We start from the raw sequence: 144,179 nt of genomic DNA on the forward strand, positions 1-144,179 counted from the left end.
AGATGCCGTGTAGATTGCATAACTGATGCTTCTTTCCAGCCCCAAGAGCACTTCGGGGCTGTCACCGTCAGGGCTGGCAGCGGCAGCGCCCTCCCACCGGGCTGTCCGGAGCGTCGCTGCGCTGCCGCGGTGGATCCGCAGTGGCGGAGCCGGGGACCGCGATGGCGAGGATGAAATCCGAGGAAAAGTGCGTCTCCTTCTCTCTTCGCTCACAAAAAGTTGACATAAACTCAGCTGAAAAGTAGGTTAATTAGCAGTGTCTGACAGAGCTCCCCAGCAGTGACTTACTTCAGGTACGGCACATTACTGCTGCTCAGCTGAAGGAGGCTTTGTTTTCACCTAGCTTTGTAGCCTCGAGTGTCTGAATATTGATTAACTCTAGGTATTTGATTTCTTTGAAATACACTCGCATTATTCCAATAAACTGCATCCTTTGATGGAGTTATTTTTTAAAAATGTAATTAAAACAATAACAGCACTTTGCTGCTAGAAATGTAACCCTTGGCAATTCAGTAATTTCTCCTTTTACCGTCAGAGCTCGTCGATGTCCCTTATCGAGGGGATGTAGTTGTGGAGAGGGACTGGACGTGGTCAGCAAACTCCTGCGCAGGGACTGACCCCGGCCAGGGTGTTTTTTTTTTTCTCATAGGAAATACTGAAATATTTACATTCCTGAGAGGGTCTTGGCCCCAGATCTGGCCATGAGAAGCCAAAAAAACCTTCCCACTTCCGAGGAGGTCGGGAGAACCGCCCCGGACCGGAGCAGCCTTCAGCCTCTCCCCTTGCTCCCTCAGGCGGGTGTTGGCAATGGGCACGATGCCGGGGTGCAGGCGAGCATCGCGGCGCCAGGCGGTGTGCGTAACGCCAGCCCCAGGATGCGCTCAGCTTTACAAAGGCCTCTGGTATAGTTTGTTGGTTTTTTTTTTTCCTTTTATTAATTGAATGAGGACGCGCAGGGGAAGGCATGCAGGGGTAATGGTAATCGTGGGATTAAGCACGCGAGAAATAAAGAACTAAGTTGTTGCGCGTTCATTCCCGCCGCTCAGGCGTTGCTGCACACGGCTGCCCAGTAATGAAGTGTCCTACACAGCAAGTTTCTCCCTCCTCCTGTGGTTTATCTGAAAGTCTGCTGAAAAGGCACCCCTCTTCTTGTGATCCCCAACAGCCACACAAAAACCTGCCTCTCACCTGCATTTTAACCTGCCGTTTCCCCCATGAAGGTCCCTGCCAAAGTTTGCTGTTTTGTTCTCCCCTTATAACGACACTTTGCAGGAGGAAGAAACCTCACGGAGAGATCCCCCTGCGCCAGATGGGATTGCTATTTCAGGGCGAGCAGGCAGTGGCCAGGGCCGGCGGAAACCCCCGCGGAAGGACAACCTTTGAAGCTCCGCGGGAGGGGGCGGAAGAGGGGTCGGGACACGGGGTCCACTCGTGGCCCCAGGGAGCCGGGGAGTGAGTGCGCCTCTTTAGTAAAGAGATCCGCAGGCCCTTCAGAGACCCCCTCCTCCTCCGGTATTGGCATCTGGCTGAAAAGCTGTACCTGCCTTTTCTGCTCAGCGTAAGGCACTGCTCTGGTGTGGGGAGAAGGGCTCATCAGCTGCTCACTTCTGAAGCCCTGGGCCCCACCTTGATGCGGTTTTCTCTTCCCAGTGTTGCTTGTAAAGCCAAGCAAAATCAAACCCAGTTGTCTTGATCTGATCCAAAAGATGTACCAGACCAACTCCAATGTCAGCAGAAATATCCTTGTTTCAATTTCCTTTTAACTCTATTGCTTTTTCTTCTCAGGCAGGCAGCCATGCAGCCACTGTTTTAATGTGTGGGGTGAATTGTAAGGTCATTAGGGCTTTCCTGTGCTCTAGGAAACTTTTTAATTCTTGTTTGTAAGGGAGTGAACGAGAGAGGTCCCCAGACAATCCTTTTCCCATTAAAACATTTGCAGTTTAGACCCTGCCTGTTGACTTTACCTAGCTGTGTTGGGGCGGGGTTACGGGAAAGTGCCTCTCAAAAAAAAAAAAAAAAAAAAAATCTGAAAAACAAAAGTTAAAAGAACTCCAAGTCCCCTGCCCTCTCAAATAAATAGATAAATAAATAAATAAATCCAAATAATCCTTCAAATGGCCAGGTTGGGAAGGCTGGGGTCTGCTCCACTGCTATTACAGGTGCTATTTATACTGTAGTCTCCAAAGCCTGCAGGCTTCATGGATAAGAAGCAGAGTGCTCCTGGAATCGGTCAGAATATGTTCTGATGTACAGATAAACTTCTGGAAAGTATCTGATGACTGTGCCCGAGTGCGTTGACCCGCCTCGCACCGATGGGAATAAAACGATAGCATTCGACTTAAAGAAAGCCACAGAACTTAATTAATTCGATGCTTTAATGGTTATAGAATCTGCAAAACACTAGTATTAATTTAGACACTGGCATCTGGTTTCACTGAAATTCATGTCGAATGTGCAAACTACCCCAGCGTTGCCTGCTGCTCCCCGGGCGGGACGGGGGAAGCAGGCGAAGCCCCGGAGAAGGTGTCTCGCCCCGGGACCGGCCGCGCTCAAAGTGCGAGGCGAGTTGGCGGCGGGCTGAGCGCGGGTGGGATCTGGTCCCGGCGCACACGCATCCGAGGGTCGCACCTGGGCAGAGCACCCCCACCCACATCCGGCCAGGGCCGGGCTCCGCTTGTCCCATTGACGGGCTTCTAGTGCGATGTACGCACGTCCCCGGGGCCGTTTGTCCATGCTTCCGAAATCACGCAGCAGTGTGATTCGAGTCGGCTTTTTCCGATTGTGAAATCTCTGCTTTAAGACAAAGAGTCTCCTTAAATCATGAGAATGACAGACTTGAAAGAGAATATTGATAATGTTAGTAAATGAAGTTTACTGGGAAGATGGCATTCAAAAAAGGGTGAGATGTCCCAAATTTAATTTTCGCTGGTGAAACAAGACAATTCTAAAAGGCCACAGATGATATGATTTTTATTAAACATCTGTACTATTTTGGAAGCTAAACCATCACTCATCTGCACTAAAATTTAACGACTCCAATTAATCAGAAAAGTTTGCGCTTGGACTTTGCTTCAAAGGCAGAGCAACAACTCCAATGACAGGCTGTAATGATTTTCCCCCTCTGATTTGCAGTGGGTCGGTGTGTTCTTGTGCCCAGACTGAAGATTCATATTCAAAATCCCAAAGTCATAAAATTCAGGCTTTCGCATTTGTTATTTCCAAACCGAAACTTGACTAAACCAGAGTCCAGGATTAAAAGCGCTCAAGAGCTATCAATTTCTCGGGAGACTGCAAAAGGCACTTGCCCCATACTTACTCTGACAATATTGCGGACAATTTGGGCAACATTGGGCAACACGTGTTGTCCTTGGGAACCGAGCTGTATTGTTTCTCCTGAGGTTTCCCTGACAGTTCTAATTTAACAAAAGTTGTGCTCCAACGTTTCTCGCGAAAAGTGAGCAAGGCTCGGTATGGGATACGAAGGATGAGCAGAATTAGGGAGGTGTGCTTGCTCGACTTGAAACTTTGTTGCAGCTCCAAGCTTGACTTTGTGTTCCCCCTTTTTAACCGTATTTTTTTCTCGAGTGACGTTAAACCAAGAAAGATAAGTGCAGAACTAAAGGCAAGTTCTAGGTGGAGGTGCCGGGGCTTTGCCTGAGTAAGAAGTGTGGCATCACTCCCTAAATGTGCATCCTTTCCTCGGAAAGGTGTGGCAGAAGAGACTGGTGATTTTTCACACGACAGTATCTGATTTCCCGAAGTGCCCGGTGGCAGCCCCCACCCCGGCTGGCACGGCCGGGGCAGATCAGCCCTGGCATCTCACCTTGCTTGCCAGAAAAAAAAGTGTGTTTTCTTTCACTTACGGGGGTGTTCCCGACCCTCTCCTGAAGCACTCGGATCCAGTGTCTGTGTGCGCAGGGGGGGCGAGCCGGCAGAAAACAACCCGGCCTGTGTTTATTCTCGAGACTTGAAATTAAAAGAAACCGGCTCGTTGCTTCTTGATCTTTTCATTTCCTTTCCCTGGCCTGGGAGGAATCCCCCTGCCCGCCCCGCACATTTTAAGCCATGTCTGCGGGACTCCGACTAACCCTAGATCTGTTTTTTAAAACGTATTTAAGCTGCAGAATTTGCTGACACATAAATAAGCCATCAAGGCTCTCGGAAGCTCATGAGTCTTTGACTGAAGTATGTGTGGGGACTTACACACTTGTTCCACGTCGTGATACTTTAAAAACTTTCACAAAGAAGACTCCTGACAAAAAGCACCTCTGTTTAACAAGATAATTCTTGCTTTCAGTTTTATTTCTATTTTCAACTTCCTATTCTTTTGTCTCGTGACATGGCGCTTTTTTCCCCCTCGGGGACTCCTTTCTCTTCTTTCTCCCGTCCTATTCTGAACTGTTTTACAGCCCCGCTTTGTTACTGTCAGGAAAAAATGTCTGGAGAGCTCTGTCTCCTAAAGAAGGAACAGAAAAGGGAGGACTGGAGCTGCAATGTTGCCTATGCATGCAGAACATCCCAATCTGTTTTTGTGCATTGAGTTGGGGAGAGGGCAGCAGGGAGCGTGCACCCAGCCTCAGCCCGGACAAAGGGAGGCCGGACAGCTGCGCACCCGCCACAAAAGATTCACTCTTCTGTCAACTCTGTTTACTTAGTGTTGTTTCTGACCTCTGTGCTACACTTGTTGTTAATACATATGCTTATCAAACCATTTTAATTGGCTTTCTTCATAACATTAGTCCCAGGGCTTTTTTTTTCTACATGTGTTTCCAAACAACTTAATTGACTTCTCTAATATTCGTGGTCTTGGGCTCTAAACAACGGGTTTCTCACCCCCTCCCCCCCGCTTGCCAGCCTCCGGGAAAAAAGCCCAAGGATGTCTGCACTGAGGGAGCTTCACCTTTTGGAAGGGTGACTGTGCAGGGAGATGGGGACGCGGCGTAACCCCCACCCCGAGGGGACAGCCATGTCGCCGACGTGGTTCCGGCTGGCACAGCGCACCCGGGCCATGCGCGATGAAACAGCTGCTGGTAGACAGGCGAGCTGAGTATCCCCGTCATGTTTTAAATGTGTTTTTGCTTTGGTTTATGGCACTCGGTGGACTGGTGTCAGCCCGAGAAGAACCGGTACCACCCTCGGAGCTGCTCATCGATCAAGAGCGCAGCGCCCTGACCGAGAGCACGAGGTTGCGCTGGCGCCCACGGCCCGCGGACGCCCTCCGCGGCCGCGCCCCCTGCACGGGCAAGAGCGTCTCCGCCCGCCTCAGGTAGAGTCGCGGGGGTCGGGGTCGCCCCGTTCCTCCGCCCCGCACCGAAACGCTGCATCGAGGACAGCCTGGCTGCGAGGCGCTGAGGGCCGGGGGTCCGCCGGTCTGGGATGCAGGAGATGGCAGAGGTCAGCCAACCTGCCCCCGTAAGTCCCCCAGCACCACCCCGTTCAGCCTTTACCATCTATATTAATCACTTCACTTGAACCTCCCCCTCGTCTCCCCCGCACCCCCTCCCCTTTTTTTTTTTTTTTACAATTTCGTAATTAATTGTTGCACTCGAGTTTGTAATAGAAACAGTCCTGCGAGGCCGGATGGTTGTTATGATCTGCTTTCTTTAGCGTTTTTCCCCCTTTGCGAGCATTGTTCGCAGTGACTGTCTGGGCTCAGATATGATGTTGGGACAGCGCCTCCCTTGAAATGGAAACAGAGGCCTGAATAAAGAAGGGTGGAAAAAAAGTACTTTGTAGTCTGCATCGTCCATCTTTAATTCAGAGACGCATCTATACTCCTGGGAGCGCCGCCTTTGATCTCTTTGATTTTTACACCAGATCTGTTATGGACTAAAATTCCTAGGTTTTCCATAGAAACATCTCCATTCCTTCGGGATATTGATGTTTTCTTCTTCCTAGGGGTTATGATATGGTAAATCAGATTCAGAAAAGCATGGACAATGCCAGCATTCATGGGTCGGGGGGCGGGGGTGGGGGGGCGGGAGCCTCTCTCTCTTCTCCCAATGAATCAAAATATTGTTTATTCTGTTGCTCTTTAAGCCCAGTCACTTCAGCTGCCTTTCAGTGCCTTCAACTCTGGAAGAGGGGCAGCAGTAGCAGCAGCAGCAGCAGGTTGCGTTGCCATGGGGACCCTACTGTATGGCAGCAGCGCCAGCCCCAAAGACAATGCCTCGCAAAGGAGCTTGAAAAGTGAGGTTTCTCCCTTTGCCACGCAGCCACTTCCGATGGAGCAAGCATTCTCCTTTCGGGACCCTCATCTTGTCACTAGAACAATGTCTATCTTCGCCTGCCAATTTTTTTTTTTCTATCCTGCCTTTGATCTATAAAAAATCAAAAGAACAAAGTCAGGGGAGAATAAGGGGCTTTTTTTTTGTTGTTGATGCACAGAACAGGCTTTTATGATTTGGGTCTACTTTTGTGCCTGAGGATTGCAGGGGCAGGGAAGGAGGGTAGTTTATTTGTGTGTTGGGTTCTCTCCAGCCCTGCCGACCCTGGGTACGGCGTGTGCCAAAAGCCCCCCTCCCTTCCCCCTCCTCCTCCCCAAAACAGTCAGGAATAAGGATGGGTGCTGCCCAGCCAGGGTGTCCCAAACTCCCCAGCCTTGGCTCTGAGACCTCTCCTGCAGGCTGGGACTTCCCACCTGCTGGGCCCAGGCCACCACTGGGGTGGCACTGAGCCCTGCCCAGGGCCAAGATAGGATTACCTAAGCTGGCTAATTAATGCTAATGTTAATAACAGATATGTGTGCAAAACAACTCATCAAACTATATCTTAATGCACGATGCAAAATGATGCTGTTTTCCAAGTCGAGATTTTATGTAAATGTTAGAGGAATGAACATGAGACTAAGACTTTTTTATTAGAAATCAGATAAATCTGGACAGCATGACCCCCTGAGATGATGAAATATTGGCTTTACGTTCCAGCAAATAAAATAAACTGGAGGGTCCATGCAAATATGTGCGTTCAGCTTCTTTGTTTGTAAGGGCCAACAGGCCTTGTCCCACATGTGTAGGATAGGCTATCAATAATCCTAGATGGAAAACTGGGTCTAGTTCTGGTTCTTTCCATAAAGTGGCTGGCTGGGTTCACATGTGACTCTATGCACATAACCCTTCTGGAATTAACCCTAATCACTCGAGCTCAGCTCGGTTCCTCACCTCGCTTCAAACAGCGGGAAGTGTTGATTTCTCCAAAAGGATTGCATTACAGCTACTTCCTTTTCATTAAAATGCCAGCAAAGGAAACAACAGAAATGACTGGTCTGTGCTGTATCAGTTACACTGGCTTTGGTGCCCTGGCTAAAATGTGTTCTTGCACGATTTGGTGATTAACTACATCACAGACTGATTTCCTACTTTGAAGGAGTAAATTTCTGGCCAAGACAATACAGTAGATCGGGGAGAGAGTGAAAATAAGAGGGAAGTTTATTAAAGAAACTCAGACATCCTTGGTGACAGCTTGTTTTGTCTCTGGCTGCCTTTTCTTAGCTATTTTTGAAAGAAAATCACCAGTTGTAAATTGCTTAGTTAAAGTAAATTAATTTAGACAAGGGCTTCTGACCCCCTGTCTGGGTTTGCGCTGCTGGGGAACATTTGCCATGGGCTGCAAATGGAGGCAGAGGTATCCCTCACTGAAGGGCTGTGAGCAGAAGCTGGCACTGGGGTGGCTTCATGGGGCTCAGGGCCCTCACTCCTGCCTTTATGTCAGACAGACATGAAACAGGGGTGACACTCAGCCTTTTCCCAGCACGGGAGACTCAGGGGTGGGCACAGGGGAGTGTTAGAGCACTGCGTTCCCAGCAGTGTGCTGTAGCAGTTTCAGGTCTGGCTGCAGATCACAACTGGGATGCTCTGAGTGCACCATCCAGTATCTGGAGACAGCCAAGTCTCCACTGCTCTATCTGTCTGGCATAGCCTTGCTCTTACAACTGTCTGCTAGCCATTGCCTATGACCCAAATGAGATTTCTGGACCCCACAAAAGCCCTCAGTTCAGTGCACAGCAGCTGACCCTTTATCTTCTGGGTATCCCCATGTCTCAGGGTCAGTGCCCAGGAACGGCAGAGATGTCCCTGTCATAAAAACGGTTGCTGAAGCAATGAGTTTACATGGTGCTGGGAGGACTTCGGGACTACAGCATCCAGCTGCAGGCAGCATCTGGGCCTTGGAGAGAAGGGAAAAGGATGGGGGAGGGCTGTATTTCACCTGTCTGAAAGATAACCACTGGTAGAAGACATAGCAGAGTTGAGGTCCAAGAACAATCCCCCTTCCCTCCTTCTTCTCCTCCCCCCACCTCCGATTCCCCGGGGAACCGGCTTTCCACCCTATCTGGTCACATTCTCTTCCCAAGATTAATTGTTGGGTCAGGGTGGATTCGCCATTGTGTTAGCCTGCAAGTGCCTTTCTCTTTTTTTTTTTTTTTTAAGAGACCCTTAGTCAAACTTCAGGCCCCTCTCTCTTCCCTCCTCCCGCATCCTTTGGGTTGGGGGGGCTGCTACCCCGATCCGACCTTCTGGGCTGAGAGGCACCAGCCATGCCTTTCAACTGTACAATTATGCACACTCTCTAAATGTTATTTTAATAACAGCGTTTGAAAAAAAGCCGCAGCGGGTTGGTTCTCTCCCTCGTTCTGTCTCTCTCGCACACACAGATACACCCCGGACAACTTTGCGGGGGGAACGGTGAAAACGCACCTAGCACCTTGATGGGGTGACCACCGGGAAGCCCCGGGTCCCCTCCGGGCAGCGACTCCCTGAAAGACGCAGCCGGGAGGAGGGCGCAGGGCGGGCAGGCAGGGGCAGGGACGTGGCTCGATGAGCCCTGGCCGGGGAGCAGCGGCCCGGCCGTGGGGACAGGAACCAACCCGAAGAGCCACGCACAGCCCGAGCGAAGCCGAGGGCGCGGGGAAACGGCATCTCCACGCTTACTTTAGCGCAGGGGACATCCCCACGTAACACGGCCGGGGCCGGCCGGGCTGGAGGCATCGCTCGGCTCTGGATTCGCCCCCCGCCGTGGCCGGCGGTGCCGCGCAGCCCGGGTGAGAAGCGGGCACGGGAATGCCGTGTGGTTCGTCCAACCGCCCGCAGCTCCCGGCCCTTTCACCTCGCTACCAGCAAACTCGCCGAGTGCGGAGGTGACCGGTGCAGCGCCCGCCCCAGCAGAGCCAGCGTCCGCCACCCCCCCAGGGCAGCAGGAACCCCTCGGGTGGCCCAGTCCGGAGGGTCCCGCTGCCAGCTGGCGTCGAGAGAGCCCCTCGGTGAGCCCCGACCCCGGCGGCTCCCCCGGGCTGTCGCCAGCCATGCCGCTCTTGGGGCTTTGCCCCGCGGGAAACTCCCACCCGGCTCTCGCTCCCGTGTAAAACCACAGAGCCTGGCACTCATTTTCCTTCTAAGCCGCCGTGTAAGAGGTTCCGTGAAGGAGACCCAGACACCTTCATATCTCAATTTTTCTTCCTTAGGCGTGGAATGTGCGTGGAGGGGGGGAGTCGAGATCGTAAATTTCATTGATTACTTGCAGATTGTTCAGAGTATATTCAAGCTTCCATGACAGCTTCTGGAGACACAACGACTGGACAATATTGCCCGAACAGTACAAACTCTCTTTAACTACTACAAAGAAATCAGCAGGTAATTATAGGCTCGATTGTATACATAATAGGCATCGGAAATCGGAGAATAACTGTAGGCGGCGATTCTGAACCAGAAGAGGAACTGTCGTGCTTCAAATTGTCATACAATAGCTGCTCATTGTTCTGGGTCTCGTATTCTGATTAGGGATACCTGCGCAGCATAGCAAATATACAAGAGAGACACATCCTTGATCTTCCTGCCAGTAAAATTCATCCTTTAAAAATTAAAGATAAAAAGGGAAAGCAAGCCATGTGGCTATTCCTGAAACAGACGATGATGCTGAGCTGTGCCCTCTGCCTCTGGAAAGACCGCTTCACTGGGCAGAACCAGCACGCCTCGTTTGAGGGAATTTCTGACCGGAACGGGACTGCTGGGAAAATAAACTTTTCTCAAGGTGCCCATAGAATTACTTTTTCCACAGAGAAAACTAATAAATATAAAAGAGCGCATGGCCAAAATTAACCGAAAACAACAATCACTTCGGGAACATATTAAGCCCTTATTTCATACTGAGGTTTTGGGTTGGTTTTTTTTTTTTTCTTGATTTTAGGAGAAAAAAATACAAGGTTGCTTTTCTACAAATAAAGGAATAAAAATCTCCATTTCTTATGTAGACATTGTTCCGTTTTTAACAAACGGTTTTGTTTTGAAATAATTCTTGACACTCCCTGCGCAGAATCATCTCTCTTTCCTTTAAGTGGTTATTCGTCCTTCCAACAGACTCTTAACTCCCAACAAAATCACGGGAAACACTCCTAAAACCTCTCCCGGTCTCGATGCCCATTTCACTCGAGGGCTTCCTCAAATCCCGTTTCTTTCAGGTGAAGTTTACCAACGAGTTCCCTCCCGCCAAGCCGAGGCGGTGCCTGGCATGTGCAGCTGTGCGTGGGTGAAGCCACGCATTGCCCGTCTCCGCGGGTCCGATCCTTGTTCTCCCCGGCTGAAACGAGCCCCAGCGGCTTCCATACAACTTCACTTCGAATATCATCTGGACTTCAAGTTCACTTCGGTTGTTTTGCCTCTAGGGGTATGTGCTATGTTATTCTAGGTCACTAGTGACCTATAAGCCTAAGTGAACATGTGTTCACATCAAGAAACAGCCACACAGAAGCATTTAATCCAAGGTATCATTTCAGCCTATGGGGGAAACTGTTTCCACCAGGTCAAGTTTGACTGTCAAAAAGCGGAGTAGAGCGGAGCCGAGAAGTGCCAAAGCCAGGGCTTCTCACCCCCGATCGGAAGGCAGCGCAGTCCCGGGGAAAGGCGCTCCTCGGGGCTCTGACCTTTGCAGGGGATTTGACTGGAGCACCCACCGCGGGCGAGCGCGGAGACGCTGCTCCGCGTCAGCTCCCGCCAGAGCGCGGGATGGGCAGCACGGGGCACGGACCACACGCGTGGACTGGTCAGAAACAAAGTCATCGAGGAGCAGTTAGGCACCAAATAAATTAGATTTTGATTCATCACATTTACAAATATCTTATTTCTGAAGTCCGATTAGTGTTTTTCTAACCATCATTTACTACAAAGTTGTAAACGAGTTAATGCAATTGTTGGGTAAAAATTTGAAATGATTGATAGAAATAAATTCTCTGTATAACTGGCAACGACTAACAGCTGAATATTTCACTCGTTACTCTGCAATCCCGCTCCTGTAACAACCGTTTAATCTAAACTACTTCGCTGCTTTCTGCCTATCGATTTGATTTTAATGCCAAGTTAACCTTAGAGCTAAAGCAGAGTGTTCGTATAAATATAAATCAACTTTTTCAAAAATGCTTCTGACTAAAACATGCCGTGAAAACAAAGCGCAGAGGGAGAGAATAAAGGGAAGTTGTATTTCCCAAAATTGAAAGACAGTAAAAAATTGGTCATCAAAAAAAATCTCCAGATGAACACAGTAAAGGTAAATCAAAGCAGAGCAACTGTTTGCAATATCACTTGTACTTTTCCTGTTGGGCTGCACAGTATTTCACCGAGTGGAAGTACTGGCAAGATGTGCAGGTATCCGCTTACATTATAGACTGCAGTTGGTATAAATATTCTGTTCCAGAGGACAGCTTTATCACATGCTTCCAAATAATAAAGTAGCCTTTCAAACAAAAGCTACACATCAGGTGGCATTTTATTGATGAATGATGGTCTGCTTGATAAATATGAAGGGTGATTGTTTTCTTCTCCTTTCTTCCCGCTGCCGCCCGTCCCGTCCCGTCCCGCCGCCGCCGCCTCCGACAAGGATCACGAAGCCCCGGCCACCGCCCTGCCCGCCCAGCAGCCCCATCGAGAGCCACCCTGCCCGCGGCTGCCTCCAGCCCGGCTTAAGGTCTCTTCCGCTCAGGGTTTGGGGGGATGCCCGGGACTCCAAACTTGAGAGACTAAACTCCAGTACAAAACGTTTCCGCCAAATAGCAACTTTTCCCCACCACCACCTAAAGTTTTGCGATGTTTGCTCAGTTTCGGCAAGAGAGGTTCTTGGGAGGAAGGACAGGTCAGATTTATATCAGGTTAACCTGCCTGCCTCCATCCTTTCCCCTGTGTCACCTACAAATTTCTCAGGTGCACCGGTGTATCTCACCCCGCACATCTCTGTCATCAGCAGTCTCCTGGCAGTGCCTGAACTCAGCCTTTTGCTTAGCCGGTCCCAAACCTAATCTACCAGTGCAGCTCGACAAGACACGCTGTGAATGGGGCAGAATAAGAATCTGTTGATCGCTCTGGCCACAAGTTTGCGTTTCTGACCTTATGTTCTAGTCTGGCCGCTTGTTGGGTTTGGTCTGGTTTGGGCTTTTTTAAGTCGACTCTTATTCTACGTGTTAAATGGTCGGCTCTTTAACCAGCAACTAGCAATCATCAGACATTAATTTATACGGCTTTTACAAATACCTAAGCTATTTAAAATGCTGAACTGGGTTGTGTGTGGCAGGGAACATCTATCTATTGAATAGGCAGTGTCACACGGTAGCATGCTCTCCTGTCAAGGGTGATTGTGTTTTAGGCAAACATTTGAGCAAACATAAAGGCAAAGGTCAAGTACTGTTCAGTTGCAGTGTGTGCTAATTCACCTAGCTAACCAATGGGGCAAAAGTTGCATTTTCTGCGAGCACCGCAGACCAAACCTCTGCGAAGGGCATTATTAGCTGTGAGCGGCTTGTGATCGCTTCCAGACAGCTCCCGGGTGGAAGGGCTGGAGGCTCCGAGGGTGCCCGGGGTGCAGCTCCTGCACCATCACCTCGCTTTGCTAACAAGCGCTTTCCAATAAGCCGGTGGTTTTGTACTCTTCTGTTCCCCACCCCCCTTCTTTTTTTTTTTTTTTCCCCTTCATTGTTATTTATTTATTTCCCTGTGTTTTCTTCCTCTCCCTCCTCATTCCCTGAACAAACGAAGCTGGGTTGCCCATCACCGGCCGGCTCAGTGCGCTAGGAGCTCACAGCTCCAGCACAGGGACAGGGGCGATGGCAGAAACTCTGGAAAAATTGGGCGAGCGTAGACCAGTGGCAGGAAAGTGCAGTTTGACTTCATTGAAAGTGCATGGAGAGGAGGGGGGAGGAGGAACCGAGTTACTTTATTGTCCTCATTCCTCCCCACGTCGTCGCAATAAACTAAAGCCATGTTTTGAATAGGAGAGGCTGGAATTTATCTCTGGGGGTGATCTGCCTGCAGAATTTTCCAAGCAAACCTTATTATTTCTCATAAGCAAATTCTTCCTGCCATCCAAAAAAATAGAGAAGAATCAAAGGACTGGGCGGTGGTTGTCACATTCGCAACTTAGAAGTCTCCCTCTCTAAGGGAAGGAAAGAAAAAAAAAATTAAAAGGACAACGGCGACCCATTCCTTCCTTCTCGGTTCAGCCTGGAGGGCTCGCACTTTGAATCAATAGTCATTTTGTTTGAACCAATGGCTGTGCTTCCATCCAGGCTATACATACAGTAGTTTTCATAATAAACCCTGCTTTCACAGTTGTGGTCTTAAAGCGCTCAGGTTTGGGGGTTGCAAACGCAAAATAAATAAATAATTGTCTATATGGCAGTGAGATTTAAAAAAAAAAAAAAGCCAAATAAAAATTATTATTCTGAACCCAGGGGAAAGCTTGTGAAATTCTTACTTGTTGACTTGTGCTATAGAGACAGCCGCCTCCCAGTCCCGCACCGTGGGGTCTGGCTGTTGCCTGCCTCTGCTGCTGGGAGAAGCGGCATGATTTTTTTGTTTTTGACAAAATTCCAGGAAGAACATCAACAACATTAGAGACGTGATTCTAAGCACAAAACTGGTTTATGGCTAAAATGACATTAAAATCACGAGGGCGTATTTTCTTTGCAGCGCAGACTTGAAACACAAGAATACACGCATGAGAAAACACGTTTTAAAAATAAAATAAAATAAACTTACCCCTGCCTGCCAAACCACCACAATTTGTGGGACTCTTCTTTAGTGCTGCAGACAACATGGTCCTTGAAGCCCTGCATTAAACACGGTGGATACAGTGAAACAGGAGTAAAATTTAAAAAAAAAAAAAAAAGTTTTGTCATATATTTCTAAATAGTCTCATCTCCTTCAAATGTCTCGGATTTCTTTACAACCCACTGGCTACGGTCTATAAACACCACCTGGGCAGCTTCACAAGCTTTAAAGTTTTGTGTGAGTATGTGTGTGCGTGTGTGTGTGCGCGCGTGTGTGTGTGTGTGTGTGTGTGTGCAGTAAGTTGTTTAAAAGGCATCGTTACCATTCAGAGGTATAAAAGTATTGCCCTGATCTTTGGCGTGATGGGGCTTGTTTTTTGGATTCGAGAGGGTTTTTCTTACATGCAACTCTCCTTTTACTTAACTTTTTAAAGATGGGAAAAGCTGGAAGCTTTAGTTTTCGAGAGACTTTTCTCGTTATTCATCTGTTTGGTCGCCTTAGCTGCACAAAAGCGTATCAGCTGCGTTATGAAAAATGGCCTAAGCCCAGAGAATGTCACAGTGGTCGACTTATTATTTTAGTCCTTCTTTAAAAAAAAAAAAAAAAAAAAAAAAAAGAAACTCGGGGAAAGTTTGCTTTTGATGAGTTCAATAAAAGCAGCACTGCAACGGAAGAGATTTTAAGCTAAAATCATACAGCATGGGGGCAAAAGCTTAAACCAGCCAGATGGCCAAAGGTATCCAGAGTCTGCCCACTTTAAACCCATCCACCGAACTTCTAGTTTTCCAGGCTTTTAGTTTTTCTTTAATATTTATTGTGCTTTGTTTCCCTCACTTTTTTTTTTTTAAGTGAACTTTTTACAATTTGTGTGTCACGAACCGTTTTTCTTTTCGCCTCTGGAACAGAGATATGTCAGGATTTTCTTGGGTGTTGTTTTAAAAAAGACAAGGCATCTTAAAGCCCCTGAGCAAGGTGTTACTTTTTAATGTACCAGCACATCATCTCTCGTCCCCAGGGATAGCTTCCCGGCCGTAACCAGAAAGAACAAGACGAAAGGACTGCAGGGATTGCAACTGAACGCTTCCGTCCTTCTCCTGAGTAATAAATAGACCTAGATAATAATAGCGATTAATAATAGTAACAATAATAAATAACCCAGACCGGGTACTCTGTGGGGTTGGGCGTTTAACTCGGTGTAGGTTTTGTTCTCAGGAAACATCCATAAACAGCCCCAAAAACATAAGTAAATTCTATTCTCTTCTGTCGTAAAAAAAAAAAAACCTTGACATTTTTTATGATTTCAGTGGCACTCAGAGGCTGCCATTGGCTTCCAGAAAGTTGTCCTGGCTATAAGCGAGATCAGAAACGTGGCACCTTAACCTGAATCTGAGACTATGTCCACCTGCTTTGATAACAGGAAGGAGCTTTTGGTGTCGCCAGTCCGAGGGAGGTGTCAGTGCTGTCTGTGCAGAGGGGGAAGTAATTCGCTGGAGAAGTAGGGGCTAAAAGTGGGGGCCTTCCCTGCCCGAGCTCCCCTCGCCTCTTCCCCCTTATTTCATGGCTATTCTCATCCTGCAAAACAACTGTCCCGCCGTCCCGCGGTAGGGGGGCTGCAGTCAGCCCACAAGTACCTAATGCCGAGATCAATCTCCCCCCGTTCACCTCTGCTCCCCGCTTCGAGACCGAGAGCCGGCGGGCCGGAGCCCCTCCTGCCCCCGGGCCGGGCCGCGCAGGTCACGCACGGGGGATCTGGGGCGGCTGCGGCGCGGCCAGAGCCGTCCCGGTGCCCGAAGTCACCTGTGCCCCGGAGCCCTCCCGTCGAGGGTAACCTCGCAGGCGGGGAGCGCAGCCTCCGCGCCTCTGCCTCAGGTAGCGCGGCCACCGGTGCGCGGGTCCCCGCAGGAGGGCTGCGCGTTCATCCGCCCAGAGGCAACGGTCGTGCCCACGCGTGGGGGCGGCAGGTGCTGCCCGCTCCCCAAGGGGGCGGAACGTCCTGCCCGTGGTCCAGCTGCCCCTGGGAGCCGCGAGGAGATGGGAATTCCCGTAAGCTGGCTGTTTCCCGACGGTGGTGGAGATTTTAAATCTAATCTTAGGTTAAATTCGTAAACAATTAAACGAAATGAAAGGAGAATAACGCGCAACCCTGCTAAAAGCCGGATACGGAACAGAGGAAGGAGCGTGTGTTCGCGTGTCTATACGAGTGTGTGAGACGCGCAGTGGGCACAGTCACCTTTCAAAGAGCAAATTTACTGTGCAGTTTCCTAACGCCTAACGACCTCCGTGCCGGGGTAGGTTCCCCGACGGGAGCTGCCGGGATGACCACGGCACCACCCACACTAGCGGTCAGGAGCAGAAAACAGTTTGCAGTCGTTTCCCTCTTTGGTACAGCAGCTTGCGAGAAGTGCTGAAATAAAAGTTAAAGTGAATCTAGCGGGGGAAACTACGGGAAAAAACAGCTCCCCACTCGTGTGTGTATGGGGCTGAGCGGAGCTGGCCACAAGGGGTGGGAATGCAGGCGTATGTCCCACTCTGCCCTGCTGTAGCCCCCACTCCTGTTCAGCGCACGGGTCTAACCCGGTTCCTGTCTGTACCCGGGGCTACCCTTCACGGGTCACCTCCATGTAGGCAGGACAGACGTCTGGGGGAATCCTGGTTACCTTCTGGACGTCTTTTTCCCAAAACACTTGAGAAAACCGTTAAATCAAGACCTCGCGAGGTTGAAAACAGCCCCTTGCACCCCAAAATATCACAGGCTGGGGAAACTTGAAGAGACTTCGTCCCGATCGGAATGACAGCGCACTATCGAGGCACTCTTGGAAAATTCGGAGGAGGCAGTTAAGTCGGTGAAACGAAAAGGTTTTGGTTTTGATTTGGGGATATTTTGTTCCTCAGATAATGGTATCGATTCTGGGTGGTTTTGCAGAAAAAGGTGCAAATCAGGGACTAAAGAAGTGCGTCCCAACTGCATGCTCTCAGACGCGTATCTGCGCCTGCTCACGCGCATGACCCGGACAAGAGTCTGGAGGGGCAGAGCCCCGCTACCATCCCGGAGCTGCACCCTTGGCGCTGTCCCCCACAGCGCTGCACCCTGCGTGGGGTAGGTCCCACCGCCTCTCCCAGCACCGGCTCTGTAGTCTCTGTAGAGTGCTTAGGGATCCCCCGCGAAGTCGGGGTGCTGTGAGCACTACTGGCGTTAGATTCTCCCTCGGGGCTCCATCGGGGTGCGACCGCTGGGGGGGTACTTGCCGCGATGGGTGTCAAGGGGGCAGGCTGGCCCCAGACGGGGAGGTTGAGCGCTGCCACCCGGGCTGGGCGTCCCCATCGTGGGCGCTGCCGACCTTTCATTCGTTGTGCCCCTCTGAGCCGGGATCAGGGCGCACCGGGACGGTTCTGCCCTGCTCGGGGCACGGCGGGCCCGAAGCCACCGCGGGATCGTGCCTCGAGATGCAGGCTCGCCCCTCCCCTGTGCGAGATATCGGTATGTGGTCACGGGTGTGCAAGCTATTTGACAGGCTACTGTGGACCTCCCAGCTCCAAGCTGCCCGTGAAATGTGGGTGTTCAGTCCCACCTCTTCCTGGTATGTCACCCTTCTTCAACACTGTGGGGAAACCCGCTCTGGCTCTGAGCTCCCTTGTTCTGGACTTCACACCCTCTGAGGAACAATGCCGAAACTTCCATCAAGCCCAGACTTCCCTAGATTCAAGACGAGTGAAAGAGTTTGGCTCTTAGAGTGTTTACGCAAGTCAGGACACAGCTAAGGAACGGAGAATTACGGAGATCTTTCCCTCCGGCTGGCCAAAGTGCGTGCTAAGGACGGGCTTGGGGGCAGTAGGCACCCTCGGAAGTCCTTGCAGTTCTCGAAAGGTTGCGTCTTGTTTCAATGTTTACTCCCCGTACTGAAAATGTCACCAGAATGCAACTTCAGTGCTTTGCGGTTAATATTTTTTGCCCGAGGTCTATCACTAGCATTAATTGTCCCAATAAATTGAGATATAGTGTGCATAATGCAATGTAACAATATGGTTATATTCCACGTGTGTGACTTAATTAAGCTATTTGCAGCCTGATGCTGCAAGTCAACGGGTGTGCAAGTGGATTAACAATGTACTGTTCTCGTATCCTCAGGATGGTGCGTAATTACTTTACTGGCGGTACATATCAATTTTTGATGATTGCAGAACACATGCTCACTTTACCAACAAGCGCTTTAATAACTCTCCATTGTGTTTTAAAAAAGCGTTGTCTGGAAATATTTGGAAGCCTCTGCAAACAATGTTCGAGGTTTGGAGCGCGAGGTTTAGACCTGATCTATATTTTATGAAGTGGAAAGGTTATGAGGCAGTGTCCGTTCCCGCCTGCCCGCTTCCCGCTCCCGGGGCCGGCGGAGGGGTGCGGAACGGAGCCGGGCTGGCCGGGTGCGTCGGGCGTCGAAGCACGGCGGCGGGCCTCCGTGCGGCCCCCGGGGAGGGAACTTGCGCAAGGGGGGATGTCACCATGCCCTAGCACATGCTCCTGACATTTGCGAGCAGAGTAATGCAATTAGGAAACTCGATTACAGAGCTGCGGCGAGGCTGAGGGAGCCCCGGGTCTTTGTTCCCAGGAAGATGGCGTCAGAGTCTGGCCAGCGGGATTTAGCGTGCGCGTCTCCAAGCAAAGGTGGAGGGAGACGAGTGCCGACCTTTCTAGGGGCAACTTAATTTCTGTAGCCTAATCGTGTTGGGGAGGCAGGTATCATCCATCAGAGCGAGTTCCCCGCACAGCGCCGAGAGGGGACAGGCTGCCTGCCTGGGCAGTGCCGCGCCCGGCCAGGCGCTCAGGAGCGCCAAACACCCTCGATCAAAAAACAAACAAACAAACAAACAAAAACACCAAAAACCCAACAACAAAAAAAAAGCACTAACTCCAAACAACAATGTAATAAAAGCTGCCGCGTGTCCTTGGTACGCTCGGACGTGGCTCAGGAATCCCACTAGGAGGGCCCCGAGAGGCCGGGGCCGCCGGGATGGGTGGGTGCGCCTATCTGGCCGGGCGAGGGCTCCGGCGTAATTGAACGCACATGGGTTTCTTGGCCGGGGAGGGCATTTAATGACTCCCAGCCGCAGGCAGTGGCTGGGCAGCGGGCTGCCAACCCCGGTCGGGGCGGCCAGCCAGCTCTATGCGGCCTGCGCTGCGTCCCTCTGCGTCCCTCTGCGTCCCTCTGCGTCCCTCTGCGTCCCTCTGCGTCCCTCTGCGTCCCTCTGCGTCCCTCTGCGTCCCTCTGCGTCCCTCTGCGTCCCTCTGCGTCCCTCTGCGTCCCGGCGTAGTGGCCCTGCTGCTTCAGAGCATTCCTGCAAGAAGTCGATTCGTTCTTGTACCTGAAGCAGGTGATGTTTATGCAGAGACATCTGAATGACAGCAGGAGTGAAGGACAAATCTAATAAAGCCTAATAAACCGTGAGAGTCTAAATGTCATTAAACTTACAAAGATGAGACTCCAAATCACCTAAAAGGTAAATGTCTTCATTAGTCTGATCTCTGAAGACTGTCGAACATTTCATTAATTTATAATTTATGATTGTTTGACAAATATTGAAAAGTATGTAAATATGAGGGGGATAATGTCTTTTCTGCGGGAGATAAGGAAATGACCCAAACTGTACGTGCCTGCTAGATTACACACGAGGTTCCATCTATCTGTTATCAAACTGTGCTTTCCTTTTATACAACATATTGTGCAACTGACAAGTGAAATAGTGCAGATAAACCAATGGTTTAAAACGTAATAAAGACAACAGCCATTTGCATTTTTTACATTTTATTACAAAGGTAATTTACTATGACACATTTCTGAATGTAATTTATGAAAACATTTTAAAGCAATTATATAATGTATACAGCACTTGGAGACACAGAAAGTCAGATAAATAATAATCTTATGGATCTTCAGAGACTTTCTATAACGCTGAAAATATAGACTTGCAAGAACAGCAGTAAAACATAAAATCATAGAAATAAAATGCAGAATGATGTAATAAAGAGGAAATGGGTATACTTCGAACTGGAGTTACAACATTAGATATTCAAGGAAACAATCTCATCTATTCCAAAGAACTAGATCATCTCAGAATATTTTTTTTCCTTCTGCGTTGTGAGATCGGCTTCTTAAAGAAAAGAGGATTTCTGAGGAAAACGCCTTGCACCACATTCCTCTTTGGTGGACCAAGAAGTCGACGTTCCAGTGGGGTTCCTGGGGAGGCAAGGAGCAGCGTCAGCCTCCCTTCACTCTCCTGTGACAAAGGGGAATTATGAGTTTATTATCACTCCTCATGTCGGGGCGTGGGGGGGCAGGAGGCGCTGCTTTGCGCGTACATGTGCAGAAGTCGCTGCGCGGGGCTGGGGCCCGGGGGCGCGGGCAGGCCCGGGCAGCTGCCAGCCCGTCTGTCTGCCCTGTCCGCACCCCACCCGGCGACTCTTTTGGTGGGCGAGGGTCAAGGGGTGGCTCCCGGCGTGGGGTCCTGCGCCCCCTGCGCCTCCCGTTCCGCGGCTTTCCGCGGCTGGCGCAGGAGCACTTACCGCGGAGAGCAGAGAAAAGCCCAGAAACCAAGAGAGGAACAGCATCGCCTGATAAATGTCTTCAGGTGCTTCCAACAAGGATTTGCACCCGGAGGGTCATCAAACCCATCGCGTGCAACCGCCTGGCTTTTCTTTCTTTCTTTCTTTCTTTATTCTTTTTTTTTTTTTTTTTTTTTTTTCCCCAAAGCCACCCAGTAGACAATAAGCCACGAAGGAGAGTTTTGTAAAAGCCCCACATTCCCCAGAATGGGCTCTGTGTCTTTGTCTTTACATAAAACAGTGCCCTTTGGCCAAATGTGCCTGTAACGAGCTTGTAAAACAAACCAGAAATCTCAGCTCTTCCTTGAGTCTACAAGCAAGTCGCTTTATTCCCAAATCTTGCAAATATGTTAGGAGTGTTAGAAGTGGGACTAAAAAGCCCCCTAGCAGAGCTGGTTACCTGCTGTGAGCCTCACTGCCACAGACCCTTTCACCAGACATATTAAATCTCTTACCCTAAGAAAACAGGCACTTGTCACAATTGAAACCCGACGTATCGGGGCAGCGGGATGTAACAGTTTAGGGAGCTTTACATTTTCCCCGGAGGCCTTCCCGAGCGGAGGTCCCTAACGCGCCACCCCCGAGAAGCCTGAAGGATCTGACCTGGCTTCAACGTTTCTGAAGGCCACGTCCATAGAGGTGCTCCAGGGAGGTGCCTCTCGCCCGTCTCCCCTGCCCACCGCCATTACCCTGCCTCTGGCCTGACGCTCATTTATTTAAGGGGGCGAAAAAGATTTCATCAAGATGGCAGGAGATTCCCCTTCAGAACCCCGTTTTCTTTATGCCCTCCACCCTCCCCTGTTGGTTGTCCCGTCTGTTTCCCCGGACGGCTGGTTCAGGTGCCAGCCCCAAACCCGGGGTCGGCAGAGCTGATGCGGCCGCAGCTCTCCTCCCCCTGCCCTTTGACAGCACCCTGTCGTTCTTTCCTATCCCCGAAATATGTGTTTTATTATAAATTACTTAATTTGATGAGCAACATTCCCACCGCCCTGAGCACAGTCTAAGTGGAAAAAGGTTTGCTTGGAATTGGGAAGTCATTTCAATAATAAAAATTTAAAAATTAAAAGAAACCAACGACACGCACACAAGAAAAAAGCTCTCCAAATATCGCCAGAGGGGCTGAGCCGGCTTCCACTGACTTAGGTTGCAAGGTTTTCCACCCAAACGAGCCCTCATGTCTTTTTTTTTTTCCTCTTTTTTCTTTCTAACGGAGACAAGGAACGAGAAGTGTCCTGCCCTGTCATCCCACATCTGCTGCCAGGGCAGGTCCTCCCTGTCCAGCCCTTACGCGGCTGTTTGTGCGTATCTTGCCTAACAACTGGTAATTGTTGAACACTGGCAAAATGTTCCCTGTAATGTAAGTTTAATATACGTCAGGCGACGGAAAGACACTGGTAACTAATTTTTAGGGTGTAAATGATTTCTTACAACATTCGCGGATTTGCAACTTGCAACGTAAAACAAAAAAAAAAAAAAGGGGGGGGGGGGGAGAAGCGGGCGGAGGCTGGGCTGGGAGAAGCCCACCGATCCCTTAGTCATGAAAGTGTACAATGGAAGGGCTTTATTGTTTCTTGTTCATAAGTGACCCCGTTTATTTCTGAATAGCCATGTTTTGATGACTTATAGTATATGCAAAAACAAACTTTCCCGCGGTGTTTTTTTTTTCTCCGTCATGCTTTTCTTTTCAAACAGCCAGATGATTTTAAAAAGAAAAACACCCAGAAATGATAAATCGAGTCGCATAGCTAATGGCTGGAGGGCGCGTTTACCAATTCATAATCATTTATTCTTGGTGATGTATGACCCTTACTCTTAAATCTCAAAAGCTTCTATTTGAAGGTGTAAATAGCTTTTTCCCCCCTTGCAGTAAACCTTACTGCATTAGCAGTGATTGATCTCCTGTACAATTCGTCCCAGAGTGCTATTTTAGAGGGGGAACACTGGCTTTTGGAGATTAACTGGGGAGTCTGTTACATATTAATGAACCTAGGAGATATACTAACGTTTTGGTAATTTAGTTATTTGTGTCTATAGCTTTCGCCGTTATTTTCTCTTAGACCCCCGCGGTTGTTATACATCGAATTAAAAAGTGGTCCTTCAGCATCATTTTTTCAGTGGCAACTAAACGCCATTTAATGTGAAAAACAAATGTTGACTTGTCTCTTTAAGGAAGTGTGTTTCTTGGCAAGACATCAAAGTGTTTTAAACTGTATCAGAAGGGTTTGTTAGTTTTCTTACCGGGAGCCTACGATAATGTAAGAAAATAGCCCCTCGGTGGAGGTAGCCCCTCGGAGGGGGTAGCGGGAGCTGCGCAGCACTGCGCGTAGGTGCGCACTCAAGAGGCGCCTTGAGCTGCAGCAGGAATGCACGGGCACCTCTTCGCTGGGATTACAGCCTTGATTAACGTGCTAATGAATAGGGATGGTAAAGAGTCGCCCGGAAACCCGTCTGTGAGAAGGAGTGAGAAACTCCTATGTTGGGCAAAGCCTGCAGAGAGACCAACTTAACTAAAATGCCATTAACCTACTGCTCCTTAGCAGACACTCGGGCAAAACACCTCGGAAATGTCTGAGACGGGGCCGAGGCAGACGCAGGAGGTGGAACCCCTGCTGGGCTCTAGCCTCTGCAGTTGATGGGGGCTGCAGAGCGGGCAAAGGCAACCCGGAGCCGCTGGGCCGGGCACCGCGCACCCGTCGGCGGGGCAACCTCTCTCCTGTCCTCGGTAGAAAAATGGGGTCGATGGAATGGGGGGAGGGAGAGGAGTCCGGTGTGTTTTTGGGTTTTTTTGGGTTTTTTGTTTTTTGTTTTTTTTTTTTTTTTGCAGCGATTCCTCTCCTTATTAATTTTGACATTTTGCGCGGGTTTATGAATTAGGGTTCATTATCCTCGGAGGTCGTTAAAGTAGGCAGCTCAGCTAAGAATTAATGCGTGCAAACCCCCTCGCTACAGCTGGCTTCGCCCTGAGCTGTCTTGCTGGGCTCAGAAAGCAGGCGGAGGCTACAGTCACTCCAGTGGGCAAGGAGAGATACTGGTCCCTCCTGCCCTCCTCCACGCCATTTATCGCCGGTACCTAAAATGTTGCAGCGCAGCTGGCCACCAGCCTAGACAGTGGATCCCCAAGTCAAATGGGTCTGCCCTTATTTTTGAGGGGAACAAATACGTTTCTCCCTCCACGTCCCGTTCCAAAGTTAAACATTTGTTTAGGACAAACTCGAGAAGCAACAGTCTTTGCGAGAACCTTGTTTTCCCCTTCTTCTCCTTGTGAATAACAAAGTGATCATAGGCTACTCGGCCAGTTGGCGAGGAGAGAACTTTTGTTTTCTGGGGCGATTTATGTTCTTTATAAATATGTGGTTTGGAAAATAAAAAGAGACTTGAAAACGTTGTTACAATGAAAAAGGACAAATTAGAAGACATTTTCTGTGATCAAAGGAGGAAGAGAAAGCGAGTAGGGGTATTCAAAAAGCTTGACTTATTCACACAACTCCTTTGGAGCCCAGGGGCAACAAGCGTGTCTTACATTGAAAAGGCGGCTCTATTCAGAGTGCAGGTGCGAAGTGGTGTGGCACATTCTGCCACATTATGTAAAGGTTGTTGGAGATTAGTGTTCAGACTTAATAACTAAAGCGCTTGATTTACATTGGAAAAAAGCCCCCTCATCCGTGAAAGCAAAATAATTTAACGCGTGATCATTTCGAGTGCTGCTGATATCCTAATACTTGCATTGTTCTCGGCCAAGTACTAGAGGAGCTCGGATTGATGCTTTTGGGAACCTATCATTTACAGCCACTGAACCCTTCTCAGAACTGGAGGTCTGAAGGGGAGATAAAAGAGGAACACAAGAAAAAAGTTTCACATTAGGCGAAAAAAAAAAAAAAAAAAAAAGGAAAGAAAGAATAAAAGAGAGAGATGGAAAACAATATAAATGTGACAGTTCCCCTCCTCCCCACAGACGACTCCGCGCCTCCTGCCTGGTGCCAGGGCGAGGCAGCGCCCAGGTCTGCGGAGCCAAAAATTGGGCTCGGGTTTCAGGCACTTCTCTACTCCGCCTTCCCCCGTCGGAGCAGAATTACTTACCTTACTAATTATTCATATTTATGTAAATGTCATTAGTTAATGTAACTTTCTATAAAAAGATAATCAGGCGAGAACGGAGCATAGGTATTACCTTAAGTGCATTGGCTCTGGTTGTTTCATTCATATGTTAATACACGTGATGCAGTAGTGCCAGGCGCGGGGAGGGGGGAGAGGAGGGGAGAGGAGGAAGGCAAGGGAAAGAAATTAAATAATAATAACAAAGCCCCACAAAGGCTTTAAGTTCGCATCGCAGGATCAAGGAGCACGATGCCTTCTGATGCACGGAACAAAGGGGGACCCGACGCCGTCCCAGCCGCGGCGGCTGCCCAAACATTCCTGCAACTTTGGGTGGCTTTATTGTTTATTTGTGTCCTCTCCTCTCCTGGAGGAGAATTTTATGCTTCATACAGTTTCCATCTACCCAAATCGTGGCGGGCTGAGATCCCCCGTTCCCGAACGACCCGAATGAAAGTATCTTTGTACGGGACACACACCAATTAAAATTGCAATACCTTTTTGCATCACTCTTTAGTGTCAGTATTTTAGGACCATTTCCATAAATTCTCCGTGAGAATAAAGGCTATAATGGGAACAAGGTGAGAAAGCTGTTAAGCATTGTTTCAGCAAGAAAAGGTCGTAAGTCAGGCAATTGGTGTCTGACCTGTCAGGATAAGGTATAAAGGCTTTATTCATGCAGTCGCTCACGATTTTCTCAGCTCTCACAAAGTGTTTTTATGATTCTGTTTTCTTACCTCGTTCCTTAATTAAAAAGCTGAATGATTAGAATAGCACCTGCATAATGTCTGGACGACGCCTGCATACTAATTCGCGAGTCTTTACATCTAGTAATTATAACATAAAATCGGAGATTGAATAAAACAGAAGGATTTTGCCCCTAAAGCCCTGCTAATCCCCTTTTAAAAGAGTCTGCTGAAATAATTCAGAACAGTTTCCGGAAGTTGGATTACCGACTCTTTTTCGACTATTTACAATGAAATTATATTTCACACTTAAAGGAGCCTGTATATCTACAACAGGTTTTTAAAGGTGGCCTGTTTTCTAGACAATAACAGTCCAGTGACTCCTTCATTCTTTTCCTACCCATTTTTCACCCCTTCTTCCCAACAAGATCTTCATCAAATATATGCGAAGATTAATCTGTCCTCAGGTAGGGAGAACAAAACCTCCCCTCCCTCAAGTCTCCCCCACCCCGAAACCTCCCTTGACCTCCCACTCCGGGACTCCCAGCCTGACCACCCTCAAGGGGACGAGGGGAAAGGGCTGTGTGAGGGCAGCCCAGTTTTGCCCAAGTTCAGATGCACCCTGTTTCCCAGTCGCTCGCGGGAGCGGGCGGTAGAGCAAGGAGCTCCCATTGCTTCACTGTTGGCCCCCCCCGCCCTCCCAGGGCAGAGGATAATTTAAGCCAGCAATGACTAGTCAAAAGTTGGAGAATAAATTGTGTGTGTGTGTGTCTTCCCAAGTGAGTTGGAGGAGTAGGGGGGAAGGGAAGAGGGAGAACCCGCGCTTTTGTCTGACTTTCAGGGAGAGCTGGAGCAGGTATCCTCAGCGGCAGCAGTGAGGCAGAGAGAGGGCAGGAGGAAGCCCGAGGCAGGAGGGAGTCCAGGGCAGGAGGGAGCCACCGATCGCGGGCAGCGCGGTCCCGGGGGGCTCCTGCGACCCGGGCGGGAGGTGCAGCTCCACACTGCTCGCCCCGGCTCACCCTTCGCGGGTGCTCAGCCTGGAATCCTGGGGTGGCTTCCCCACTCTGCACACACCAGTACAGTGACCCAGAAACAGGTTTTGCATTAGTGATGCGGCGATCCTCTGAGTAACATTGACTTGGGGAAAAAAAAAAAAAAAAGATCTGCCAATTTGTTAGGGCGTCCGGTTTATTTTAGGAAAAAGGGTTCCCCGTAGCCTGGCGTTCTCCAGCCAAGCCATGGGGTTGGCTGCCGCCGTTGAAGAAGAAGAAAACGAAGCTGATGCGCGGATTTCCAAGCGCAGGAGCTGATACCCGGACCCGCGGGATCTCGTCGCCTAATCCAGGCGAGCCAGCGGGGTCCTCGCCTAGGAGCTGGGTAGCTCCAAATGCAAAAGAAGTTGATAATAAATATAGACTCACGGAAAAGCTGCAGAGGTTTTCCTGAGATGTTGCCATCGTTAGGAACATCTTGACCTGTTGTACCTTTTTTTTTTTTTTAACTGTTAAAGGGTTGATTTGGCCATGACTTTTCTCGTCCACCCTTCTACTCTCCTAGTGTAATAATGCAAAAATTCTAAGTCATCTACTAGAAAATAGACTCAATGTGCCATTCAGCATGAAAAATCCAGGGGTTTTAACTGAAAGCTTTAATTGCGATTCTGGCCCCATTATAACTACGGGAACGACGTGCTCTGTTGGGATCTCAGAAATGTTACATATCCCTTAAGCAGGCACTCCCCTTGGTTATTTACTCTGGCTTACCTTCATTTATATCTCAGGAATATTCTTCCACCAGGCGACACATGAAAAGACAAAGGGTGTAAATAAACTAACATATGGCCCAGAGGTTTTAGAGAGGATGGAGCCGCTTAGCAAGTCATGTGGGCGATACTGGGAATCCGACTTCTCTCCTGCCCCCACTCCGGCGTAACCTCCGCTTCCATGGGCTCTACCTCTAGCTTCTCAAGATAAGTCACATTCGTGTCGTGACCGACGTTGAGGGATTAGTTGTTTTTTCCTTCGGACTGGAAACATCTAGTCAGCGAAGGGGTGGGGAGGGATGGGCGCACGTCTGTTTATCAACGTGCAACTGGAAAAGACCCGTGTACATGACAAATGTACGTGGAGGTTTGTGTACACACGCACAGCAGCCCTGGACGCGGTCTCTCCCTGGGACGGCGAGTCCAGCCCGGGAAGCGGCGTGCGAAGCGCTGCGGGCCGGGCCGAACCGGGCCGGGTCGGCCCCTCGAAGCGGGTAGCATGACGGGGGCCAAGGGAGAGATGAGCAATCCTACGCACACACAGACACTTGACAAGAATGTTTTTTTCTTTCTTCAATTGTAATCCATTTCAGGGTTTCTGTCCCAAAGAGGGTAAATGGCGGCTGAGCCCCCGCTCAGGCTGGGGAGGTGCCGTGTGTTTAACCACACATTGCACCTCCCTCCCCTCTGCTTTTCCCGGTAAGGCGGCGGAAACGGGTGTCGGTTACTGATTCATATTTCTAATCTTCCTTTCCTGAACATACAATGCTCTTTTGTTAAATGAATAGTCTTTAATTAATGCACTTACACAATGCAGGGGCTTGCATGAGGATCGATGATAGGAAGCAACAGGGGATGGTTCCCTCCAAAATGGTTTGTCAGCATTGAGAAAGAAAAGGCAATGTCTATAAAAGGACCACTAATAATGCTCACACGTCTCTCACCATGTTGTCTAAGGGGACATTCCTTCCCTCGTTGACAGTCAAGTGTAATAAGTACATGTCTTCGCTCAATCATTATAGACCATAGAATTGTATTCTTTAATTAGCATGTACTGTTAACCTTCCTTTCCTTTATGGGCCATTTTTTGTCTTTTACAGACCAGCAAAAATGTTTTCCTTCGATTCTTTTTCCTGAATTCTTTTCTTTCTTTAATTACTTTCTTTCTCTCTATCTGTAGTTAAATGTATTCTTTATTGACAATATTCCTACCAGTCAAACCCAACTTTTTGTCATCTCTCTGTGTTAGCAACTTCTTTCAAGTTTTCCTTTTTTTAAAAGGAGTCAAGCGCATGCGCACGACCCCCACCGAGGCTGGGACTGCTATGTACCCAAAGATGCTGCATCACTCTAAATTGCAAAGCTGAGGTTTAAAAAATCATGCGAATAAAACTCCGAACATGTTGGGGAACTGCGAAACTCTGCAACGTATTGAAATCGGTTAGGGGAATACTGAAGGTGAAGAAGGTTTACCTTCAGATTACTTTATCTTCAAAAGAAATAAAACGTTATAAAACCTCACAAGAACCTTATAAAAAGTGTCACTGTGACAGAGACTTATTTTGGGGGATAAATTCTTCAAACAGTTTCATGTCTCACCCGCCCTGCCAAAACAATAACCCCTCGGGGGCGGAGGGGAGTGGCTTTTCGGGGGCGGCTCTGGCTGGAACATCTCGCTAACATCCCGAGTACAGGTGACCCCAGAACCGCAAACTGCGTGTGCAGGAGTCAGGGTGCCACGGCAGAGGTAAGCAGGGGGGGAAACAACAAAGCGGCAGGGCTCCACCTGGGTGACAGCGGCCTCTATTTTCTCACTCTGAACCTCGGTCGCTATGTAAAGTACAATTCATTTGAAGTCTCCGAGCAGAAAAAAGTGTTCTCAGAAATGAAGGCAAGAAAGTATTTTGTTTTGTTCTTTTAATACAAATGCCAACCAAAAACGTTTAACATTAAAAGAGGTTAAAGACCAACAAAAACCACGCATTAGTACTTGATTGTACACCACAGTAATAGTACACCAGTTTGAGGATTTTTTCAACTAGTATAAAAAACAACAGAAAGACAAGGTTGACCAGAGTGTTTTAGGCATGGCTCGGTATCATCAGTACAAACACATATTTTAAAAGTGCACATTTGTAAAAATAACCGTATAATTGAAACGCTTATAAATATTTATTGTAAAAAAATCCAAATATTAAAAATAAATAGTATGTTCAAACACACAACAAAATACGGAACATTCCTTCGTTACCAAACATGTTCTGAAGGAAAACATGGAATATAATAAGTCTGAAAAGAGATACAGCATATCAACATTGCAAATGGTTTTTTTTGTGAGCTACGTTTTTCAGAGACGTTTCTTCTCTGTACAGTTCACAAGGAATGTGGTAGATCTTCCCATAAATATGAAAAGATCCAGGATTAATAATAACAATAATAAGTATACCCACTCCACTGCATTTTGACTCAGTCTTTACTCAGGAAAAGTCCCATTAAAATAATGGGGTTGCTTAGAATGGAAGGATTTGGCTCAGATCATTCTGTGGCAACTAAAACAGAAGTACACCGATGAGTTAGAACTTCAAGGGATTCGTGTTATGAGCAGAGCATTTCGTGATCTCCAATGAGAAACTGCTAAATAAACTTTGATCAGGGAATCATTTCGATATACATCGTGATATTTATAAAATGAAGGTACAAAAGGGATGCAGTTTGTCTATCTTTACACTGACGGACAATAAAACATGAGAGCATATGGAAGCCATCGCTTTGAATGTGTTAACAACTTCGATGCATCGCAGTATATACATGCTTAATAGGTATTCGGACTGTTAAAATGATCAAAGCGTTTACTCTTATGTCTACGCTCTTGCTTTCACTCTACTGGAAAGAAAACGTTTGTTGGTCACATACTGGTGTTAATGAAACACAACATTTCTGCCTTCTCCTAAGAATCTCATTCTGTGCAGCATATGTGTAGGAATAATTTATTAGACCGAAAAGTTCAGAGGATAAAATGAAAAAAAAAAAAAGACATCATTTCAACTTTCGAACAGTAAGGTCATACAGACATCTATGGAGATTTGTACACAGAGTTTCACACAGACACAGCCACATATATCCAGATGTATGTCTATACACAGGATTCGATAGTTTGGTATTTTCTGCACCCTCTGGGCCCCTAAAGTTATCTTTAAAAGTTTGATTTTATCTCTTTAGAAACGGTTTAAAGCTAACGGGCAGGGTGAGTTTGACAGAGAGGAGAACAAATCGCTGACAAAGAACCTTTTACGTTTCATCAGCGTTGTTAGGACGACGAGCAGGAATTTCTCAGATAATAACTCCCACTTCAAAGATTTCTCAGCTCAATAGAAATTGGACCATCCTTTTTATTCAACCACAAGGGCTGGCACTAAAGACGACTCAACTGTTTGAATTTTTTTTCATCGTGTTTATTTTTCCCCTATTCACTAGGGTACTTGGATAAAATAAACAACAAGACAATTACTGGAACATGGACTTCTAACTTTCCCGGGCCCACGGCCCAGCGCCCATGGCCCCGGCCGTGCGGGTGTCAAGTTCCCCCGCAACGCAGCGCCTCCGCTCGCCGCCGCGCAGCACCGGCCGGACCGGGCAGGGTGGGAAGTGGGGCACGGGCAGCTCCTCCCTGCACTCGCCCCGGGATCCTCGGGTACTTCCATCAGCACATCTACTCCCTGGGGCGAGGCAGCCCACGGAAGGGGGTCTTTCGGTCCCCATGCTATCTCCCCCTTCAAGGCTTGGGGAGGAGGAGAGGGACGCACTTGTTGGGCTTTTTGGCCGGTTTTGTTGCGAGACAATGGTTAGAAACGCTGGGGAGAGGGAACAGGAGATCGCCCCGAGCTTGACGGGCAGCCCTTTACTCTGGGGAGAAGGATAGCAAGGCTACAACTGCGGAGCGGAGCCCGCCTCGTGGGGAGGGTGAAGCCCAGCAAACCCCAACTCCTCCGAAGTGCATTAGGTGGAGGAAGTATATCTGTGGCGGCGAGCAGATTGAGTGTATTAAGCTAGCATGAAACCAAAGGTCACCGCAAATGTATCTTAATAGACTGTCTCAAATGGAGTGTGCCTCCTTTGAAGGCCGCTTGCTATTGCTCTCCTCATTACCATAGCGATCCTAACGTGGCATGCTGATGCACCATAAAACTCACACTTTCAACCCCAAAATCAGGCCCTTTGAACAACCCGAGCTTGATTAGACCTTTCTCCTTTTCTTTTCCCCCTTAAAAACCATTTCCTTGCCTTTAGAAACTCGCCCTCAAATCCCAAACGCCTTCTCTGATCCCGGCAGAAAGCAGAAACAAAAGTGAGCTGAGGCGACGGTTCAAGCGGGCCTTTTCTTCCTGACAGTCTTATCCATTTTTATTATGGTCTGGAACAAGTGCCCTGTTCGCGTGGGTTTTGTTTACCGGAAATTAAATGAAAATGATTTAGTTCGCGTCAAACAAAAATATATACTTGTATACACAAGAAAAAGGCCCTGTTAGACGTAAATATTATGTCCTTAATGAAAAGACTGGACGGGCTCCAGACTTCGCCTTTCACTATTTAAGTATGACTTGCCTATTGCCATAGAAATCCTAACTTACCATGAAGATTCACCGTTGTGAAGAAATACTTCTTTGTGCGAGCTTGCTTTGATGTCTAAGGCATAAGATTCAGGCTTTCAGCTGCGTCTGTCTAGATTACCTTGAGAGCAACGGGGTAGACATCTGTAACAAGCAAATGAAAAATTAAAGGTGATTAGCCTGCACATCCAAACACTTACGTAAATAGAGAAATAAAGAAATAAACAGATCTCAGGACACGATGGAATCATCCTCCCTGCCCGCAGCTGGCTTCTGTACCTCTTCATTTCCACAATACAATTTTCAAGGGCTGCAGAGGGGCAAAATTCTCCCCTAGTTTAGGTTTCTCTCATAGACATTTCTCTCGTCTAGGTAATTCCCTACGTGTATCTTCCGGTAGTGGCACACTTGAATAATTGTCACTGTTTGAGGCGTTTAAATACAAAAGTTGTCGAGTTTGGGTGAGTGAAGAAGGGAACCACGACTTGGTGCCTTGGGAAGAAAATATGGCTGCATCAGCAGGGGAGACGCCGGGCGTGGGGATGATTTTAGCCACCGACCAGCTGTCTATTTTCTTGCAACTTTTATATATATATATGTGTGTGTGTGTGTGTGAGTGCGTGTGCGTACTAACTTCAGTCCCCTGGGTGCAGAGGTGATGTATTAGACACAACGAGATGCGATTATGGCGTCTTCTCAGCAAGCCCTGGAAACCTCTTCCAGCAGACCATGCTATTTATTTGCCTATACTATCTGGTATTCTTAAACATCATTAAAGTAATTAAAACGGCACCATTCGGCAGTTTCAAGCTACCCCAGTGGAGGGGGTTGTTTATTTATTTCATATTTTTCCCTTTCTTGCTTGCTTTCCTTCTCTGAGCCAGAGAAGTGGACGTTGTGGGTTTGCGTGGGCCTGGCTTGAAGCTCTGAGGCAGGATGAAGATGCTAAAGCCGCGTTGCCGGACCGGTATAAACATCGGGACTATTGGCAGGGCACACGCCAAGGAGCAGCGACCTTGGGTGCCTGCGCTGCGAGGGGCTGCTCGGCCTCGGCCCCTGCCGTGACGTCACTGAGCGGGGTCTGCCCCTCTTTCCCACCCGGGAGCCCCAGCGCCCACGGTTCAACAGGAGTCACACTCTGGATGGGGACAGGCATGTTTGGGTATTAGAAGTCATCACCAGTGGGAGCTAAAATGGACGGTCAATCATCGCATCCCCCTGGGCCTTTCTTTATCAGTGACTGCTGGGGGGAGAGGGAATATATATATGCACATATATGTATTTATATGCAGCAACAGGGAAAAGTAAGGAGATTCTTTATAGAAACGTCCATCATTTAATTAGAAAGAATTTAATGGATCCATTTTGTACAATTCGGTAACAAATAATAGTATTTTTATATATTTCTTAAAAAACACACTCGCCGACACAGGGTGAAGAGAACACTGCAGCACAGGGTACTGTTGAAGAGAGAAAATCTGTGCAGCCAAAATCTGTGTGAAACCGCTCTGGTCCTTCGGGGAAGGGAAGAAGAGGAAAGAAGAGGAAAGGAAAGGAAAGGAAAGGAAAGGAAAGGAAAGGAAAGGAAAGGAAAGGAAAGGAAAGGAAAGGAAAGGAAAGGAAAGGAAAGGAAAGGAAAGGAAAGGAAAGGAAAGGAAAGGAAAGGAAAGGAAAGGAAAGGAAAGGAAAGGAAAGGAAAGGAAAGGAAAGGAAAGGAAAGGAAAGGAAATGCAAACTGCGGGCTTGTAAACAGACTGGCGCGAGACGGTCAGAGGGCGGAGGGGGTGTGTGGAACGGATAGAGGAGGCGGCAGCACCCCGGCCGAGGCGGGAGAAGCCCTCCAACGTGCGGAGTACCGGGAGCCCGCGCTGGGCCCAGCCGCCGGCCCAGCCGCGTCCTTCGCAGCGCGTCGTCTCTGCCTCCGCCAAGCGCCTCTCCGCCTCTCTCGCTCGGCCTCCCCGTGCCCCGGAGCAGCGCTCCCCGTCCCCAGCCGGGCGAGGGCCGCCCGTCGCACCTCCGCCGCCCGCCGCCCGCCCTAGCAGCGGGGCCGGGGCTCGCCGTTGGGGTGCGGCGGCGGGGGGGCGGAGGCAGGCGCGGGGGGGCCGCGGAGCCCCGCGCCCTGACACACGTACCATTCGCTCAGGTTGGCGGCGGGCTGCGCGGGCGCGGAGGGCTCAGCGTGGGAACAGGAGGCGGGAGGCTCGCGGCCGGAGTCCGAGGAGGGGGACACCAGGGAGGGCGTGGAGGACTCGTAGCCAGAGCTGGGAGGAGGGGATTTGCAGTGCACTTTCATGTGTTTTCTCAGGGAGCTGGGGTGGGTGTAGGACTTGTCGCAGCCTCTCACTTTGCAGTTGTAGGGCTTGTCGCTGGTGTGGACGTGCGAGTGCTTCTTCCTGTCACTGCTGTTGGCGAAGCGTCTGTCACAGCCTTCGAATTCACATTTGAACGGCTTCTCCCCTGCAGGAGGCAATGGGCGAGCACAGCCATTAGCGACGGTGGCCGCGGGGCATGGAGCGGCTGATCCCGGCACCTCCCCAAGCCCGTAGCCTCTCCGGGTCCCTCTCTCCGGCCCTGGCACCGTTCTCCCTGGGGCAGCTCCCGCTCCGGCCTCCGCCTGGCCCATCGCCACCGACCCTGCCCTTCCTCGCCCGCCCCGCCGCCCGGTGCCCACCCCGCTGCGCAGCCGGCTCCACACAGGGAGCACTGTGCAGGTCACTTCTCCTCCCCCTCCCGTGCCCTGTGTATCGACGTGGGGTTTTGTGTAAAAGACAAAGCCCCGAGATAAGGAAGACTTAGAGGCCAAGTGCTCGTTCCGGGCAAACAACGCGTGTTGTCCCCGCACACTCCAATGTCCTACAGAAAGAGCGGTCAGTGTTTTATCCCTGGGAAGGTTTTTAAGTTAAATACATTTCTCACACTGCCTCAGGTGCACGTGGAAATATTCGTCATAGCCTGGCTAGATCATATCTCATCCACTTCATTCTTGCACCGATTACAATGCCGTGGAAGATCCACACCCTGCCTCCTTTCCCCGCTCCTTGGCTCTCTGACACCGTGTGTTAAGGGACAAAATCTTTCAAAAAGACGTTGTTTGTGGGTCTCACAACGATATTCAGCAGGAGGATGACTAGGCTGGTGCACGGCACTGTCGTGGGAGTATGATTCCCGTTTCATTTGAACCTACTCAGTCATGGAAGGAATTGCAATCGGGATTAATTTGTCTGGTAATATGATAAGTGACGTTAAGCATAATAGAACTATAACAGTGCTGCTGGAGTCGTGTGAAAGTTTAACCTCGGGATCGTGTATACCGTGCATAGTACACGACATATAAGAGGTTTTCAAGGAAATATGCCACAGACAGCTTCGGGATGAAATGTTGACTGCATTATTGTGGCTGATAATAGCAAACTGAAAGACCTTGCTCGCCAAGGAGTGCCCAAGTCTCGCACCAACCGAGTATGAAAATATCCTACTCATCTGCCAAAAGCCAAAACGTATCAGGGAGTTGAGGACACCACAAAAATGTATGGCCGAACCTTAAACGTGAGGTATAAACAAAGCCACCGTGTTCACCATCATGGCGTACGCGTTCGAAAGGACTTCCAACCTTTGTAAAAGCTTCCAGGTTTGGGATTTTTTTTCCGATCCCCCCCCCGCCTCAGTTCGTCACGATTAAATTTCGGAGGGACGCAGCCCACCTCATGCTCGGCTGCGAGCAGAGTCAGATAAAGGAAGGCATTCCAAATATTTCACATGAATGCACTTTATGCAAGGTGGGTGGGAAAAAACTCATGGCTCTGTGTTTAAAGCATGTCCTTTCCGCACTGTAATCATCAACGAGGAGCTCTCATATCTTGATCCGCTAACATTTGCACGGAGGATGGTTAAATACCTGGCGTTAGAGGGAAGGGGAGTAGAGATTAAAAGTAAGGTCTCTCAGAAAACGATGTGGGTCCTGTAACCAAATACTGTCGACATACAGCTGTGCATATGTATAGACACACGCACGCATATAATCTAATTATAATTTCACGTAAGGAAACAATTTGACCTTCAGCATCCAAGTTGAGACAACAAATCAAGGATATTAGTGTAGTACAAGCAAGCAGTAAGTTAGGAGACCCCAGGGAAAGCCATCCTCATAAACACTCTGTGCAAAGTGAGTTACATTCAGGTAAAAGTGAGCTGGGGCGCATTCCGCTTCCCAGAAAGTTGAAAAATGTTCAACTTCGCTTAACCCCCTGAAAAAGCCACTGAAAAGTCCCTCCGTACAGTCAGGTTTCCAGTGGGAAAAGGGCAGCATTTTCTCAGCCGTCCTGTTTGCATTCCCTGAACGCCTCAATAAAGAGGGCACATCCGAGCCATTTGCATTGTATTCCTTTCGCGAAAGCAGTTTTTCTTACGTGGAAATCCCTACCCGGTAGGGAGAGGACATTTTACAGGTCCTAGCTGCCGCAGCCCGGGCTCGGAGGTGCAGCCACGCAGAAAGTTCCCCGGGCGATGGAGGAGCGCCGGACCTCAACCGCCATTTTACCCCCACACTTGTAGCTGGGCAAAAGTGTTAAGTGAAATTCAGCTTGGAAATTGTGGCATAATCCCCTGTCTCCGGGAGTGGATTAAGGTATTTAGCAACTTCTCCGGGATGGGGGGACAGGGGTCGGGGTGGGAGGAGGGGAGCCGGAGGTGGCGGCCCCCGGGGCTGCGGGCGAGGCGAGGGGGTGGCGGGGGCCGCCCGGGAGGGCCAGAGGCTCCGTCCCACGCCTCGCACTATTGTTCCTGGCCCGTTGGGATGAAGGGGAAGCGATCCCTGCCCGTCCTGCTCGTCCCGCCGCCACCGCCTCAACGGCTTTATCTTCCAACCTGGACAATTCTCACATTGACAGAAATCCCTCTGCCTGCTCCCCAGCCTCGAAGAAATCAGAAGTCATTAATATTTGAGGAGGCAATAATTTTCCTGTTGAATCTAGAACTGTCTTCATGAATAATTCGTAGCGAGTTCTATTAGGGTTTCAGAAACATTGCGATTTTGACAACTTCTGGGTGTTTAATAGAAACGGTGGAACCATAAAGGCCCTGCAGGAGTTTTCACAATACAGCAATTAATCACCGGGAAAGTTAAAGCGAAAAGTACAGACGCGCGGAATGATGTTTAATAAACGCAAACCTCCAGTCTCGGGTTTGCCCTGAACCTGCCTCTCCGATGTAGGTCAGTTTTCCCAAGAATTTAACCATTTTCTGCTTCAGAGACTTCAAACAGAGAGGCCGTTAAAGAGCAGTAAAAGTTTGTTTACTTAAGAAAAACACTGTCATTAAGGGATGAGTTCTCCCGGTTAACGGCTGTACCTGTGCTGATCCGACAAGAGGTTGGTTCGAATACAAGTTATGTGACCCGGGGACACTCCTTTCTCCTCGAAAAAGGGGGCCGAGAAGGCAGCAGAGGAGCACAACATTGCTATCGCCCCCCCCTGCACATAGTCGAGCTATTCATAGAGCGACGGAAAAATAATTAGGTGACGAGTGACGGTCGCTGTAAAATCTCTGTGCTATGTTTAGGCTATAGCGATACGAAATTAGTATACGTTCTGCATATTATATCACGTCGAGTTATATCATAAAAACGCAACTCCGGGAAGGTCAAGCCCTTCACTGAGCATGGGGGAAGGGGAGTTTTATGAACTGGAAGGCGAAAAAAATCGTTTGGCTGTAAGAAGATCTTACAATAGGATTATGCAGTTTCCCTCGCAGTGCATAAGGTTGTACAGGAGGGGGTGGGAGGTGGAAAACCCTACACTGGAACAGATTAATTTTTCCGAAAAGGACTTATTTCTTATCTTCTTCTTCAGAGGGAAAAAAAAAAATAGCGCCAGCGTTACACTCTACAAACACTCTGCTAAACTAATTAATACAACTTCTTAAGCTGCTCCTGGAAGTGAGAAAACTTTCTACGTGAAATTTCATTAATTATAAATGCTTTCCTGTCTGGAAGAGTTCAAACATAGCTTTCCAAGATCGTCCATCGAGTTACTTTATTTTCTACTAACTAGAGCTAACAGATGTTCCTGACACATGTCCTAATTTCGCTTAACAGATCTGCAAATGACATTTAAAAACGTACAGGCCGAACCAATACCGGTTTTTTCTCCTATTTTTTTTTCTTTCCCTCACGAGGATCCGAACTTGCAGGTCCCCATATTTGCGAACGCAGAGAGTTGTTGGAAGGCAATGCTCATTAAAAATGTCACTGTTATTCAGATCAAACATTTGAAAGTCCCTCTGCCCAAAACAAAACTGTTGAACGAAAAGGTCGCAGCTGTGTTATTCTCACCATGTTCGAGCAGCAGCATTTCAGCGACATCAGTCAAAACTGACTAGACAAGTTGTAACTTCTATTGTTCACTTTTAATTCGTGAGCTTGCACAATGATTTCATTTTTTTCCCCAGCTACTTAAAACTGCCCCCAAAAAATCCCCGCCTGTGTGAATAAGCAGAAATAAAGCTATATCACTCGATATTTACACAGCTCTACCCGCATAAACATTACAGCCGCCTCTCCGCACAACCAGAAAAAAATATGGACGAGAATTCTGAGATTTGTTCTCGCTTTCCTTTCCCCCCACCTCCCTTTTCTCCCCCTTCCATTCAAACGGTAAAGAAGCAAACAAATCTGAGAATTTATTTTTCAGAAGTAGTTGGCGTGCATTCAACAATAACCCAAAGGATACATTAAAAACAAAATAAAGCAAAACAGTATGCTGAATGACACAGAGAGAGAGAGTAAAGAGAGCTTTACATACTGACCTGTATGAGTTCTTTTGTGTATTTTGAGATTCTCTGATCTGGCAAACACTTTGCCACAGCCTGGGAAAGGGCAGGGGAAAGGTTTTTCACCTGTGTGGACTCTGATGTGATTTACAAGTTTGTATTTGGCCTTGAAAGGTTTCCCTTCTCTTGGACACTCTTCCCAGAAACATATGTGATTGGACTGCTCGGGTCCTCCAACGTGCTCCACCGTGACATGAGTCACCAGCTCGTGCATCGTGCTGAAAGTTTTCGAGCATAATTTTTTAGGAGTCTGGTCCAACTCAATCCACTTACAGATGAGTTCCTGTTTAATGGGCTGCCTCATATAACGAAAGAAGGCACCCGGGCCGTGGTGTGGAGCCAGATTCACGTTCAGATTCATGCCACCGTAGCTATGAAGAGAAGAAGCAGCAAAAGGATCTGTCCTGGAGGCTGGTACTTGAGTGAAATGTTCAGACCTGGCGTACATTTCTCCAGGTAACCCCAGTCTCATCTGTCCGTTTAGATGGCCACCTGGAGCTGCATTGGGAGGTTGCTCATGGAGTCCAGTGAACACAGAGGGATTCCCAGCTTCTGAGTGATGATGGTGGTGACCATGGTGTCCGGGGCAGCTACCTGTTGTTGAGACAAACAGTCCGTGGTGAGAACGTGCAGCGGGGTGTTGCTCGGTCAGCCCTGGCATGAGTGGGGCCGGCAGGTTTCTGCGTATGAAGAAGTCCCTACCTGCTGCCAGAGCCTGGGCTGGGTGAGAGACGGGGTAAGGGACTGCTGGTGACTGCGCCGGGCCGAACGTTCCCGTTTGACTAGAGACCACCTCGGCTTGGCCTGCCATATGATGATGATGATGGTGGTGGTGGTGGTGCAGCTGGTGGTGGGGATGAGGGGCAGGGCTGAGCTTAAGGGCCGCGGGGTGATGCTGAGGAGGAGGATGAGGATGGTGGCGGTGCCCCATGTGTTCTGGCCGGAGCGAGTGCGGCCCGAGGCGGAATTCGGCGCCGTGCTCGCCCGGCTGCCTGGGCGCCGTGGCGTGCGAGTGCCCGGCGAAGCCTGGAAAGGCTGTCATGCTCGGGGGGGGGTAGTGGTCGTGGTGGCGAGGAGCCCCCACCAAGTCTACTAATCTCAGTGCCGTGTTCCGCCTGGAGAGAGCAGCAGGGTCCATCACTGGGATCCCAGAGCATCCACACTCATTAGCTTCTAAACGCTAAAAAGTCACCTGACAGCGGGAGGAGAGACACACGGGTGGGGGGTGGAAAAAACAAAACTTTTTTTTTTTCCCCAAAAAAGTTTCCCGGTCCCGCTGCCCCGGCGGCGGGGCGCGCGGGCGGCGTTGCCAGCGGGAGGGCTCGGCAGGGCCGGCGGGGGCTCGGTGCTGGCGGCGGGAGCCGGGGAGGTGCCCCCGCGCCGCCCGTCCTCCCGCGGGGCCGGCGGGCAGCCCCACGCGGCGCGGCCGCGGGACGGGGCGCGAGCGGCCTCCGAGCCGTGGCGCCGACCCCGCCGGCCAAACAATCGCCGCGCCTTCCCATTGGCTGCCGCCGCGGTGACGTCAGCGATGACAGGTACCGCTGCCGATTGAAAGGGTGATCGCTCGGTGAGGCGGGGGAGCTTAAGTGCTGGGGGAAGGTCTGCGCATGCGCCGCTGCCGGGCGTCCCCTTGCTCCAGCCCCCCCGTACCACGGAGCCCCTCGAACCGGCCCGGGGGCACGACAGAGCCCGCGGCCCGGCCCGATGGCGGGAGGCCCTGACCGGGATCTTCCCCTAAGCCACCCTACGTCCTGCTTTTGGGACACTGCCGAACCTTCCCCGACGGGATGCCGTCGTAGGGGAACAAAGCCAAGGCGGGAGGGGGGATCCGAAGAAGAGCACCCCGGCCGCCCGTCCAGGCCTTTGTCTGGTCCCGCTACCCTGCTCCGAGGCGGAGGGGCAGCCCGCGGGGTTCCCCTCCGGGAGAGCCCCGTCAGCCCAGCCGGTCCCTACCGCCCAGCCGCAGCAGCGGGGGATGAGACGGCCCCACGTCCCCCGCGAAGCGCGCCCGGGCCAGCCCGCCGGTCCCCGGCACTTGTTGACAGCGCGGGGAGGGGGGCCTTCCCCGGCAAAAACCTCCGCTGGAGCCGCACCGGCAGCTCGCCTGACAGGCTCACGCGTTCGGCCTGGTGCGCGGGCTATGGAACCGCTGCCCGAACCCTGACGAAGCATTCCCCATCCCCTTTTCCTCCTTCCACAAGTTTTAGCAGTTATCTGGATACTCGCTGCGGTAGCAATGCAAGAAATCGTCATGTTTAGACTGAATCTGAGTATTTAACCCAGAAGAGGGAGACTCTCTCCCTTTCCCTCTCTCATGCACATGCTTACAGGGTAGTTCCATGTAAAATCTCCATCCTTGGCTTGAAGGAAAAGCATTGCAAAACATTCAAAACCGAGTCAGTTCTGACGCTTCTCTGCTGAACGAAGGAACATGGTCTGCAGGGTTTGCGTCACTAGCGATGAAAGTGTAGGCTAGCATTTCAGCTTTACACGCTGGGGCCTTACAGGTTTAGAAAAGCTTATGGCTTCAGCACGGAAGGAAGCATCTACTTAATTTTTTAAGAAGGAGATTGTGAACTTTAAAAAGTAAATGAAACATGGGAGAAGAAGGAATAAAGAGGATTTCTACTTCCAGAAAGGAAAACACAGCTGTAAATATCTGCCCACAGTATTATCGCAGAACCTGGATCCTGTCATAAAAATGACTCCACCAATAAACTCGAGGCCTTACTAAATAGAGCAACAATTAATTCTCTATCCATAGTGTCAAACTCTCAACATTTTAGTACATTGACTTGCTGTTGGCTTGGCAGTGGACACTTTACTGCACGAACACCAGGTAAAGCTCCCAGCATGGAATTTTGCATCTCCATAGAAATTTAACAGTGTCAGCAATGGATAGGTTTTATGTTAAGTGGTAAAACAAGAATCTGGCAACGTCAACCTAAAAACTTCCATAACAGAAGCCACAGCCAATGATCGGAAACTGTAAGATTTAAGTGTAGGACATACATAACCACATAGGAGACATTTTTATCACAGATTTGCACACTCTGAGCTGGCTACAGTTACATATTTTGGCTCTACTTGGCTTCACCACATTTCCCGTGTATAACAAGACGTATATTTAGGTAGCAAGCTATAGGTACATCCCTGTATACATCTTTCTGAGTGGAGATGATGGAAAGTGACAAATGATGCAATTAGCTCTCCATCCTTACATAACATGTTTACACAGACATTTTAAACCACACACCATCCTCACAATATCGCAACTTTCAAGTCTACTTGCTCTACGAAATGGATTTGACAGTCCTATTCATGACCATTTCAATAGGAGTGCACAGAAGAGACAAACGTTAGGAAGTATGAATCTGTTACTTACAAATGTACTGAAAGTGTGAATTCCAAATAAAGCTGCTTTCCTCATACTTCCTTAAAACACTGCATCTCTACATACTTGTTATCCATCAATTCTGACACTTCTCAGTCAAGGGAGAAAATATCTGGAACAGTTTATCAATTAAAAAGATGTCATAACCGGTTTACCCTAAGCTCATTTAAAATATTGTGATGGTTTCTCGTCAGACACAGATGGCTCTCCGCTCGCCCCTCACTCAGGGCTTTCACTCACTCCCTTTTACAGGTAGTGCAGGAGAACCTGGCCCTCGGTGTCCTTCACTGTTATGCGAAGTTGGTGTGAGCCCCGATTGCGTGCGGGGCGTGGGGGGGAGCGGGGCGAGGGACGGGCAGGGTCGCCACATGACTGCGGGGAGGCGGAGAAACGGGAATGAGGAGGGGAGCGGGGCCAGACCCGGCCGAGCTCCCCGCATCTTCCAGGATGTTTTGAAAACTTGAACGCCTGTTCGTGCAGCCCTTTGGCAGCTTTAACTCGTGCGGCTGCCACTCGAGGGATGACCGAGGTCTCACGCTTCTTGGCAAGGACCTTAGCCGTGTTTGATCAGATAAGCCGGGCTCTCGGAAAACTTTCAAACGTGTCAACGTCAGCTTGTGCAGGGCAGGTTGTTTTTTTTTTTTAATATTATTTCCTTTTCAACCCACCTGGCTATGGTAAGGGCATCCCCTTCTAGGCTACCCTTGGGACTCACGAGCTGGATGAACCAGAGCTTTTCCAGGGAGAAACCAAGATTGCTCAAGCAGCAGTACAGAAACATCCTGAGCTGAAGTTGAAACTCAGACGTCAGGGCAGATCCATGGGACAATATTTTTATAAGATCTATAGGATAGACCTTATCTTAAGGGAAGTCAAGTTTGGAGAGACCATAGTGCTTTATTGAGTGCGAGATCAACACGAATAGACCGGCAACTTGATCTTGAGTACAAATGTTTTGGTGGCTGCTGTGTTCCTGCGACCCTGTTCACAGCCCCCGGCTCCAAAACCCACCCCTGCCTGGAGGGCTGCTCTACAGGGGTGACATCTTGCAAAGACGAGTGACAAGCACCTTTCTTGCCCACTTCTCCCACCCGAACCTGCCCCCGACCCGGTTGTCTCGGGGAAGAAGCGAGTTGGCCGAGGCAGCAATGGGAGAAGGCAGGAGCCCCGCGCGTGGGGCTTGTGCCCTGGGAGGGGGCAGAGCTGCCTCCCTGCTTCCCGCCCTGCAGTGCGGGGGTATCCTGATTTCCGCCTGCCCACACCTGGGGGGTGCGGGGCCGAGCCGGGCAACCCCAACCCTCCGGCTCCTGCCTGCACCCGGCGGCTACCGGGGCCTTCGAGATTGAAACTGAGCCGCACACCCTTTTGCGGTAACCCCCAGGGATGGGGACAGGCCCAGCTGCTGCGCGGTTTTACGGATCCACCGCACTTTGCCCTGTCGGAATCTATCTATTCAGCAAGGCCCTTATCCGTATTTGTACCTTTGCCGAAGAAAGGGCCTGCTGTGAAGGTGAGGTGCAAAGTTCCCGAAAATTAGGGGCTGCTCGTGTTGTGCTCTTTGACTTGGGGTCGAATCCTGCTCACCCTTAGAGTCGTGCTCACCACAAGGAACGGCTCCTGCCCTGAGAAGCATCGGGGAGAGCAAAATCTGACCTTCTCCCAATCCTGCCACTGCGGAAACTTCCCTTCCTGACGACCCTGCTACAAACTTTCCAGTCGCTGCCCAAGGGCTGGGAGGGGATGCTCTGAACTTCTCAGACAGCCGATTCCGGGGCTTACCTTTAGGCTTCAGCTCCCGAATGAGAGGAAGGGAACGGGTTAATCTGAAAATCCTAATATTTAGTGTGAGTAAGGGATAAAAGCAAGGAATAGAAACAGATAGGACCGAGAAGTCACCCTATGCGATTCCTTATCCCTCAAACTCGCGTTGGGCAGGGAGGGATGATGGAGGCAGCGAGTGGCACAGGAGCAGGGCATAGGACCTGAGCCCGAGTCCCTGTCTGTCCCGGCAGAAGACGCTGCTGTTTAGGAAGAGGTAGTTAAAGAGAAAGGCTTTCTGTAGTTCCAGCATCTTCTCGGAGAAGAGAGGTGAGGGTACCGAGTGGCTTGGGAGCACATTCTGCCTTCGCTTCTATTCCCTCGCCTCGTTCTCGTCTACGGGGACGTCTCTGTTTCAAGGTTCCTGAATAACGGGAACACAGCTACCAGACGAGGTGCCTAGGTTTGCCTCTAACTTTTTGTGACCTAGAGCTAACCTAGGAGAAGCAAATCATTTGCTTATTTTAAATCGAATATTTCATTCAGTACCTCAAGATTAAGGTATTCCTGTCAGATAAGCTGTCAGTCACTAACTACTTATACACCACATTGTGGAAGCCTGGTATCCCTGGTAAAGATGATACATATCATGTAAACCCCATCAACAAGATCAAAGTCTTCTTCTTTAATAGGATCCAATACATGTCAAACCTCATTCCAATCAAATCGTCCGTAAATGAATTCAAGATGAATATGTCATAGAATAATGTGACAGTGCAATCACACGGGGTCAGGGGTTGTTGTTTCAATGAGAGAGTCGTCAAATATTAATTCTAGAACCTCCAAATGAATAGGCATTGAGCAGGATTAGGCAGCTGCTGGTGGGGAGTTGTGTCGCTGATTTGTATTTATGCAAGTATGTTAAACACTAAGCTGAAAAAATATTGTCTTCTTTGAACTGGGAAAAAAAAAAAAAAAAAGGAAGAAGAAGAAAAAGAGACATATTTTAACTTACTTGACTTTTCCAGGATGTTTCTGTAAAGTCGTTTTCTTTTCCTCATGACAAGGGGAGTCTTGTGCCTCATTTCCTGACTTTCTTCCTGTTTGGGAAGAGGGGTGGAAAGTTAAGAGCAAAACCATTTGTGTATGATATTAAATGAGTGAGACGTTATATGACTTGAGCATCATGGATTCGAAAAGAAAAGAAGAGAAAACAAAAGAGTTAAGCAGCAAGGGTGAGGGGAATCACAGAAGGGTTGAAGACAAGCTTTCTCTGAGGGGAAACTGGAGGCTGTCTCCCCAGTAAAGCAGCACATGTTTTATGGAGTCATGAAGTTTCCATGGCTGATTTAGGGAAAAAAAAAAATGAAAGGACATCTTTTCAGTTCTCCTTTGATCTGACATTCACCTTCTGGCAGGCTATTGTAAGGCAGGTTTTTACCAATTCGACGATATTGTCTACAGATCCTTCCCTCCCGAAATTAAATTTCGGACTCTGCGATCCTCCAATGCAAGTTGTTGTCTCAGCAAGGATTAGTATAGTACCACCCTGGCACTTCTCCCTGCCTATAATTTTCAGCTTGCTCTTTGCACTTCGCAAGGCAGAGCACTGCCACTACTGCAGGCAGAACTTTGCACAGCTTTCTTTGAGCGGCAGCTATAACCCTCAGAGCAGACCTGGGATTTGATGCAATGTCCGAGTATGAATTTTTGCAGGTATCTTTGAAATTCTCTCTTCCCGCCCCCTCCCTCTCCTTTCCCCCCCCCTCCCTCAATACAGAAAAGCACACTAGAATCTGTAATCAGTTACTTCAAAAGATATTATTATTATTACTATTACTGCTCTTGCCACTTTTATTATCGGGACTCCAGGGCTGCTAAATAAAAATGTATCCTAACACAAATAATTGATGATATTAATTACGAAACTTCATCAGGGCATCAGTTATACTCTATCACAAATAATTTGATGTCACCAATATTTTCACTGCTGTGATGAAAATTACTGCCGAAATAAAAAGAACTAGAGCAAACCCTTAGGAATTATTTTTTTTTAGTCATCTTCCATTCATCTTCACACTTTTATCAAGTCAGATAGCCTCGTTAGTGAGAGGCTTGCAGTTGTGCTTTGTTGGTTAGGATGGGAGGCTGGAAGAGTGCTCAGCTCCCAAGTGTTTGCCAAAACTTGTTGAAACTGGACAAAAAAAAAATTACTGCATTTAATATTTCAAATGGTTACCAGATGACAAAAAGCGAAGGCAAAACAGTTGTGGATTTCAGAGTAAATATTGACTAAAACTCTGGCTCGATCTCGCTCGCCTTTCTCATGTGCGCAATGCCACTGGTGGAGCCGTAGGGCAAGGATGTCCCATTGCCCGAGCTGGACGGATCGCGGCCGGGCCGAGACCCGGGGCTCCGGTGCGGGGTACCAGTACCACCCTCCCCGGAGTCCCACGCTGGGTCTTGGGGTGTGAGGGGCTGCAACTCGCGCAGGCGGGACCCGGCCCCCCTTTCCCAAATGCTCACTTCTACACTCGGCCAAAACTGCACCGGCGGAGAGGGGTTGGGAGCAGCCGCAGCCCCCGCGGGAGCAGTGCGGTCCCGGGCGGGTTTGGCGGCGCCGCCTCTGGCTGTGGGAGCCGGGTTGAGCGTGCGGTAGCCGTGGCGGGGTGTGACTCGCCGCTGGCGGCTTGTCACGCAACCTGGGCTTTCCGCGGCCGCGCAAGGCGAAGGAAGCGCTCGCCAGGAAGGTCTCGGTGCAGAAATAAAGTTCCTCGGCTCCCCAGGGCTGGGGCATCGTGCATGACAAAGGACCAGCAGGGTTGGCGGCCGGGACGTCTCGGCGAGGAGCCCGTGTCGGTCCCCGCCCGGTCCGGCGCTGTGACTGTGCGCGGGCTGGCACATGAAGCAGGGTTCGGGTCAGAGGTCACCCTTGAGGGCATCACCCTCGGCAGGGATTTGGCAGCATCTCCCTTTCCCCAGCCAGCACCGAGGGTGGGGGGGGCCCTCGGGGCTGAGATCCTGGTCTCAGCCCCTCCGCGGGCTTTGCACGAATTTGGCGGCGGCACCCAGCTCCTTTGGCAGCTCCCCCGGCCCTGCCGCGGGGGGGTTGGTAGGTGGGAGTTTGTGGGGGCCGACCGGACTCCGGGGCTCCGTCCCTACTGCAACCATCTATAAAGAAGGGCGTGCAGTGCCGGAGCGACGGCTTCCCCAGCGCGCTCCGTGGTACCGGGCGCGGCGGTGCGTGAGGCGCTGGGCGGGGAGGGAGTCCCCTGGGAACCCTCCCCACGGCGCTCGTCCCATTGTCAGTACACCTCGCCATCTGCCCGCCCCCCCGGGCACTCGGCCCCGCCTGGGCGGCCGCTGGACCCACCGTCTGCTCGTCCCCACCGACCCCGGCCGCTGTCCGGGCTGGGAGCGCCTCCGTTCCGCTAAGCGAAACCCCTCTGCTCCGCGTTGCGCGGACAGCCCGCCCTGGCACCTCCTTGGGCTCGGGGTGGGGGGGAACAGGCGCGGTGCCCGGCATCCGGTGGAGGTGCTGAACCCCCCTCGACGGCGCTTGGGTGCTTCTCCCTCCGCCCGCCCCCGCACACCGAGATGCCGCCGGGGACCGGCCCCACGTGGGCGAAGGCAGTCGAGGCACTGTCCCCCGTCACCACAGGGCTCCAGCCCTTCCCCCCCCGGTGGCAAATCCTCCTCCTGCGGGTCCTCCCCGCCTAGGGCAGGGAGCACTCGGCCGGCCCTTGGGGCAGGCGGTGGGGGGCTAGCCCTCTGTCCAGCCACCCCCTGCTCCCAGGCACTTACCCCTGCGACCTGTTGAAGGTTTCCCCCTCATTTCTGAACTGGCAAAAATGAAAGAGGGGGAGGGGGGAGGGAAGAGAAAGAGAGAATGAAAGAAGAAAACAATAACCCCCCCCCATGAACCCACCACCTCTTTGGCTCTTCCATCCAGGCGGTCATCCTTCATTTCTTCTTTTCTTGCTTTCTGGAAGCAGTTAGGGAATGTATGATGAAGCAGAAATGAGCCGTCAGGATGATATTTTAATGGCTTATATGTCACGTTGGTGCATGTGGCTTTGAACTGGAGCAGCTTTCGTTTCCTGCAGAGAGCGCGCCGCAAATCCCACTTGATAACTTCTACAACCCACAATATTTTTTTTTTTTTGTTTAACATTCGCTGTTACACTGTATATTTAGATACGCTTCCTAAAAATACCTTCTTGTCTGCCTTCTCATATATTTTGTGCCGACCTGGAATGATCACTGGGTTCTCCCTGCACTGGTAGGCAAGCTAGCACTGGACTACCTAACTTTCTTGATCTCCTATTGACATCGCCCTGAAGACTTTAAAACAACACTGATAACTCTGTCCTCGGCTTAATTTTAGCACCAAACACAGAAAGTGGCGTAACACCCGCCTAAAGACCACGTCCACACACAGGCGGGCTCCTAGAGTGGGTATACCTGTTGCTATAAAGTATTGCAGTTCCATCGAATGGGTTTGGCAGAATAAACGCAAACATGTATATTCAGCCCAGCGTTATTCCGAAAAAAAAAATTAAAAAAAAATCGTAAAGCCTCCCAAGATCCTGGGGAAATTACATAATACATCTGCTTTGAAAGCCATCTGCGTGCACCGAGTACAGGCAAGCTGCATCTGGAGATAAACTGCAGCGAAACATTCCTTCAGGGCGTATCAAAGTTTATTTGTTGTTGTTTGCTTGTTTGTTTTCTAGGTGAAATGGCCATTTTTATACGCAGTTGTCACCCGAGAAACGTTCGCGCAGCAGCGCTGCTGGTCTAATTCCCCGGTACCTGCGCTGCGGATTGCTTACCAGCGCCTTTAATTAGACGGGATGAGTTTAAAGTTTCTTTGTTTGGCACTAGGAATTGGAGGGGCTCGGATTGAGCTGCGAAGGAGGCAAGTGAATGGTTGAACAAAGATGAAATGGAAGGAGTCCGACTCTTAGCGGGCTTTTGGTGTTTTCGTTACTTTGAAATAATTAGAGCTAATGAATGTGCAGGCGACTAAGTAAATAAATAATTTGCCAGTTCTATATATGTACACACACACATGGTCACATACGTAAGTGTCTATATGCATACACGCACAAATACGTCTATTTTTAAAAGTTTCAAGAGATTTTTTTTCTGCCGAAGCATCGTTTAAAATATTGTACAAATGTTGCTTAGCTTAATTGATTCAGCCACAAAGGTTTTCTGCTTTTAAATACCATACTTATAATACCTTTCAACAATAATTTTAATATATAGTCAATGGCTCTTTGTAGCGGGAACAAAAAAGGACTATCCTCAGTTTTTCAATAGACTTCGAGCTGGGGAAAGACAGGTTAATCGAGGGTTGCATCTAGAAAACAACCAAGTGTTGTATGTTTGCACTGAATCCAAATGTCTGCATTTTTCTAACTAAATCAAAGGGAGTGTTATTTCTTTTTCTGCTCACTCATCTGAAGGTAAGTAAATTTTCTCTGGCGATCAAAAGCCTGGTCAGCAACAAAGACACCGCCTGCTTTTTCCACCGTCCTGGTGTGGCAAGTTGAGGAATTTCAATAACTGTGACAAGGGTGACTGATTTGTGAACTAGAAAAGGCTTGAATGTCACAAAATTTATATTGCTCCTATCGAGGACTTAAAATAAATTTTTACACACACACTACCCTCCTCACCTCCCCCTCCCACCCCCCCCAAAAAAAAAAAAGGCAAAAGAGAAGAAGTATCTGGGAGTTTCATGCGGTAGGATGAGAAACAATGTAGGTTTGGGAAATTTACAGTTTTACCTGAATGAAAGAAACTCCGTAAATGGAGAGAGCGAGAGAAAAGGAGAGTGAGAGAAAGGAGAAAGAAAATAACAAGAAAGAGGCGAAACAACAACAACAAAAGTAGAAAGTTAAGAGTTCTCACCCACCTGCGTTTTGATGGGTGCAGAATACAAGATTTATTTCAGAAACCTGATGGAGGGATAGAGTCAGCTACCCAGAGAAATCACGCCTGGTGTTTAAAAACAAAATCAAATGCACCCAGCACCTACTCTCGGAGAGCTTCAGTTTTAAACAGGAAGAAAACAACAGCTTCAAAAGAAGCGAGTCCCTACAGGGCTTCTCTTTTCAAAGCCTGAAAAGTTGCTCAGTGATCTTAAAAATTCTGGATCACCAAGAAATTATCATTACCATCATTATCAGAGTGCTGGAGAGGGACAGAGAGAGGAAGAGCAGGGGAGAAAATAACCCTAATAATAATAAAATATTTTTTTTCTTAGCACACATACATACGAAATGATGCGCTGGAAATATTTTAGTGGCGGAAAAAAAAAGCTTTATATATATATATACATATATATATATATACATATGTATATAAAAAGTTGCTACTCCTGCCGCCCTGTTTGTCAGAAGGGATGTCAGGGCGCTCACAATACCTGCGATTGATGAGGCGGAGGGGCCAATCAGCGGCGGGAGGCGGCCGTGCGCGCCCCTCGTTGGCGGGGCCGGGGGGAGTTACGCGGGGAAGGGGGAGTTGCCGCCGACCAATGAGCGCTCACGTCCGCCCGTACGGCGCTCCGCCCCCGGCTCCCATTCATCAAGGGGGGGGACGGTGTCGTCTTTTCAATTCATTTATCTGCAGGAATGATTGCCGCTATCAGTCTCGCGTTCACCGCCCGGCTGAGGAGGTGAAAGTTTCTCCCCAGGAAGATAAACCGCAAAAGACAATATTGTGCATGATTTGCGCCTTTTTTTTTTTGCAAAGCGAAAAAAAAAAAGGGCCCCCCCCCAAAAAAAATCGGGGAGAGTGTGGGGAAGCTCGAAGAGGAGAGAGAAACAATCTCTCGGCCACTTTGCAACATTCCTATAGCCAAAAAAATCACTGGAGGAAGTTTCTTTTCTGTTTTGCCTTTTTTTTTTTTTTTTTTTTTTTTCCTGCCCGTGTTGCTCTCTCTCCGTTATTGTTATTTGCAGGCAGTTTATTTTTGAGCCCACCCAACCCCCTCCCAACTTAAACCTCCCTGAAAAGTCAAAGCAGAGAGACAGTGAATATTTTTGGGGCACATTTTTATTATTATTATTTACAACTCCGAAGATCTCTTTCCCCCTTCTGCACCAGCCTCCTTTATTTTTTTTTTTTCCTTCTCCCCCCCTTTTTTTTTTTCTTCCCCCTGCGCTGATGCCGAGGGGGGTGTTTTTGATGTGGTTGCTTTGGTGGTGATCGTCGCTGACTTTCCAAAGAGGGTGTTTTCGCTGCTGCTGCTTCTCTCCGCGTTGTGTGTGTGCGCGCGTGCTTTTTTTTTGGTTGCTGCATCGACGCTGGGAAGATGCTTCTGGATGCTGGACCGCAGTATCCCGCCATAGGAGTCACTACCTTCGGATCCTCTCGCCACCACTCCACGGCCGATGTCACGGACAGAGAAGTGGGGCTGGGGATCAACCCTTTCGCCGATGGCATGGGTGCCTTCAAAATCAACCCCAGCACCCATGAGCTGGCCTCGGCCGGCCAGACCGCCTTCACCTCGCAGGCGCCCGGCTACGCGGCGGCGGCCCTGGGGCACCACCACCACCCGACCCATGTCAGCTCCTACTCCAGCGCCGCTTTCAACTCCACCCGGGACTTTCTGTTCCGCAACCGAGGCTTCGGGGAGGCGGCGGCCGCCAGCGCCCAGCACAGCCTCTTCGCCTCCGCTGCCGGCAGTTTCGCCGGACCCCACGGACACACCGATGCCGCGGGACATATACTTTTCCCGGGGCTGCACGAACAAGCCACCAGCCATGCTTCGCCGAACGTGGTGAATGGGCAGATGCGCCTGGGCTTCTCCGGAGACATGTACGGCAGACCCGACCAGTACGGCCAGGTCACCAGTCCCCGCTCCGAGCACTACGCCTCGACCCAGCTGCACGGCTACGGCCACATGAACATGAACATGGCAGCCCACCACGGGGCAGGGGCCTTCTTTCGTTACATGCGGCAACCCATCAAACAGGAACTCATCTGTAAGTGGATTGAGCCCGAGCAATTGTCAAACCCCAAAAAGTCCTGCAACAAAACTTTCAGCACGATGCACGAGCTGGTGACTCATGTCACAGTGGAGCACGTTGGAGGACCCGAGCAGTCCAATCACATATGTTTCTGGGAAGAGTGTCCAAGAGAAGGGAAACCTTTCAAGGCCAAATACAAACTTGTAAATCACATCAGAGTCCACACAGGTGAAAAACCTTTCCCCTGCCCTTTCCCAGGCTGTGGCAAAGTGTTTGCCAGATCAGAGAATCTCAAAATACACAAAAGAACTCATACAGGTACGGTAACCTTCTCTGTAGCTTTTCTCTCTGCGAGTGGAAGCGCCGAGCTCCGGAGCGCGGGACAGGGATGGGCCGGGGGGGGCAGGGCGCTGCTTCGTCGGGTTAGGGAGTGAGACGTTATGGTCCAGGGCCACTGATTTTTCCGGGGAGTCGGACTCGGAGCTCCGCTGCAAAACAAGCTCGGTCACAGCCACGCCAGCAGTAGCAACAAAAAGAAAATTATCCCTGCCGAAGCAGAGGGGGAGAAAGGCAGGGCTTACTGCTGGGATTGGTAGGGCAAGGGCGGAGGGGGGGGGGGGGGCTGAGGGGTATCGCAGCAACCTGTCCTGTTTAAATTTATAGGTTTTAATTAATTGTTGTTCGGCAGTTTTGACGGTGGCACGATGAGAAATTGTGCTAAATATTGCAGGCAGCTCATCCGTCTCCCCTGTGCAATTCAGGGCTTGGTAAATATTTAATTCCGACGAGCGATTTTAAATAAACTGAGCTCGGCGCGTTAGTGTGTTATTGTTGTGCGAAGGGCAGGCGCCAGGATCCCTGAGAACTTTTCCCTGTCGCGGGAGGTGGAATTGCAGCAGCCTCTGGCTGGAAGAACTCTCTCCCACCGCTCTAGCCCGGAGCGCCGAAAGCCAGTGCCGCTTTCCCGAGCGCTTTTGCAAAGGGTTTGTTAGGGCTGTCCCCGCGTTGTTTTCCCCGGCCGGATAATTTGCAATATTGCAAGAAAATACGGGGGAGGCGGGCTGGGTTGGGTGGGAGCGTTAAATATCACGAGAATGAGCTATAAAAACGGAAACTAGACACTAAGGATCGTGTGTAAATACCACCATGCTTGCTCTCGTAGCGTTGCGAGGAGGGAGAGGTGCCCAGGCTGGGGCTACAACTGAAACTCACCCCTCCAAAGGAAAGAAAAAAAACCAAAATTATTTAGCTCCTTCCCCGCCTCGAAATGGGCGCTGAACAGAGGTTGGAGGTGTGGAAAGAACAGAGAAAAGAAGCAAGGTTTCGGGGGATTTGAGCCTCGTTGAAGTTAGAAAGTTGCAAGTGTTAGAAATGGAGCCCTGGTCTTCTGTCCGGCGGGGCGGTGGGGACAATGAGCGATACAGCCGGCCCTGCTTAATCAGATCCATTTTCCCCCCCTTCCCTCTGCAATAGGTGAAAAACCATTTAAGTGTGAATTCGAGGGCTGTGACAGGCGCTTTGCAAACAGCAGCGACCGCAAAAAGCACATGCATGTGCACACTTCCGACAAGCCCTATCTCTGCAAAATGTGTGACAAGTCCTACACGCACCCCAGCTCCCTCAGAAAGCACATGAAGGTAAATGGAGGGTGCCTGGTGTGCGGGGCTCGGATGCCGCCTCGGGCCTGGCCGGAGGAAAGGGCTGCGGGGACGGGGACAGGAGAGCCCAGGCCGCGGGCCGGCAGCGCGGTGGTGCCTGCGGGCGGAGCGCGGCCCGGCCAGCTGCGGGGCTCCGCGTTGCTGCGGCCCATCCTCGAAGTCCACCACGGGCCCACCGGGCCGCGCCGGCCCGCATCCGGCCGTGCTCAGTCCCAGTCCCTGGGGCTGGGCCTTTTTGTCGGTGCGTTTTAGCCCGGGAGGGGAGGGGGGCAGTGCGAGGAAGCAGCCGGTGCGGCGCTACCCGGCCTTTCCCGCCGGGCCAGGGCCTGGGAGTGCGGCCCCGGGGCTGGGGCCGGCAAGGAGCCCCACGGGGATGCCCGGGCCGGGGCTCGGCACTGGGTCCCCTTGTCTGGTGCATCCCCAGTCGTAAGCGACCGCCGCCAGGGCCTCCGTTCTCTGCCGCTCTCTATTTCTGCCCGGGTTTTCTCTTGCAGGTCCATGAATCATCCTCGCAGGGGTCTCAGCCTTCTCCCGCCGCCAGCTCAGGCTACGAGTCCTCCACCCCTCCAACCATCGTGTCTCCATCCACAGAAAACCAGACCGCCAGCTCCTTATCCCCTTCCTCCTCCGCAGTCCACCACACGTCCAGCCACAGCACGCTTACATCAAATTTTAACGAATGGTACGTCTAAAACGCTAAAACAAAACAACAAAAAACCACAAAACGAAACAAAACAAAAACGCCCCAAGTGAGAAAACAAATACTCTATTTAAAGACTCAAAAAATAATGAACACTTTGAAATCAGAATTTAAATGAGCAAACAAAAGTAAAATGCTGCCAGTAGACCCAGGACCGAGTAAAATGAAGACTTCATTTTTAAAATTGTTGTGTTTTTTAAATTTTTTCCCTTTTTTTTTTTTTTTTGACTGTTCCGCTCTGCTCTGTTCCAAGGCTTGATAGGAGAAGGGGTTAGTAGAATGCATAAGAAGACAAGGTTACCAGGGCAAATGCCAACTCTTTAGGGCTTTACTGGAAACCACTGATTAGAGATCTCCAACTGCATGTCTGCTCGGGCAGCGGCCTTCCCCCCATCCCCTCTTGTAAATACAGAATTATTAGCTTCAAAAACAAAACAACAAAAAAATGTACTGTTTGATTTTGTAAATAGTTATATCGCAAGTTGAATAAGGGGATATGTGGATTTGTGGTCTTTGCATATATGTGGGGGGAGGGGCGGGCGGGCGGGAGCAGCGACGGGGGGGCGGAGGTGGTTGGGGGGGCAGAGGGAAGAGGTAGAAATTCAACTATTTGTACTGAATGGCAAGAATGTTCTAGTAAATGTGTACCAAAATGTGAATTACTTTGTATTATTACAGTCTAAACGTCGATCTAACAGAATATTATTGGTATTAATGTGCTTTTTTTGTATAAAGTGCAACATTTCGTCCCAAAGTCCAGTCTAAGTAGTGCAGTAAAATGTTGTTACACGTCCTGTCAAGAAATTCGTATAGTGAAAGCCTGGATCTGCGTGTCAAACTGTTACATTTGTTTATGTAAAGTGATATTAAAAAAAAAAAAAGATATAAACTATATCTGTCCGTTGCTTTTGGCAAATACAAGAACATAATGTATATAAATCCTAATTTCCATATTTATCCGCATGTAAAGGTCCGGTTATACATGTTACAAGATATTCAATATTTATGGTTAGAAGAATTGGTATGTAAAATTTAGTTTACAGAACTGTTTGGTAACATTTCGTACCTTATTAAAGATTCTTAAATCCCATGAATTGTGGTAGGAATTCTTATTCACTAAGTCAACCTGCTGCAACTCCAACTAGCTTTAGGATATTAGAATAAAACTGTCCCAGTTTTTCACTGCTTTCCATTATGTCATCACTAAAGCAGCGAAGGTGATATAAATGTGATAAATGAAAGGATCCCTGCTGGCATTACTATAGTGTGTAATTAGTATTTATATCAAAATTTATGAAACAAATTTTCGGCCGCAGTATAATTTAAATGACCTTTGCAGACATAGAATAACAACCATAAAAATAACAGAAATAGATTGCATATGCTACATAAATATTAATGTGGGGAATTGTTACTCGAGAAGTGCTGCTCTCCACTCCAACATTGACCATGAATCTGCATAGACTGGGTCCCTAAATTAAATTAATTCGGATAACATATATTAGGAGATTTAAAACAGAGGATATTTCGGTTGCTATTTTAATTTAAGGCATTTATGGACATAACTAATTCTCAGGCAGTGGACTCATGACTTTCCTTGGGCCTTTTACTCCAAGAAGTACAGCACTGTTTCACGAAGGCCGTTGTTGTTGTTGCTTATACATATATTTTTAATATCTTTTTTTTCCTGATATTCCTTAAAACGTGATGTTAATTTAAATCAATTACTTCTTGTGTTATGTTATTATTATTACTATAATTTTGCCAGTGTTAATAGCTTTCTAAAAAATAAATCTAGGGGCTAAGAATTATTTTATGTAATTTGATTATCTTTCTATCTCTTTTATTTATTTCTCATTTACTTAAGAAATTCGTTCCATTGGCTGGCGTTGATACAGTAAATTTGTAAATGAGAAGACAATATAAAAAATCTAAATTACTTGTGCTTAATGACTGTAGCAGAACGCCTTTTCTCTAAATCAGATTGTCTTCCTTGCAGTTTAGTTTGATAGATTTGCAAGCTGTACTGCTTCCACTAACTTAGCTACGGTTGTTGGAACTGTTGGGCTTTGTTCCTGGTTGTAGCTTGCATGATCGCCCCATTAAGCAGACAACATATCAACAGACAACACAAATCATGAGGTTGGCTAAAGCTGCGAGGGCTTGTGATATGTCATAGAGTGAATTGCAGAAACTGACCTTCCAGTAGACCAAGATGACACTTTAACAGCTTCTTTAAAGAAATATTATGTGTACAGCGAGTCAATAGCCATATTAACCGCTCGGGGGGGAGGGGGTACCGGGGAAAGCCACTCTCTGCTCATATTCATGCGGGCGCTCCGCAGCTCCGGCTGTAACCCAGCCAGAGCACAGCCCGCCCAGCTCACACCAAAACCCCCCAACTATTCCGCTTTGTTCATAACATTTGGGGATCTCCCTCGGAGATTTTTCACTCTCCCAAGGCACAACACATCCCGCAACGCCCCCCCCCCCCCCAAAAAAAAAAAAAAAAGAAGTTTGCGTTGCTTAGCTTAAGCTCTACTCCTGCCAGCTCGGCATCGCCTTTTGCTCTCTGCAGCACCCGTGGGAAGGCTTCGTTTTAACTTTACTTTCTACAAAATGTTATTATTATGAGGCTAATGTCGGTTTTCAATGAACAGAGCGCCACCTTGCAGGGCTTGGCGAGATAGAAAAAGTTGGAGCCCTCTGGGACCCAGGCAGAGTGCTGGGACTTTCGGAAATGTAACCCACCCAGCAAAAGAGCCAGGGAAAAAATGTTTCGTGCGCCGAAAATATTGCTCTCTGCGAATCTTTCAGCTTATCTGTCCAGACGACTTGACCGTGCAGCGGTTAAAAAAAAAATAACCTGAGTGTAGCTAAAAAAAAAATAAAATTATCTCAGAGATAGTCTGAGCCATCCCACTGTAAAAGAACCTCGGAGAGACGTGGTGGGGGTGATGTATTTTAAAGATGAGTATTGCAAATTTCTTTGAACCTGTGTGAAGTCCCTATTGGTCGCTTGACACAGATCTGTTACTTGTGTGTATTTGGAGCACTTGGTTAACGAGTATTCTTTAAACTTTTGGTCTGAGGTTTGTTGGAGCGTCCTACGGCAGAAAGAATGATTTTAGTAGTGTTGTTGCTGCTGCTGTTTTTTTTTTTTCTTCTTTTTTTTTTTTCTTTTCTTAATATGGGGCGGGGGAACGGTGCAATAGTGGTTGATCGTCATCCTGTATATGTTCTGAATTAGCGACGATCACTGCGGCGGGAACTGCTAAGTCCACGCCATGCTTGTGCTGTTCGCTTGACTCTGGAGAGGGGAGCAGTGCTTTGAAATCCCCGGCAGAGAGAGGGGTATTTTCGCAGGCAGGAAGGTTGTGAGGCGTCTCTCGGCTGTTCCTGCGCTGTTTCAGTCCCTAAAGCAAACTTTCCCCTAACAAGGCGCCCTTTGCGGATTTACTTACGAAGACCTGCGGGGAGAGACACGAACCCCGACTCTGCAGCCTCGACCGGGGCCATGATTTTCTTTCTAATCTCGGGATGCTGTCGGGCTGTTTTTCCTGTGGGGTTTATTAGATTTCGACGTAGACGGGGGATATCTGAGCGAGGTCCCGCCGAGCCCGGGGCAGGCCGTGCCGGCAGCCCCCGCGCTGCTCCGCACCGCCTGCTCCGTGGTAGTCAAAACTCTGGGGCCCGTCGTCCGCAGGCTTCCGCGCCCGCGAAGGCTTTTGCCGCCGGGGAGGAGCGTTTGGAGATACCCACGGCAGCACCGCAGTGCTTGCGGGAGGGTACAGGAGGCTGTTTGGGATGTGTGAGGGTGCTGTCCCCTCTCGGGCGATATGCCAGCTGGGCGCACACAGCAACCCCTGGCCTCACCTGTGCTGTTTGCACGCAGAAAGTTAAATACAAAACAATAATCGGGCGCTTCAATTCCCCCCCGCGAAACACTCGCCTTTCAGGTCGCTTTAACGGTTTGTGAACGATCGTTTGAATTTTTTAAAAAGGCAAGTCCGGCATTCCTTAAACAAAGTTAGCTTCTTTACTACAGACAGTGTTCGAAATGGGGGTACACACCCCTCGCTGGCCTCGACCGCTTACCGCCCTTGTTTTAGCCGTAAGGAGGTAGCAGTCCCTGGACTGATGCACATACATCGGGACTTTTATTTACTGTTTTTCTGGCCTCGCTGGTAAAAGGCTCCGACTTTGTAAGTTTTCTCACGTTCAGAGTTCTTGCTCCTTTCGGAGCAACTTTTAAGCTGAGCAAGCGGAAAGCCCGGCGGCGGGCTGGTGCCGGCGGGCGCACAGGGAGCCCCGTAGAGCGCCCGGGTCGGCAGGAGCCCCGGCGCAGCCGGCGCAGAGTCGGAGCCCCTATGCAAAGCCCACTTCCAGCCGGCAGGACGGGGAAGGAGATCTCTGGGAAAGGCTGCTGACACAGTGCAGGGTATTTCAAGTGACTTGATGCTGTAAGAGCCGGAGTGGGTTTTACCGCTAGAGCTGAGAGGGATTGAATTTGTGAGCGATATCTCCATGGAGGAGACTGTACCGTTTACTAGACACGTTATGTATCACCGTTACAAAATGCACATATGCATATAAAAACATCCGCACCCCGTTCACACTCGCACGACGTCTGTGTACCCCGACACGGGTGTGCCTGTCCGTGTCCGCGGGTGGGAAGCGCCCGCCACGGCGTGCACACGTGCGCGCTCTGCACCTCGAAATGAGGGATCGAGCCCCGCGGCGCTTCCCCGGGAAATCATCACGTTTTCCTCAAAATGTGGCGATTCTCTCCTGAGCGAGTGTTTGCTGCCGAGGAGAGGCCGGGGAGCGCTGGGAGGCCCGGTCGGGGCCCGGCACGACCGTACAACCCGGCCTGCGGAGAGGCTCCGCCGCAGCCGCCCTCCGTGCCTGGCCACGGGCCGGCACCGCAGGCGCGGGGGAACCCTTGGTGGGGACGCGCACTGTCTGTTTTGCGGGTATAATTAACGGGGCAAATGATCATTGCTGCAGATGCATATACGCTCACCGGAATCACTGTTCGCCTTACTGGTTTTGTTACAAATATATACGTATCTATAAATATGTACATATACATCTTTCTATTTATATTCGCACGTAAAGAGTGGTATTTCTAGAAAGACACGTATTCATGTGTTTACATGGAGGTATACTTTTGAAGGCTTACGTAACCTCTATTATTTAATGCAAACGGCTGTGTACAATGGATCTCATTTGTCACAAAATGGGTATATTTTCCAAATTCGCCCGAAAAGATTCCTGTTTTGAACTAGGCGCAGGTTGGATTTCTTTAACTTGCTGCACGAAGTTATGTGGGTTCCTTTCTATGGCAAAGAGGCTGTGTTTAAGGATGCATTGTATATTAAAAATGGCCAAGGTTTTTATTTTATATTGCGGTATTTTTTTCGCTGCTAATCTCTGTGGGTCAGATCTGGTTCATCTTCGATAACAAGAAACACGATTCTGTGAAGCGAATGGGCTATTTTTATCATGCAGCTGGAAGCTGTCATCAATTCGTAACGTTTATTTCGGCTTTAGAACGATAGTATAAAATAGCATGAAGTTTCCAGATGACGCCCGTACTGCAGACAGGATTTTTCAAGTATAATAAATCAAATTAATTACCTTTTAGATATATAAGATCATACTACCTCTCTATGAAACTGCTATTAAAAAAATGCTCCGTGTGTGCATCTGTGATTGTGCATGTGTTTACATTTCGGGACCCAAACACAGCATTAACAGACAGGGGGTGGCTGGGGCGAGGCAAAGCAGATGATCAGCGGTGCACACTCTAACCCACGTTTAAACATGCCCGTTCGCGATACGTGGGCACGGCTTTGCTTAGCAAAAAACTGAAAGTTGTGTATTGGTCCTGGTCAGGACTTGAAGATCCTTTCGGATCTTTCTTGCTTCCAAAATTTCGTGAACAACACGGCCAAAGGCTGTAGAAAAATTAAAGAAGGAACAAGCCTCCACATCAGCAAGCATCCGATCCGCCGGACATGTGTTTGTGTTTGATATTACTTCTCTCGGGGGAGGTCGTGGGACAGTGAGTAGGTGCGGGGCTGCCCGCCTGGGGACGGTTCCTAGAAATCGCGGCCGTGCGCGGGGGCGGTGTGTGCGTGCGCGCCCGCCGCGCACCCCGGCGGCAGCCCCAGCGGCGCATGCGCGCCAGCGGGCCGGCTCCACGTGCTGTTGAATATTTATAACTCTCACCGTCTCCCCGCCGCCCGCGGAAGGTAACCGCGGAAGGTAACCGCGGAAGGTAACCGCGCCCGCCTCCGCGACCACGGAGGGCAGCGGCGCCGCCGCTGCACGTGCTGCCTGCTCGCTCTGATCCCGCCGTGCCCCTGCGCGGCCCGGCCCGTCTGGGGCTGCTTCCGCCGCGCCGTCCCCCTGCGTGCCTCGGTGGGCCCGGGAAGGCACTCTCCCCCTTTCCTGCCTTCCCCGACATGCTGGGCAAACGCGACCTCCTTAATTTACCAGGTGCTTTAGCAAATCACCACCTCCCTCCCCACAGCAATTTTCAGCGCCGGTGTCCGCCAAACGAGTTGTTTTTCGTGGGCTTATGTGGCAAAACATAACGGGCACGGTCGCCAGAAAAGTAGAGTCTCGAGGGAAGAGAGAAAGGTTCTTGTAATGGATTCCTTTCTGCCTCTCTTCTGTTAGTAAAATCTCATTACACTGTATGGCTCATCATATTTTATTGCTGATATATCGACATCGCATGACAGATCCGAAGAAAAAAACGCACGGTCTTGGCATTTATTCCGTTTGTAGGCTGCAGTGTTTAAACAAATAGAAATAATTCCCAGTGCTCATTGTTCAGCGGCACAAAGTGATTTTAAAGCCCTTTGTGCGGTGGCAAAATTACATCCCATGTTATCAGAAATGTACTTCTCAATCTTGCTAACGAGGTGGGTTTTTCTTTCCCTACAGAGCCCGGTAGGGAGCAGGCAGGACTGAGGCAGGAGCCCTCGGAGCCCGCGCGGGTATCCCGGGCGCATCTGGGCGCGTTGCCCTGGTGGGGCACGGCCGCGGCCGCGCAGCCCGGCCCGGCCCCTCAGAAGTTCCCAGAAAGGCCCTTCCGGGTGGAGCGAGGCTGGCTGGAAATCGTCCAGCGACAAGTCCTCGTCCGCAGCCCCTCTCTCGCTCTCCCCCTCCGCTACAGCCCACCCCTCTCCATCACCTTCTCTCTTCCTTGCCCGGCGCTTCAGAGAAACGCGCCCATCGGTGTGTACGCAGAGGCTGCGTTGTGAAAGCCTCTCTGACCAACACCTTGAGTGCTTGTGCCCCCCTCCCCGCCCGGCTGAGGCTCCCTGTGCGCCTCAGCCAACTACAAGAGGCGACAATAAAGCCGATGTCCATCATGTCGCCTGTTCATTTCAGAAAGGGCAGATTCTGACCTCAGTTCCGCAAGTGGAAGCCTGTTTCGGGCTCGCACTGTGGGCACCATTTACTCCAACATTTACACAGATATGTGTGAACATATGTATTTTTTCCCCTTCCAACCAGGCTTTTTTCTTTCTTCCATTTCACCCCTTAGCCGAAGGGAAAGCTTCTTGGTATTTGCAGGGGGTGCGGACGGTGTCAGAGGGACAGTGGCACCCAGACACACACCTGAGCCACATGCCCCCGCCTTCGCATGGGAAGCCGCTCGCATTATTAAACTCCCAAGAAAACTGTTGATCTCCTCCAAGTGCGAGGCTGAATCTTTGCATTTAGTGCTCGTGGCTGCGGCGCTTCTTCCTCCTCCCAGTCGCCCCTTCTGCCTTATTTATTTCCCCCCCCCACCCCCAGCTTCGTTTCTGTGTTGTATCTCCAGAGACCCCCGGGTCCCCCCGGCAGGGCTGGGGCAGGCACGGAGCGCGGGCTCCTGCGCCGGGACGGGACCGCGGAGCGTTTTCGGGAGGGTGAGGGGGGGCAGGGAAGAGGGACGTGCCCTCACTTTTTAGCTAACTGGACTAGGAAGCTTTCTTTTATTATTATTGTTAGTATTATTATATCCAATTCCATATTGTTCCTTTGTAACTTGCAAAGCGCCTGTAAATTTACCTTAAACCTGATTCCTTTCCTAGCCAATGGTGTCAGGGGCCGGCTAGCCTGTCCCTCCGGAGCATTAACCCTTGTCGCTAGCTGGAGTGAGTGAGAAGCTGAGGTTTGGCCCCGAGGAGCTGTGTGTGTAGATCTGGCACAGCTTTGCTCCCTTAACTCCTGGATCTTTGTTTTGGTGGCGACCAGGCAGAGCAGGGAGCGCTGTGCTCGCATTTCCCTCTGGCTTTTACACACACACACACAAATCCCCCTTTCCAACTTTCTGCCTTTTGCGCTTCCCTTCCAGTTTTTTCACTTCTCAGACCTACTGGCAGCATTTGCCGAGATCTAGATCCCCGCCGTGGTAAGTGATGCTTTTCTCCATTGCAAAACTAGCTCAGCTCTCGGCTCGCTGTCCCAGGGATGGGTGTAGAAGTTGCATTTGTTTGGAACAGAAATGCCCAACCCCAGTTGTTTCACGTCAAGCAGCACAGAGTAAAACTATTGTCGTGTATTAACTCCGAGTGGGAACAAACAGACCAAATAATCATTGCTGGCTCAGACAGTAGCATGGCACTAATGTCATTCTTTTTAAGTTTGCAAAGCAACTTTATTTATTTTTTTTTTTTTAATGGGGAGAGCGAGCCGCTGCTTTGGGTCTGATCTTTATATTTACATTACACACCAGACCATAACAAGCTATACAAAGAATGCAGCTGCCATATGTGCTTTGTGAACGTGCAATTATGATTGGGGGTTCATGCATTCAACCTAAGTAGTGTTGCAGACACACTGATACCACTCTGCAAGGTTCGTGCAATACCTGAAAGCTCACTCCATATTTGGGGGGAGGGGTTGGAGAGACGTTGCATTTTTAAAACCTCAATGTTAAAAAAAAAAATCAACTACAGCAAATGCCTCCTGGACATTTATTTTTAATGTACGGTCTGCAGCTCTGACTGGATCAAATTCACGATTATTCAGATGAGGTTGCATTTGAATAACTTACTGGTTTCTCTCTCCCCCGCCCTCCCCCTTCACCCTCCCCCTCTTTTTTTTTTTTTTTTTTGGGTGTGTGTTTTGTTTTAAAAATTAAGAAAATTAAGAGAACCGCTGAGTCCGTCTGACCTTTGGATGACATAATTTAGCAGGAGACTGTTCGCAAATGAGCACTGGATAAATTAGACACTCTAGTTCTCCGGATAAAGCGATGCTCAGCGCTCGGCTCGCACCAAAAGGAGCCGGGGCAGTGGCTACTCCGCGGCCTGGGAGCCCCCAGGGCGGCGGTGGGAGGACAGTCCCGGCGGAGGGGCGCGGAGAGCCGCCGGGCACCGCCAAGTTCAGGGCACGTCACGTCTGCCGAAAAGCCGCCCCTGCGCGCCGCTGAGAAACGAGCCCGATAACCGGCACGCTCTTGAATCCGCCTTCGCAGGTCCCCGCTCCGCAGCCGCGCAGAGGCCGCGGGTGCACACGAGTGGCGGGCCCGGCGGCTCCAGCTCCGCCATGCCGCTCCGCGCCCGCGTGCTCTGCCCGGCCGTGCCGCTGCCCTCGGGGCCGGCCTAGCCGCCGGGAGATGGGGACGCTCCGCGGCCTCCCCGCGGGCGCGGTTCTCGATCTCTGGCGGGACTAGGCTCCGTGGGCGGCAGCGAGAGCGCGGAGCTGGCCGCGGTCCCCGGGGACGCGGTGCCAGGGTGCCGGCAAGCACGGGCCCTCGCCCTGCCTTGTTAGTTTGCCAGGGTTTATCTCGTTAAGTTGTGCAGGACGTTACTCACATGACAACGCACAGGCAAACTCTGGAGAGGGCTTAATCCCCAGAAGTTTCTGTCAAAAAAAAAAAAAAAGGAAGGAAAAAAAAAGGAAACCGCGTTTCGGGTTTTAACTGATCATTTGCTGAGTATCTGCGGACACTGCTGCTTTGCTCACGCAGGCTTGTCGGGGGATTGTTGTTTTAGAGAAAACGGAGTGTTGCCCAAGCGCAGGCTCATGCCTTTTTTTCCCCGCTGGAAGAGGTGAGAGCCGTTCCCCCCCTGCAGCGGGGCGGGGGGGGGCAGGGGCACGGCGAGGGGCCGATCCTGCGCTGAACTTCTAGCTGAAGCAGGACCGAGTTCCCAGCCGCCAGCAATTTCCCCTTGTCTAATGAGTTGCCTCTGCTAATAAATGATGCCTCTGCTCAGGTTCCTCAGTGGTCTGCAGCTGAATCTGAGAGAATTTGATTCTTTATTTGAAGATGTGTTTTAATAAAACTGCTGTAACGTTGGCATTTTATTAGGAGGTTATTGTTTCCAATTTAATACATAATATATGAAAAACGTCTATTCTACCAAACTAGATTCACCTCCCTGCACTCCTTTCTTCATTTACATGCATTTAACAACCAAACCCCCAGCTCTACATTGCCCTGAATCATCAGACTATTAGTTTGCTGGGAAGCTAGTTGTTTCACCCAGATGGATAAAATTCTGAACAAACTCAGAAGAAATGCAAAAACATACGCTTTTCTCCAATTTTCTCTCCGCTCCCCCTTTTTTTCTTTCCTCTTTAGTCGGTCTGTGTTGATCAACACCACCAGAAACTTCATTATCTAAAATACAGACCTAGAGGACAGGGACTTCGGGGAAGTTCCCTTTTATTCTGAAACTTCCTAAATTTAAAGCAGGATTGAACATGTCCTCAAATCTGCACTTTCAGGAGTAAATGAATGATGTGCCAGACGCTTCTACTAAAAAAAAAAAACAAACAACCAAACAAATGCTGTAAGGTTCAAATTCTTTCTCAGGCCCATTTTCTGTGCACATTTTACAGTCAGAATGTAAAATGGTTACCTCAGGAGTTGATAAAAACACTATGCAGATATTACTGTGTAACTCTTCCTTCATTTTATTTGAAGTAGATTTTACTAATAATTCATAGCAAAAAAAACCAGACAGCCACGCTGACAGGATACCTTTGCAGGTTGCAGGCCAAGCAAGCTTAAACAGCTCACATGTTAGAAATAAACTTGGAGTAGGTGTAGTATTTCTGAAATAAGAACAGATATTTTTTTTGCAAATAGGTATTATTTTGCACTTAAAACTTAATTTTTTGTTTTGTTTTGTTTTGTTTTCTTGAATGGTGAAAGTTTACACCCACAAAGCATGAAGCATTGTAACGGAGAGTGGTTATAGTAGAATTTTAGGTTTTAAGGTACTGTCCATTTAAAAAAAAATACTAACGGGGCAAGTAGGGTTTCTGCTTGATACCTGAAAGAACTATGATCTGGGAAATACTGCCGAAATACTAATCTGCTAGATAATGTGAGTCCTGAATAGGAATATATTTCTGCCAGCTCTGCAATACAAATCAAGGAACATTGTAAATATCATATGGTCAATAAATCAACAATTTGTAAATGCAGTGCCAGCATCACAGCACTCAAGGTATTTTGTCCTATTTATAACAAAACATGTTTAATTATTCAAGTTTGGGTTTTCCTTGCCTTTATGCTTTATTGAAAGCTGTTGAACCCTTAGGCTTGTTACCGATGTGTTTTGTTTAGGAAGAGGGGTTATAATACAGGCACTCCTGTGTCTAATGCAAGTGTCTGGGTTTAAATCAAAATCAGTATTTTTCATGCAGGTGAGTGAAGCAGGTTATTTGCTTATGGCAATTTTAGTGTCAGCCATATCTTTTGATCCATATAGATTTAGTTATTTATTTTTATTTACCATTACTGCTTGCAGTGGGACTTTCACTGAGGTGAATATCCCTAATTCTAAATAGAGTTTTAAATGTACTTTGTTTAAAATATTTGGGATATTTTAAAAAAAATTAAATGCTGGATTATTTTTCTGCTGTGATATTTGTAGGAGTTGTTTAGTCTGTAGGTTTGATCAATATATAATGTGGTTTGTGCTTCAACAAACATTTTAATTATGCAGCAAATTGTTGAATGTTCCTACAAGGAGCAATGGACAAAGGCTACTGGGAAGTGTAACTACATTAAAGTGGTGAAACATGAGGGCTGAAATAAGAGACTAAACCAAACCTCACTGAAATCAATGGGAGACTCCTGTTGAGCTGGAACAGGCTTCAGGCACAGTACAAATGACTGTACAGGTACAGTACTTTTAATCTCTTTTCAGTCTTGCTTTGGTTTACAGCACGTTATTTTACAGGTAACATTCCAGATCTAGATTAAAATGTCTTCATTCACGCCTGGAATAAAAAGATCTGTGTTTGGATGTGAGCTCCTGATAGGAAGGCTGGACTGGTATGGCAGAGCTGATGGAAATGATATGCAAGGTTCATTTTATCTGAGCAATGATTGCTTTTGGGATATCTCTCAAACTGTTGTTTTTTTTAGATAAAAGTGTATTTTTGTATGAATGCTGAAGCTATCTAAAAGATTTGGTCAGGTCCTCTCCAGTAAACTATTTTTTTTTTAGCCACATGACTAAAAGTTGAAAATTGACCAGATTACCCAATCTATATTCTTCTTTGTCAAAGAGTGATGGCAATGAGAGATCCCCATCCCACCCCCCCACAACCTTAGCATTGTTCTACAGATATCACTTAATAATTAATTCCCGAATAATATTGGAACTTGACTGTGAAAATGCTGTTTTCTGGTAGGAGAATGCACATACAGTAAATACTGCTACAGCAAATGGAGTGTTTCTGTTGGGATATGCCATAAATGAGTTTTAGTCTGTTCCCACTGGAGCCGTAAGTTTAGGATCAGATCCTGCTTAATATCATATTTCTCCTTCTCATGATATTTAGTGACTGGAGCAAAAAACAGAGCTATTTAAAAACACCCACCCCTTTAAAAATATATGGACTTGCTTATCTAGAAAATCTCAGCATGACTGGAATTTTTTATTTTCTCCCCTCATTTGCAAAAGACTTAGAGACTCCTTTATAAACTTAGCTTCATATTTAGATACTCTCTCATTTTAAATTCCATTGTGCATTGAAGAATAGCACATTTAATTAAAAAATCGTAATGACATAAAATTGTGAAGTGTTGTCAGTAGCTGCAGAGAAAGGGCCAAATTCTTCCTTTCTTAATCTGGCAAAATTCCCATTGACATCAGTGCTATGTTCTTTACAGAGCTCGGACATGTATTTTAAGACTCCACCAATTACAAGAAAATTGTTTTACTCTTGCTGTAGTGTTTACTGGCTGACAGTAGCAATCAGAGAGCTGCATGCTCCTAGTTTTTCTGTTGTAAGTTAGAAATTGTTAAGATGAAATCCTTAATGTTTCAAAAAGCTGTAAACAACTCACTTCTGATATGAAAGCTACGCAAGAAAAATCTGGCTCTTACGAGCCGAACTTTGAGTTAAACTAGAAGAAAAGTTCTGAAGCTTTTTAACTTTTCCCCAGCCAAAGCTGTCGTTAAAGTATTATTTTTACCTGTAGAAGTATGATGAAAGGGCTTTACAATCCAGATCTGTTTATATTCTGTAGGTCTAGCAAAGAAACAAAATTTCCCCTCTGACATGCCCAAATAAACAATGAGCCTATTTCAAGTTCCACTCAATAAGTGTGGTAAATGCATAAAGTATTTTGAGTAAATGCCATGCAGCTGTTTGGTAGCTTGCATTTACTGTGGTATTGTGTCTGCCTGCATTTTGTGTACTGCTATAAATCCTGCAAGTGGACACTGCTATTCCTGACACATCGTGTTGGATTTTCTATAAGTCTATAGGTTTTGCTCCAAGTAGATGAAAATAACAAAACATTATAAATATTAGATAGTCTTGCTCCAGTGTGTGGTGCTGTAAATCTCTTGAGATTTAGAAAGAGACAGTGACAACATGAATGCAATTACACATGATACTATTTTATGAGCTAATTCTATAAAGCAGCATCTCAGCTCTGCACTGACAATAATTTTTCACAGCAACTTTCAGAGTGTCCCATGGAACCTTTTAGTAGATTAATTATTGGCTCATCCCAAAATAAATTTGCACGTGGCTAGAATTAAACAAAAGGCCCACCGCTGCTTCAGGAGGAATTTTGCCTGAGAATGAACTCAGGATAGAGCCAGTTATTTCAGGGCTCAGATTAGAACGCTGAAATACAGTGATATCTGCCAGGCAGCTCTACTCTGCCTGCGCACCGAAACCGTACGTGCCCTGCAAAGCCTTTGTACTGCCCGCTGGTTTGTAGAGGTTCTAGGCTGGAGAAGGAGAAATATTTCTTCTCTGAACCTTGTAGTTCAACAGGTGACTTTGAAATGACCTATGAATTCTTCCACTTTTGTTAGCTGAGATCAATAGCTAGCATGGTTCTAGGAAAATACATGTAGGTATTTTCTCAAGGCATGCTAATTTAAAGAATAAGACCTGGAAAAATACTTCAAGTGTTAGAGGATTCAAAGAGTTCTCAGAAAAAAACAACTCTGGAATTGTTATAGCAGCTGTTATACTCTATTATGTAAATCATCTGGGAATGAAAACAAAATATTGTGTAAGATAGTTTTTGTCAAATAATAAATATGCTATCATTTAGACTTAATGTTTTTCCAGAGGTGTTATTGTTATCTGATGAAAGTGAAACCTTAGAGTACTCCTTATTTTGACTGACGAGGATTTAATATTTATTTGTAGCTGTGCCAAAGATAACACAAATATATCTGTTCAAGAGAACATATGTTTCTCAAAATTGGGTGTTGTAACTTATGCTGTTGACCCATGCTGAGTTATATTTGTCTTCTAGGTGTCAGCTAGATATCCTCACCAATTTTAATCAGAGATACTAAAAGATAAAATATGTGGCATCCACCCCACCCCCCCTAAGCCATAAGAGTCTTTGGTCGGATTATTATTTACTTTACTGTTCATTTATATCACCATAGGCTTCTCTGCAAAAACTCAGTGGTTACTCTTCATTGCCTGAGTGTTGTAAAGTGGCTTTTATAAAAACAAGAATCATGCCCTTTCATTCATTTCTTCCCTTCTATATGAGGTATGGGCTGCTGGTGCAACATGTCAGTTCATCAGCCTGTTGACTACAGTACAGTATGATTTCACTAATGACTGGTATGCATACTACAGATTGCCACATTTTGCAAATTAGTGAGTAATCAAACACCATAAAAATCAAGGATACTGCATAATTAAATATACTTATTCATTTATTTTTACAACCATATATTAGTTTTAATTATTTATGTTAATAATTCATTGGGTGGTAGCACATGGAGCTATGGAATGTGTGATTTTTATAAAAAGTATGTTTTAGTAACCAAAGGCCTCATTGCAGCACTCTGATAATTCAATCCTTTGTGAGAAGATGGGTGAGTGCTTTTTCCTTGAGTGGGGGACCTCGTTTCAGAGATAATTTCTAAGAAGGTCCTATAGTCCTTGGGGCCAGCCTGATCTGGTCTGGTGGAGATACTGGGGAGGAGTGGCTGTCACCTTGGGAAGGTTGCTGCAGCTGGGTTGGCTGCTTGCCTGTGTTGCCTTCCAAAGAGCTGATGAAGAGGGAGAAACTCAACCCTGGCAGCTTAGAGCAGGAGCCTGACTTGGGTGCTCTTGGCAACTCACTGCGGACGTCTCTCTCTCTCTCTTCTGCTCCTTCTTCTCCTTTTCTGGTTCATAAAGCAAGCCTAAAGCATGAGTAACAACACCAAACTGTATCTTTTACCCATCTTGTTTCTGTTGTGATGCTAGTAATGAGCCAGGGAGTGAAAGCTTTTCTTCTAGGTGGCTGTTGCCTGCAAGGAGGGCAGTATTTGGTGCCTAATGAATCCCTGGGTTCCCCTCTGAGACATCCACCTCCAGCACCACTGTCTGCCTGCTGCCCAGATGGGCAGAAATCATTTGTTCCATGTCTGTGGGATGAGCTTTGGCCTCTCCTGAGCTCAGTTTGGATTCCTGGCATGGAGGAGAACATCCTCCAGGGTCTCAATTTCTTGCCATTCCTTTAGGAAATGTACTGTTTTTCAAAAGTGTCAGAGTAAATATTGTGTATATGTATAAAACCTATTTGTGATGTGCATGTATATTTTTTTTTTCACTGTACATTTATTTTTCTTTTCCATATGCTAGCTTGCCAGTTGGACATTCCATAAACTTTCAGTTGTTAAAACCATTTCTCTTCTTTCCTTATATTTTAAGTTTGATCCATGAATGGCCTGTCAAGAGTTTTATATTATTGTAAGCTGAAGTTGGATGGTAGCAGCGACAGGCCACTAACCATAATTGTGTTGCTGTTACCACTGTAACAAATTTGTGTCATTTAGCTATTTTGAAGCTTGGGAAGTGTATAAAGGCAAACACAGTGCTGATGAATATTTATTATACTGCTGTGGGATCTTAGATTTAAACATGTTTGCATCAGTTCTTTAAAACTGTCCTTAAAATCTGGCAGAGTGGCTCACATCTGAAAATCGGGGATAACGGTTAAAAATCTTGCTGGGAAAATATTTTTGACTGTGGAAGATACTTATTTATATAATTTTAATAGTAATAGTGTTAGAGTCTTCTTGCAAAGACCGGAGTAGGAGGCAGACGTTTGGTCTGACCTTTAGTCAGTGCACTGGTGTTTGACAAGATGCTAAGCACCATGTGAGGTACACAGATTTTCCTCATTTGACAGTATTCAGATGACTGCAAGTTTATGTCTCAAATATCTGTATTTCTTGGTGATCTTATTAGAGAAAGGAAAGTTTGAGCCCCCTCATAGTCTCAGCAGGAGCAAGCTTGTTCCTGTGTCCCACAGTCAGGGCAAATGAAAGCTCTGTCCTTACTGCTTATGAGGCTGGTGGTGTTTTATTAACCTACTTGAAACATGATTTTAATGTGTATAAAACATGCTAACAATTTCAATGTATTGGCAGACCATTGAATTTTTTTTCATGATTTTTTTTTCCAGATATAATTGGATATAGGCAAAAGAAAATGGATAATCATGAGTCATAATGTTGCCATCCTTTACACCATGATTGTCTTTTTGAAGTAGTCATAATCTAGAAACTTTTTTTTTTTTTTAGCTTATGTTGACAATATAGTGTGCATTGCAAAATTGAGATAATGAATTATATTTAAGATAATGATATTATTCTTAGATGCATAGTAGCCAGAATTTATCACACATAGAGGACTGGTGTTAGAATGGATCTTGATTTTTTTGTTGGTTTTCAGGTTAGTGAAAACTTCAGTTATCTAACAACCAGTGAGTCACTACTAATGGTTGAGTATGAACCATAAAGACATTATGAAGAGTTGCAATAAAAAGAGTCTGTCTGTCAGTGAAGCTGGGTACAAACTAGTCTGGTCAGACGTAACCCTTTGGCATCAATGCAATTATGTTAAGAACGACTAAAGTTGAATCATTTTGGAGGTTTAAGCGGGGACTAAATAGAGCCCAGATAATGTCATGACTCCTGCAAACACACAACTGACTTTCACCATTCAAATTTAGCTAATGGTTGTGCTTTTTTCTTTGGCCAGTGATTGCATGCAAAATATGACTCTTTTTAAATAAGAAAACATCAGACATTTACATGAGCACATCTCTCAAGGTCATAAAGTATGTGTGCTGAAGACAAAAGGATATTAATTTGACTATAATTTGTGTGAGGGCTTTCAACAAGGCAGCGGAATGCATATTTTTAAGATTTTTTTCTTTAGTAATGTAATTTTTCAAGAAATGCTGTCATTAGATCTTATTTTGAGCATTGGGGTGCAAATGGTATTACTCATGTTTCTCTTTACTTCTGACGGTACACTTGACACCGATTGTTTGTTCCAGTAGCATATTTGTCCACTGGTAAACACAAAGTCTTTCCCCCCTGCCCCCCCCCCCAACATCCCACACTTATAAAAAGCATTAATATTTAGAAAGGCTGGAAAAATAATGATATTTGGAACATATTGAAAAACTGTGATTTTTCCAAGTGAAATTAGAAACAGGGTCTCTTTAACATGGAAATTTGATTTCTCTACAATTTGAGGACTCATTTCTGCAACTGTCACATATGTAAAATTTCCAGTGAAGTCAAGGAGGCATTTGAATACAAAGAAACAGCACAATCAAGCTCTGAATATATATATTCCATATGCTTTTCTCCCTCTCCCAGTGATATACATATTATAGTAATTTCATCCGGATAAAACTGTCATCATTTTAATTTTTGCAGTCCTTAAACTGTTTAAAAAATTAAAATTAATAAGAACAATTTCTGAGAAGAACAACTCATCTTTGTGAGAGGATTTAATTAGCATCTCAATTTTTTATTTTAAACTGAAATGTGAAATATTGCATTGTCAGGACATCCTTGAATGATATCCTAGATGTATTGTTTGTTTGGAATGGCTTGAAATCACACAACTTTACTGAATTATAACCAGATAAATATATCTAAGCCTAAGGGCAGGAAGTCCTGGCAGCTGAGACATGGAGAACATGCAGTTTGTCCATACTAGATTCTTCTGTTCCCTTTTACTAATAAATCTATTAGAAAGCTTTGTTTTCACTCTCTGCATGATAAATAAAGTTTCTGTCTATGGTACCATATCAGTGCTTGGTACTGATGCTTGTAACTCCACCTATTCTCATGGAGAGAGGAGACCTCTGTGAAGCAAACCTCATCAAGTCAGGTTTTGTTTGGGTTGGTGCCTATTCCAAAGCAGGGAAAATATCGCATATCACAAGTATTATGGGATTGATGAATCACACCTTGGCTCCATAAGGTCATCTGCAACAGTTATTTGAGCCGCCAGACCACCCACCTCAATTTTTGTTTTTCCAGGGTGTCTAGTTTTATTTTCCATTTATCTATCTATCTATCTATCTATCTATCTATCTATCTATCTATCTATTTATTTATTTATTTCCTTTATCTCCATCGCATCTCCCTTGTACAAACCAGTTGAGAGGAGACTGTAAAAAGTCAGGGTAGCACCCTCTGTGTGTACGTACAACTCTCTGTTCAGTTGAACCCTTTGGTAAACCATTTTTCTTGCATGACAGAGCATGTGCTGTGTGGCAGACATTTTCATGAGGTACCCTAGGACAGAGCTAATCACATCACCGTGTCTCAGGTTTTGACCTTATCACTATTGTGCACTGAGCCTAAAAATTGGACACTGGCAACTACATAGCAGAAAAATAAATGAGAAATGACATTTTAGTTAAAAACAATAAGTGGATTTTATTTTATTTAAACATAAGGTCATATGACTTTTATTTATTGTTCTTGTATGAGTGTAATTAAATAGCTGCCATTTTGCCATGTCAAGTGATAAGAAAAAACTGAGTGATTTCACTTGCCAGGACCCAGTTCATGGTTCTGCAGCTGTTTTACATTCAGGCCTTTTAATGAAGCCAATGGAAACTCTACCTGGAAAACAATGAGAGAATAATATTCTTATGTGAAATACTGTTTATAACATCTGTAATAAAGCAGGCTAAATCATACCTCTGCCATTTAAAATCATAAATAGTGCGTTAGCTTTTAAAAGCAACATTTGTCCTTTTGAAATCTTTTGATGTCAGGCTGCTTTAAGAAATGCCTAAGTAGACCTCCTCTGTACAGTGGTTTGACTAAGAAAAAATAATTACAAAATCTTCAATACATATATAATGAAAAGTAGTACATAAATGTGAGCCTGGTAATTTATTATTGTTATCAGAAACAGAAGAATTTGTAGATACAACCATCATTGTTTCCAAAGGATGTAATAATGTAAGCTGTTCTTATTTGATTACCTGCATATATATATATATATATATATATATGTATGTATGTATGTATGTATCTGAATGTGTATGCATGCAGATTGGTGACATAAGCATTAATAACCTGTGTTTAAGAACATAATTTTTCAAGGATGCACTAAACCTCTTATTTCATAAATATATTGGCACCTTTTAAAGTGATAGCCCAACTGTACAGAATGAAAGACAAACTCTGTCAGTACTAGTAGGGATCTTTCTTAAAACAAAGTAGAAATAGTTCCTGAAAACTTAGAAACAGCAACATGTATTACTGCAAATTGGAAAATAACAGTTACTTGCAAAATGCCAGGGTGCAGAGAAGGATGTGGTTTGGAGGGCAAATTGGCTGCAGCTTCCAGTGTAAAACCATTTAAACCCAACATAATGCCAGGCAACCAAATGTGATTCATATGTGTGTGACCTGCAGCACCCTGGGAAACCTGCTAACTGTGGCCGGTGCTTGGACAGCTCTTCCTGGGGTGCTTACGGTGAGATGGTGAGGTGCGACCTGGAAAAGAGAGGAACTCCTGTTCAGGAGAAATGGCGGCACCGTAGTGTGTTTCCTGATTAAACTCTGACTCCAGTGAAAAATTCTCAGCCCTTTCAACCTCTTGTATTTTTTTCAGACCACTCACCTCTGGCACAGAGCTCCCCACAGCCGAGGCAGCTGGCACCCACTGTGCCTTGTACAGGGTCCCCACTTCAGCCCCGGAGAAGGGTGAACCCCAAGGTTGCCCAGGTGTCTTCTGCCCGTCCCTGGTCCTTCAGCTACCTGGGAACCTGCTGCTGAGAGGGGGCTTGTAAGGGGAGCTCTGGGTAAAGATGGAGGCTGCTTCTGGTTGGGAGAAACGAGCAGACAAGGCTTCTCCCAGCACCCGCCAATCAATCAAATTGAACACACAGACTGGTGACCAGCCCTGGAAAGCCTCTACCATCATTTACGCTAACACAGTTATCTTTCCCCAGTGCTGTTTGAGCGAAGTAGGTCTCAGATGTTACCTGCTTAATAATTATCCCGTTTCCCAAGGACAAAGCTCCCCGCCGCTCCTGCACCGAGAGCCGGGCGGACACCTATGGTGGTTCCTCAGAGCTGTGCTTTGTCACTGGCAGCTGACAGAGCACATTGAAATGGCTGCGCCTCATGCCCCCACCTCCAAGGAAGACAATTGCATTAAGGGTCGCCTTTTTTTTTTTCCCATTTTTTATTAGGTGAAATAGAATAGGAGAACCACAGTGCTCTAAAAGAAGTATAACTACAATTTTGCTGCCCTTCCTTTTTCTTGTATTGATGCCACCTGCCATAAAGCTGAGATAAATGGTTTGGTCTGAATTTGTATCCCGCAATATGTGAAGATTTCAGATGTTTGGGACTGAGCCTGCTGTGTCTGTTTTGTGCATGTATGATGCACAGGCAGAGGATTGCTCATCAGGGTGGTTAGTTGCAGTGATACAAGGATGCACATAACAACGTGTGGTCAGTGCTAATGTTTCCTCTTAGCTTTCCTTTTATTGTGCCCAATGTAATAAACAGATTGATGACCTCTAGGGCCTAATTCTCATCTCACAGAGTTGACATGGATATTAAACACACTATAATTCACCTCTCCTGATTTGTAACAGAGTAAGTGGGCTCAGATTCATTCTGAATTGGACAAGCTTATCCACAACTTCCAGATGTTGACAATGCAATTGGTTCCTAAGTGGAAAGAAAGAGAGGTGTTTCTTCGAACCCATATTCAATTTCCATGCTTCAATCTTTCTTTGTTTTAACTTTACCCACATGCTCATATGTCATGGTGATAATTGGACATTTTGGTTTTGAGTCATCTGTAGGATCCGCACCCAACTCATTGACATATGGAGGAATAAGATGCTGGAAAAAGAGGGTCAATACCTCCATTACAAGTGTTGTACATAATTGATCTCAAAAATATATGGAGAAAACAGAAAAGCTGCTATTAAATACACCTTTGCTGTCTGCAGTAGAACACAAAACAGATTTATAACATTAATTATTTCCACCAGCTTTGAGCCTGCAAGATGAATGTGTCAGGTGTTTAAATACTAATTTACTTAAAAAAATCTATATTAAAATATCATTATGCGTATTGGAAAGTTAAAAGTCAAAGCTATATAGCTGCTGAGATAAAATTCACATTTATTGTCCACCGAATGTGATGGAAATTGAATTTGTCAGGAAGCTGATTGATATCTAGAAGTGTTTTGTTTTCAGTGACTGGCACTGCCGAGTTACAACCATCTATCATCTAACAGGTAATTAGTCAGATTTCTCATCATGAGCCTTCAATCCTGCTGTTTTATTATTGAAATACCACAAACCAGTAGGCATCTGAATGCAGATAAACTTCTCTGTTATGGTCTTAAGGACAAAGACAACATTTTGCAACTCAGCTGTAGTAAGTTTGAATAAAAGTCACCGAAATGTGAGGCACAGTTAACAAATATGGGAAAAAGAGATCCTGGAAAACATCATCAGTGTTGACATTTTTGCTGGAAAACAACATTTAATATCAAAATCTTTAGTCTTGCAATCTACATGTAGAGAAATATCTCCCTGTACAGAAGGCAGTTGGCTGAGGGAGAGGACTGTTTGAAACTTAGGAGGGTAAGGTAGAAATCAGGGTCTATCTCTCAGAAGCACTATGACCCTGTCCCTACTTGTTGGTGGCAGACGTCAGCTCTTCCCATGCAGGCACCCAGGTTCTTCCTGGTGATTCCCAAAGAAGCCAGTTCTGCTCCTGCACGCATCCATGGTAGCTCTCATTGGTCTCCAAAGCAAGCAAGGCACAACTCCCTGTGCTTGACCCCGTTCAAAAGTGAACAGGAGTGGAGTTCAGTACTCAGGCCACAGCTGGCCCTGAGTCTATGTTTAATAAAAAATAGCTTTGTTGGGAGGTTGTAAACTCTTTGCATATGGTTGAATGCATGTTTGAACCATTAGCATGCTTTATAAAAAATGATAAAATATTTGATAACACAGTTGTTACCTACATGGCTGTGATAAAAATATTTTTTTTTACATATCCTTCTTCTTCTCCCCTCATCTCTTTGAAGTGTTCACTGTAGATGATGTAAAAGCAGTTAAACAACCATTACTAGGTAAGGATATGAAAAAGTAAAAATAAACTCTTACTAGAGCTTCAGGAAAATAAGCAACATGAACCAATTACACTACTAAGTGTGTTACACTCCAGATTCTGACTCACTATCTACAAGGAAATTGAAAATGTGCTGCTGCTCACCCTTAAAATATTGCTTTTGTAACAGAATGCAACTGCATGAACTAATATTAGTAAAAGCTTTGGGACTAATTGATCTAATCCAGCTGCACAACTACATAACACTAGGATGCCAACAACCGTGGTGGATTCAGGAAGTCAAATACATAACTTTTTAAGCTTAATTCTAATGCAAAAAAAAGGTTTTTTAGTAGAAGTTCAGCTTCATAATATCCCAGCCCTCCCTAATGTCAAGACACAACAGCCTTTAGTTCTTATGAGTCGTAAATGTTGTTCTTTTCTAGAGAACTCCACCATAGAATATGAAAATTTTTATATACTGCTGCAGTCCTGAGTTAGAAATGATAATTCACCGTAACTGATAAGGTGTTCTTAGTTTATACAGCACACCCCAAAAAAATTGCTAAGCAAGTTAGCTAACCATTCTAAAAACTATTTTGATCCAAAATGTCAAAACATTTCTACAATGAATAAACTGTCCGTTTGGTATCATGTGTTTAATGATTCAAAGAATTTGACAGTAGTAGGATTTAAATCACAGTGTACATTATCGGATAACGTATTTATGAGTATTATATTGTAGTATTTAATTTGCAGTTGTTCCTTAAGATTATCTTGTGTTGCAGAGCCAAGTAATTTTGAATTATGAGTTTGTTGCATATGCTTGAGCTGACATTGTCACATGCGAGCAAGAGGCTGAGACATGATTAACAATGAAAGAGAGGAGTGCGTATTAAAGAGACAACTGAAATGTGAAGGAAGGTAGCTCTTGTTCCATGGACTGAGTTTAGTATGGAGGAGGATCAAAACTTGGGAGTTCTGAATAACCCAAATTTTTAGGGAGAGTGAAATGGAATTTACACTTTGTAGCTGACATCGATCTTTCAAGTAAATGCTCCCTGCAGAGAGGATCAAATAATCCCTTGATGGAAAATGCAAACACAAACCCAACATTTTTACTTCCCTTCAATGCAAGAGGTCTGTTTTACATGAAATTTGGATAGCTTGTGTGCTTGGGCAAACTTACCCTCTCAAGATGTTTGTAAACAAATCCTTTACTTGTGCAATTATTCTACATTCTCGCCCTTACAATCCATCCAGCAACCAGGACAAACTCCTGTCTTGAGTGGATGCAGTGAAAAGAATGTGTAGATAAAGATCAGGAGTAACATAAGAAATCAGTGTAATTGACAAAAAAACCAAACTGGCAGAACATAAGGTGACTGTCAAAGCAGGATGTAACATATTAGCAGTAATAAATAACCCAGAAATCTCATTTCATGGAAACAAACCAATATAAACACTGAAGACAGCCAATGCTAAACACTAATTAGATGTAATTGCATTTTCAAAATGATTTAATGGATCAGAAAACCAGTCACTGGCACTGCCTTTCTAGACACCTGGGCAGAGGCAGTCAGCTCACCCATAGGTCCCCAGGCTTTGCAAAGCGCTGGTGTAGAAGCAGGGACCCGATCAGAGAAACAAGAAGAAAGAAAACTTCTTCTCAGGCATGGCAAACCTTGGAGGCTCACATTTGTCTTCAAAAGTTGCTTTCCTGTAGCTTCACCCAGGTTCCCCTTTCTTGCACAGAGCCAACATACCTCCTGGTCCATTCAGGTTCTGTATCTGGAGAGCTTGGCTGCCCCAGGAAGATGGCCATGGGGCAATAGCAAAAGTTTGGATTCCTCGAGGTTGTTACAGATTAACAGGGTTTTTGCAGGGATACTTCTAAGTGATAGATCACAGGCTATATCAGGGTTGCTGAATATTTGCCCGCAAATGTGAATTATAGTCACTGTCAAAGCAGTGAGTGAGTTGCATGGAATGAAATGCTTGTGCTTCAACATGTACCTCTGCTGCTTTCAAGCAGCTTGGACCAGTTGCTGATGTGATTGCAAACTCTAGCATTGCATGTTATAATTGATAGTTTTGTGCCTCTTCCTTCCATGGGCAGTTAGCAGTTTAAAGTTTAAGAGCCAATGCATCAGCATTTTGATTCTTGCTTTACTTTTCTATTTTACCTCAAGCAAGCACCTAGCTGAGGGCAGGAGACCAGGGCTGGGCCCTGGTGAAGTGTCAAGATGTCTTATTCTTAAGCAATCACCTTTGAACGGCTGTTACATGAACACAACATGGTCTCTCCCAAAATGACTGTTAACCATCATTTGCACCAATTGCAGCTCCCCCCATTATTGTCTCATTGGTCTGTAAATGGAGCAGCTTTGTGCAGTCCAAATCCCCTTTTCTCTCCTCTCATGTCCTTGGGGTCTGTGGTTTGTCTCCACGTGCTAATAGCAGTCACTACTCATACAGTGCTATCTTCTGCCTGGCACAGGACAACCAAGAGATGTGTTAGCTCCACAGCTCAGAGGACTTTGACCAGTCACTGCTCAGTAACAGGCAGCCCAATATCATTGGCACAGCATGGGACATGGTGCAATGAAGAAAGGGGGCTACGCTGACTTTCTGCCCTCTCCTCATAACCTGCTGCCAGGACTGGCCATTTCAGTGGCTTCACTACAAGTTCCCATGTAGCCATAATCTAACAAAACAGGCCTGTAACAGCCAGTAACCTTAAATCCCTTAATTTTGGGGTTTTGTGGCTTGGCTTTCACTGTGTGGATGAATAACATACAGCCTTATTTAGACACAAGTATGGAATAAATGGCAGTAATCAAATGGGAGGTGACACATTACGAGGTCTGATGGAACAGAAGTGACAGTGGTGGAGTGTCACAGGACAGGATTCTTCTAGTCTCTGGATTTTACATTCATTTCGATAGAGGTGAGATTGATCTTGAAATGAAGTTTCAAAGAAATAAGCCTTTAGAACGAATGCTTGGAACATATTATTTTCCTTTTGACATTAGTGGATGGATTGTTAAAATCTAAAGTGAAGGGTAAAGTCAAGCCTACCATCAGTGGTAAGTGTAATACAGCAAGTATCTAATGTGTACTTTTCTCTCACCTTTCAATTACAATTTTGGTTTCCTGTATAGAGTGATGATCTGCAGGTTGTTGTTTCAGGAGATGGGCAGACACCCACTGGTGTGGGAGTGGGGCACATCTCCCAGTGCTTTGCCAGATAAAAGCCCCGTGTGTTCATCCTGCACCTGTCGGAGGTCTGTAGGGGTGGCCAGCCAGTGTCACCTGCTCACACAGTGTTCGTTCCCCTTGCATGGAGAACAGAGTTTGTCCATTGTGAAGGGATGTATGGGGACATGAGGGACCAGTTTTCTCTTCTGTGCATGTGAGGAGCCCCCATTTCCACCCACATGCATCTTCCTACCTCTAGGCGCCTGAACTAAATCCTTTAAAAAGGGCAGGGTTGCAAGGTGCTAAGTACCTGGGGCTCAAATAATACCTCAGGGATAATGATAACTAGATGCATTTGCAGAAGGTAATTCTTTAAAATGGATAATATATTAAGGTTTCAGTATGTTTATTAAATACTTAAGAATGTAATTTTTTAGAAGACTATCCTAGCATTGCTGTCTTTTTGCATGTGCTTAGTTACCATTTTAAACAACGACAAAACAGTGACATGTGGTACTGAAGATTTTCTAAGCATCCCAAAGCAATATATGTGTGTGATATATGACATCCTTCCATAAATCCTAAATTTACACAGTATGCTAATGCTTGATTCCATAATTTCTTTTAAAAATGATTATACCCTGCTGCTAAGAGCAAAGGCATACTAAAATCAGTTTTCTATGCTTTTCCAACAATGAAATGCAAGCCAGCACACCACATAACCAATACTTACCATATGTTAGAAGATAATCCAGTAGGCTTCAGACACTGACACGATTTGCTTAAATAAAAATCTCTTTTTTTTAAGGCAGTAACAACAGCCTACCATTTTTATTATTCCTTTAGTGACCTACTATAGAAACACTAATATTAAATATAAATATTTTTTATTGTAAATCAGTCTAGTCTATTTTCATTGCCTTTAATGTGGGATGGCTCTGGCTTAGTTGTTAGGCTAGAGGAAAAAGAGCTGCAATTATATCATTGGGTTGTTCGAAGAAATTCTCAAAACCAGAAAATATTCACCAGATCAAAAGAAGCCCAAAGAGCAGCTTTAAGGTTTCTCTGGTATACTGGAGATGAGATGAAACAGTTCAATTTGGTATTAAAATAATTAAGTGTAGTCTAGAAAAACAGCTATAAAATATTTCTGTAGAGCACTGATGTCTCTTAAGTACAGTTCATTGCTTTCCCATTCTGTACCAAATGAGACTTAATACTAAGCACATGCTTAAGTGTTTGCAAATTTGGGGTCTAAGGAAAGAAAATGTGAAATGCAATTTTTTACATTGAAAGGAATGAATGCATCTGACAGGTTAAGATTAAAGCTCTATGCACTAATGTGGCATATTTCATTGTTACAGAATGATAAGAAAATAGAAAAATTGCACGTAGAAAGTAGAAGGCAGCAAATACATGAATTCTTTTCTTTTTAGATTCACCAGGGAAAACACACTTGATCTCATGTACTGCGTAGAGGTGGAAAATAAAAGATTTTAAAGCTGAGATACTTCCAATTTTTCCCAAATCATTAGGACATCAGGGTTGAACTCTTGGCCCCACTGAAGTCAATAATAGGAGAACGAATGGAAAATACAGGTCTAAAAGAAATTTATAGCTGTTATCACTAGACCATTTCTCTCACATCATACTTTTAAATACTATTATCATTTCAGGTCATGTCATTACGTGATCCTTAGTAAAACATATTTGTACCTGTGAGGCAGTGCTTTATACTTTCTTTTAATGCAAAAATTATGTAATAAATCTCAGCATGATGGATTTATTAACTGTCTAGTTTCTTCAGCTAGATGTGTCTGAATTTCTGGGGCTCTGTTTCTCTGACCAGACTATTGCAGCTGGGCTACTGGCTAGTTTTATTGAGTAATGGACTGAGCAAAACCAGTAGTTATGGGGATACAAGGAGTATTCTCAATGGGAGCATTTGGCAGTATGTAGAAATATTTGTAATAGGAGAATTTGGCACATTTCCAGCATCTGCAAAAAATGTAGACTCCTCCTTTACTCCCAAAATATGCAAAGGGTTTACAGCCGAGAACAGAGAAATGTGGGAACTCCACAACTTGACACTTTGATCCACTCCCAAATTGCCCACAACTGCCTACGTGCTTTGGAACACCCTGTGCAAACCCCAACATTTGGATTAAGTGTTTGTTAGCTCTTTTTTCTAATTAATAGCAGAATGAATTATTTTCCTCATTATGTAGTTAGCTATTTATTGGGCCAGATCCTCAGCTGGTGTTAATCAGCACAGCTATTGATCTTGATGGAACTACCCGAATTATATCAGTCATAATTTCGGAGATTTGACTTTATATACTTTTATAATAATACACTGGAAATCACAAATGGAAACCTATATTTAAATATTTATAGCTATATATTTAAATTCAGAATTTTGATGAGTACAATAAACTATGTGCAGAAATTAATTTTGGACTAGATTTTGTCAGAACAAAATACGATTCATTCTTTCAGCTGCTGGGGTCATTTTGTGCAAACACATTTAAAATTACTGAAAGGATTCTATTGTGGCATAATCCCATTGAAATTAATAGCTACATTATACAACACTAACTAGCCAACCAATTTTTTTTTTTGACATTTGGAAAATATCACAGGTTATCGCAACCTTCTGTTCAGTCAAAGCTCACATGTCCGTCTTGTTATAACCTACTTTATTAAAGATACAGCAAGCATACCTTTTTCCATAGTATTGAAAATTAAATTGTATTAATTATTTATAACCTCAGATTATAAATGTGCACCCTTGGAAAAAGGACAAACAGAGGACACAGGAAATTACACGAATGTCCAGTGGTAGAATTGTTACATTTGAGAAAATCCACTGGTACAATAATCTTAGCAAAACTTATGACATGGAGACTTAGGTGCCACTTTCAGAATATTCAAATATGTAATCCCTGTTGCAGTCAATTGCAAATCCTGCCCTGGTAGAAATGTGGGGTGTGCGCACATTTAAAATGAATGAATGAGCCCACACGTGGTGGCGTGCTAGGATTCAGGGAAGATTTTTAAGCATAGATTCCTAGCTCCCTTACTAAATCCAGACACCTACATACCTTGAAAAATTGACCATTTGTACTATTTGCTGAAGGTCTCACGCAATTGCAGTGCAAACCTCCACTTAGTTATGCAAAGGTGTGTGTACTTGTCAAACTTTGAAAGTGTTAGGAAATTCTGGCTTGAATAGTAATTTCCAATAATTGCTCTATTGCTGTTTCTTGTTGTTCATTCTCTGAGTGTAGGAAGAGCCTTAGGATGGTTAAGGTCATCTATGAACCTGAGGAGAGGGAATAACCTCCATGTGCACTGTATAAAATAGGGCTGTAGTGTCTCTTCTTGAGGGCAGCTGAAGTACCATAGTTATATGTCAATGTGATAGTGTCACTTTCGAAAAAGGTGACTGATTTACAGATTAATGAAAGCATGCCCCTCAAAGTTACCTGTATCATGCTGTCACAGATGAGACTGATTAGTCACATAAACTGAGAGGCATATCACTGGCAAACTCATATCCCTGCATTTTAGTCACACGAGGATTTACTCTCCCAGCTGCTTTTAATGAGAGTTGCACAGCTAAAGCCTAGTCTGCTCTTGAAGATCTTTGTGTGGAACCAAGAATTATGCTAGCAATGAGAGCATTGGTTCAGAAAGTCGTAAGTTAGAGATGATCAAGTAAATATTTTATTTTTCCCAACCTATAAGCAAGATGTTGTCATCTAATACAGAAGCTATAATATTGGTTTTAAAGTATGGTGTAAGCCAACGGTTAAGAATGTATAATTATAGCAATAAAATAAACCAAATTGTAGGAGGTTTGAATAATATTTCAGTATGGTGTATATCAAATATTTCTTATGCCACTTTCCCCTTATTTTAATGGCTGTACCGTGATATTTACACTTGTTTTACCAACCAGTTATCACTGCATTACCTAGTAACAGCTGTAAAATACATTGTATAAATACAGATTCCTTCTGTATTTGTGGGCTGTGATCCTGCAGTTCATTGCATGGTCAGCTGCTGGAAAACTGGCTCCTGGAGAACTTCAGTGGGCCTCTATGTGCAAGAATGGCAGCTTCTGAGGCTTAGTATATACGTGGGAACAGACTGTGGTTTGTATAGGGACACCACCATATACCCAGGTATATGGTACTTTAGTGTCAATATGGAAACACCTTGTCACCTATGTCACATGAAGCTTTTTTCAGCTTCTTGATTCATTACTATACTATAGAAACTTTGAAATCCACTCTCTCATTAGATCTTCTATCATTTGTCCAGATGCTAAATTCAGTTATGCTCATTTTAATCTCTGGCATGAAAGTTGTATCCACAGTGACTCCTGAAGAGCAGCAGAGTGTCTACTACCAGAAGAAACTCATCTCTGCAGAAGATAGAAATCTATTGAGAGTCAGCTCAAGGCTCTGACTACCTGTACAATTTTTGTTGGAGTAGCTTTGTCAGCAGACCTTCCTCAGGTAGATTCACTGTATACCAGCAAAAATGTCCTTTTGTCAGCATAGCTTCTGCTAGCTCCCCAAGTGGAAAACTATGCTGACAAAAGCACATTTTTTGACACTAGGAATGTGTGCCCTTATAGTACCACCAGCATTAAAACTCCTGTCTGACAGAGATACAGCAACTAAGAACTCGACTTTCCTGTGAGCTTCCACTGGAAGTAAGAAGTGTCTCAGAATTTATCTCCCCCTCCAAGAACAAGATGCATCTCTTACGTAGTCTTTGTGGCCATAAACACTTAACACTGCATATTTGCCATTTAAAAACCAGAGGAAAGCAAAAGCCCTCAACCTCAAATCATGCACTTCAGACAGCTCCTTCTCTGTGGAGGAGGAGGGACATGGAGCAGAGGAGACAGCTGCCATGAATCATCCTCCAGTCCGCACCACTCAGAGCTCCTTGAATGGTGTAAGAAGGATTGCAGCAAGATTGATACAGAGGACCTAAGATAATGCCACAGATAAGCAAAAAAAAAAAAACTTTTCTTTTTGAGGTATCTGTAGTCAAACTGATACAGATGTGCTCACATTTTAAACACACAGTTATTTAATTTCTTCAATTTATATGTTGTTAACTCATCAATGAAAAAGTATCTGACCCTTCCAGGCTAGGGCTGATCTGCAACAGCCTTGGAAAAATCTAGTTTAACCAGCCCTTGTTCAATAATAAACTTTCTTATAGAAGAAATCAGCTTGCTTTTTTTCCACCACAAAACCTCGTCCTCTCACATTTCTTAGCTTACTTGTTGGTGTATTAAAGATCCATCTTCACTCAAAGTTCTGACACAGCTTTTTCATTGAGCACTGTATAAGACTGTAAAGCCATGGAAAGGTTCTTTGCTATATTTCATACAACTGTCACATAAGAAACAAAACTGCTAAGTATGGTAGCCACACTTCAGTTGGCATGCTTTGAACATGTGACTGCCATCATTTCACATACAGCCAGGCAATCAGCAGGAGTTCTAATCATTACTAGATAGTTTATTTTCACACTATTTTTCATACAGTGCTTTATTTTGGAATTCATATCACTGAATGGGTTAGCAAAGACTAAATTAGACAATGTAATGATAATCGAGACATTGTGCTGACTGTAGAAGAAGTAATTTGATTCTCTGAGAATTTGGCAAGGGGGAAGGACCAGGAACTAAAAGTTTAAAGTAACTCTGAGATTTGAAGAGGAGGAAGGGATGGAATTAAACAGTAAAAGCAGAAGACTGCAAAAGATATAGCTAGCTGAGAAGGGATTGAATGAAAGAACGAAAGGTTTGAAAATTAAATTGAAAATAGCTAGTGTTTTTTTTTTTAAGATATATTTTTTTTTAAATTAAAAACCCCAACGATTACATCAGACAGTTTTAACTACACATGAAATCAGAAGCAACCTAGGCTGATTAAAAGTATAGGTAGAGGGTAAAAATGAAAGTAGCAAAAATTAAGAAACCTCCAAATAGAATTAGTGTAATAGAAGTGGAAAAAGCCTTAGAGGAGGAATTAATACACCCCTGTTTTGACATTAGCGTTTTCAAGGAAGCTCTAGCTGCCTGTCAGAGCCCCACTGGAATCAATGGGTTACTGTATGGGTGTGGATATCAACCAGTTCTGTGCAGTTTGCAGGCTCTTGGCTAAGATGTGAAGCTATCATCACCTTAACCACTGTGCTTGTATGTTATATCACATTTCCCCATCTGGATTCTGTTTTTTTTGCCTATTAAACTAGCAGCCTCCTTGGAGCAGGGACTGTCTCTTCTGAATATTCAGCGATTAGCGCAATGAAACCTTGATCCTGACTGCAACTTAGAACTTATTTCTAATGATACTAGGAATAAATATTTTGAAAGGAAACCAGAATTCAATTGCAAATAATGCCGGACTGGTCCAGTGTTATTTGGGAGTTATTTTAATCATTCTGCTTTGATATTTACAGGTTCTGCAAATATCTGAGAACTATGTGAAATCCAAATATTTAAAAAATGCCATTGGTGGTGTTTGAAAATGCAGATGGAAATTTTGATATAATTGCTCACTATGTAAATATCAACTGATCTCCACATCTTCAAAAATATTTTAGTCAGTTAGTCATGGGGCAGAGATGATGCAATGTGAATTAGGTGTCTTGTCACAGAAAGCTGACAATGAATGTGACCAGTATAAACCCTCTGTGTGTGGTCCCTATCCCACATGCAAAATGCCTAGCACTAGTTCTTACTGTGCTAAGAGTGAATATGTTTCAAAAAGTCAGAATTGGCTTGTAATCATGTCACTTTTCCCAAGATTGCAAAGAGGGGTAAGTTTCAGGATTGTAAAGTTCTGGGGTGATCAAGATAGATTTAAAGAATTGTGAAACAGGCACTTTGAGCCCTCTTGGTGCAAAACCACTCATAAGCCCCAGTCAATTTGAAAACATTGGCCTAAGTTTACCACAAATGTTGACAGAATATGACATACATCTGGATCATTATGTGAATTTAGATATCTCTGTAGAAACCTTTTTCTTCTTGTGTAAGCAGCAGTAATATTTACATCACCATTGCATCCTTAGACAATGGTATTGTTCTTTGATGTTGAATGTTACATATCGAGGTATGTCACAGAACTAAGATCCTTTTGGAAATGAATGGAGATATTTAGTTAAGAGCCGTAATGGGTAAAAGAGAGAGCATCTTTGTGACTTTTAAATATGGAGCAGTGTCCTTACATGAGTCCTGAAATGCATATTAATTTCACATTTATGACTACATCTTTTTCACTTTGAAGTCAATGTGAAAAGGTGGACCAAATAAACAGGAAAAAAAGTAAATGTTATCTCAACACTTTCTGTGCTGCTTTTATGGTTTTGCCGGATCTGTGAATTTAAGTGCTCTTATAAGAACTGGCAGTGCTAAGAAAAAGGCCATGGAAAGTCCATTCTGAATGGTTGCAGCACCAATGTGTTTGGAGGTAAGCAGAGTAACCTATGTCTGAGAGATACAGTTGTGACTTTTTCTGCCCAACGACCTTGCTGTTTTGCTGTGAAGTTATACTAATACTGCCATCTCCTTTCAGATTTCTACATCTGGAGGAAGGCTCAGGATAGATCTACTTTGATTTCATACATACATATAAGTTTTTAAGGTGCTTCACATAGGCACAATACATAGTGACTCAACAACATATAAATTATGAGATCATGATATTTCTGTCATTTAAGACATGGTACACAGGTAATCCTAGAAAGCTGAAGACTGACAAAAAACATATGGGTAACTCTTAAAACTGTTAGTTATTAACAAGAGAAACATGGTAAGCCGCTGGGGAGACCTGGCTGAATTTACAATTTGCAGAATAGTTGAAGAGGTGTATCTTGATGCACCAGAGCAAAACTTTACGTGTACAGCTAGCACATTCACATGACTAAAATTCTGAAATGTCTAGGATTAGAATTTAGTTCTAAACTGATATTAAATTACCTAATTATTCATGGCTATGTACCCAATACTCATAATTCTCTCATGAAGTCAGAGCTTCCAGTTGGGCACTGCCTGTGAACAATAAAGCAATTTTACTTAGAAGCCTAAATTTGGATGTAATAGTCTTAATGCTGTAGGCATCTATGATAGCGTTTGTTTTATTTGCATGTTTCTCTGTTCGAAAAATCAACTGTTCTAATTTATATTGTAATAAAATCTGGCTTTCACATTCAAAACCTCATCTTATTTGGAGAGCTCGGTATAAGCAACAGGTCTAGAAAAGGTGACCTCAAAGCTCTAGCCAGCCTGGGATCTTCTCATAGGGAGGTTAATTTTTTTTCTGGCTACAGTCATATATGGAATAATGCAAGTGGCTATCTATAGGACACCCTGCACTTCAATTAGTGAAAGACAGTGTTTGATTTGTCTAGTGGTATATTAATAATAACAGGGGCAAAATCTTAATGAGTGTACCTACAACTTTACGCATTGAATTTGCAAGGGATTTTTGTGAGTAAGGCACAGGAGCTGTGGGCCACACAGGTCAAATCATATCCCATCACATATGGGAAACCAAAGCATCTCTCTTTATGTTTTGCTGGAGTTGGTTCAAATCCACTGTGTTCCACATATGAAGAGCAGAACTTGATAATATAATAGCTGAGCTGTGACAGGAAACACAATCAGTTCAGTGAGTGCTAATAAGCATGAATCAATAGGCAGGCCAATGCATCCATGTCATCAGCTTTGTGTGGGCAGACTGGCCCTGAGTGAAAGTCCTCTGTCACTCACTGCTTGCACAGCCACCAAACCACTCTGATTATTTCTGCTGGATCTTTGTATGTGGGGGATGCTGGCGAAAGAACCTTTTTAAAGTGCCATAAATTATTGAGACCAGGTTTGTAGAAAGAAGTATTGTCTCTTTATTAGACCGAACGAGAGTGTCAGCAAAAACATAGGGATTTCAGTGCTTCTGTAGGAACTGTAGAAGTCTTGTATGCCAGGGGTTTGTCTCTTCTTAACCAACTGTCCTTATTCTTCCTTGTTCATATCCTTTAGTTATCATGTGAACTCACAGTGCTGCTGTAGGTGTTGTAGAGCAAAAAGAGTAGGTCACTGTTGGGTGGATGGCAAGGAGGGTGACACAAATTTCTTCTGTGGACATTTGTGTTTCTTGAATCAAGGCTACCAGTCTCTGCCCAGAACAAGCTCTGTTTTCTCTGGAGTTTACATTGGTGCACAGTGACTTGAAAGGCTGCAAAGCAGGCACGATGGTGGCTCCAACTGACGCTGCTCAGTAGCAGACATGACCTGTGTGCTGCAGAGAGGGGCATGAAGCAATATTTGTCCAGATGGTGAAGAAGCCCTGTCCCCCCAATAGCCCATCACCTTTCCTTGTCTAAGGTGTTACAGCCAGGGTGAATATCTTTTAGGGTCCAGAGGACATTAATGTCAGTATTTTTTGTGTGCGAGAGCTGACAGGACCGCCTTATTTCTGAAATATCAGAATTCATTATGAGAAACTAAAACCCTCCATTTCTTCCAAAACCAAATAAAGCCCATGTGCCTTTTACATTGGAGACTGATGAAATTTCATAAAGTGGATTTCTCCATTTAATTGTCTAACTCTCCATATTAAGTCACATATTTTTGCCTATTATGCAAGCATTCAGGTAGATTTATATTAGGTGCATTATAAACAGTGGAGCTAGATAGTAAAGATTATATTGATGTGCATAAGATAGAAGACAACAACACATGGAGAACGAAGATGTATGACTGGCTGGAAGCACTGCAAGCTATCACTTTGCTAACTTACTGCATGTGTACATCACATAAGCAGATGAAAATATTTAATAGTGAAGGCTCGCACATCTACAGTGCATTCGGTTTCGGGGGAAGCATATGCAGCTGTTACAGATTTAAGTACGATTTTCTTTCCTGCTGGCGACAATGAAGCAAAAGAGTATCTGTACCTGAAAGGTTATATATTTCAGACAGGATACAATGAGGCATGACATGGAAGTTAAAAGGAGGATGAGGACAACCACTTTATTCTCTAAAAGCACAGACATGGATTTTAACTACAGATAAGACTCTCTCTATCTCTCTCTAGGTCTGGGACTTTCTTTATTTAAGGACTTGCTTTGAATGTTTTCGCAAAATTTGATAGCTAATACAAAATTGAATTCAAACTAACTGTTATGAGAACACACAAATTGTATTTTGTGTACTAAAATTTTCAAGTGTGTTATCTCTGTGGTTTGTTTTTTTTTTTAAATTTAATTTTATTTTTAATTTTTTTAATAAGGATAGCTGAAGAATAAATATTGCTACTTATAATGCTCCCAGTGTCCTCAGAGCTTGCTTACTCTAGCCTTTTCATTTCCCATACAATCAGAATCTAATTTATTTATATAAAAGCATCCTCCATAAAAAGTGGTGCAGAATGCTTTGCAGAGAGAGATAAAGAAAAGAAGGAATGTTTTACACAGATTGCCACTGTGACTCTCAAGGAGACAAAAACGAAAAACAATCTCTGAAGACTGAGTAGCATGAACATAAAAAAATCAGAAATAAAGAAGAAATAGCAGCAGAATTATTTTTGAAACCTAGATCAAGTTTAGGGGCCAGAGAAGAAGGGAAAAGGAAAGGGAAAATAATGGAAAGGAAATGAGTTTTATAACAAGAAAAAAAGGGAAAGGGAATTGGAAAGTTTTCAGATGAGATTTAAGAACAAAAATGTTTCCAGGAGAGGGAGATAAGGCAACAATACAAAAAAAGAGGAAGAACATCCATGTGGTGTAGGAAATCACAGAGGAAAGAAGAGTGGCTTAGCTTATAGTCAATCAACCAAGGATTTGGAAAACCTGAGCGTAGCTGTCTGGGTGCTTTTCGTCTCTGGACGAAATGGAAATAGAAAACAGAAGCTTAAGTGATGAGGCACAAGGGTCTGGATGCAAGAGACTTCCAAGAGAAAGGCTTGAAGGGACTGTGGTCTGTTGAATAGAGTCAATAAAAGTAGGATATGGCTACAGACCTGTTGACCTTCCCTGGTGAGATACAAATGGTTGGGTGTTCTTTAAAGTTGATCAGTAAATTATTTTGTAGCGAAACACAAGTAGTAGGCAATGGCTGTGACCAAACCAACAAAAGACAGAGGGAAGGACAAACAGAACTGAGATATTTATAGTAGATATAGTGATAACAAAGATCAACAATAAGAAGCCCTGTAGGGAGAATAGGGAACAATGAATTTTAATGAAGATGAAAACTTCCTTAAAACAGAAACAAGGGAGCTGAGTAGATAATTTTTGTTGTAACTGGATGAAAAGCACACCAGAAACGCTGAGCCATGTAGCTTTGTGTTATGTCAGCTTTTACCATCTTTCTCCACAATGCATATTCCAAAGAGAAAGAAAATCCTCACATAGGGTAGCTTTGTGCCCACAGGTTGCTCAGTGTTGGCTGAACCCAGAAGGGTGGAGCTGGGGAGGGATGCACCCAAGACAGGCAGAAGTTTTGTTCCTCCTGTCAGGAGAAGCAGATGATGAAAAAGAAATGGGGAGCAATGGTCAGCTCTTCTGCCATTCTCCCTTGGGGTTATTTACTCCCCCTGTCCTGCTGGAGTGCTCAGAGAGGGAACGTCCTGCCCCACCTGTCAGTGCTTGTGCAGGACCATGCCAGCCACCTTGGGCGTACTGGTGTATGATACATCTTTGTGTTATATTAAATAGTGATGTAATTCATACCACATATTTAGCAAGTAAGAGGAACCAACTTTCTGCTGCAAGATCTTAAAATGTACTGAGGTGATAATGAAACTGAATAAGAGCAGAAGAGCTGACGCAGGGTGAAGGCTGTCTGACCAAAGAAGTAAACATCACCAAGCACTCACAACAGAGAAATATCTCTTAAGTTCACTTCTTAAACTATGCTTGTGCTGTGCCCATTCAGAAAAGATTTTAACCTGTCACCCAGATGTTACCTAGTACCATAAAATCTGCTGTACTCAGATAACATAATTCACAAGCATGTCGTATGTTTTCTGAGGACTTTCCAAACTTGCTACTCTATGTTTTGTGAACTTTTACACCCACCTTGTTCCTCTTAAAACATTTCTCTTCTACTTTACATTTTATTTTACCTACAAACTCGAAGTGGATCACATTTAATGGAGTCCATTAAATGCGGGGATGAGAAAGAGAGAAACGGGTCAGTTATCTCTGTACTGGTGCTCCATCCATACTCTTTGAATAAATCTGCACAATGACACTTGAATGAAAACCTAAGTAAATTCTGGTTGATAACTGCATGGAACAAATGTGGAACAAAGGAGCTATGTTCTACTCTTCATATGTCGGAAGAATGAACTTGTTGCTGCTTGATCAATTCCTTGTCCTTCACTAGCAGTTGAGTTCCTCCTTTTAGTGAAAGAGCATGCAACGTTGCAGTTCATGGTTGTGTTATATTTCCTGACCTTTGACACTTTTTTTTTTTTGGCAGAGATTTAAAGGAGTTAATATGGGAAGCAGTTTTTGTCTTGCTTTGGCTTTTAAATAGCAGAGTCTATTTGTTTCTCATTCAGTCGGCCTCAATTATTTGTTTGTAAAAAATCATTTGGTAACAGGATTAATTCATCCTTCATGTAACTACACTGGAAGACAATAACGTTACACAAGAGATGAATTTTCCAAATATATAACTCTTGTAGGGACAAAAGGAATTATTTCTAGAGCTGTGTGAAAGGTTTATGATACATGCCTGATTTAGTATATTGCTACAAATCTGAATGTTAGAGCCCATTTGCCTTTGTTCAAAAGTACTGAATTTGAAACCAGGCCCAGGTGTTGAACCATCAAGCTTAATTTTAAGAAAAAGCAATTTGATTATGCCTGTGCTGAGAGTGTATAAAGCTTTCCTTGCTCCTGGGAAGTACCTCTCTCAGAATTTGCAATGCAACATAAAGTTGGGGAAATCCACCCAGCTGCATGCCAAGAGGAGTACTCAGTGAATGCCTGTGATGTGAAGCTGCCTGACTCAACAGATTCTTGAGGGCTGAGTGGTGATGGTACTGATGGGGAGATGGAGGCCAGGCAAGGCTGTGTGGCCTCTATCCCTGTTCTGGTGTTATGCTTTTTACCATAATGTCTGACAAGACAGTCCATCAGTATGTTAAACTATGTCAATCACATCTGTAGTTTGCTGTTCTTTCCTCTTCACCAGGAGAGGGGCATGCATAAAGAAATACGTTGCATTTGGATGAGTTTTTGTTGTTTTTAACTGTATGCACCCATGCATGCTAATGATACTGTGTACAGTGTAGCAGCTCCCTAAACTCAGGTCCTATCAGTAACCATTATTTTCTGTGAATGTAGTAGGTTTGAATTGCGTGCGGAGGAGGTAATGCCGTGCACTGGAGAGAGCACTAACCTGTGACTCAGGGCCCAGGATTCCTAATCCTGACTATGCTGTTAACCTGCTGCATGGACCTAGGCAAATCACTTGACCCAGATTCCCAAAGATAGATAAGCACCTCAGATCTTCTTTAAATACTGACGTCCAGGACAGATTTATCTGGAGTGCCGTATGCATGCAACTCATAAGCAATCCTGTGATGAGGTTGCAGCTGGGTGAATGAGTAGCTTTCTCTCCTACTTTTAAGGCTTTATCTGTGGTTCATCTTTGTACACCATTTCAGCCCCATCCAAATTCTTAGATAAATCATGTTGCAAAGGGCACTGACGTTTCTGCTATGCATATGGAAAAATAATGGGAGGACTCACCTATGGTTGGTGGCCTGGAAGCCCTGAAGTGGGAGTTTTCAATTAGGTGCCCCACTGCCATGAGATCCTGGGGTCCAAGGGTGTGGCTGTATTCAGAATATGTGTAAGAAACCTCTATTTAGGGAAAATGGAGGCAGAGAAGTAGGGGTCACTTGGGACATTTGCTGGCTATGGAATCAGCCTGGGATAGTAAAAATGGAGGCTCAAGTCCATAATCCAAACCAGGTATGCTAGGGGTGATTTGGCCACAAATCCCAAGTATGTGTCCAAACCAGTAAATTATCCAATACTCTGTGAAATGCGTTTTTCTTTTTTGGGGGAATTGCAGGGGAGATGGAAAATCAAGAATGGTAAGCTAACCACAGACAAGCGTTTATGGCGAAAGAGTCCCAGCAGGCACCAGGAGAGAGTGAGTACACCCAAAGCCCATCCGTTAGCCTACACACTCCACACTGGTGTGTGCAACTCCCACCCAGCTCCTTCCTTGCTCTCCCCTATCCTGAAGGGCGATATTGGGTGTCTAATTTTCAGCAGGAGCAGTAAAAAGTGTCATTAAGGAGGAGAAAGGCAGCATACAGTTAAATGTTGTAATGTCTTATGTGTCTCTGAAGAACTACCTGTGTGTCCTTCTAGCTCCCAGCATTTTTTTGTCTCATAAAGGAAGGGGATGCTCTCCAAGGTGATATTTGTGTGTGTGGAGGTGTCCCAGACACAGCAGAGCACAGCTTTGGACCTTTCTGCCACAACAGCAGAAAACATTTCCAGCATGAGCTGAACCATTTGGATGGGAACCTCCTCAAGAGGCAGGGCCACAAGGCTCCTTGAAAAATCACGGTAAGAATTGCCAGATGATGTGCAAAATAACTGCTCATGTGATTCAGGTCTGGCCCTGTTCTGTGTAAGTATGCCAGACTAGGTACTGGCCTCAGTTTCTCATGATATCCAAAGCGATGAAAGTATTCAGAACTCCTCGATGGGCTGGAGAAGCCTGGTACCTTGCAAGATGGAGTCCAGGTTAAAAAAAAAATGCATATTTTATGAGCAGATCTGGAAGTGAAACAGCTGACTGCGTATTTCAGCACAGGCTTTTATACATGGTCGTAGGGTATCTGGGAACCCATGAATCCACACTGACATCTGCACACTTAGAATCATGATGCTGCAGGCCCAAAGTATATATTTAGACTGCATGTACAAACCTTGCAGAAAAACATTAAATCAGCAAAATGAAACAAAAAAAAACAAACCAAAAAACAAACAAAAATGAGACATAAAGATGAGCTGGCTACTCTAAAACACAGATACAGTAATTATTTCAGTCTTTTGCTTAGGGGTGTACCAACTGTTTACAATTTACTATTTGGCAAGCTGGGTGTTCTCATTTCCCTCATGGTTCAGGAGTCAAAAACATATGCTACCTTTAGTAATGAACTCTTCTAAGATTTGAAACTATCCATATTCATGTCACAAGAAATGTTTACACAAGAGCAAAATGCTTCAACATCAAAATAAATCAGTAACATCTCAGAGTTTATATTTCCATATGCTTCTTTGGCATAATAAAACAGGAGTAGGGCTGCTGTTGTAAAATGGAGTTTAATTAAAAACAAAAGAAAAAAAAAAACTTTATCAGAAATCATGGCCATCCAGAAATCATACAGACTAATTCATGGCTTCAGCATATTCTGAAGATTTATAATCTATCAATAGAAACAAGAAAATGCAATATAATCATATCCTCTACACACCTTGCATATTTTCCCTCTTCTGTGCATAAATTATACATTCATTTTCATAATTATGGTAACATTCTAGTTTTCACATAAACTGCTATTACTCCTGGGTACCAGTAAGTTTACATCTACCAAGGCTACACGCTAATTACATTTTCTTTTTATAATGTTATCTATTTATCAAATTTAGTTTCTTAATGGAAATTAATAGACTAGGTCTCTGCAGTAAAAAATATAATCAGATGTAAGGTAGCAGTTTGTGTACTTTTTCAGCTTTTATTTTATTCAGTTTTCAAGGGCTTTGAGTGCTTGATTGGTGATTATGGTGTATGAAATGGGCTATAAAACCAATGTCCAGGAGATGGCTGGGAAGGAGTTAATCACCTCCCTTTTGCTAGAGGAAGGGCCACAGCTGTCTGAACTGAGTGCAGGGATTTTCAGGGTAGCCAGCTGTGGGGATTTAATTGATTCACCCCTCAGTCTATAAAGGGGGGGGAATACCAGGGGGCAACTCTAAATCCTATTGTGATTCAAGAAGGAGGAGGTAATTTGTGGTGGGCTTTGTAGCTGCAAGAAGATGTAAGTGAGAATGACTAGTTGAGTAAATACTTAATGTTCTTGTTTTCTTTGGGACATCAAGTGAGTGAAGGAAGGGTTTTTTACATTTCTCTGAGGAACAGGGTACACTTTCTCTTTTTCTTATTCTTTATTTTTCTAGCTTCTAATGGACCCTTGCCATTTTCTTGCTTGGATCTAAAGTCAGGGCAGCAAGAAATCCTGGACTGAAGGGAGATTGATGGATGGAAGAAGTGCTTCAGCCCAGCGCAGGAAGTGAAGATGAGCGGATAGGTGTAGTTGGGAGTGGGGACTAAGACAGTTTGTGGGATGCCAGAGGAAATCTTCTTGTCTATATATACAGGAAGGTGATCTTAAGGAGTATTGGCTTTCAGATCTGCGAGGTACCTCCTTTCAGCTTGCTTTTCAGTTGAATGCAGTAGAAGATTTGTGTACTTTTCCTGGATGCTTGGGTGCTTTAACAACAGGGTTTGTCAGTGCCTGGCATATCCTCAGGATGGGTTTCCCTTCTCTTTTGCTGAATCAGAGTATTGTCAGAAATTGGCAGCTTGTTCTACAGGGAGAGCAATGCTGTTGTACCTTTTCTAAGAACTAGATTTGACTGTATTGATTTGAGCCTCAGCATGTTGGTGGTTTTTTTTGTTTGGTTTTTTTTTTGTGGTTTTTTTTTTTTTTTTTTTTTTTTTTTTTTTTTTTTGTTTGTTTGTTTTTTTTCCCCTCCGTCAGCTTTGGTTGATTGCTTCTATCTGCCTCAGGGTTACCTAGGTTTAAGCATGATAATTTACCTGAGGAAACAGGGTTTGATCAGGGTAAGAAGTACTATGTAAACATAAGGTACAATCAATTCAGTTTTGAATATTGCAGTATGTTCAGTTGTTACATATTCTGTTTCTACTGTGCTTTAGAAATGGTCTGTGTGTTTCAGCTGTTATTTATATCCACTCGTGTCTCATCTGGAAGTAGCTCTGCTGCAGTTGAAATATGAATCAGCTCTTTACTGTGCTCCGGAGGGAGGATATCACAAGCTTCATTCAGTAGTGTCCATCTAAGTAACATGTTGTGTCTGAGGAAGGATTGCTCATGGTTAAAACAATGCCATTCTTGTCTAGCACTTCATTCTAGCAGTTATACACTCCTCATATAAGTAATAAGGATTTCTGGGATGATTTGCATAAGTCCAGGAAGGAGCCATAAGCCTTATTTGTGTGTTCTGCAAGACATTCAGAGGTTGCTGCAATGTGTCATATTTGAACAGCTTCCAGTCAGCACCTCCTTTAGCATTACAGACGTGCTCCCCAAGCTTATTGGAGTGAAGGCCTGGATGTGTTCATCTTCCCACAGTAATATGCACACTCCAAGACTTTTCTAAGTATTGGTAGTTGGTTGAGAAGGAATATAAAATTTGGCTGTTATTGATGTTCTGAAACCTTTCACAAGAGATTTTTAGAGCAAGTCCTGCTTCTGCAGAGTTAATGTGTTGGTTCAGGATATTGTCATGATTGAAAGGTTCTCAGTCTGTTTTTTCCCCTAAGATTTGAAAAGCTCACTTATCTTTTGCCATCATTTAAGGTCAGCTATTGCCTTTGAAAGACCCTATGTATTCAGAATGCTCAGCTAAGTGTTAATCATTGATACAGGAGATGTTCCAAGTGTTGTGAGAGCTGTATGCTATCCAAAGTCTTATCATCCCATGAAATCTGTTCCAGATTCTCTGTCTATAATGTATTACTGGATTATTCTTTATTAATCCTTGACAGGGAGCCCTGCTGATGTATGCAACAAGAAATGAGATGGTACTTGTTCACTTAAGTGGTGAAGAGAACATTGAGAAGTGATGTGGCTGTTGATGGCAACCTATGTTTGTTTATTGGCCAAGATTTTTAAAAAGGTCACTGACAGCACCTTGTTATGCACTGCAGTCTCCTGGGTATGTTTGAGGACAGAGGATAAGCAGAGACTCGGAGCCTCCCTCACAGCCATTCAGCTCCCTCCTCAGAGCCAAGGAATTGTTCACCTAGATTGTGTGTTTCTGAATGATCCCAGGCATAATCCATTATAAAATTGAGAGAGCTCCAGTCACCTTAAACCGTGTAAACCTCAAAGTATATCTAACATACAGGAGTGGTTTAGATAAGCAGTCTTGTACATGGGAGATTATCTCTAAACAGTTTTATATTCTGAGATTGCCTCTTGCTATTAAAATCTTAAATGTCCTTGGATCATAGCACAGCCCAATGAGTCATCACCCTGTTTTCTGTTGTGATTATGCCTTTTCAAGAGATGACATTGTCCAGAAACATGAAGTGTGTCCTGAGTACTTTTGTTATAATGTTCAGAGATCATTTCATAAGAGCAACTGCAGTAGTTCAGGCAGAAGGCTTGTCTAGCATTATTCCTTTTTCAAATAGTGGCCAAAATTGGATATCAAGGGAAGATTATACAGTATGCATAAGGCAACTCTATAAAATCCATCCACTGAGTATTCTTCTGGCCTCTAAGGCCACTATGCCTCATCTATTTACTAACTCTCTCCAAACTTCTTTCCCAAGTATTTATTAAGCCTTCCCTTGAACCCAGTAAAGTTTTGCTTCTGGCACAACTTTTAGCAAGGATTTACATAATTCTGCTAGATATGAATGAAGAGCTGCTTTTTTGTTTTGAATGGGATCAACTATCTTCCTTTGGTGGCCTCTATTTCCCATATTGAAAGAGGCAATAAGCAATCTGTCTCTCTGCATCTCATGGTTGCTTGTGGTGTTCTGGTCCTCTATAGTTTTTCCCCTAAGCTGTCTCTTTTCTGGGATGAAAAATCTTAGCTGACTGAATAATTCCTTGTATGGAAACCATTCACCTTCATTGCCCTTCTCTTAATATTTTCCAGTTCTAAGACATTTTTCCAGGTGGAGGACTTATAAGTAAGTACAGTTTCCAAAGCATAGAAACAGCATGGATTTTTACTGTGAAAGAATAGATGTCTTCTGCTTTTATTTTCTTTCATTCTTAATTATTTCCAAAATTTGAATGACTTTTCTAACTGTTACCAAGCACTTGCCTGATATTTTCATGGCCCTATCATAACCCTAAGGCTTCACGTCTGAGTGATAACCACTAGTTCAGAGCCAACCGTTTCATACATGGAGCAAGTATTGTTTTTCACAACATGCATTACTTTACCTTAATTGCTTTACTTCACCTTAATCTGCCTATTAGTACTCCCAATTACCAGTTATTTTTTTCTGAAGTAGTACCTTGATGTTCATTCTTTGCCTTTCATTTTCAGCATGTTTTCCAAGTTCAGTAGTAGTGTAATTGTTTAAACTGTATATGAAACCCAGTTTTCACAAAGAGAAATAAAACAAAAAGCCAAACAAACCCCAAACTTTCTACAGTATACATTTAAACCTTTTTTTTTCTAAGCTTTGACAATGACTTTTTTAATATAAATAATTTGGTGGAAAGGACTAGTTGGTACTTGAGAACTGGAACAGATTTTCCTTGTAAAAGTGGCAGCATTTAAGAAAAAACATGATACAAGGTTACGAAGAAGCATTAGGAAGAGCACTGCGAGGAGAGTAGAGCCAGCAGGAGGTTTGCTGTGCAGAAAGGAGAGCTGACACACAGGAAGGACTGGCAGAGTGCAGTGCCTTGAAGCAAAGATGAAATACTAAAGTACGATACAAAAGGTGAAGGGGAAGCCATTGAAGGAACTGGAGGGGGAATTTGTATGTGAAGAAGTGAGAAAAGTGATGTAATACTTCTTGGTTTGATCAGGAAGGAAGCAGATTTGGGATAAATTTTCAACTGTTTTTCAAGTCTTTCAAAGCACAGACAAGAGTACAAAAATGAAGCACATTAAAATAGTCCCTCATTGTGTGGGGTCTTTAACATTTCTGTGATGATATTAATGCTGAAAGGTTTGATGCTTAGGTTCAGCTGCTGAAATCTGAAGAGACCTGCAAAACGTCATGTGCTAGAAAAGACAGATTTTTAGAAAGTCCATTCAGAGAGTTGGACACCACTAGAGAGGGAAGAAAACATCTGACTATTTTTGAGAGAGCTATAACAAGCTGTCATCTATCTTTGCCACACTGGGGGTAGACCAGAACTGGTCCTCATCTTTATCACTCATTAAAAGAGCTGTATGGAAGATGCTCTCTCTTCCTGTCTTTGCATTCTCCAGGACAGGCTTCCCTGACTTCAATCATTTCCTTTGTGAAAATTGGCTCAAATCCTATATATGTGGAGCTTGACTTAGCATTCATTCTCATTTGATGATTCCCACTTATGCTTTTAATTAGAAAAGTTAAAGGGTATCTGAGATTCCTAGCTAGTCTACATTGATGTAGACCTGTAAGCATGTAATCTTTATTATATCCGCATCTTGGTTCCTCTATTAGAGGAAGTGGGAATGATGACACCACCTGTAAAATTCTTTGATGAAAAATGCATGAAAGAAGTAAGTATTTTATTATTATGACACATTTTTCCAGCTGATAATATCCATGAGCATACTGGGATGTTCCACTTTACCTATTTAAAAGGAGCAGATATTTGAGGTACAAGGAAGGAAGAAGCAATTTATTTCTAGGTCTGGTCATTCCTTCTTAATAATGGTGTATAAGGAACTGGACCTTTTGACAAAGTATAACTGGAGAAAAAACATATTTTCTCCAGATGCATAGGATGTAAGCCAAGGTATTGTTGAGATATTAGTGAAAAGATAATTTGGGACAGTAAACGTGTACTCAAGGCTTTGCTTTTTGCTTGATTCCCTCCCCCTCCCCCCCCTGCCCTCTGCGAAGAGACTGAAGTATCTGTAAGGTCAACTAAGTATTTTTAAAAGGATTTCAGACTGCTAGAACTGTATCTGAATTATCATGTTTATACTACCAGATGCCTTAATCATATACCAGGTGGCTGGTGAGGTGCAAATATATAAGAATACAATGTTGTCTATTCACATTTTGAGAAAACTTTGGAAGAAATAGTGTTTGTTAGGAAGGCTTTTTTTTTTTTTTTTTTTTCTTGAAAAATACAACAGCTTTTTTTTTTTTTTTTTGCAGGCAATATGGTGTTAGCACTAAATAGATTGATTTCATTTGCTATACTGTACTACAAAAACCAACATGCTGATCTCTCTTGTAATGTTACTTCTAGAAACAACACAAAAATTACTAGAGCTTTGCATTAAAAAAAAAAAAAATCAACAAAGTTCATGAATAATTGTGACTGTGGTAAAAAGGAAGTCAAGCTGAGGAAAGGGAGTATTTTATAAAATATTGAAAGCCTGCAGCTCATACATGCTGCATAAGCACAGTGTCCACGGTTATGTTTCTGTACTGACTGGGCACTGCAGACTAAAGTGTTTATATCTTTGGCTGTCTTTAGAAAGCGTATGTGGCATTAGGTCTCAACCCTATCACAGTTATTTTAATGATGATGTTTTTGTGTTTAAATTAACTGTAAATCATGTTAGCAGAGTTTTGACTGCTGTGTCAGAGAGCTTAAAAAATGAGCCAAAGTAATTTCAAAAGCTAAGAATTTGTCTAGCCTGTGATGTTCAGTCAATATGATCCACTCAAGTGTGGAGCTGTCAGAAAGGACACCAGCGGATGGTGCTTAATCTGCTCAGTTTTGAAGGGAAGTTTGACTCTAAGCACGAAGTTAAATTTTTGATCTATCTCAGTTACAGTTAAACAGCCAATTTATGGATTTGTTAAGGGCATTAAGGGAGTCACAATGGCCTACAAAACACTGTGTGCTGTGCCATGGTATGTTTTCTAGGCAGATATCTGTTGAGTGTTTATTTTTGCTGTATGGGAAACTGTTTTTCCAGTTTAGTTCATTCACTCTGTTGTCTTATACAGAGCTGGGTAAATACTTCAAAAAACACACTGGCAAACGTTGATTCAGATGAATCCTGCACATTCATGTCAACAATCATGAGGCTTTGTTTGCTTTCTTTTCCACAGGCGTTTGCACATTCAGTTTGTGTAGGCCCATGGATGTAAATCCAGAAATACTCTAGTTTTCAGTTGGGCATTATTGTAGATACAGAGTCATTTTCCACCTTCCTGTCTCTGCTGATGTGTTCCCAGCCATGTGTAAAAGAACATCCCCCTTCCTGCCTCCCCAGACAGATTGGAAAAATCTTGAAGCCTGAAGAGTTTTATGGTCAAGTTTTGAGCTGAATCTGTTTTCTTTTGGCACACCCACACACTTTCAATAGGATGATTTTTTTTTTTTCCCCTCATCAATATGCAAGTCTGTGCACCAGGCTATGAACTGAGACCATGCACAGGGTATTGGTGGCATTGCTCTTTCAGGAAAAATGCTGGTTAGATTATGGTTTGTGGATACATGTCTTGTATTGGAAAGGTTCAGATTTAAATCAGTGTTTCCCTAACATGCTATTTCAGATAATGTTTCAGGAGAAACTGAAGCATGACCATCAGGGTATCTTGGAGGAAAACAAGAAAAATACATGCCCTGTCTTTTTGTAATGATTGTCTAAAAGATCTTGCATTTAAGAATAAATGACTCAAAAAGATAATGAGCCCAGATTTTTTTTTTTTTTCTGCAAAACCTGCTCTGAATCTTCTGAAAACAGCCAGCTCTGAACTCTAAGCTACATGACAGCAAAGCCTCACACAGCAGATACAAATGTTGTTTTGCATTGAATCTTGGTGTTTGCTGGAAAATTGGATCTGGAAGCAGTTTTTACTGTATTCAGGCAAACAGGATTTTCACTGGTGAAAGCCAACTATTCACAGAGAGTGCAAAGACCTCTGCCTATAGAAAACATGCTACCAAGGCCCGTAATGTTGGTTAACCATTCAACCCACTATCACTTGTTAGGGATAAAATTACACATGGATGGATCCAATGGCTCCAGAGCACACATAAACACAACTCAAATTTACAAATACAAAATTAAACCCAAGCATGTGAAAATTCTTGCTTTTACAACACTTTGACATGAAAAGATTTTTGCTGAAAGTATTTGAAATCAGACTCAACAGAATGTTTTAATTTTGATTCATGAGTGTTATTGTAGGATTTAAAAATGAAACTTGGAAGTGCCAGAAGAAGTCGTCTTTCCTTGTTCTTTGTTTTTCTTTCTTATCTTATGTTTCATGACATTGTCTAGGAAAAAAAGGGATCTTAATCTCCAGGCATGCTTTTTTCCAGAGAGAAACCAGTAGAACATTTACAGTAATTAACATACTTTCTATATTCTCATTTTGTTAATGGTATGTTTTTGAAGGTTGTGCAGTAATTACTGCCCACAGAGGTATGTGCTCTGAAATAAATTAATGACCAATGATGATTATAGATGTAATCATCCATTGTGAAATACAGGCTAAGATAGATATTAGGAACAGTGTTGGAAGCTAAAATAAATGACACTAAAACAGTACTATTAAACAATGTTAAAATTATTTTAGCAGTTGATCAGAAAAACATACAGTAAGTTTCCAATCAGATGCTAATGTTGTGGAAATAAAAAATGAAAGATGACTAACTTTTCTTTAACAGGCTGATACACTGAGTAAAATCCTAACCTCCACAAGCTACTTTTATATTTCATTAAACCTACTTTAGAAATACTAGTTTGTTAAATGTCTATATTTTACAGATTAATATTCAAACCATGTAAGCAAGAGTTTTGAGAATCTTAAACCTGAACTTATTTTTGAACAATTTCACTTAATCTGCAGTATTGTTTAACTAAAAAACCCTGCCCATATCTGTACAATTTTGTACTGATACTTGCATACAGAACCAAAAGGTTTAATATTGCTGAGTCTCCGGTAGACTAACATGCTCTCGCTATTCAAGCACATAAATGGGAAGTTGTGTGTGTATTGGTTTTTTTTTTTAATTAAATAAAGCAAGACCTTACATTTTGTTTAGAGGGGCAATTTGTATTTAAAAATAGAGAATAAAAAAGTCTGGTAGCAATTTTCAAAAACCTACACTGAGAGCTTTTGTTTTCCCAAACAATTTAGGAAAAATATTTTTGAAGCCAAACAATTTAGTTGTTCTTCAATAGGAGCTAGACATCTTAAACATCTTAAATACTAGACCCTTTGGCCTTACGAAGTACATCTTCACTTCAGCAAACCTTACTATATACAGGGTAGTTTGAGTTAACATCTTTACTGTCCTTACCCATCTCTGGACATCTTGGTTAAAGAAAATGTAACTTTTGGAAAATGAGCTCACCTGGAAGAGTTCTGTACTTCCTTGCACTGTACATCAATAGGCAGGGTAAAAGTAGTGCTTTCCTTAAGTCTTCAGTGTTCTCATCTTTGAAACCACAAATTTTGGGTGTATGTGTAAAATAAGAGAGAACTACAGATCGAATTTTGACCTGAGACCTTCATCTTGCTTAAATTTGCCCAAATTGATGGATTTGCTTCTACTTGGGCTCCTGTTCAGATATGCTACCTCACAGTGGGTTAGATTCTGAGTTTTTTTTTTTCTTTCCACGTTAACATCAGTGTAAATAGAAAACATATACTGCAAGTGAACAATACAGGGGGGAAATCTATAAAATCCAAATGTGAGTATAAGCAGCTGCAAGTCCATTATCTGAAGCGGTTATGTCATCTTACACCAGCAGAAAGCACAGCCCTCTATATTCGATTCTTAAATCTCACCTTACATCAGATGCTCAAAGGTTCAGATGAATAAGGTATGTCTCTGTGAAGTATGTTTTAAATTAAAAGCTAGTGAAAAACATGCCTCTTGATTTCTGGATGACAGTCTTGGAAAATGTGTTTCAACTGGCAGCTGCCCTCTTTGTATTTTGCTCCACCCTCACCAAGAAACCAGTATCCAGCAACATTGGAGTTGATATTCTCAACAAAAACAATAACCTCCCTTTGGTTCATCTTCCCTGTTTTGTTCTGAGTGCTGAGAGGTGGCTTTAAAGGGCAGTATGTATAAGGCAGAAATATTTCTTGAGGGTATGGGGAGGATGTTCTCTTGTTTGAAGGAACCAAGGCTTCCAACTGATTTTAATTTTATTTTTAATGTTCATGGGAACCAGTCTTACATGCCTGGCTGAATTCAGAGTTTGGATTTTTGGCAGGTTTTTATTTGAGCCCAGCTTGGCTGTTTTTCAAAATGTCCAGATTGCTCACATTAAATCTGAATAAGCACTACCCACTAGTTTAATCAGAGTCATCTGGTACACCTCTAATTAGTGTTAGTTAAAGTTGAAATTCATAATAATACAAAATGTTGTGGGTTTTGGGTTGTATTTAGTAAACTCCTGCATGTAAAACTGTAGGAGGGAAAATACCTTTTGCAAATTTATTCAAAAATTGGAATGCCTGAGTTATGATGATAATAACACAATGGTAACAAAGCTAAGTTCCTGAAAAATGCCGTGAAACCTAGTCTTTATCCATTTAGGCATTCATATGCATATACAATGTGTGTAGATACAAATGCATTTATGAACTTTAATTGCTAGTCCTGCTAATCTAATAATTGACTAAGACTGTACATTGTGCACAAATCAGTAAAACATGTACACATCTGGGAGTATTTCAGCAATTACCAAATAAACATGTGATGCTTTTGGTTTATATCTAAATTGTTTTCTAATCTTCACCCATTGCAATGAATATTATGAATACAGAGTGTTATAAAAGTATTCTTCTCTTTGAAATCAATGTAAGTTTTGCCTGAGTCAGAACCAGACCATTAGTATGTTACTGCAGATTATCAAAAAATGAAGCTTGAAAGTTACTCTACTTGTGCAATTATTTGCTCTAAAACAGGGGTGTCAAACTCATTTTCACTGGGGGCCATGTCAGCCTCACAGTTCCCTTCAAAGGGCTGAATGTAATTTTAACACTGTATAGATGTAACTACCTCTACTGAAAATGAGTTTGACATCCCTGCTCTAAAGCATAAACCTCCCCCCCAATTTTTATGTTACGATTTATACTGATGTGGTGCTTGTTTAACTTGAATTCTTCACTGTGTCCTTGTCTTTGAAGATGTTTTAACTTTTATTATGTTGAGACATAGACCAATTAAAGCAGCAAGCCTTGCAGTTTGACCTTTTTTATTAAGATGTTCCCCAAATTCAGAATGCTAAAGTCATGATTTTGATTTTTCAGGTGTCACTTCTAAATCCCAGAGAACTGGTGAACCATACTCTTATCTTTCATGGATAAGATACTGTTTTTACATGTATAAAGTAACAACACTGCAACAAATTATTTAAGTGTTTACTCAGATTTACATCTTAGCTCAAATGTTTATGTTTCTTAGTCATTTCTTAGTCATGCTTGAACTGATACTCTGGACATAGCTGCTTTTTTTTTTCATTTCTCCTGGACACATTTCAGCTTCACTATTCAAGAATTGAATGGATTGTGATTACGGAGTTTTTTTTCAAGGGCATCTGTTCTTAGCCACAGCTGAGGATGGGGCCCACTGAGCCGACTGGAAGGATCCACCTAGAATTTGTTGAATTAAGTCCTTGCACCTGGATATAATTGTCATGCTGCTGTGCTGGGGTTTTCTTAAGCTACTGGTAAAACAAATTAGCTCAATTTAAACTGGCATCCAGTAGGGAAGCAACAACTCACCTCATAAATGTTTTCCAAATAATTATTTTTCTATTGCCAGTTTTGTTTCATGAATATTTTCCTAAAGGCAAGATGAATTGTTGGGTTTTTTTTTAAAGTTAAACACAAGAAGCAACAAAAAACCATTATATTCTGTATATCTGCTGAGTTATAAGTAGTATTAAAGTAGTATGTGATTATTGATTTTATGTGACTATATCTTAGATGTATATCTACATATTAAAAAAAATACCAGCAGATAAAACAGATTAAAAAATACAGTATAACAGCAACACTCTCCACCCTCTCAAGCCTCCTCCCCTCCACACTCGTCTCAATACATATACTTCATGTACCTTTTGCCAGATTTAACACTGTAATGGTATAACCACTTTTACATTTGGGAAAGATTCATGTAATTTGTTTTTTTGTTGAACAGTAGACAAAGGTAGTAATTTATGTCTGACATGGGAATTTGTATAAATACCATGGGATCTCATTTCCGTATGTATTTTAGAGCTGTTCAAACTTGGCAGCAAAATTCACAAGTTTCCTGGAAGGTCCACAAAGGTTCATTGCCTCAGTTGGACTTACAGTGGCAGGACATTGCACGAATCCCTGGAATGTGCGCATCTGCGTTAGCTTCAGCTTTTCATAATATTCTCCAAATGTAGACTCTGGGGGAAAAATTAGCTCTTCAGCTGAACATTTCAGGATGACTTCTGAAATAGAAGAAATAGTACTTTCTACCAGGGCTCTAAATATTACTGTTATATTTTTTTTTTTGGTAGTGATATGCTAATTTGAAGAAGAGAGGGATGTGTTCACTAAGCATGTTTTTGGTGTCTCTCTAGAATCAGACCAGTGTAGCTGCTTTAGCTGCTGACCAAAGATGTGGTTCTTGTGACCTGGTCATGTCACTGTGCATACCAGCTTTATTTTTTTTTTCCTAAGACACTGCTCAGCTGGCTGAAAATTAATACACATTGAAGCTACTTCTTGTTTATTTTAAAGAACATCCAAGAATATAAAATATTTTGTGGGATCAGGAATATATTTTAATTGATGGACACCTGATCATCCTCTTATAGATTACGGCAGAAATGTAGGTGTATATATTATCATAAACCATCCTCTAAGACACTTTTTTTTTTTTTTTAATATTGGGTAGACTCAAATGCAACAGGAATGTGAATTAGAAAAGCAGGGCCTTTTTGAATGATGGCAAAATATCCAGAGATCAAAAGTTAAATGCAGAAGCTGCTGTCAGTCCTTCAGCTGTGCAGTGAATTTCAAATTCTGAAGAGTGTGTGGGTGCAAGAGCAGGGGCAAGCATGGACATTTCTGTGGCTCTTGATAACAGCTGAACTTGTGTAAGCATAAGCTCAAGGTGACCCTCTGTGTGTCGCAAATTCTGTTACCTGCGTATGTGGCGCTGAGACTAGCGGGAAAGTGTTAAATCTACATTGTTCTGCATGAAGGCAACTTTCAAACAGCAGGCAGTTCCTAACTGGGAACAGTTTAAAGGTGGAGGGCAGTTGGTTGTTTTAAAATTACCTCTGTTGTAAAGCATATTTTGTTTAACTGCTGGGCCTGACTCTTTCTTATCCAGCAGCCTGTTTTTCTCCACTCCAGCAGTGTAACAGGCACTCCTCCATGGCATGGACTTGCCATTAGTGCTCCAGCCAGAGGCTTGGCATGGACCTGGGGTGCAGAACATTCACTGAGCAAAAGGGGCCAGCACATAAAATAACATTGACTGAATTACCATTGTCTTCTGTGGAAGAGAAGGCCATGGGAGAAAGTTACTGTACCCTGACACATTGTACTGATGCACCCCAAGAGTGGAGTTTTCTTTCAACTGTGATAGCCCTGAATCAATTCATATGAGAATGGGCAAGCAAGTTGCTTTCATACAAGATTCCTTTTTATAATCTCATTTTTCTTGGGCTTCAGAGAAAAGAAAAAACCTTCCATTTTCTCTTGAAGTTGTGTAAGCACTGCAGCTGGTGTAAAGTTTGCCTTGCCTCTTCTCTGTGCTCCCTCTCCTGTCTGGTCTGCCATGGAGGAGAAAGTAGGAAAAACTAGGAGCAAACTAAGCTTAAGGTTTTTCATTATTTTTATTTTTTTTCTTGCTTCCAGTGGGAAATTAGGCTAAACTGAAAAGCATAACAAAACCCAAATCATCTTGACTGCAAGAATTCCTCCAGTGTTTTATTCTTTAATGCTTATTAATAGAGACAATGCTAAACCCAAAAGGAAGCTAGCAATATCCCGTTCTTTTTCTTTTTTGTTATAGCATGGATTTTTGTTTAGTAAACTCCATGTCAGATCTTCTAATTTAATTATTGAACTCACAATGTGGATAAATGTACAGACATGACTAATAGCATTCTCTTATAATTTCATTACAGGGTAATAGACATGTGGTTTTTAAAACAGATTCTTTTTTTTTCTTCTGTTACGGAGTGTTTATAATACAAATGAACTCTCACATCATGCCTTCTTTGTCTCCTCACCCTCTTTTCATTTCTTTTTAGATTTGATTCATAGAAAAATGCGAGCGATGTGTGCCACTGATTTAGGTCATCTGCATGCAATTCAAAAGGAAAAGGTGATTTTTTTCATTGCCTGTCAAGTAAGTGGGAGAGGTGTAGGAAAAAGTGAATTTATGCATAAACCCCAAAACTCCAGATGAAAGAATGGACTTCTTTTATCATTGTAGAAAGGATCCGTCTGCAATAATTACCAGTCAGACTATCTGCACACTATGTTACTTTGTGACATCTGAGAACTGCTGCACTTCTTGAACCAACAGCCGCTATATAGCAACCAGCATCAATCCTGAATGAAAAAATTGGCCCAACCACTGGTGAATGGCACTCAGTAGGTTTCCCATTGAACTATGCTCCGAAACAATGATGCACATTGGTAAATCACCGTGTGCGCCTTTCAGTTCTTATGCATATCCCACACTGGACAGCTTTCATTCACTCTGGCACCCACTGCAAACAAATGTAACTATGCATCAGAGATGAAAGTGAAAACGCATATGTTAAATCCCAAATAGAAGCAGAAGAGTGTAATATATACATAGTTGCTTAGCAACAAACATGTTTTGGCCACAGGAATGGTGACATCAGTCAGGGGAGTGAGAGGGAAGCTGTGCTGCCCTTCTTGTCTCTATCCCTAGAAGCTTCATAAAGGTCTTTCCTTATTTCTTTCAAAGCAGAAGATAGAGGGCTAATGTAGATGATTGTTTATGCTATTAGTGCAACAGACTGTAGGACAATTGGATTGGATTGGAGCAGCGAAACCTGTGTTCATTTTGGATGTTCGTTGCAGCGGTGCATGTTCTCCCGTACAGCCAGGTGTTTTGATGCACACTTTATGGGACATTGCGGCATCTCTCTTAGCTGATACGCTTAGAAGAAATGAAGTGCGAAGTCCAAAAATACAAAATGATAGAATTAAAAAAAAATTGTATCACTCCCTCTGTTTTTGACCTTATCATGTCTTTTACTTCAGCTTTTGTTCTACTGGCATTTCACATTCATCTGGCTTTGTATTTTTTCAGGAAAAAAAGCAATGTTTATTTCAGTCAATCACACAGTATCTATGTATAGGAGACAGGTATTTATTAATTCCTCTTATTTTAGATAGTCCGAATATCTGTCCTCTCTTCTTCCCCTTCTCTCCCCTCCCTGCATGCCCTGGTATGCACGCTGTCATGCCCTCTGCAATTGGAGGCAAAGCAGGCTGGCAAGTCCTGGTTCATGTTGCATGCACCCCTCCATGCAAGTAGCTCCTATTGACACAAACATGAGCTCTGTGTGTAGTTGACACATAATGTGCCTTGTGCTTTCAGCAGTCTGTTTGCTCCACTGGACCATAGCATCTTTCACATATAGAAATATTGTACATTTGGGTTTGAATCGATCTGCCACCCTGGATTGCTGCAGACACATCCCTGAATACATTATTTTTGAGTGTTTCTTTTTAATTTAAAGTAATGAAGGTACTTTGGTGGATCCCCAGTGGGAGGAAAGAACGTTTCAGGCATGCACATCTCTTTGCAAAGAAGGCTTTCTTGACAGTGTGAGAGACATGTAGGAATGCAAGATATGTCGAAGAACTCAAATGAAATTAAAATCATGGATGAAGGCAGGGTTAAAGGACCATTATGGTAACAGAAGGCCTTTATTTCCATTCATGGAGCTATTATGTAGATAGTGTTTTACTTGCTCTCATTTTCTGTCAATTCATAGAGACCCTTTTTCATGTACTAGCATATATCAAATTGACAAGGTATAACCAATAATATCTTGCACTTACTATCAGATTAAATTTGGGGAAAAAAGTGTGTCATTCTGAAAATATGGAGGCACTTGAGAAGAAGCGTGGTGATGTCTCTGAGCAGACAAGGTAAATTAGGTCATCATGGAAGGGTGAATCAAAACAGAAGGGAGAACAAAAGGGATGCATGGTAAAAGGCTGGAAAACAGGAACAAGTGTGACTCCAAGAAAATGAACCAGGAGCTGGAAGGATATAGTTACGTCTTGAACAAGGAGTTGAGGTAGATTCTTCATTTTCTCTCTGTGACTCAAAGCAATTATTCTAGCATGGCTTTCAGCCTCAACTGGAGTACCATGTGGCCTGATCCCACAGAAATAAAATTAACATATGTATCTGAAGTTCATGGCTGGCTCCTTAGAAAGGCAATAGGTGAAACTGGGATCTCATATCTCGATTTTGTGAGGGTGCCAGCTTGAAAAATGTACTGAAATTTGCTGACTGTGGATCAACCCAAGAAATTCTCATAATATGCTACTGTTTTTCCTCCTGTAAACTTTTTTAATTTGTGAATGACTGTATCAGCTCAAAACATAATTGAACTAGCAACCATATAGAAGTTTTAAAGGCCTGTTAGACTGCTAAAATTTTATATGTGAACAATCAAAATTTTTAATGGTAATTGCTCTCATTGAGTAAGACAAGATTTTACAATTCACATTAATTACTGAACTCTAATTTATTTCCAAATGTATACACTTCAGTTTATATCTCTGTGATTCTAGTGTTTAAACATAGGCTCGATGGTTTGTCAAATGTTTGCTTTCTGAGAAGTGTAATTTATAATTTTCATAATGGAATCATTGTTTTCTCTTATAGTTAACCACACAGGTGGGCAGGTAGTTTCCTTTTAAAAAATATATACCTCAAAGTTAAGCAAAGACTATGAATCTATCCATGCTTTTAGTAGTTGTGTTGTGAAGCTCCAATCAAATGCAAAGTCTCTGTAAAAATATCTTTAAGGTTATGAATAACTCTGTCTTGTATTTCAGTCTGCCATGGGTTTCTCTGAGAGGTGGGATAGAAATAAGAGGAATTTGGTGTTGGAAGCCACATGAAGATTCATGTCACAGTTTCCACGACAAGTTCACATCCTGAGGAGCAAAGTTAGAGTTTGCAAGATTCATAAGAGAAAAGCTGAAAGGAACCATGCAAGTTCTGCATGTCAGTAAGTCCTGCTGTATGATCTCTAGTTTTCCGTCCCTCCCTCTTTTAGACAGATGACATCTCTGCCTTACTTGACTTATTTTCATGTCTGCAATAGGCTCTGTAGGATCTGTATAAACTGTAATTTCGTGTCACTTGGAGTCACTTTGGTATTCCTAGCAGCTGTACTGCTCTAATAACGTGGTCAGATAACTCAGTTTTAAGTAAGATTTCTGAAACTGTTTCACTACTCACACATCACTGATCAAGACTCATTAAATACTTTATAGGAAAAATTATGAATAACTCAGATCCTGTTTAACCTCTTCCTCCCTTGATAACTCTTTTGATAAGCTCATAAGCAAAGCTAAGGAAACATAGTCTTAATGAAACCTACCATAAGATGGGTGTTTTCCCAGTTGGAAAATCATACTGGGAGATCAGTTATCAATGAGTTCCAAAGGAAATCTGTGCCAAGCAGGATCCTGTGCTGCCACCTGATCTCACTGATCAGTGTTAGTACTATCCTGAGTGCAAGAACCAATTGCGCTCATTACATCCACAAAGAACGTGAGCCTGGGAAAGCTGTGGGTACGTTGGAGGGTGCAACTGGAAATAGTATTGGAAAAATAATTGGAAAAAGTGTTGTTCATTGGGGAGAGAGTAAAAGGTAACTGCTGTATATACAGAAGAAAAGTCAATTACAGAAATGCAGAATGGAGAGCAAAATATTTGATTCTAAATGAAGTAACAGAGAAGTTATGATGCATTCAGCATGTGCTCAAGCCTTCAACAAAAGGATGTATTGCTGAGATTTTTTTTTTTTTTTTTAAGACAGAGTTATATGTCCTTCTAGCTTGGTCAGCATAAGCAAGCTTTGGGCATTACTTTCCAAAAAGGGCATGGAACAAAGGAGAGAATGATGATCAGAACAACTGACAGGGAAATTGGATGGATGAGAGATGTGTACAGTGTACAAAGGGGAGCACAACAGTCTTCAAACACATAAGAAGTTGCAGAGAGGAAAGAAATTAATGTTTAACACTTTTCTCTGAATTGGTAAAAAAATAGAGACTTAAATTACTTCAAGAAAAAATTAGGTTAGCTCTTCTAAAAGTCATAATAAAGAACAGATGAGATTGCATTGGGAAAATGTGTGCATTTACACTGCTGAAGAACTTTAAGAACTACTTAAATAAACAGCTGTCAAAAATATCATAGATACAGTTGATTTTTGACCTCTTAAAATCTTTTTTAGCTCTGCTTTTTATGATTTTCCCCAAGCAGATTCTGCTGCTTGGATGTTTGTTGGTGAAGCCAGCAATCAAAATAATAACGCAGAAGCAGAGCCCTGTAAACACAGAGGCTCTGGTATGGTTTCTAGTCATGTCATTTAGCCTCTAGTGGAAAGTGCCAAGATATGTGCTTTGGAAGACTCGTAGGACACATAGCTGCATGTCAGCCTATTTCAATTAGCGTGTTGAAATGGCGGATTACACATCTCTATAAAAATTAAATTGGTCTCATCCCTGAAATTATAACAAGCCTGAGGATCCAATGGAAAAATCAAATCTTGAGCACCTCAGTTTCAGGGGCCACTGAAATGCATTGTACCACTGCTGCAGTGGCACTCTGCTGCCATTGCTTGTCCCCTCTCCCGTGGTGTGGGGGTCACAGAGACAGGGATGCTGATGGATAGCAGTCCCTAATCCAGGTCTCTCTGCCCAGAGTGTGTTGGCTGCTGAGATGTTGGTGAGCCCTGGGAGCCTCAGTTCTGTAGTTTTCTGAGTCTTGCTCTTCTAACTGTCTGTATTCAGACTACTTAAGTGTGGAGTATAGATGGATTTTGGGTGTCTAATGATACAGCTGCCCCCACTACAATGTCTAGCTTGTGGTGCACTCTAACACACCATCCATTTACAATCATCATCTGTCCCAGCTAGGAGCTGAGGTGAGCCTATAGTTTGTAGTTTCCCTTGTGTGCTCAGCCACTTCTTTTTTCACCTTCAAAGCCATCTGTGGCTCATGCCACAAGCCAACACCTGTGCCGCCCCCAAACTCTTGGGAAATCTATCACATTACAGACTGAGACTGGAAAATTTCTCAGATTTCCTTACTTTCACTTCACACCCGCTAGTGGGAGGTGCCAGTGTTTCTGAAGCTGTTGGTCACCACTGTGGTCCCTTCTACCTGTGTGTGCTGTGTGGGTAGAAGCCCCAGACAGAGGCAGAGGCCCAGCCATTGTGTCTCCATTACAGAAGCAGCCAAGAGATGGTCTTTTGTGCTGGCTCCTGTGCATGCTCTGCCTGTGCTGAGGCTGCAGCGGTGGGTGAGCAGGTCCTGGAGCCTCTGAGAGCCACAGAACTACATGTGGATGTCCAAGGGAGGCTGATCTCTGACAGATATTCCCACCCCTTGTTGGGTGGTGAGTAATCCTGAGGGAAAAGCAAATGAGGACCTGAGATCAGGCAGAGTTCAGGCAGCTTCCCTGGGGATGGAGGTTTGCCCTGTGTGTGTGGATCCACGCTCTGTACATGAATGCAGTGACATTTCTCTCTCCAATGTCCCCTGAAAAAGCTGTGTTCCAGGATGTCTTGCTCGTTGGATGTGGGTGGATCTGGCACTGCATTTCTTGTGGACTGAGGCACAAAGTTCTTGGGAAATGATCTCAGGAGATGTTATTTCCGTAACTCTCATCCTCAGGGACTGGAGGAAGGGAGAGGGAGGGGAAGATTTGTGAGGCTGGCTATTATAAAAAGGAAAAAAAACCAAACAACCTACTGTCTTTTCTGATGCTGCATGCTTGAGCTCTAAAAGTACTGGATTCTAGATGTGTGCAAATGTCAGTGGCATTACTGTGTCACTGAATTTGTTGCCTTGGCTTTTAATTCAATTCATGGTGTGATAGACATTGAAGGACGGTGGGACAACTCCAATAACTTCTACCAGTCCTTAATCTGTGCCTCTGCCCTGGCACGCTGGCTCATCCCCTCCCCCCAACCTGTCCTCCTCCCCATCTCTCACTGCCCTGTGGACAATGCCAGCCAGCACAGAAAATGCACTACATCAGGAAGGGCAGCCACCTCTTCCTGCCACACCATGAAGCTCTTCAAATGTGGTTTTAGGTGACTAGTGGGAATCACAGAAGCTGGGTGCACAGGTTAGCTGCTCTCCACTTATGCTCCATTCCCACGGACAGCTGAGAAATAAAAAGTAGAAAGATACTCTAGGAGGTGCAAAGGCAGTATTGGCAGCACGCCTGAGGTTCTGGGGGTTTTCTGGACCACACTGCTGCTAGACTTCAGTTTTCAAGAGAGGAGAATTGGTAGGATGGCAACAGACTTCCTCGTCCCCTGCCTGATACTTTTTTTTTCTTTTGCTTCTTTTTAACAGAGGTGAACATTTGGCATGGCTGCTGCTGAAAGGAAAGTCTTGGAGGCCCATCTTCTGGCCTGCATCAAAATAATTTGTATTTTTAAAAATTTCTCAAGAAATGAAACTTCTGCATTATTTAAGATGATATCAATGTGTATGAAGCAAAGTGAATTATAAACGGAACTGTTTTGAATTTAAAATCTTCCTTTCAGACAAGGTCTCAATAAAATGCTTTGAAACTTTTCTGCTCTGTTTGGTTTAAAAAGTGCAGCGCTGCTGAAGCACACCCATTATTCAAGGAGTTCTTTATTTTGAAAAAACAACTTTTTCTACCTGAAAAGCACTGCCCAGCTCTAGTTAGAAGCCTAACAGCCCTGGCGTCTTGTGGGGGGAATTTCTGGGGTGCATAAATCACTTGGGTAGTTAGGAACACTTTACCCAGGACCAGATTTATCATATTTAATGTCTTAAATATTGGTCGAACAACACATATTAAATCCTATGTGCTATAATTTTTCCTGATCAATTCCATATTTATAGCATTAATCATTTCTCTGCAGTTAATTAAGAGAATTGATGCCTCTTAGGCTTCCTTAAGCTGATCCTTTAAATAAGTATATCAGAAAAGACCTCCATTACCCAAATCAGACACTGTCACAATAGCTGTACAGAGGCCAAAGAGACAGGAACACAGATCCAGAGAGCATCCACAGGGACTTGACAAACAAAAAAGTAATATTTCAAGCTTGTGTCTCAGAGGAATGGAGAAATAATAGCGATATAATCCAGGGAGTGTTTGTGGAGCCCTTATAGTTTAAAAACCTTTTGCCTCAGCCGCACTAATACTCTGAAACAAGGATGCTGATTATATGACCAGTTGTTTAGCATGTGTTCCTAAACTGGTTTATAATTACCAAATTAATCTCTCCGAGGTATTAAAAGCCTATTTGCACAATCTTTGTAAAACTGAAAGGGACACGAAGCACTTTACCTGCGTTGATACAGAGCCCTGCAAATAGCAACTATTTGTTTTTGTAGCTGTTGTGGCTCTGGGAACAAGTAAATATAAACAGCAGGAAACACAAATACAGAGGCAGTGCAATTGGAGGCTGTCAGGAAGCAGTATGGTGGCTTCAGGAGCTGAATTCGGCTTGAAATAAGCTTTGTCTCAGTATGCGTAAGAGGCTTTGGCACTGTATCAGACCTCTGGGGAAGCCACTCAGCAGGGTGGGGATTACTATAGTTTGTGCTTCCCAATTCACAGCAAACTTGCTTCCCTGTCATACTCGTGTATTAACTCTCTCTGTCCCACCTCGGCGCTTTTTTGTGGGGATTTGTTTGCTTTCTAGCAAACAGCCTGACATCTGCTAGTTGAGAGCGGAGGAGAAAAATCCCCAGCACACATGGCTGAGCGACTGCAGAGTGCTTCCTCTCTATGGCGAGTGAGAGAGGCACAAAGATGGCTAATTTTGCCAGGCTGGATAATTCCCCTCCACAATGGATATGCTGTAGTTGCTTTGACAATACCATCTAAAATGCAAATGAATTATGCCTGCATATAATAGCTGGCAGCGTTGTGTAGACCTGCTGCTGGTATAAACTTCCTCCTAGTGATTATTTTTTTTCTCTCTCTGTGAACACATGGACTCCACTTTCTTTTGAGGTTTCACAAGGGTTAATTTTCTCTTAGCTGTGGGAATATTTTTTGTTAGGAGAAACTCCATGGTTATTCCTAACACATGACTATCAAAGAGTCAGATTAGCTGAGGGGGAGGGGAAAGGCTCCTGAGTTTGCACTTCCTGTCTCTTAATAAAGCTGAGATTCCAGAAGTATTTAATATCATTGTGGTTTACATAGGAAATTGTCTGAACACTCTTAGTAAGTAACTGAATATATGGCTGCTATATTGAATACCATTTGTCCAAGATCATTTTTCTTTCAGTTATGCTAGATATCTGGAAAATGTTGTAAAAGCAGGATCTCGTTACGGTGCACAGCTAAATGAGCAACTATAAAATACAGTTTTAAAAATTTAAATATCTAAAATGTATTGAGAAATGTGAGGTGCACCAGTACTAAAGAAACAACAGCAATTGTTTTATATGCACTGCTAAGGCAATAAAATGTGGATTCCTTATGTAGGTCCAAATGTAGCAGCTGGATTTGGCTTTATGAACCATGAAAAATAGTTCCCATCTGGAAGTTGATGTTGAATAAAGATGCAACAGTAAGGCTGCATCTTACATGTAACATTTATACATTTCCAACTCAATACAGCACTAGTATTGGAGGGGATAGAGTGAGAGGGAGGGGGAGTGGGAATATACAAATCAGAAGCCTCTGGCCAGCATTTTAATGTGTATTCTCTAATTTAGGAGCCTCAGGTTTTGGCTGCTTCTGTGGTGGGTTTTTTTTTGTTTGTTTTTGTTTTGTTTTTGTCTTTTTTCCAGAAGGATAACCCTATCAATCGTCAACACCGTAGAAGGAAGAAAAGGCTTCTGAATGTCTTACACAGTGCTCACTGACTACTTCAGAGACCATAGTCTTCACTTCTGTCAGATAAGTAAGAAAGTGATTGTGTCACTATTTTGCAATATTAACCCCTCAAAGCATCCCTACACCCCCTCGCCCATCAAACTGACATTTAAAAGCTTAAAAGTGTATTCATAGATCCTGCAAATCAGGAAGTCTGTTTCAAGGTGGCTGCAAGCTGAAGTTGACCCTTCGCTCTGCACCTGCACACTGTCATGAGCAATGCTTGCAACACACAAATCCCACGTTTTCATATCCAAATCCCTCAGTCATAAGGTACCCAGGAGATCCTACTTCCTCTCACACAAAAATACGAAGGTCCAGTTTAGAAAGCTTTTTTTTTTTTTAAATCTGACCCTAGACAAAACACTATTAATTCTGAAAGGATTTTGTTAAATTCATGGTGCCTCAAGGATTTTTAAAATTTAAATTATATACAGGTATAGTCCATGCTAAAGCCTTACACTGTAAATAAGGTTGTAAATTCTTATTAGTAACATAAGGCAACAAAAAGCCAATAAAGGAACGAAGATTGAACATTTTATTGGCTCTTTTTTCTTCCTTGAGCAAGAATTATTTCTAATGCAAGACGAAGTGTTAGAAGACGTGATGATCCCCTTTGGCTTTTGCATAGAAGCTGCTGTGAGGTTTCTTTAACTGTGAGACTTTCATGGTGGCCCCAGTGCTGCAGTACATCTGGCTGAAAAGATTTCCTGTACTTTCCTAAAAGGGTACTGTTATTGTTCCTGTTGCCCTGGTCATTTCCATAAGCCTTTAAAATGAACCCAGGTCCCACACCAATGTTGCAAGGAAAACATTTTAAAGGTAAGGGGAAGCTTTAAAATCAAAGTTGAATGCTGTAGGTATTCGTAGTCATCAGACCGCGGGAATCTTGAAGCACACTTAATCCATATTTACCATGCATTTGAAATAACAACACACCCTGATGCTTGCAAAATGTATTCCTTTAACATAGGAAATAAGAACCACATATGTTTAATATATCACCATGTGCAACACTCACTTGGTACATGTGGCCCACTGATGTGATCATAGGCTTTCCTCAATTTAGCTCTTCAAATCAGACAGCAGTATAACCCTTTCACCTCTTGATATTCTGAGATCCCCACACCTACACTGCACTTTCCTGTTTATTCAGATAAGTCCTGTGCTATGTAATGCTCTGGATGTTTGTCCCAGGAAGGTGTGTGGTTGTGTTTGTGTGTGCACAAGGGAGGGCATAATCCATTTGAGAGAAGTTGTACCACAGCCTAAAAATCTGCCACAGCCCTTTTAGGAGAAGTTTATGAAGCTGACCTGAACACGTTTGACTTTAGCATTCTATTTTCTGTGCAGGGATCTTGGAATTTCAGGCAGATACTCCTCAAGCCAGGCCCCAGATGGCTCATCTGAATTTGTGAGTGAAAGCAGGGAAAGAGTTCTCCCTCGCTCCTCAGAAAATGAGGAAAAGGCAATTTGTTTTCTGCACCTTGGTTAAAATCATCCTTAATGGTAGAATCTGATAATAGCATCATGAACTGTTTCAAAAGGCATTCACACCTCCAAGAGTAATGTCTCAACAGTGGTCAGGCTCCTGAAGGTGTGGGGGTTGTAGGCTGCATGTGCCAAACTAAAGCAGGAGCACCCAAAGCAGAAGCACCCGCAACCCGTGTCCCAGGGTGAGTACATGGGGCTGGGATGGGTGGGTGGAGACAGAAGGCAGCTTTGCAGCAGATTAGGGGCTGTCAAAAGGGCCAGGAAGGTCAGGAGGAGTCGATGAGGTTTGAGGAGGGGGGCAATGAGGGGGCAGAGAGTCTCCCGCACATAGCCTGGGCCACCTACCCTCTGCCAATCAATTTCCTGACCCGACCAATATCCTACTCCACTACCCCCTCTATCGTGGGTTGTCCCCGCTCTATGTTGCAGCCCCTGCACAAGCCCTTGCGCACCTTGGTTTGGGAGGATGAAGGCAACCAGGTTGTGAGGGGGTGTCGTTCCTGCTCCTTCTGCCTCTTGGGCAGTGGGCTACCAGTCCTTGATCCCACTTGGTCTGGCAGCAAGAGGAAGAGCAAAGGGTTGCATCCATAGGAATGGGCTTTTCAGGGTCCAGGAGCCAGGTACTTTCTCCCCTGGCCTAAGCAGAGCAGATGATCCGACATTACCTACATTGCTTGTGCTTTGAATCTGCTCTGGACTCAGTGCAAAGATGATAAACATTCATTAACTCCCCTGTGTAGCCTCGATGAAAAAAAAAAAAAACCCAAACACCTGGAGTAAGACTGTAACACTGGCTATGGCATAAGGAGAAGTAACTGCCTCTCTCCACTGTATATTTACATATATTGTTCAAGTTAGTTTTGTGATTAAAATGACATGAAAAAAAATTAAATATCTAGACTTTGAAGTCCCAGCTTTCTTTTTATCCTCAAACTTGCAAGGAACAGAAAGATTTTTGTTCAGAGGATATTTCTACTCCCAGTTGCAGAATCTCCAGCCTTTGCATTGTTTAATTCACATGCATGCAAATGTAGGGATTGTGCAAGTCTTGGCAGGTGATGCTCAGGAAGTTGTTCCCACTGCGGAGCAATTTAAGCAGCTAGGTTTCTCGGTGGCTGGCAATCCCTTCCACGCCTGCTGAATCTAAGCCAGGATTCAGGGCAGACCTGCCTGGTGCTATTAGAAAGCTGAGGTTGTGTGCAGTCAGCCTGGGAGCTGGAGAGCAGAGAGTTACAGTCCTGCCTGTGTCCAGTGGCTTTAATAAAGAATCCCATTTATATTCATTACTACAACCAAGTCCTATCTCTAATCTATCGCAAGGGACACTACAGATACATTATTTCTTTGTAGTCTCAAAATGCTCAGATGGTTTTTAACCTTATTAAATCTAAACCCCTTAAATGTGCTTCTGAAGCAAAACTTTTAGCAATAAGCCTCCCAAAAATTGCAAGATTTACAAAGCAGATTTATGGCTATGCAGTGAGTTAAGTCACATTTCTCTCAGCATATCATTTACCAAAATTAGAGGAAATTCCCTACTTCAACTGAACAGGGAGTGTTGGGAACATCTACTGTGATGGTAGGTCAAGACGTTAGTGCTCTAAGAAGCAAGACAGCAAAGTGTTAACCTACCTAGATGATTTTCTAATGGTCACAGCATTTCAGGAAACAATACAAGTTTGTTTGAATTACAGAATTCTTCGAAGTCCTCAGGATTTCAGATCTACTTATGGGAATAAAATTGGTCATAACTTCCCAGAGACAGTACCTTCATTTTCTAATAGAACAAAATACCCGGTTCTTTTAAAAGGTCAAACCACAATCACCTGTACTCTGGCCCCATGCAACTATGCAGTTGTTTTCAAGTCTGCAGGTATCGTCTCGGTATTTACAAGGATCAGCCTGAATGTTTCAGACATACTGTGGTACATGGCACAGTGCACATGGCAGTTTACTTCACGTGAAATAAGGCATATAGGTGCAGAATGTGTCAATGAATCTAAAAGTAAAAGAAGTCAGATACTCCTAGTCAGATTAGGTTTTTTGGGTTGTTTGTTCATTTTTGTCAGATGATGATGTAAATAATCATTAGGTGAAAAAGAAGACTCAGTGTGACTAAAATGATATGCTACCAGGTTTTTGCTAAATTGTGTAATAACTAAGCAAACTTTTTGGTTACAGAAAGAGGAAATACTGCCTAGACTGGACTTTGATTTCAGCATTTGGTAAAAAAGTAAGATAATGCAGATGTTTGTTCATTTTTCATCTACATTTTGGGGCCACATGCTTTCAGTCAAGTTTTGGAGACTTATTTTCTGAGGTAAGTGTATTTTTTGACTGTTATTTTAGATAGGGCCAGCTGGAAACTAAGGAAGAGGGGAACTGCCTAAAACCACCTTTGCACTTATACTACATTTTACAGTATCAGTACAACTAAAATTCTGTGAGAGAGTATAGAATTAGAAGCCAATCAATGGAGAGGGAAAAAAAAGGCTTTAGAAATACCAGTGTTAACATCTCAGAGGCAGAGATTCCTCTGTTTTATTCTAGGTAAAAAAAATTCTAAAGTGAAGCCCTCTCCCAGCACCTGGGCCTGGGATAGCACATGTATATTCTGGCAATTTGGCTGAATACACTAGCTGAAAAATGAGAAAATCTACACTGTGAAATCCTGTAGCCAGACACAACAGGAAAGTGAAATTGTCTGTCTCTAGGCAGACTGGTTCAAATTATAGTTGAGGGATATAATTTCCCTAGACAGAGAAAGCAAAAGTTGGATGAGTGTTTTTTCCATCTGCCTGTTTTTGACAGTAGTGTTCAAAGTGACCAGGAAACACTTCAAAAAAATGTACAAGTGTGCCTCTTCAGGCATTTTTAAAGTACATACTTCTGAATGGGTGCATACTGCTTTTGTCTCGTGGAACACATCACCTAACAATGCCATGCTATGGACATCAAAGTTTTTGGTATTGCCAGTGATATCCTGGACACACCGGTGACTGGCAGTTCCAGGGAGAAAGGATTTCCATGAGTCACAGTGATTTATAATATAAATCCATTTAAAGTAGATAATGTTTTTAACTTTTACACTAAACAGAATTTTATTAAGTACAGTATGAACCAATGTTCAAATGGATTTATAACATACATTTGTGCAAATATGAAGTGTTTACAAAAAATCATTTACAGAAATTTTGCTATTAGGTCTGTATTGCTCTGAGGCCCTTTTATGTATTTTTAAAGCACTGGGTGTTGGAGTATCCACTCTCTAAATCATATTCTGGCCTATAAGCTTTTAACTTGGAAACAGATCCATCTGCAATGAGGTCTGTATTACTTGAGAGAGAATCTTGTTCTAAATGTGTATTGCCTTCAAAGCAATAGATATGATCCTTGAAGTCTGGGTTTGTTGATACCTCGTCAAGTACTTTGAAGAGGGAAGTATCACGGTGCATTTGCAAACTTGGCACTTGGCAGAAAAGGGATTGTGAAGACACAAAGTAATAGAGTATCAGGTTCTTGGTCTGGTTCCAGGTGATATCCCAAATGTGTGTGGGGTAAAACTGCTTTATTAGACTCGCATAGTGATTAATCAGAAGAAAAGCAGGGACAATGATTCATGTGTGACTTGCACAAAATCCATGGCCATATCCAGCTGCCTTCAAGCTGAACTGACCTCTGGAGGAAAAGGCAGGGTGTATGCCTCCCCTCCTTGTCCCCAGAGACAGCTTTAGGCTGGTCTTGGCTTCCCTGCTGTCAGGATTTGTGGCCCCTAGGAGTGACTGGTGGCACCTTCGGCCAGAAACCCTGAAGGAGCCGGCCCTGCTGCAGGGATTCCCTGCTGCAGGAGCCCTGCAGACACCAATCCCTGTCTTGTTTCCTATGTGGAGACTTAGGAAAGGATTGAAATATTTCCAAGGGAATTCTGACAGATATTCATGTATCTACATTTTCTGCTCACTCAAGGGGAGCAGTAGTAACCAACGTACTAAAAGTCTTCAAATGCTGACAAATACAATTTAGCTTTGAAGGCTGCCAGCAATTCTGTGGTAGTAAATCCCATTTGCAATCAAAGGGTGAGTCATTAGCCTTGACATTTGAGAAATGGAGATTACTATGAATTTATGAAAAAGGCTCCCTAAAATGTTTCCTTAGCAACTGTCGCTGAGGAGCCTGGGGCATCTCTCAGGTCCCCAGGCTCAGAAAAGCTGGCAGCGGTGGAGCAGAAGGTGTCCTATCCTCTTGCTGTATGTAGTGCTGAGGGTTTGCTACCTCTTTCTACTCAAGTTTTGCCTATGCAAGGAAAAATGGTGTTTTCTTCAATTGTTATCTTTACTGAGCTGGCTCACTACAGCTGTAACTATTCCAATAGGCACAGGTTATTACACAGCACTGTAGGAGGTGGAACCGTAGCCTACACAAGACTGTGGGCAGTTTGGTCAGTTCCAAACATGAACCAAACAGCTTGTGCCATCATGTCAAGCATAAAATTTTGCTGTAAAAGAGTTTATGTTAAAAAAAAAATAGAGAATTCTACTAATTTTCCATTTCTCTTCTGTTTCTGAAATGCTCTTAAGTCCTCTACTCAACCTTTTCCTCACAGGTGTGAGGGTTAAACATTTGCTTTTGTGTTAAGAAAATGGAATGATGAAGATGTTCCACTTTTAGGGAAACTAGAATACTGCTCGATCTGCGACAACATTGCATACATGGTAACTCAGACTGTTAAATTAAACTCAACATGGTTAACTTTGTCAAGCTGGAGAAAAACAGTTTTCTCTCATGTTAAATAGGATCCTTGGCTGAAGGCCACATCAGTAAAGAAAGGTGGGAGACCTCAATATGAATGTGTGGGAAGGGGGAAGGGAACAAAGGCACTACTGGTGTAACCCACAGTACAAATATGGACACAAATCATATACACAATTCTTAGCAATTCTACAAAACTGCAGAATATTTGCAGGGGAGTTGTTCCATTTCTTGACATTTTCACAAAAAAATGAAGGTATTAATTTTTCAAATGAAAATAAGCCCTTCTCTCCTTTTTCCTCTATGAAATGAGACACTCCCCATCTTCCTATTCCTCCTATGTTGCATATCCACTGAGAATGGCCTGTCATTCTGCAAACTCTTATGTATTTTACAGAGTCAACATTGCTATTCATCTCATGCAACTGCAGCCAATCTTGGCTGCCAGGTGAAACATGATGTTGAAACAGAGAAGCAGTCTCAAAGAAATACAACCGCTTAAACCATGGATGGTTTTGTGGATCAAAAATGCCATTTTGAATTACACCTGGAAATGAAGTGGAGAGCAGCGGAGTCTGCGGAATGTGGGTGCAACCACGGAAAGGAGAAGTGGTGCCTGGGCAGCCAGTCCCACCCTTGCCTGCCGGGTATTTTGCAGGTCTGCTCTGAGCACATCAGTTATGATTGGGAGCAGCTGCAAGCTCAGCCCAGTGCAGTGCTTCCAATATGTTCCAGATGACGAATATGATGCAGACTTACTGGAAGAAAAATATATTTCTGGGGAGAAAAACAATTACTTCTCAAAGCAAGACAATGAAGCTGAACTGATGCTATGTGGGCATAAAATAGAACAGAACTTTTGGGCAATGACTTTAACTTCTAATAAATCACCCACCTGGAGATCCTTTTGCAGAGTGAGTTTGGATGTATCAGACCCAAAATATTTTCAGAGTTACATAAAGCTGAAAAAATTATGAATTTCACCCTTGATTTCTCCCCAAAGGGACAGATACTTTGTTCTGTCATGGGCTCTGAATTTCATGATTAATAGAAAGGTGCATTTGCCACTCCAAACAAAACGTGAGCTCTTTCACACAAGTTGTGCAAAAAGACTTAGAAACACCACTTGATACAGTGGGTTTCATTGGCCACATCTTCAGAGGAGGCTTGAAGGAAATTTGCAAAAACATGTCAAAAGTTAAGTGGTGAGAATCAGCTTAAATGCCTAATTTTGATTTTGTTTGTGCTCTTTGTTGTTTCATTATGGGGAGAGGGAAGAAGCTGTGTTTTTCTCCCTGTCCTTTCATTTTGCTGGGGAGAAAATGGATGTCAGTAAAAGAAGAGAGCTCTGGCAGGGACTGGGAAGAGGTTGTTTATTCTGTTTTGTTTTCTTTAGAAAGGGGCAACTCTTCTAAAACTGGTGATGATCCAGTTAAAGGGGAACTTGGGGGGAAAGAGAAAAGAAAACTAATAATCAGCCTCTAAATGACAAGTTTCCTTTTGAACAAAAAAGCAACAGGAGGCACTGCAGGCAGGGGGTCAGTGCCCAGGGGTAACTTGCCAAACAATGGCTGGAGAATGCGTGTAGCTCTTGCCTCTCCAGAAGCTACTGCCCTAGTGCGTTCATTGAGCAGCTGGAAGGATCAAACCTGACCCAACGCTGGGCGATGTGTGATGCCAGTCTTCTGGAGTCCTCCAAAGAGGAGGCAATGATTGACTGTGGGTAACACAAGCAAGAAGAGAAAGACTGCTGGAGAATCGGGCCCTGATTCTGAATGATGGGTATGAATGAATAGCTCCAGCCGATTTGTCAGAGCACCTGTCAGCAAAGGGGCTAAAGGTGGGGCTTAAAGTGACTTTAATTAAAGATGGAGACTGCTTGATAATGTCTTCACTTCTCTTGCATTGGGTTAATCATCTGTTGGGAAATGCCACCCCTGCCAGGTAAACTGAAGTGAAATGATTTTAAACTACTACAAGTGTTCACACAGAAGTTCATTCTGGTTTAGACTAAATTCGTTTTAATTTAAATTTGTGTAACTTCTGTGTAGACAAGGCCTATGGCTTGCCATTTTGCAGCAATGGTGAATTTATAGCACATGTGCTCCAAATGGACTATCATGCAAATTCCCTTGGCATTTACTCCAAGTCCAGTTCCAGCTGTCGGTGGAGATGGAGGAGCAGAATGGACTGCTCACATGGCCTCCCATGTAATGCAGATTGGATCTATTGTCAGTCAGATGGACTGGTGGTGTGGGAGCAGCGTGAAGCCAGTTCTTTCACTACATGGTGTGTAAAGCAATGAGGCAGACAAAAGCTGGATTTAAATTAGGGAATATTTCTGCCAAATTTCATTCTGTGAAGCAGAGAAATAAAACATTTAATGCATCTGGCAATGTTTATTCTGTGCACAGTGTTCTAGTTGATCATAAAAGAAAAGCTACGTGTGAACATTATCTGGAAACTTCATCATGTACTGAGGAGATGAGCGAGCATGATTCTGCAACAGTCTGAGAAAGTATTTGACTGAGACAGCAGATGCAGTTTGGCAAGAAAACAAGATGACAAGAGAAAAAGAAAAAAAAAAATTATTTTCCATTAGATAGGAATTACCAGTTACAATCATAGGAAATTCTTATCTACCACAAAGGCTCCATTTTGAAAATCCTCGGTGTCCTCAACGTCTTGTTCAATGGCCAGTAGTTTCCCACTTCGACTTTGCTGTGTATTCAAAGGGAAGCAAGATCTGAATGGTTGGAAAATGCACATGCTGCTCATGCACTAACTGCATGTGCATGAAAATGAAAGAATTCCTTGCCTTTGCACAGTGGGTACCTATGCCAATAAGCGGGCAGTAACTCCCATTACATGCATATTACTCCTTTGAAGATTTGGCCCTGAATTCTGCTGGTGAAGTTCAACTTGTATTTTCTATGACATTTCCACTTTATTGACTGGGAAGTTTGTGCTCTAATCATCCATTACCTTGACATAAATAGAAGACAATGTTAAAAATAATCCAGAGTAATAATAATGGACCATTTTTAATTAGAAATGTTTGGAACAGTGAGTGTAAACGAATATGAATGAAAACATAGTTGTGCAATCCAAGTAAGAAGAATGTCAAGAATGTCAAGTAAAAACTTTGTAACTAGATTTGGAAAAATAAAAAATGCTTTCCTTTTTACATAACATAGTGTGGGTAGTGAAAAATAACATTTTTAAAATGTTGTAACATGTTTCTACTGGTTCAAAAAGCATTTGTTTCTTGAAATTAAATGGAATCCAATTGAGGTTCTGTCCTTTCGGAGACTAGTCTGGTACAAGCTAATGCATTAATGATTACTCTATTGATATTGTAATTTTTCTAGTATATGTAGAAATTCTCATATTGCAAGTTGCTGCGGCCCTTGATATTTCACAAATTTGGGATCATTAAGAATGTTTTCCATGTCAGAGCTATACTAATTGTGTCTGTGTTGATGACATCCACCATTCTACTTAAATTGAAAATCACTGCTTACTAAAGAAGTTGGACTCTAAGCTTAAGTCCTTGGTGACTGATTTGATTAGTCCATTTGAGTGAGAATAGGGCAACACAGGGGCTATGTTAATGGAACTTAAACAATAGGCCATCACTAATCAGAGACCTCAAGGTTGAAGTGAGGTTAATTGTTATGCGGGTGGTATTTGAAAAGAAGTGTTGACTGGTGTAATGCACTATGGGACTGTAGTATTTGAACATGCAGCCCTAAGGCCAGAGGTTTTGTTTAGTTTCCCAATGAAATTTAGAGCTACATTATGTACATCTCTAAACAACAGCCTATATGCTACTGCCTTTTGATACATCACAAGAGCAACTACTAATTGATAACAGAAATGAGCCCCCAGGCACGACATTCAGATCCAAATCTGGTACTGGATTTAAATCCCTTTCTAGAGTTGGTGAGGTGGGAATTAATTGAGTTTTGATTAGGCCCTTCATGAAATGCACATACGAGATTCAAATGATGGCCAAAAGTTTAGGAAATTCCAAATTCAGAGTTTCAGCTTAGTCCAAGAGTGCACATTTGGTGGAAACATATGAGATGACGACCACAATGCCTTAATGCAAAAACATTTTGGCATAATTATGGAGAATTGTTATAGATATCACTGTGCAGACATGGATTTATCTCTCAACATGAGTGCCATAAGTTTTAGCTAGACTTCTGTGGAAATGCAGCTTTTATGAAATATTAGTCTTTCTGTCCATCCAGAAACTGTGAACCTGTAGGGAGAAGTCTCAGACTTTCTATATACTTTGTGAAAACAGTCTCACAGAGGTCAGAGATTCTTAGTGATCCATCTGAAAGGGAGGCTGCAGAATCAGCAGACATCACATTTAATACATTAGGCTGCAATCCAGTGTGATAGAAATAGATCTTGTAAACTTAGGCTTAGGCTCCTCACAATTCCATTTCATGTGGTTCACAGGATTTATTTTTAATGAGAGTTTGGACCTCTGGGTTGAATGTCTCCACTGCACACGTGATGTAAAACATTCTGAAAGGAATGTATTAGCTGTGCACTGCCAGACTGGCTGATGGTGCAGCCTGCATTCTGGTTGTGACTCAAGTACTGCTTTGGTGCTGGAGGTGCTTGGTGCTTTAGGCTTAGTTTCCTCCAAAGGAATCTGGTTTGCAGGCACAGACTAGTGGATAGACTTTCTCTGGCATGAAAGCTTTCAAGGAAATGAATGAGAAGAGGAAGAAAAAGTGTGAGAGAGGCGAAACCACTCCAGAGTCACTGAGGAATAAATGTGACTATTGTTTCATCCAAAATGTGGGAAAGAGTAACAAAGACAAGGGGACAAGAAGTGGTATAGGTGGGAACAGGGGACTTTCTGACCCTTTCATTCTTTTCATATCAGTTGGCCATTTTTTCCAGAATTTGCTGCACAAATCCAGTCAGGAGGCCAAATATTCCATTTCTGTGCATGCATAGTGACACGGGAGGAGAAACAGGGAAAACGTGCTGGCACACATGAAAATCTAGTGTGAGCATGGGAAACATAAGGACGTTTTAACACAATCACATATGGATTTTACAAGGTCCTAAGTCATGAATAAGCACCTTATTCACAGGAAGCCTGTATTTTGATGTATTCCCTTAGCAGAAACAAACTGATGGGCAAGAAATGGTTAGACACATAAAACACACTCCAGTTATCATTTGCAGTCAGTGCCTTTCCCTAAAAAGAATCTTTTCTCTATATTCATTTCTTCTATCAAAATAATCAGTCTTCCCAAGAATACCCAGCATTAGCAAACTCTTTCCAATGTGATCAGGGTGCTGCAGATAGAGCATCTGTGGGCCTCACAAAAACCAGCAATTAAAAGTATTTTAGCATAGTATCCCGCATACCAAATGACTACTTAAATGAAAGTTTAATTGAAGCCCCTTGGGAAGGATGGAGGAAGGGTCAAACTGTTAGACATATGTGCTTTGTTCTTTGTAACAAAAGCCTTCAAATGTAAGTAAGTGAACTCTGAAAAATAAAATGAAATAGTGTTTTGATGTTTTGGATGTCTACAATATGAGAGTAGGGACACACAACAGGAAGCAAAGAGCAAGTTAAAAAAAAGCAGTTTGGTATCTATTGCACCACATTTATTTCCTTTAAAAATCCCAGCAGTGTGCAAACTACCTGCTTATATTATACTCTGGGCAAATTCAAGGCTCAGGGTTAAGCTGGTGGGGATCTGTTTGCTTGCCTGTTTATTACTGCAGCTGTTGCAATGTTTCCAAAAATTCACTTGTTTTGGGTAGTGTGTGTAAGCTCCACACTTCTACCAGAACAGAATGTGCTCAGACCCGTAGAGACAGAGAAATAGGGCCCTGTCCTCAAAGAGCTGAATGTTCACAAAAGGGACCAGCAGCCAACAGGTGGTTCCAGACAGTGTTTTTCTCACTAAGCATCCAGTCCAGACAAGTGTGTGCTGTTGAAGAATTGTCCCACTGAAGTCAAAGGAGTGGATTCTCAAGTTCAAATGAGCTTGAAAATTGTAAGAGAGATTTCTCACTGTGTGGAGAGACTTTCTTTCTAAAAAAAAAAAAAAAAAACAACCAAAAAAAGAAGAGCAGAACTGAATCTACTGCCTACTGATGACACAAAATCCTTCCCCCCTCCATAAGATGGGTGGTAAGAGAAATGGGGAAGAAATGCATGTGACAGAACAGGTGGCTTGTTCTCATTTGCATTAAATATTTCAGGTCCACCTTTTGCTCTGAAAACAACCCTTCCTTTCCATTCACACAGCCTCAGGATGAGTCTATTTTCCTTCTCTCTGTTATGTTAATTGATAGCTGTGGATTATTATTCTAAACATTGTTAGTTCATTGGAGTTTTCTCCACACCTTCTCACTCTGCCACAGGTCACTGAGCTGAGGAGATTCAGGAGGCCTGAAATGAGCTTGGTTATCCAATCAAGTGCCACTAATTGAACAACTATGGAGATGCCAGCTACATATGTCTGGAAAGTATTCCAAATTCCAGTCCTCTCTTTACACAATTCCACTCCTTTGGCTCTAAAGACTTATAAAAACAAGTGTTACTCATGGCAACTAATGAACTTTTCCTGGAACTCAAAACTTTCTCAACTTTATAACATACAAGAGCCCTAATACCATAGCCTAAATTCAGAAACCCCCCTGTAAATAAGAAATTCCTGTGGCTACCCTCTGTAGGGCTCCATTATTTTAAGTGCAAGATTTGTGTTCTGTGTTTCTGTCACAGCACTTTCACTGTTGTTCCCCTGCAAAGACTGAGGTACAAGTACCACCGATGTGCACCATGGCTGCTTTCACTAAAGCCCATATGATTTCAGCCTTTAATCTCACTCAGCTTTCAGAGCTGTGGATATCCATTTGTTTGCCAGGAAAGGCCCTTGGAGCTATCAGTTCACTGTCTAGATCCATCTCATCACACTGTGTACTCCAGCCTAAGCCAAATATCCCACAGCATTCTGTGGGAGATCTGATAGTGCTGAAAAACTACATGGCTTGGCCCATGTGCTCATGCTGGGAAGGGTGACAAGAGAAGCATTACTTTTAACATCCTTACAAGAAAGAGGAATGCCATAGCGTCTATGACCCATGCCAAAAGTTATAATCTCCTTTCTACCTTATTTTCTTCTGCAGAATCTTCAAAACATACTAATTTAAATGTTACAGGCATCGGAAGTTTATTTAGGGATTTACTTAATTTGGGGATAATAAAAACTTTTAGTAGTGTTACATCTTTAAAAAAATAACAGTAGCTTAAGAAAAATTCTTGTGATTCATGGTAGAGCTCTTGATTTCCTCAGCACACTACTCACCAGTGCTTTGATTCATTGTCCAATTCCAGTAAAAGCTTTCAGATGTTTTAACTAATTAAATATAAAAAATATTTTTCTGATTCATATACATTTTGTGAGGCTGGTTTCAGCTAAGTCATCTTATTTTTATACCACAATCAGCACAAGTCCAATGATGAAATAACTTTTAGCTGCTGAACTCTATTTTCTGATACTTTCTCCTCTCTGATCTGTCTGTGTTTCCAGGTAGTACAAAAAACCTCACACTATACTAAGCAAGCTGAGTTTAAAAATCCCCCTCCCCGCCCCCAAACTACAAAGTACATTCTCTGTGATGGTTTAGGGTTTTCAAATCAGTCTTCAAAGACACGGTTGATATTCCCAAATCGCAATCTGTAATTTAAACAAACCTTTCCCTGAGGTGAAGTAAACTCACACTGGACAGCAGACATTGCTAAACACGCCAGCTTGCCTGCTATATGGCCAAAGTGTTTATTCTACAGAAGCTTGGACGACAGCCACCACATCAATGCCACAGCCTCTCAGCACATGCGAAGAAAATACATGTGATACATAGCAAATTAGGTGTCCTGCTCTAGAAGGAGTGGAATGGGATTGATTTGCCACTTTTAGCAATGCTCTTTTACTGTCAGCTTGGCTTTGAGAAAAGCATTAAAGATTCTTGTCACAGATGTTTCTTTCATAAACTGTTGTGGGAGAATGACATTCTGCAAAAATGGTTTACTACTCTGCTTTCTTCTCCTGGGAAAACAAAGTGCGCTAGTCAGCCTAGCCAAATGGGCTCAAGGAACGCTCTTCAGTTATACCACAATAGCATTAAGGATCATGACATTTACAGAGCTGATCTTAGAAGCTCTCTTGGCAAATGTACAGTGTAGAGGTATTTATCCAAAGTGTGTGCCATTGATTTTTTTTTGTTTTGCCTTAGTTCAGTGGGGTAAAACTGGCCGGTTGGGCGTTCAAAACAGAGAAGATAAAAAGGACTGAGCTTACACACCATGTATTAAGTGAATGGTTCACACTGCATTTGAGTAATTAATCACCTTTAAACAAAACCAAAAAAAAAAAGAGAAAAAGAAAAAAGAGGGAAATCTACTACAGTAGCTCACATAGGAAGCCTCATTTAATTTTACTCTAAGTTACTGGATTGCATAAACTGTAGCCTTGAGATGAAATCACTTTTTAGATCACAGAATAAGTCTTTGATCAAGGAGTATATTTTTAATTGCTTACATCTAACTGAGAGAGATGGGGGAAGGGAAAGACAATGAATCTATTATTTTTAGGTCATATACTTTACTTGAAAACATTTTGAGGATGCAAATTTTCTTACTAAAAGTAGAGAGGTTTTGTATGTGCATTTGCTCTGCATAAAAAAGAGTTACTATAGCAACAACAACATCATATAGAATCTATGACTCGTAAAGCACATTCTGGAGAGAACAAGTTATCCACATGTCACATTAATTTTCATACTTTATATAATGTTAAATAAGCAAAAAAATCCTATAATGTCCAGATTTTTCTTATTTTGCAATGTTTATTTTAAAGCAATATTTTTTTCCCTACACAGCCCTATATTTGCACAGTAATTTTAAATCTGAGTAAGATTTTTGCATTTGAAATGCACCTTATTGTCCTCCACACAGCTTTCTGAGTTACTGAACTAATTCCTGCTAGAATAAAACACCACTATGGAAACATGAAAGAAATTCTAAGTTTACTGTATTATGAGCAGGATAAGGACTTTGCAGAAAGGACTATCTCTTTGTGTTTGAATAGCTCCTCGCATAAACCTTGGCATGTGATGGGGGGTCCTGGGCTGCTCAGAAATGATGCTGCTGGGGAGGTGTCCACAGCTGGAACGGCCGTGCAGGGGAAGATCCGGCACTTTGCAGCTCCTCTGCTCCTCTTTTCCTTGGGCAGTGCTTAAATAAGAACATAATCATCTGTGCTGAAAACTTTGAGGTTTGTTGTATAAAGAAATGTTATCTAAAATAGGAGCACTTGTGAGGTCAGATTTGGTTTTGGGCAACAGCAAAGGAATCTATAGTGACTGCAGCCCTAGCAGCAAGTAGGCAGGTGAGCACTTAGAGGTGGGATGTTAATTAGCACGGTGTTGTATAGGAGTGTGATGAGTCGGTGAGAATTGTTTTGCCAGTAGGACAGTCTAGCATTCATCCATTTAAAAAACATGGTGAAGCAAAGGTGTTTCAAGGTTTACAAAAGTGAAAAATTAATGGAAATCACTCTTTCCCTGCCCCACCAGGTGGGAAATCCCAAAGGGCCCTCACTGTACTCCAACTTTCAGCACTGTACAGGTCTCCATCACCAGGTCTCTCAAAGATCATCTCTGTTTCTACAAGGTGATGAGGTTTATTTTGTTTTTAAACCTATTGCCTGGTGTCCTAGAAATAGGACAGTAATATAAAGACTTTATTTAATTTGAAGCTGTGACCATGTGGTCCTGTCATTATGAACACAGTTATACTGAAAATATATGTTTTAGTTTCAAAGCTGGCTTGATTCCCAGATTGCAATGTGGTAAGTCTTTTTATTTGAGATATTAATCAAACGACAAGAATTTAATGCAATATTTGCTTCTTTAGAGGGTCTATGTAATCTTTTTTTTTTTTTCTACACCGTTAATGTATTCAGGGCTGCTTTCTTTTTTTCTCCATCTAAATGTCAACAAGTCTGATTAAGTGTAAGCAAGAAATTAACGTTCCTTCTTCAGTAGTATCTCAGCACAGAGGGGACTTTCCAGAGAAGACAGTGTCATCACTTTTAGACAGACTTTTCCCCAAAACCAGCATTTCTGGAATTCTGTGGTAGCTCAAGACCAATTTTCTGACTGGGGGAATGATAATTCCCTGGCCATAGTTCACAAAATATACCCTTGGCCAAAGAATTCCCCAGTTCCACAGCCTGAAAATCACTTTATAACTGCTCATGAAATAGTTTCAGTGCATGTTGACATAGCTCCTGGGGAGGAACAGCAAACAATAGCTGCCTCCTTGCCGTGCCTGTGCTGAGGGAGAAAGAGCAAAATGAGCGTGTTCCTGACTCATGCCACATGCACGCATGAGATAGCAGCTGACAGTATCTGACAAGCTGCAGTCACAAGTACCCCACAGCACATTGATCGGGTCCTGTGTGACTTTGCCATGTGAGGACAGACATGGCCGCTCAGTCGCTGGCGAGCTGACTGCACCCGTCTTTGCACATGGCCATGGGCTACTGTGGCGCCTGCGCCTGGGCTTTGCCTCATCACCTCAGCGTGTGCTATGGGATGTGTAATGAAAAACTTCCCAAGGAAACGCTGAATGGTTAAAACATGCTACATGTGTTTCATGTGTGTGTGTGGGGGGGTGGGGAGGCAGGAAAAAAAAGAGAAAAGGATAAGTCTTGGTTACTAAGCAGACCTGTCTGGTGACATGGGAGCTGCTAAGCTGGTTTTCTTTATGGACATCAGGAGTAACACCAGACTCTAAATGCTAAACAAACAAAATGCTAACATAGTGCTGTTGGTAAACCTGTGAGGAACTGGAATACTATTCAGAAGTCTTCTTTTTCCTGCTGAATTTGATGATTTTATATATAGTCTTCCCTTATCTGTGCATCACCATTTCCTCAAAAAAAAACCCCAAACAAATCACCTTTGAGTGGGACTATCTGAAAATGTGCTTGAAATGATTTTGTTAAATTTGTGATGCAACACAGGCACTGTTTGTCTGAAATTCCTTTCCAGGTGCTGCTATTTTGACAGATAACAAAAAAGATGGAAAATAGTTGTTGCTTTTCTTTTATTAGTTTATTCCATATCATCATTTTGTCTTAAGATTTATATTTGGTTAGCACTTAACACATGATGTTGATAGAAAATTTTGATCCTCCATTTAGAAAAATGGAAACTAGTTTTAAATAAAGTAAAACAAATTCTGCAAAAACACTGAGTAGATCCACAGATGGTGTAAATTGTCTTTAATGAAGTTCATAAACTTGAATTAAAGTCCCAAGTGGCTGTGTAGTTTGACTACATTCATCCCTCTTTTTGCCTCTGAATGCTTATTTGGGAGAGATTTTCCTGAAGGTAACAGTCAAGAACAAATATTCTTTAGCTTATATTCTCTCACATATTTGCCTGAAGATGATGCCTTATAACCAATTACTCATTATTAGACATTCATTATTTATGCATTTTAAAAATTTCCCGTCTGCAGTCTGCCTACACAAACAGCAGAATGTTAATTTAAAACATACTTAACGAAAAACATACAAATACCTACGGGTTGAACTTTGAAATATATGCAGTTGTTTATATACTTACTGCTGGCTCAGTGAAGAATATGCTGTGGGAAAAACTGTCTGTGCATATATATTTTTTTTTAAAACAGAAAGAAAAAGGAGTAAATACAGCTGATAAATTTTTCACAATGAATAATGTAAACATAAATCTCCCTCAACTGTATTATTTTTATTGTTAATGAAACCAGATTTCATTTTTTTTCTGTTAGTATGTGCACCTTTTCCTTTCCATAATCATTACATGGCTGTTGAGTCTAATGGTAGCTGGAGAACTAACATAAAGTCATAAATGATAGACATCGATATTGTAATGAAAAGGTCCAACCAACTGATGAGTGGGCATAATGCCATCCAAACAGATGGGTCTGAGCACCGGCAGCCAAAACATCAAGTAAGTCCATCAAATGGAGATGTTGAGTCTGCGTAGATTTCACAGCCAGGAACATGGAACGTTAAGACTGTGTAATTAGCAGAATATGACACTATTAAAGCAGCTCTTGGGTTGATTAATTCTGAAAAATCTAATAAATACTTTCCACGTTATGGAAGGGACAGCCTGAAAAGATGCTCGCCTTTACCAGGATTTACAGATGGAAGTCAGGATTTCCAAGTCAGGACTTTGAGGTTTCTCTTTCAAGCAGATTCACAGCACAATGATGTATTTAGGTATTTTTGAGGCTATATAAGGGCAAACTCTTACTTGCATAAATGAATGGTGTGCTACTGCTGTGGAAGGGGCAGCTTTCCAGAGGAAGGTCCCAGCTAACAAAAACAAAGCTCTTCTTCCTGGCTAGCGTTTGCCAGGCAGAGTAGCATAGTGTTTGAACACAGCTTTTAGTGATGGCTATACATCATAATTTAGTCATCCAATAAGAGAGTAAAAACAAGAAAATGTGACTTTAACTAAATAAATTGTGAAAATTATATCTCATAAACCCTACAGGAATTGAAATTGTATTTTGAGTCCTTAGACTTGTTGCCTGAGAAACTATGAATTGCCCTGCTTTCCTAACACAAAACATATTTTTTTTGAGATTAATGGGAAATGTGATTGTTTATAATAACTCAGATTTCATAAATTAGCAGTGATCACATTCTGGTTTCCATTTGCATGCTGTGGCAGATGCACTCCCCCTGACAAAGGAAAGAAAAAAAAAAGGTGACAGAAACTCCAAGGTTGGTGGACCATTATGGTCATGCACACACCCCTTTGTCAATAGACAGGGCCCTTGACCAATGAAATGCCTCAACTGAGAGATGTTTCAGGCTAATTACTATAAATGACCACAGCTGAGATTCAATTAGGGTATAAATGGAGCCTGTGGAGGCTACTGTTGCCTCCTTTTGAGTTGATCTTGCTTAGGGTAGCAGGTATGTAGTTGAAGCCTCTCCTACTTAGGCTGGCCATCTAAGGGGCACTCCTTCAGGACTGAGACACCTTGCTGACCTGGTAAGTGATTTTGGTACCCTTGAGAGTCTTCACTTTGTAACAGAGCGGAAAGATGTGCATTTTGAATCATCATGCTAGAGTTTTGGGATCTGATCCACTTGAGTTGGTTGTGTAGTTATTAACTCCTAACTGATATCTGAACCTGTGTTGTATAATGTTGTTGGAGTGCACAATAATTTTGTATAAACTCTGTTTATAGTTGGTTTTCAGCTAAAAAATTCTGATTTGGAGCTTTGTGCCTGCCTAAACTGACTTTTGGGCTGCCCCTGTGACATGTATTTAGCATATATCCCTCCCAGAAATGCAGAAAGCTGCTGCTCACATACTGGCCAAAATGGCAGGGATGCATGGATTTTTTTTGCAAGTGCAACCATGCCAGGGTTCTTTCTTGGAATGGGAGCTCTGAACTTTGCTTGTGATACAAAAAGAGCTTTCCTGGAGGCACTAGGAAGAGCAGTTGGAATGACACTTACCTCTACTGTGCTGTTGTCTAGCAACAAATCCTAAGGCCTTAATGAGCTGTAGGGAAACCCTATAGAAAATTACACAAGTAGTATACTGAAGAATGCTTTGAAGGAGAAATTTAGTGGCAAGAAAATGTATTGGTCAAGCTGGAGGAAATAGAGCTGTGCATGCAGTCATAGAACTTCAACGTTGTAGGAATAGCTCAGGCATGATAGGGGAGTTGTGTGGTTGCAGTGCTGTGGTGGATTGACACAAGCTCTTCAGGAGAGGCACATGGAGAAGAGCAGGCCAGGGGTTTTCCTTAATGTGAAGCAATGCGTCAGATGAGTGGATATCCTCTGTGTGACTGGCAACAAGCTGGGTGAGAGTTTGAGGGTCATAATTGAGAAGAGAGGTCAGTGAGTGTCATCATGGTGGTAGTACATTTCAGACTAACCATTCATGGTGAGAGGGGTGGATGTAGCCTTCTTTAAACAATTAATGGAAGTCTCTGTATCCCAGATGATGGTTCTTAGGGGGACTTCAAGCTGGACTTCTGCTGGAAGGCCAACAGTCAAACAGATTTCTGGAGACCATCAGGGATAACTTGGTATAAAGAAAGAAAAAAAGTCACTCTGAGGACAGTTAACCATTGGAACAGATTGACCAGAGGGGTGGTGTGCTCCCTGAAGATTTCTAAGATGTGAGTAGAAAAAGCAATAAACAGCCTGGTAGCTGACCCTGCTTTGAGTCAGGAGGTGGACTAAGGACCTGCTGATGTCCCTTCCAATCTGAATTATTCTGTGGTTCTAATTTTTATTGTGATAATGATTACTGAGATTTCTTGTTTAATTTGTGTCTTTCAGCTGAGGAATGGAGACATCAGCTCTGTGCCAGGTGTGGTCACGATCTGTTAAGGCAGTCATGTCACTGTTGTATTTAAATGCAATGATAGTGGTGGGTGGGCCCTTTCCGAGTTCAGGTGATTGTTTCTTTCAGCCAGACTGAGATGAGACCGTGAGCTCAGAGTACTGTCCCTCTTGGAAACTGTGCTGTGGTATGCACAGTCTGGCCAAGACAGCCAGGAAGAAGGATTTATGTCAAGCCTTGCTGAGTTTGGAAGATGCATGATGAGTATGATAGCGCATGAATGTGAGTGTATGGCACAAGAGTATGGAAGTGCAGGTTAGAATCTAATTTTTTTATGTATACAGGAGATCCGTGTGGTGATAACACGGAAAGGGAAGAGGTTTCAGGGACTCTGAGCTTTAGAGCAGAGATCTCCTCTTCTTCCTACCACTAGTTCCTTATAGAAAGTGGTCCTCTGTCCAGAAAGCATAGCCAGACCAACAGATGAGCCTTCAAGAGTCTTGGAAGATCCTAAGCTGCTATGGATGTTTGTTCTGGCTGCCAAGAGAAGTTGCTGAAGAATGAGGGACATGAGCTACAGTGAGAACTAAAAAGTCACCATCAAAAACAGCAGCAAAGAGCAAAAAAAGAAAAAGTTGAATCCTTTTTATGTTTTAATGCCTTCCTCCTCCACCCCCAACACATATGTATATCCTTAGTCATTTAATAGGCTTATAATGTCACCATGGGAAAGCAAGATGTTATAGCCACAGTGCACATTAATAGACCACTAATCACAAAGCAGCAAGAGTTTGGTTGACCTGGGGATATTCCAGCAAATGGAAAACATTTAATTTTGTTATTTGTATGGCATTATGTTCAGATATAATTTTCAGAAGCAAAAGCCAAGTCCTGGTCTGGCCCTAGTTGACCTGTTGAAAATAAATTAGCAAGGCTGCTCTCAAAGGTGGTTTACAGTCTAAGGTGGGATGTGACAAAAACAAACCTAGCACAGCATGGTGCAGTCTTTACAGATGATGACATGTTAGGCATTAGTTTTTCTAGAGACTGGAAGTTTGAGAAATGACAGAAAATATATATTTTTAAATTTGCACTACATTGTACATTTGAGGTGGGTGGAGCTGAGGTGATGAAGGTTAACCACTCTTATTTTTTGAATCTAATAAACAAATCTGAGACATCCTGACAAAAGTGTAGTATCATTACTGTAACCACACTGAAGGACACTTAACCTTTAGCTTTCTATTTCACAGCCTACCTTAGATGTAGTGCTATTTTCATAATATTGTGTTAACCAAGTTTATCTTAATAGATGTAAAGCTTGATCCCATCCATTTTAAGTTACACTAATCAAGAGGCTTTAAGAAATGTTTAAGCGAGTTATGTGAAGTACAGTAGGTAGAATAAGGCAGAAGGCTAATTCATAGAAATCTGGAGAAAAGGGAAGACTAATGCTTAATTCACAACATATCCAAGGTTGCTTCAGCAAGTGTAGTTTAAACAACTTTTTTGGTGGGGTGACACGTGTTTTAAACTGAAATTTTGGTAAAGCCAGCTTTTATTTTGTGTAATCCAGGACGCGACACAAACCCTCACAATTTCTAGTTTAAGACCTGAAACACATAATTTGTGAAAGGTGGCCTAAGGTCCTCTCTGTTGTACTGCCACATTTCTGTTGAAATCAGCAGGAGTTTCTACACAGACTGCTTAATATATGGCTTGTAAAAAAAAAAAAAAAAAAAAACCCAAACAAAAAACCAGTAGTACTGCCCTTCATTTTTGCATTAAAAAAATATCCAGCTGTAGTGTGTGAGGTAAGTTGTTTGTTGGTATCTGTGGGTTTGGGAGAATTGCCTTACCAGCTAAACTCACCTGATGATATCTGGCTGTATTATCAGGGGCTGTCCCAGGGTTAAAATCACTGTACTGCTTTGGTATGCTTATCCCCACTTTTCTCTTTCTATGGCTCACCTGCCTTACTGAAATGTACTCTTCGGGACACAGCTACTTGTAATGACAAGTAACTTCTGCAGCACAAAGACTGCCTTCTGTAAATTTTAGCTATAAGCACAAAACCACTCTATCATTTCAATTGCTAACACAAAAAGTGCCTTGCTTGTATTAATGGACCTGTAACAAGCATGGAGCATTGTACGAGCAGACAAGCTGTTTTCTATGTCTCCTTGTTATTTCATTTGAGCTAAATAAGAATAGGGCTAGCAGATGAGTTATTCGTATGAAGGTTGGAAGAAATATCACTTCTAGTTCCAGAACCCCTGCAGATATTCACAAATTTTACCAAAATATTTTTGTAGATTCCTATTGTTTTTTTACTTAAAAATATGGCAGAACTGAATGAAATGGATAGGTCTCTTCCAAGAATAAAAAAAAAATCAATTTCATTGCCCAGCATGTAACATTTTTCTGTGTGTTTCAAATATGCTGTAAAACTAGATCTCCATGTCTTTTTAATAGAGAAACTTAGCACTTTAAAAAATCACAGTCAAATATGAGAAGACTGTTGATGATTCAGCTTTCTATAGTTATACTATTATGATGTTTTTCTACTTTGTTTGCATTGTTTTGTTTTCAGCAAGTTTTGTTTTAACTGTGGAGAAAATACAGGCTCTCCAAAATTAACTTGTGTTTTAAATCGAATATAGAATAAAAGCCATATATACAAGGATGTAAGTATATGTAGCTGTTAAACAGATAAATCCCTTCTGCCTTATGTGGTCCAGAGCTTGAGGCCAAGATGACTTTACATTTCCTGTAAAGGTTATTTAGGCTTACTAACACTTTTATCTGAGATCTGATATATCTCCTAACAGGAAACAGCAACAAGCAAGGAGAAAAACTCCTGAAATTATTGATTTCCTTTGTTGGATACTCCCCAAGAAGAACACCCTGATAACACCTCATCTAGCAGAATCTGCTGAGAGTCCACCAGTGGTCCATGTTAGCTGTCACATTTGGATGTTGTCCTGGGTCAGCTTATGGCCTTTCTGTCTAAACCACACTTTGTACAGTAGCCTGAAGAGTGGGAAAACATGCTGTTCATATAATGAAAGAGCAGCTGTTAAGTTTAAATATACCTGGAATTAGTGATAACTTCAAGTCTGAGCTCATATAATAATAGTGATTGCTCTGTTTTCCCTAGATACTACACACTTTTAAAAAAAATGCAGCGTTTTAGAAAGTAAAACCAATTTCAGGAAAAATGTTTCTACAATCATACTTAAAATTTTTACTGAGTCCATGTTTTACTGAGTTTTATATAGCAGGAGGTATCTATTATATGCTTCATTTTGATCTAAAACTTAGTAAGTGGTATCAAACAAAGAGCATCTGCCTTCACACTTCTCATGAAGTTTCTTTGAACAAAAGTTCTGTGTTTACAAGGGGTAAAGATGACATTCACTGAATCTATGCCAGGCATAAAGACTCACTTCAAAACATATTTAGTCCTTCATGTGGCCATGTCCTGTTCAAGAAAAAAAATTTTGTTTTCATGCTTTTAAAAGGGGTAGCTAGAACAATCACCTGGATGATGAAATCCTGCTGTAACTGGGGCAGAGTAACAGCAAACACCAATCCCACCTCATTACCCCTGGTGTCATCTGAGCTAACAAAATATTATCTGTGAAAATGTGGGCAACCTTCAGACCCATTCTGTCCTTGGCTTGACTGTGCCTGCCAAGAAGAAAGGCAGCTCTTGCCAGCAGTGGTATGAGAGGCCCTTTGGGAAACCATCTGAGACTGCTGAATTTGTTTTCTTTTGGTTATTCCACCCTGTATGACCATACCAAACCCTAGATTCTTAATTTGTCTGGCCTCTGGGTCCAACAGGAATTGAAGGACAAATAAGATGCTTTTGTTTTTTGGGGATGAATGTTGTGGTGGGTGCTCAGTTAAGAGTTTGTTTTACCTGAACAGCAGATGATACTTAGCTGGCTGATTTTTTTTTTTTTTTTTTTTTTTTTTTTTTTTTTTTTTAACTGTCTGCCTGAGCATTTACTGCAGGTTGTGTGTTTTCATTCCATGGGCTCTGTGCTGCCTGCCCTGGCATCAGGTGATGCTGAGCTGGCCCTCCTCTGTGGGCTTCAGATGCTCAGGCTGACCTGCTCCATTTCCTTCCGTTAGCAGCTAATTTATTCAAATCTGAAGCAGGGCTTGTTTTGCTTGTAGTTTCTCTTCCATTATTTCTGTTTCTGCAGGGTATCTCCTCTCATCCCTACACTAATTATTACTAAGAATTGCTCTAATGATTGAGAAAATGGAAAGAAAGTTCTTTTTCATTGCCCACTGAGAAGCAGAGGTTGGGTCCTATTGCTTTAAAGAAACACTCAGGACATGTCCCAGATAACATCAGGTATCTTGTAGTCCCCCAGCATCTGTGCTTCTTAGGGTATAGTAGCTCCAAAAGATACTGAGCTTCGATCAGGTTCATATATCGGAACTCAATGCCATTAGCAAAAGGTCAATGGGATAAAAAAAAATATCCAAGAAATGAGTCAAACTTCATATTGTGTTTTTGTGGAGGTTAAAAGTCTACTGATAATGTTTAAGGTATAATATTCTGCATTTTTCTTTGTAACCTGCTGATTTTACAGAGGAATCCATACTGCTGTGTAAACCTGGTGAAGCAGTGAACCTGCTCTTGCTTCAGATCATGACCTGAGGTATATAGATCAAAATAAATGATTGCAGTTCTCCCTTTCGTCTTAGGGTCTGTTAACCTGGTACTTGGAATATTAATTGGTTATTGAAACCAGAGGATATTAAATGCTAGCAGCAAGGAATATAGAGAGGGTCCAGAGCTGCAAAATTTATGTAGGAAAGAAAAAAGTTTTCCAAGTTTTAGCTGACAGTCCTCTATAATGAAGGACCATATGTCTTTTACTATACAGATCATCTTCTCTTCCTGCAATAAATTTCCAACATCTCACAGATACAGAAAACACATACTGTATATATGCAAGGATTTGCTTCCTGGATACGATGCTTTATTTTATCTACCATTGATCAAACTTATGGGACTTTGTGAAGATCCACAAAGGTAGCATGGAAATATGAACACCACATCCTGAACGAGTTCAATCTTTTTTTTTCTTGCTTACTGTTTTCCGGTATTTTTTTGTCTTCCCCACAGGAAGTGGGTTCACTTGAAGTAGGTATTTATTATGTGGCCTGATTTGAAAATTTGACTCTAGCAATAAATCAGGAGACAAAAGG

The 144,179-nt window shown here is 43.7% G+C and overlaps 2 protein-coding genes and 2 long non-coding RNA genes across 7 annotated transcripts; 3 read left to right on the forward strand and 1 right to left on the reverse strand.

Moving 5' to 3' along the window:
• Window positions 1-29,056: 29,056 nt before the first annotated feature.
• On the reverse strand, window positions 29,057-39,921 carry ZIC4 (Zic family member 4). 3 transcript variants are annotated; one of them, XR_011740525.1, is made up of 4 exons: window positions 38,565-39,921; window positions 33,896-34,220; window positions 31,785-31,907; window positions 29,057-31,581 (listed from the first exon to the last, which is right to left on the reverse strand). XR_011740525.1 is itself a non-coding variant. In XM_065844769.2 (3 exons), coding segments are annotated over exons 1-3 (1,488 nt in total). In that variant the 5' UTR covers window positions 39,727-39,921; the 3' UTR covers window positions 29,057-31,906. The 3 variants fall into 3 exon arrangements, 2 of the variants coding, with proteins under 2 accessions (XP_065700841.2, XP_071668630.1); XM_065844769.2 differs by having other exon boundaries at window positions 29,057-31,907; XM_071812529.1 differs by lacking the exons at window positions 29,057-31,581; window positions 31,785-31,907 and having other exon boundaries at window positions 33,799-34,220.
• Window positions 39,922-50,359: 10,438 nt separating this feature from the next.
• LOC136105163 (zinc finger protein ZIC 1) lies at window positions 50,360-54,626 on the forward strand. Its single transcript, XM_065844763.2, has 3 exons — window positions 50,360-52,043; window positions 53,199-53,362; window positions 53,878-54,626. The coding sequence occupies exons 1-3, from the start codon at window positions 51,068-51,070 to the stop codon at window positions 54,073-54,075; spliced, it is 1,338 nt and encodes a 445-aa protein (XP_065700835.1). The 5' UTR covers window positions 50,360-51,067; the 3' UTR covers window positions 54,076-54,626.
• Window positions 54,627-62,268: 7,642 nt separating this feature from the next.
• LOC139828601 (uncharacterized) lies at window positions 62,269-115,976 on the forward strand. Of its 2 annotated transcripts, XR_011740400.1 has the most exons (4): window positions 62,269-62,502; window positions 66,056-66,233; window positions 112,204-112,379; window positions 115,751-115,976. It is a non-coding gene; the product is annotated as an uncharacterized lncRNA (long non-coding RNA). The 2 variants fall into 2 exon arrangements; XR_011740399.1 differs by lacking the exon at window positions 66,056-66,233.
• A 5,791-nt stretch (window positions 115,977-121,767) lies between these two features.
• LOC139828602 (uncharacterized) lies at window positions 121,768-127,703 on the forward strand. The gene is made up of 2 exons (XR_011740401.1): window positions 121,768-122,082; window positions 124,909-127,703. It is a non-coding gene; the product is annotated as an uncharacterized lncRNA (long non-coding RNA).
• Window positions 127,704-144,179: the final 16,476 nt, after the last annotated feature.

This window comes from Patagioenas fasciata, chromosome 9 (genome assembly GCF_037038585.1).
Source record: "Patagioenas fasciata isolate bPatFas1 chromosome 9, bPatFas1.hap1, whole genome shotgun sequence".
Taxonomy (NCBI): Eukaryota; Metazoa; Chordata; class Aves; order Columbiformes; family Columbidae; genus Patagioenas; species Patagioenas fasciata.

Coding starts and splice junctions, on each gene's coding strand:
- ZIC4 (XM_071812529.1), bottom strand. CDS start 39,726: ATGGACCCTGCTGCTCTCTCCAGGCGGAACACGGCACTGAGATTAGTA. Junction 34,221..38,564: donor ACACAAAAGAACTCATACAG/GTCAGTATGTAA, acceptor TGCCTCCTGCAG/GGGAGAAGCCGTTCAAATGT.
- LOC136105163 (XM_065844763.2), top strand. CDS start 51,068: ATGCTTCTGGATGCTGGACCGCAGTATCCCGCCATAGGAGTCACTACC. Junction 52,044..53,198: donor ACACAAAAGAACTCATACAG/GTACGGTAACCT, acceptor CCTCTGCAATAG/GTGAAAAACCATTTAAGTGT. Junction 53,363..53,877: donor CCCTCAGAAAGCACATGAAG/GTAAATGGAGGG, acceptor TTTCTCTTGCAG/GTCCATGAATCATCCTCGCA.